The 144,179-nt window shown below is 32.1% G+C and overlaps 7 protein-coding genes across 12 annotated transcripts in view; 6 read left to right on the forward strand and 1 right to left on the reverse strand.

Annotated features, from left to right (window-relative positions):
* Positions 1-7,231: 7,231 nt before the first annotated feature.
* LOC132740569 (selenoprotein F-like) lies at positions 7,232-13,728 on the reverse strand. Its single transcript, XM_060728492.1, has 4 exons — positions 13,581-13,728; positions 9,909-10,088; positions 8,812-8,875; positions 7,232-8,077 (listed from the first exon to the last, which is right to left on the reverse strand). The coding sequence occupies exons 1-4, from the start codon at positions 13,623-13,625 to the stop codon at positions 7,899-7,901; spliced, it is 468 nt and encodes a 155-aa protein (XP_060584475.1). The 5' UTR covers positions 13,626-13,728; the 3' UTR covers positions 7,232-7,898.
* A 170-nt stretch (positions 13,729-13,898) lies between these two features.
* LOC132740567 (uncharacterized) lies at positions 13,899-45,982 on the forward strand. 2 transcript variants are annotated; one of them, XM_060728490.1, is made up of 22 exons: positions 13,899-14,011; positions 15,273-15,427; positions 16,679-16,806; positions 17,512-17,677; positions 19,213-19,302; positions 19,909-19,986; positions 20,767-20,860; positions 21,825-21,955; positions 22,468-22,616; positions 23,500-23,649; positions 24,795-24,869; positions 26,510-26,834; positions 28,033-28,125; positions 28,867-29,002; positions 29,787-29,839; positions 31,355-31,476; positions 33,037-33,218; positions 34,858-35,037; positions 35,474-35,540; positions 36,204-36,325; positions 37,734-38,712; positions 39,167-45,982. In XM_060728490.1, the coding sequence occupies exons 2-22, from the start codon at positions 15,350-15,352 to the stop codon at positions 39,264-39,266; spliced, it is 3,498 nt and encodes a 1,165-aa protein (XP_060584473.1). In that variant the 5' UTR covers positions 13,899-14,011; positions 15,273-15,349; the 3' UTR covers positions 39,267-45,982. The 2 variants fall into 2 exon arrangements, with proteins under 2 accessions (XP_060584473.1, XP_060584474.1); XM_060728491.1 differs by lacking the exon at positions 13,899-14,011 and adding an exon at positions 14,491-14,563.
* Positions 45,983-47,912: 1,930 nt separating this feature from the next.
* On the forward strand, positions 47,913-62,611 carry LOC132740570 (signal transducer and activator of transcription 5A-like). Of its 2 annotated transcripts, none has more exons than XM_060728494.1 (19): positions 47,913-48,091; positions 48,463-48,570; positions 49,417-49,486; positions 50,207-50,283; positions 50,993-51,141; positions 51,515-51,670; positions 52,009-52,083; positions 52,776-53,115; positions 53,610-53,702; positions 54,068-54,206; positions 55,095-55,147; positions 55,622-55,663; positions 56,287-56,402; positions 56,930-57,114; positions 57,501-57,686; positions 57,906-57,993; positions 58,176-58,234; positions 58,627-59,410; positions 59,896-62,611. In XM_060728494.1, the coding sequence occupies exons 2-19, from the start codon at positions 48,523-48,525 to the stop codon at positions 59,993-59,995; spliced, it is 2,760 nt and encodes a 919-aa protein (XP_060584477.1). In that variant the 5' UTR covers positions 47,913-48,091; positions 48,463-48,522; the 3' UTR covers positions 59,996-62,611. The 2 variants fall into 2 exon arrangements, with proteins under 2 accessions (XP_060584477.1, XP_060584476.1); XM_060728493.1 differs by having other exon boundaries at positions 47,924-48,091; positions 57,903-57,993.
* Positions 62,612-64,796: 2,185 nt separating this feature from the next.
* LOC132740571 (uncharacterized) lies at positions 64,797-92,920 on the forward strand. 3 transcript variants are annotated; one of them, XM_060728495.1, is made up of 22 exons: positions 64,797-64,914; positions 66,941-67,018; positions 67,372-67,499; positions 71,928-72,090; positions 73,479-73,580; positions 75,264-75,332; positions 75,857-75,950; positions 79,114-79,238; positions 79,677-79,825; positions 82,425-82,589; positions 83,685-83,759; positions 84,274-84,586; positions 84,843-84,938; positions 85,483-85,621; positions 85,927-85,985; positions 87,686-87,780; positions 88,136-88,311; positions 88,974-89,234; positions 89,568-89,634; positions 90,345-90,412; positions 90,775-91,720; positions 92,430-92,920. In XM_060728495.1, the coding sequence occupies exons 2-22, from the start codon at positions 66,965-66,967 to the stop codon at positions 92,530-92,532; spliced, it is 3,447 nt and encodes a 1,148-aa protein (XP_060584478.1). In that variant the 5' UTR covers positions 64,797-64,914; positions 66,941-66,964; the 3' UTR covers positions 92,533-92,920. The 3 variants fall into 3 exon arrangements, with proteins under 3 accessions (XP_060584478.1, XP_060584480.1, XP_060584479.1); XM_060728497.1 differs by lacking the exon at positions 64,797-64,914 and adding an exon at positions 64,985-65,063; XM_060728496.1 differs by lacking the exon at positions 64,797-64,914 and adding an exon at positions 65,097-65,242.
* Positions 92,921-94,792: 1,872 nt separating this feature from the next.
* Positions 94,793-103,845, forward strand: LOC132740563 (uncharacterized). 2 transcript variants are annotated; one of them, XM_060728485.1, is made up of 8 exons: positions 94,793-95,010; positions 95,745-95,873; positions 99,237-99,392; positions 100,039-100,311; positions 101,091-101,261; positions 101,618-101,659; positions 102,993-103,160; positions 103,603-103,845. In XM_060728485.1, the coding sequence occupies exons 1-8, from the start codon at positions 94,896-94,898 to the stop codon at positions 103,755-103,757; spliced, it is 1,209 nt and encodes a 402-aa protein (XP_060584468.1). In that variant the 5' UTR covers positions 94,793-94,895; the 3' UTR covers positions 103,758-103,845. The 2 variants fall into 2 exon arrangements, with proteins under 2 accessions (XP_060584468.1, XP_060584467.1); XM_060728484.1 differs by having other exon boundaries at positions 94,794-95,010; positions 102,990-103,160.
* A 17,213-nt stretch (positions 103,846-121,058) lies between these two features.
* LOC132740566 (uncharacterized) lies at positions 121,059-127,226 on the forward strand. Its single transcript, XM_060728487.1, has 7 exons — positions 121,059-121,067; positions 121,485-121,559; positions 122,144-122,261; positions 122,725-122,754; positions 123,053-123,094; positions 123,461-123,562; positions 127,105-127,226. Exons 1-7 carry the CDS (start codon positions 121,059-121,061, stop codon positions 127,224-127,226), a joined length of 498 nt encoding a protein of 165 aa, XP_060584470.1.
* An 11,234-nt stretch (positions 127,227-138,460) lies between these two features.
* LOC132740565 (uncharacterized) overlaps positions 138,461-144,179 on the forward strand; it is a 10,053-nt gene continuing 4,334 nt past the window's right edge. The window contains exons 1-6 of the mRNA XM_060728486.1: positions 138,461-138,607; positions 139,505-139,543; positions 140,611-140,696; positions 141,030-141,104; positions 142,547-142,685; positions 143,129-143,226. Coding sequence (XP_060584469.1) covers positions 138,586-138,607; positions 139,505-139,543; positions 140,611-140,696; positions 141,030-141,104; positions 142,547-142,685; positions 143,129-143,226 — 459 coding nt within the window. The 5' untranslated portion in view covers positions 138,461-138,585. The remainder of the gene's footprint in view (positions 138,608-139,504; positions 139,544-140,610; positions 140,697-141,029; positions 141,105-142,546; positions 142,686-143,128; positions 143,227-144,179) is intronic.

Consider the following 144,179-nt stretch of genomic DNA (forward strand, 5'->3'; position numbering starts at 1 on the left):
CAGTGGCGCGGTGGGGGCACCCGTGTCCTATGGACACATTTCTAGTTGACATATAAGTTTGTATATGTTACAAAGATAATGTGTTTTTTATTTTATTTTAGACAATTTCTAACACTTACCCTGAATTCTTTTTTTTTAAGTGTACACAACTGTCAACAAATTTGGTTGTCGTATTAATTAGCGTTTGCCAACAGTATAGACCCACTGGCCAGACAACACATCTGTGCAGTCTTACCAGGCTATATACTGTTGGTACTCAATATTTGCATTCTGACATCCCTTATACCTCAAATGGAAAGTTCTAAATTCAAAGCAGGGCTATTCCATTATACAAATTCAGCAGGTTAAGGGTTCAGAATTAATGTAATCATAATATAATGTTATTATTACTTTATGTTCAGATGTATATGCATATTCAAGCAAGATTTTGTAAAATTGCTTTACGTTGAATATTTAAAGAATATTCTCATTCATAATTCAAAAAGTATTGTTAAGTGAACAGGGGAGACAACCTTATTGTGTTGTTGTAAAAAATAATTGTACTGAATTTCATGAGTTAAGCAAATAGGATATGCTAACAACATATCTTATTGTTTAAAATTTCATGCTACATTATGTATGTTAATAAAATATTAAATATATTATTTTTAAGCCCCCGCCATAAAATGGCTAGGGTTTATAGTGTTACCCTGTTCCTTCATTCCTTCACTCCATCATTCCGATATCATCAGATTTGACATTTGGATATATATCATAGGAAATGGCAGGTCAAGTTTGAATTTGGTCATGGTCTGATGATTTTTGACAGATTATAGCCCTTGAAGAAATTTTCAGTTTCTGTTCATTATGTCCTGAATAGTTAGTTGTACACATTCAACTCAAATTTAGGATATGGATATGTTAAGAAAATGTGCAGGTCAAGTAATGTCCCTTGAAGAAACCTTAAGTTTCTGTTCATTATCTCCCCAAAAGTTGTACACATTCAACTCAAATATGACATATGGCTATGTCAAAGAAATGCGCTGATCAAGTTTGAATTTGGTCATGGTTTGATGATTTTTTGCAGAGTTATGCCTCTTTATCTTTGAAAAAAAAGAGAGAAAGTTTCAGTTTCTGTTTATTTGTACGCATTCAACTTAAATTTAAGATGTATATGTTAAGGAAAAATGCACATGTCAAGTTTGAATTTTGTCATGGTTTGATGATTTTTGACAAAGTAATGTCCCTTGAAGAAATTTTCGTTTTCTTTTCATTATCTCTCCAACAGTTGTAAACATTCAACTCAAATTTTATATATGGATATGTTAAGGAAATGTGCAGGTCAAGTTTGAATTTTGTTATGGTTTGGTGATTTTTGGCAGAGTTAATTTTGCCCCTGTAACTTTGCTTTAAGTTTCCGTTCATTATTTTCCCAACAGTTGTACACATATGGCTTTGTTAAGGAATGTGCAGGTCAAGTACGATTTTGGCTATGATTTGATGATTTTTGACAGAGAAATTCCACTTGAACTTGAAAAAATAAGAAATTTTCAGTTTCCATTCATTATCTCCCCAACAAATCTACACATTCAACTCAAATTTAAAATATGGAAACGTCGTGGTTTGAATTTGGTCATGGTTGAATGATTTTGGCAGAGCTATGCCCCTTAAGGAATACGCAGGTCAAGTTCAAATTTGGCCATTGTTTGATGATTTTGGACTAACTTATCTCTTGAATGTTGGAATTATCAGGTTCCCCATTGTTACTTTTTTGGAAATTTATGTATATCCGCATATGCGGGTATTGTATTTAACCAGAAAAAGCAGATGATTTTTGACAGAGTTTTCCTTCCTGAACTTAGAAATGTTTTTTTTTTTTAACTTAGAAATGTTTTTTTTTCTAGGAATGTATGTTCGAGGTTGACATTGCATGTGCTGGTATTTAACCAGAAAATACAAGTCAAGTTCTTATTTGGTCATGGTCAGATGTTTTTTGACAGTTATCACCCTTGAACTTGGAAAAGATGAAAAATCCCAATTTCTCATTATTTCAGCTACAAATATGCATTTTTTGAAAGTTTAACACTGAATAGTTTCTGTGGCTTGCACTTTGTGTAAAATGCTTTGTGTTAACATTAAATAGTTAAAGGGCCTTGAACTAGGAATGAAAAATGATTTGTGCAAACAAATTTGGAACTAAATATTATTAAAACATTTAATATTTTGTCTGCATGCGGGGGCATTTGTGGCAATTCGACACATTTCTAGTTTCAATGTAGAACTATTTGAAAATAAAATATATAATTGAATAAAGTTTTAGTTATCACTAATACCTATAACTGAATGACTTCCTTTGGTTTGTGTGTTTCTGCAATTGTTCCTTAGTGATTCCTGATTGAGAAATTATCAGTACTGGTTATTCCAGGAAGTTTACTCCAACAATAATTTCACTTACATATGACTGTTAACTGATTACTGTTCTATTAAAAGAAAAACATGAATGTATTTTGTGATACTGTCTAATTGTCAAAATTCCTTGTATGGAAGGCACATACTATTTGTGCTCACTATATAGTTAGTCTGGTTGCCATACATTTCGTGCACACTTAATAATAATTAACCCAGTCTGGATGCCACACTATTTGTGAAATTCCTGATTTACCACATTCATTACATACTTTTTGAGAATTTAGCCAGTATTGCCACACTATTTGTGCAAAAAATCTATGAATGCAATTATTAGGTTGACACATTATGTGCACAATGTATGACAATTAAGTCAAATTGCCATATTATTAGTGCTCGCTACAAATAATAAAGTAGTTCTTATTATGTGTATACTACATGAATGTATATCAGAGTTTAAAAGTATATCTGCCACATTATGTGTGTACATTGAACGATTATTAAATCAGGTTGCCACATTATGTGTGTACACTATGAGAATTGACAAAGGTTGCCACAAAATATGGAAAATCCAATCAGGTTGCAACATTATGTACGTTTGTGTATTATGGGTGGCCTTATTATGAAATATGGGTGATCACACTATGAGAGTACAATATATGAGAATCAAACACTTTTATTGCCAAAATTTAGTGGAGGAAGACCTGAAAAGTACCCTTATTACAAACGTGTATTATTTTCATAACAAACAGGCGCATAAGTAGAACCACTAATGTGTCATAAGCTAGCTGGATAGCTTCCTCAAAAAAAGAATCCAAGTTCCTTGCCAGATGGGAACACACAGCAATGAGGGGCAAGTGGTTTTTAGTCAATGACCTTGACTTGTTAATAACCACATGGCCATGAACATACCTACATAATGTCGAGCTTTTGTTGTATAATTTTAAGAATAATAATATAATTGACCCTATAGGCCTGAACAAATTCTATTTCTGGTAGATAATTTAAATTCACACATTGCTGAATACTAGAATGCAAGGTTCCGTTTTGCCCATAAAGATCTAGTGTCTGACTACGTCATTAGATTCACTATATACAATAGCATAAGTCTTTGGACCTTTAACAGAGGCAAATTTAGACCGTCCAGTTAGCTCAATAGGTAAAGCATTTCAGTTTTCACAAAGGTGCATGTCATTTTAGTTGTGATTGAACATGAAATCCTTTCTCAGTAACAGTCATTCCCACTGTACCTATGCTCTGGCATGTACAGAAGTTATCGGGAACAATGTGGTGGCTGAATTGTGGTCTGGTAAACTCAATATGGCTTACTGTCTTGATCTGGACACCACCAACAAGAGTAGATCCATGATTTCAACAACGTTTATGTAAAATATTTTCATTACACAGGAATGATGTTAACAATCCGTGAATCTAAATTTCCAATATCATGCCTCTATGTCCTCTGGGCCTTGCAAATTTTTACAACCGGATTATATGAACCAAAATTGCCCATTTAAAAATTTTTGCTTTTTTGGGGAATTTTTTTTTAGAACTTTAAAAAAGTTTCATTTTCCAAAATTTTTTAAATTCAGGAGTTAAATCTCCCACCACTTTTCCTTTAAAATTTTACCAAAAACAATTTTAAAAAATTTTTCCAACTACGTTATTTAAAAAATTTTTCCTTTATTCAATTAAAATTTTATTTTACAAAGTCTTATTTGGAAGTCCAAAAAACCAGTTAAAAAATTATATTTTTTAAATTGGAAGAGTGTCAACACCATAAAAAAAAAAATTTCTGAACAGCCAATATAATTTTTGTCCCTTTGTTTATATAGACGAAAGTACCACAAATTTTTAAAAAAAAACAGGGGGAAGTAATGGTAAGTTCAAAATAAATTTGTTGTGGGGAAATTTTTAAAGAAAAGAAATTAATAAAGATTAATGCAGATAATTAAAAAATCCCCAAAGGAACCATGGAAAAAATTTTTAACTTTTTTTGTTTATTTTTTAAGTAACCAAGGCCCAATTATAAAAGATACGCATTATTTCAGGACAAGGGGCCCAAGAAAAGCCCCAAAGTTAAAAATTTTTTAGCTTAAAAGCCCAAAAATACAGTTGTTGTAAGTAAAAGAAAATTCTCCTCCCGGGGTAAAAATTTTAACAAATTTTTTATCTCCTTTTTAAAATTTTTAAATTGCTTGAGTAATTTTAAAAAAATTGATTCCCAAATTAAAAACTAAAAAGTATTTTTCGCATTGTGAAAATTTTAATAATGCACTAAGGGTATTTAATTTTGATAACATTTTTTACTAAAAGAAAGAAAAAATAAAGATTAAATTTTTGACGATCAAAAATTTATTAATAAAATTTAGGAAAATTCAATATAAAATATTTTCACAAATTTCCCATTTTTCAAAATCAAATTGGCTGATTCAAATTTTTAACGCCCATTGATGTTTTTTTGAAAATGGAAAATCTTTTATTAAAATTTTTTTAAACAACCAATAGGTTTTCCCAAAAGATGCACAAGAAATTTTTGGGGTAATAGTTAGTTTAAGTTAAAAAAACAAAAAAACAACTGAAAATTGGTTTCAAGAAAAAATTTTTTAAAAAAAAAATGTTTTAAAAAGGGAAAAATGGAATTTTTCCCACACTTGTACAAAAAAAATCAAATTTTTTTTTTTTCCTGAACTTACAGCAAAAAACCCAAATTTTATCTTTTAAAGTATTCAAAATTCTTTTGAAAAACAAAAACCAATTTTTAAGTTTAACTTCATGAAAAATTATTAAATAAAAAACAGGTAAATATTTTTGGGCAAACTTTAAACATTTAAAAATATCAATTAAAAAAAGGGAATTATATAGGACAAAAAGATAATTTTTCCCAGATAAACAAAAAAAAACGTAAATTTTCCCCTTTTTGTTGGGTTTTTTTTTAAAACAAATGACTTTTTGTAAAATAAACGGAATTCACAGAAAACAAAAAGCCTAGTAACATATAAGACGTTACGGGCTTTTATAGTTTTAAAGTTGGTCAAAAACTCAAAAGTTATGTCTTTAAAGCTAGATTTAAAAAAATGTTCTCTGGTTTTTTTGTTTTTAATTTTTAAATTCAAAACCTTATTTTTTTCTTTAAAAAAATTTTTTTGCAGTCTTTTTATTTAAAAAAATTTTTTCAAAAGAATTACTTTCAATTAAAATTAAAATATGAAATATCCGTTTTGCCTTTTTCCCATAACTGGTTTTAACAAGATTTATGGATTGATTCCAAATTTTTCAAGGAAAAAATTTTCAAACCCACAGGTAAGGGAAAAATTATTTTTTTAAAATTTTTTAAAAAAAACTTCTCTCTTTTTTAAAAGTTCATTTGTTACCTGATTTGTGCAACTTATCGATTTGATTCTCTCCAAGGAAAAAATTAAAAAAATTTTAATTTTCATGTTTTTTTCATGTAAATTTTAATTTTTTTTAAATTTAAAAGGTATTTTGTTTTTAGTTTTGTTCAAAATACAAAATAAAGAAAAATACAGGTCAATTTGTTTTTTGCCATTATATTCAAAACGAATTAATGAAAAATTTTTGCCCAAAATTTTCAAAATCGTTTAAGACCAAAGTAACTGGAAAATAAAATGTAAAATATCAGATAATTTTGTAAAATATTAAAAAGGTTTAATTATCTTTAAAATTGGAATTTGCAAGCACATACAAAGTTGTTGTATAAATACTACTGGAAAACCTTAGTAAGTAGACATAACTAACTATCTAATTAACATGTCCCAGGCAGAAATATGTAAGCTGTTTAAACAATTTTAGTATAAAAATGTAATTTAATACAAAAATCTGATCAGTATCAATACTGTTGATGTCCAAAAATATTTTTCAAAACAATAAACCATTACTGTTTCTAAATTACAATTCAAATACTTAAAGCTTTACCAGAGAACAATAATTGCACAGTCATATTAAGAATATTAAATATTTGTTTGAATTACTAATGGTTTAAGACATGAACACCTCAATAATCATGAGAAAATATCAAAAAAATAATGCTGGTACAACAAAAAATCATATATACTGGAGAATATATTTTAGTAACATTTTTGAAACTGTTCTATTTAAATTCAAAGTATATATCAAAATCTTTAAATACTTATATGCAAGACTGTGAAAAAAGTTCTTTTAACATCAGTAATATCAATTTAAATTCACTGATTAGTAGTAGTTATAGTTATTTTAGTATATTGAACAAGTTTTGAGGATATAAAACTGGCTTGGGCGACATCGACGGATGTTTCTACTTAAAAATGTTGAGGCTGTCAGTTTTCAAATCCTCATTAAAAGTGTTTGTTAGAACATAGTAACAATTCCTAATCATGCAGTAAATGCTATTATTACATTGATTAACATACAGTCATGTTGTATTCTATGAATTTTATGTATAACTGGTAAAAAGTATATAAGCAATGGCTTATAATTATAATATGATAAGCACCATGGGTTTTAACTTTATGATGATTGTACATTATATAAACGCATGCAAATTGGTATATGGTTCAAGTAACTATGATAATTGCAGTTTTCTTCAGTTTTCTAAATAAACATTAAAGTCCTGTAAAATTATTTCTACAAAATTAAGTAGCCAATTAAAACTTTGTAATGTACTCTTTGAAACATAATTAAAATCACAGTAAAACTATTTATGTACATATAATATATAACTGTTAATGATAGAAGGTAGTAGGTAAGGCATTGTATTTATATAAAAAGTCTGATTTCATTTGTCAAAAGTCATTAAACATGTGTTTAGAAGAAAAAATAAATTCAATAATAAGGATACCAAAGGGGACTTCAAAATAGAGTCTAAACAATTTCACTGTAAGTATCTGAAATAATTCTGTTAAGTGAACAATATTTAACACATAATACATGTAAGTTCATCTTTATATAATTCACCAAGTCAAATCAAGTAAAATTAAACAGACAACCTGATGGACCTTTCCAGTTTTTATCAGTGACAGAAAAATCTAGCTCAATGACAGTTCAAATGCTCACAAACAGTATCTCAAGCAAAACTATGAGTAAACCCGGTCAACCAGTGACTATGTATTATCCCAACCAGTGACTATGTATTATCGATTCACAGCATTCCCAATTCATTTATTATAAGTGTGTATAGTATATAATCATAAGTATGTAAATATGATCTTTTCTTATATTTACCTATAGGTGTAAGCTTTGCTTACACGTCTCATATAATTCTATATTGAATGGCATACTTTTACCAGTTTTATTCATTTTGATTGTGATATATGTGTTGTACATGTGATGAGACGCAAATAAACTATTTGAATTGAATTGAATTCTATTATCCCAATGTAGCAATTTGATGGCCAGTCAGTTAAATTTGCATAAAACTGTTAAAACTAGAAAGGTCCATTTAACAATCTTAAATCATTCAGTTTCATTCACACAATTTACCAATTAAATACACTCATGCAAATTTCACGCAAACACTACTTTTTCAAACGTTCATGAAAAAATGATTCTACGGAATCTGTGTTCCATTTTTCTATGCCTAATGTTTCCCGTACATTTCTATCTTCATCCATCAGGTGTATTTCTGGATCTGCACCGCGGACATACTTGACCTCGAGACCCGGAAACTGGTTAGGCTTTTCGCTTTTCACGAATGCTGCAAGTAAAAATTTCCTTTTTTACAATAACTTATAGATATTTTAATCCCATTTAGTTATATCTATTTATAAACAACCTTTATTTTCATTCATAGTGAATGTTAAAGCCAAAAAAAAACTTGTTTTAAGTCATATGTTATTTTTTTAAGAAATGTCCATTTACTCCATTAGAAATAAAAATTGCTTTAATTTTACCCAAACAAGGACAGTTACTCGTACATGAATCTCTACCACCTTTAGTAGTTCATGTAAGCACATGATAAAAATATGTATCTAGTTCTTTATGTTTTAAATATGATCTTGTTTTGTTTTTTTTTTACATGTTCAAAATTAAATATTAATGTATAAATATTAGTTAGACATAGAATTCAAGCCAATGCCATATTTCATTATACATGTTGTTTGTTTGTTTATTTGCGCCGATTTTAACACATTTTGTTTGTTCATATCTCAGTGATTGATGCGCCAAACCGGCTTTTCTGAATAACTAAGCGGCAATAACAAATATCTGAACAAGTGACCAACTACTAAATCCCACATGTTTTTTTAACCAGCTGAGAGAAAAATGGCCATTTATGATGACTAGACTCTATGTTTGAGATCAATTGAAATGTAGAAATTATGTCTCGTCCGAGGATCCAACAACCTATCCTTTGATAACTGATCTGATGCTCCCCCTTTAGCCTTATAGAGTATAATGTTTGTCAAGTTTTACAGGTAATTTAATACTTACCCTGCACCTGAGGATATCTCCCCAATTTTCATCCACACACGCGTAGTTCAGCATATGGATAAACCTGTAAAATATTCATTCATTCTATAATACAAAAACATTAATTTTAAAGATGCTAGAAAAGTAAATTACAAGAAACAATATAAAATGACTTTACAATTTACTTTAAAAACTTCATTTTTATATTATTTGGCATAAACTAAGTTGAGCTTACTATAAAACCAAACAACTTTTTTATGCACACACATTAGTTATGTTTTAGTTATTACACCAACACACTGTTGAGGTCATACATGATATAGACTTTTTCCAGCTTTACTGGTGGTCAAGGATAAAGAACTCAGACGCCCCTAGGCATGAGCAAGCACCTGAGTGAAACCATCAATGTTCTGTGAGCTAGCTGGATAGCTTCTTCTCACATTAAATATTTGAAGTCCATAAGTCCCTATTGCACATTGTTTTTTTTTTACATTACACCAACACTTAGTTGAGGTCATATGGCCACTTTCCAGCTTTACTGGTCATTGTGGATGAAGACCTCAGACGCACCTCTGTGCATTATTTCAGGAACAAGCAGGCACCTGAGTGAAACCACTAATGTTGTGTAAGCTAGCTGGATAGCTTCCTCACATTAAAGATTTAAAGTCCCTAGTGGGATTCGAGTCTACAGCAGTTAGAGGCAAGAAAAACGTAACAATGTGATACAGTTTCAGTACAGTACATTTCCTTACACAAACAGACAGACAGACAGAAAACTTTATTTCTCCTCAAGGTATTATAAATACAACACGAGGATATGCAGATAAACACAAATAAAGCAATATATGGTTTCAGTAGAGATCTGCAACACTGTAATTTTATATGGGAGAGAGGAGACCACTCCAGCTACATAAGCATATTCTTTTGCAAGGAACAAGACTTAAATTTAAATTTCATTCATAAAAGTAGAACAAAACAATTCAATGCCCATGACTAAGCATGGACTAAGAAATGCAAAGTAAGTTTAATTACTTGCACACAAGTAAACTTAATAGCACTTTCAGTCAGAACACAGAAAGCACTTTGTCAATAATTCCTAAAATGTAAGCAATGCTCACCTTTAAAGTTTCATCAGAACTGGCATCATTTTGGCAACAACTCATACAATTATCTTTAATTGGTGTAAGATTGTAGTTATCAAGAAGATTGCAAGATGTGCACATCAGATTTGGTGTAAACCCAAGACTGCGACATTCTTCTTCTGTCAGTTTACTACAGTCTCCTAAACCAAGCTGAATCTGTAATGTAAATCATATTAAAATAAACATTAAAACTCAACAATAGCTGTCAAATTCCCAATCGTAATGAAAGTAACAGGTGCAGCAGAGTGCTCTCCCCTTTATTTTTGTAAGGAGTATTTTCATTGGTCTGAGGTTTTTCACATGACCAATGAAAATATTTCATATGAAAATAAAGGGGAGTAATCTGCTGCATCCATTACTTTCATTTTGGTTTCAGAATTTGACAAATCAGAAAAACGGTTTTCATATAATGATGTTTGGATTGAACAGTTTATAATATTGCAAATAATATTTATAATTTTATCATATTTTTATGTGCAATATAAAAAAAAAACATTCATTCATTCATTTCAAATAAACTGCTGTTCAGTAGGGTAACTTTCACAAATACCCAGTGGTCAGGTCGCTGTCGACTTACACTTGCCATGACTTCGAGATTACAAATCTTCTTATAACTTGAAATGTTTGTGATGACAGCTTTATTTCCTTTAAGAGAAATCAATTCCCTACAATCTGGTACCAAGATTTTGAAAATTGATGAAAAAATGTTGAAGTTATGGAGTTCATGAGTACTGAAAAATGAGTGGGGAGTTGCATTCCTAAATATTATTAAATATATATTCTATTTTCTCGTATTATTAAATATCATCGACACAAAGCAGACGCATTTACAGCTTATGAAGTACCAATTTCATATGTTTTAAGCATGTCGCGATATAAATACGAGAAACCCAGACAAAATGAGAAACTAGGATAAATATGTATCATTTTTTTTAGGTATTTTTTGTGCAATACACGACAGAAATCGGATATAAAGTATTAAATTTATACAGTCGACTCTCGTTATCTCGAAGTCATCGGGACCTCCAAAAAATATCGAGATAACGAAATGTCGAGATAAACATATTAGGGTTTGAACAAGGCAGAAGCTGATTTTTACAAAAGACATGTGCATACCTTATGCCAAATAAATTATGATATCTCCATGTCTTCTTTTTATAATCCTAGTATCTCAAAGTCAATATTTAACAAAGGAATATTAGCGGATGTTTACCAGCGGAAATACGGGTGTCTGTGATAAAAACACATAGTGAGGTTTACTCAGTAATGTAATACACCAAAATAGTGAAAACATTGTTTTAAGTGTGGTTGATCGGATATCCTCCCGGGTTAGTTATCGGGATTGTTCGACCGCTGTTTAATTTTTTAATGTTGTAAAACAACATTGTAACGATAACGTTTCTATACTTTCACTATTTCATTTACAGTTAAGTCATAATGAATTAAAACTGTGTTCCAATATTTATAAAGAACGTAAAATTCGGTCATTTTGGACATAAGTCAATCAACACGCTAATTAGATTAACTTTTATAATAACAGTTCAACTTGTTACAAACATAATCATCATAATGACACGCGCTATTGAGCAATTATCGTCTTGTTTGTGTTTTTCACAAGAGGAAAACTATTTGTCGAGATAAACAAAGGATAGTAGTGTGAAAATAACTTTAGGGGATGAAATTTTACATCGAGATACTGAAAATATCGAAATAAAAATATCGAGATAAACAAATATATCCAATATAGATAAAGAAGGAAGAAATCGGGACTTTCAAAATTTCATCGAGATAACGAAATATCGAGAAAAGCGATGTCGAGATAACGATAGTTGACTGTATATCAAATATTGAAACATATTTCAAATGAATAATACTGCAGTTTACTGTTAACATGGTTGTGGAGAGGTAGGAGGGTTGTGGTATTTGGATAGTGGGGGGCAGTGACCAATAAACGAGCCGAACACCAATCTCTATCTATCTAAATCCTTCCATTAATGTCAAACCCCTCGGGGGGATGTAGACATGACTAGTCACTTCAGAGAATGCTATGAGATACAAGGGAATCTAGGAACCAGTCCCTAGCTCTTATTGAATAGACCCCTTGGTTCTTTTACATGTCCAGTGTATAGCACAGATTCATGCAAGGATTACCTGGACCGTTTTTGACTTTGGAATAAACCAATTAGAATTGATAAAATCCATCATTACAGGCAATGATCAAGATATTTTTTAAGACAATATAGTCATTTCGATTAAACGGTAAAAAATATATATCGTACACATATACGTATGAAAATCAAAACGAGTCCGTTAAAGCGTGGGAGCCTTACTCAGGAGGGACAGCCAGTGGTCTAACCAACTGAGCTATCGCGCCACCTATGCAAAATCACTCAAATTATTTCTTGGGATAGAGTAATGACTACTGAATAAGGGTTAGGATTTTTAAGCATGAACTTTGCTTCAAAAAGATTCTAAAATGCTCGTTTTTTTGCATAGAACTTAAAATACCACAAAACAACTTTTTATTTATACGGGGAAGTCAAAGACCGGGCCCGCGAAGCGGGTCTGGGCTTTTGCTTGCCCGGCTATAGACTACATGTGTATATTTAAAAGAAAATCAAATAAAAAAACAATTAAAAAATATATAGAATTCTATACCTATCAATGAAATTTTCAGTGTCAGTTCTAGTCGGGCGCCGCCATTTATAATGTAACTCAATGATAATCGTCTATAATGGAACAAATCTCAACTTTTCGGATAAATGATAATCGTCGAGTGTTCCGAGTGAAAACGGAAGCAGTGCATGTAATTGTGAGCTCGACGATCTGGCCCGGAGGGCCTGCTCGCAAAGCGAGCTTTACGGTAACGCAAGTACCTGCTAAATGATGGTTTTGAAAACTTTCGTCCTAAGTACCAAATTGGACACATCGCAACTTTTCGAATTACAAGATAACGATAAAAGCCGATGTACTCTGATTGAAAACGGAAGCGTAGACTGGTGTCCTGCGCGCTTATATAGGAACCATAATAGAAAGGGCCAACCAGAATAAACGGAAGCAGTGTATAAAATACCGAATGACAAATTTTAAAACAGAAAATGTAAAATAAAAATGAACAATTATTTTAAACTATCATACAGTAAGAGCTTGCTTTGAGGCTTTGTCTTTTTCATATTACCGAATGAAACCTTTAAAACGGAAAGAATGAAAAGAATTTTTAACGACTTCCCCGTTCATAGGCGTTGCCTAATTTCATATTAGAGACTAGTCATGTTACATGTGTAAAACGGTAGCAAGACACCTCACCCCCCAGACACTTCACCCCTCAAATTTTGAAGACACTTCACCCCTTAAGACACTTCACCCCCCAAAATCAGTAAGACACTTCACCCCTCATCCAATTTTTTTCTATAGATTAAATAAAGCAAGTTCGATAACCACAAAAATGGCCTAGGGTGAAGTGTCTGGCGGGTGAAGTGTCTGTAAGCCTGTAAAACTGACGTGGCATTTGGTGATTATTTTGCAATGTTTACAAAAGCAACTGTTGACCCAGCAGTATTCTAGTTATTCAGAAACCAACAGAAAATGTTTATGTTCAGATAATGATCAAAACATCGTTTAAGAATAACATTTCACGGAAAAACTTGCCAAATAAACGCCAAAAATGCAGAAAAGCGAACTAAGGTTCGCCATGTTGAAAATTTCAACTGTGAGCGTAGATTCGTAATTCGATAGAAATTAAAGATATAAGCAAAAGAAAATGTATGCAATTGCCTGATTTCAAATTTGTAAAATCAGACTTTTAAAAAAATAAATATTACTAAAATTATTCAATAAAACGTGATAATTTCAAGCTTTAGTTTCGAATAATTTTAGAAAATTTAAAAATAGATTTCCAGGAAATCCAGATTTATAATCAATTCTGATTGGTTTATATATTTTTTACTTCGTTCTCATTGGATAAGAAAGCATATTGTAAACAGCACTAACCTACTTTCAGTTTCACAAAATAGTTTTTATTAAATTTTTAGGTCAATCTGTTTGTAGAAAATGCACCAACGTTCTACATGGATTATAAGGTATTTTTCGTAAATCATTTGTTAATATACTTTGTTAACTTAAGTCTAACGTTGTCACGAAATTAATGTGGTTTGAACGTTAATTAATAAAAGACAATGTAATTTTAAAATGTAAAACAGGGTCTGCCAAATAGACAAAATGAAAGGTCCTTTTGAAAATACACAGTTCACAGACAGTTCAGTAATCATAAATATGTCTATCCTCTTACATACAGTAATATACTGTAAGTTAAAATAACTCAATGAGCTTGGTGTATGCACAATCACTTCAAGTTCAGGTGAGAAGTGAAATATTTTATGTCAGAAAGGAACATCAGTTCACAAGATATAGCAGGTATATATATTTATATGCGTACCTGGGTATAGCATTACATGCATATATGTATATCTACCTTTCCTGTGAGTGTTACAGATGTAGTCAAATTACAAAATATATTGACATGCCAATGCTAGGATATGAGATTTTTTTTTTCTGCTTCAGAATCTAACAGTCACTTTATGCACAAAATAGTACAATCAGTTAGAGAACACTTGGGTGGTTATGGTTGCTAGGTAAAATGATCTTAACTTACATGTATACAATGATTTAATCAAAACTTTTGAAATGTTACAGGAACCATATAAGAACTGTTCGCCTCATAGTGAAATGTGTAGCAGTCTGTTAATTTGGTCCATCAATAATAAGTTTTTTCTGTATGTTAAATAAAATTAATCCAATTTCACAAGAAATTTTAAAAATTTGTCCAATTTGAGTACTTATTTCAATATAAATATCTATCTACATGTGTACCTCAGAAGATAAAGCTTAGAACTATCCTTAAAACACTGGCATCTGGACTCTCACCTATTCTTGAGATCATTTTGCAGGAATCCATAAATAAGGGCAACATACCTTACCTATGGAAATCTATAAGAAGGATGAGAGGTCAAACCCAGCTAACTGCAGACCAATCTCCCTGACATTATGGTGTACATTATAAAACACTAGAACACATTCAGAGGTGCCTCTTCAATCAAAAAGCATTTCAGAAAGCTAGACATTCTGTTCTATCTCCAACATGGCTTTTGTATAAAAAAAGGTCCTATATAATGCAACTTATAATGTAAGTAAATGACATTGTATCAGTTTATAGCAAGAATGAATAATAAATAGATACATTTATAAGACCAGTTCCTCTTAGACTTTGATATTTGATTAAACTGCATTAAGGAATATGAAATTCTTTGTTTTCTTAAATAGAATTAATATCTTTTCATGAAGAGAAATAAAGTCTGAAACATATTGATGACAGCTGAAGAAAATATATAATACATGAAAGACTACAGTAACACATTACAATGTCGGAGGCAATGTCATTAGACAGTTCTGATGTGTTTGAGGATACCACTGAAAGTATAGTAGAGTTTGTAGAGAAGGTATTTCAATTTGTATATTACATACACCTTATAGCTTGAATAGTTTTTATTGTTTCTTTGTTTAACATTTCAATGTAAGTGCATATAGTTTTACATGACAGAATGATCTTGATACATAATATTGCTTCATACTTATTTAACATATATGATAATAAATACAATGTTTTAAGAGGCATTCGTGGTCGAGTGGTTAAGTCAGTTGACTTCAAGTCACTAAATGCCCCTAATCGCTGTGGGTTTGAATCCCGACAGAGACTTCGGATTCTATAATATGAGGAAGCTATCCAATAGCTTAAGGAAAGTTGGTAGTTCTAATCAGGTGCCCATTAGTGCCTGAAATTATGCACACAAGGGCACCTGAGGTCTTCCTCAACCAGTAAAGGTTGAAAGTCACCATATGACCTATACTGTGTTGGTGTGACATAAAACCAAACCAAAAAAAAAAATCAATGTTTTGGACTTAATAATAGCTTCATAATAGTATATATATTTATTTTTACTAAATGTCACATTAGATGAACAACTGAGTAGAAACACATCCGGATGTTTATTTATTATAAAACAATTATGTATCATATATTAATGATTGTGAAGAAGAGGTCTCTACACTTCATGACTATATTATCATTATAACAATCTGGTCCCGTGATTTTGATTGCAAGACATATTGCAACACTTAAATTTTGAATACATACATGAGCTTTAGACCTTCTGTCTGTACCAACATCTTCCCCTTGTGGCTGAGGGGTTGCCTTTAAGGACTTTCACAGGCATCAGAGTTGCAGCCACTGTTTAACCCTGCATGATCATTACAGGGGACAAAATTGGTTCAAATTACTGGAGTCTGTGTATTTGTTAGCTCCAGCAGGTGAGATGGTTTTGACCTCTGCTGTTGCTTTAAGTTTGTAACACCGAGGTTAGCTAAAGTCATATTTCCTGTTTCGGCATCATATGACATAAATTGTGTTGGGTGTGCCGTAAAACAAAACAAAAGAAACAAGTAACATCATCACATGGTCAATGAGGTGGCGTTGCTTTTGGTGCCAAAAAAGCTGTGGAAGATTTCACTTGCTGGAGGTATTTTTAGAGAAATTTAGTTTTTGATTGAGTGTTTAAAAATCAAAAAGTCAAAGTCCCTGCTATTTCCTTGGGATGCTGATCTATGGCAACAATTGACTGGTCCATGAGCACTAAAAAGCACATACTTTTAGTAAATTACTAATGTTTTAAATATTAATTTGAATATTTCAGAATAGTACAAATAATAAGATAAAGGATTTGTATGACAGATGGGAGACAGTATGTGCAAATTTACAGATTGATCTGACCTATGTAAGATGGAAGTTGGACAAATGGTTCCAGCACTGTTACTGTGCATGGTTTGTCTGATTTATTATAATATTTTGTTTCTCGGTAACCTGTCATACTGTAAATTCATTTAATTTCATGGGCATGAAATTTCGTGATTTTGTCGTAAACATAATTTTCGTGGGTCATGGACTGTCTATTTTTCCAAAAGGTAAAGTGTAAATAATGTGATGAAAAATAATCTAACAACAGTTGAAATGAAATTTCGTTGGATCTTAAATTCGTGGATAATGACCTATCCACAAAACCATGAAAATTAGTGCCCTACAAATAATTATGATTTTGTTGCAGGATAATTTCTTACTTGAAGCAAATTTATAAGGGAACAAGCTATTGGACATACTGTTTCATACTAATAATAACATAAGTATTAGCAAGAAAGACAAAATATTTCAAAATCTGTTGAATGTTTTACTTCACAATTTAGAAAAGGATATTTTTAGATGGCCTTAGAAATGCATTATTTACTTTACTGAGAACAAAAGGCCTGTTGAAAAAGATTATTCCTAATAAATGAATCTTTAATCCAAAGCACTCATACATCTTGTCTGATGTTAGACATTTTTTGGCGGGAAAGCATTACAGTAAGGCTACCTTAACTTTTTATACAGCAATAAGTTCACACAAGCAAGTTAAGGTTTATAAGTTAAAATTTCAATATACAACAATGTACATGCATATGACTAATGTTTCATGTGACTAAACTTTCTTTACAGTAAGGAAGTAAGGAAGCTTTCAACTGAAGTTTCTCCTGAGATGGCATTAAAGAGGAAGGAAGAACTTTTTGATGAATTTAAGACAGAAATTGAAGAACTAGTTAAAAGCGAGAAAGAAGTTTTCATTAACAAGGTTAAGATAGAGGCAGCTAAAGGAGAAATCTTTGTAAGTATAAATTAAGCCAGATTTTGATATATTTTAACAGAAATGATCTTTTGATGAACCTTTACTGAGATTGTATGATTAAAATTCACTCCTGAACATGACTGCTAAGGGTCATTGTTCATGTTTGAGCAATTTTTATGCTCCCTGAAAAATTTCGGGGGAGCATATAGTCGGCGCCTTGTCCGTCTGTCCATCTGTCCGAGCAAACATTTGATATTTATGAGCTTCATTCCGTAGTTAAATAAAGAACAAAAGCTCATAAGCTAATTTTGCTTATGGACGTTGGTCCAGGTGGTGTTAATGAGCTGATTTGGTACGTCCGTTCGTCCATCCGTCTGTCCGGCTGTTGTCTTGTCCCGAGTATAACTCGAAAACCCTTGGAGATAATTTGTTTAAACTTCATACAGTGGTAGAGGGCATTGAGGGGGAGTGCAGTGTCAAAGAACCATAACTTTATTTTGCCCAGTTTTTGAATTATCTCCCCTTATAGAAAAATCTTGTCCAGGACATAACTCTAAAACTATAAGAGATATCAACATGAAACTTTGTAGGTGAATAGATCGCAATGGGTAGATGTGCAGTGCATAAGAACAATAACTCTTTTTGTCCTAATTTTGGAGTTATTGCCCTTTGTTAATTTTAACACTTTGAACTTTGTCCGGAACATAACTCTAAAACTATAAGAGATATCAAGATGAAACATTGTAGGTAGATAGATCTTATTGAGTAGAAGTGCAGTGCAAAAGAACCATAACTCTGTTAAGACTCATTTTTGAATTATCTCCCCTTTTAGAAAAATCTTGTCCATGACAATTAGCTGTAAACTATAAGAGATATCAACATGAAACTTTGTAGGTAGATATATCTCAATAGGTAGATGTGCAGTGCACAAGAATCATAACTCTGCCTTGCCTAATTCTGGAGTTATTGCCCTTTGATTATTTTTACTTTTTGAAGTTGTCTGGGACATAACTCGGAAACCATAAGAGATATCAACCAGAAACTTTGTAGGTTGATAGATCATATTGATTAGAAGTGCAGTGCAAAGAACAGTAACTCTGCCTTGCCTAATTTTGGAATTATATTGGACTTTGAACTTTTTCCAGGGACATAACTCTGAAACTACAAGAGGTGTAATTTCCTGTGTCCAAAACCTATTCGGGGAGCATCACCCGGCTCCAACCAGGCTCTTGTTTTTAATTAAATGGCAGAAATCAAGCTGAGCAACACTCAATTTTTTATCTTTTGTATTTTAAGATCATACAAAGGTTAAATAAAACTGTTTTAATTTTGTTTTTAGAATGTCTATAAAAAATTATAATTGCAAATTATGCCCAAATGTTGAGTTGGCTGGGGAAAATGTTCATATATTTCGAAGAATATTCAGGATTAAAAAAAAAATTATGCAGTTTAGTGTCAAATGCCTGTATTCATTGACTATTTCATGCAAAACCCCAAAGCATACATTTTAGAGAGGTTACAGAATTTTCATTCTTCCAACAATAATAAAGTACTAATGATGTCTGATTTTGCAGAGAAATTATGAACACAACCCAGAAGATTGGATTGACCGAGCCAATGATTGTGTAGAGAAAGAAATAGAACTTATGGCTGAATTCAAGAAGGTTAGTAAATGAGCAATCATACCTTCTTGGCCCTTTCCGTCAAACTTCAGACACAATAGTAGGAATACGCAGAACGCACAAAGTATTTCAATCTAACCTATGCTAAGAAACTAAACATGTAAACAAAGAGTGATTTAATGCTTGGGGTTGTTGATTATGTTTATTCCAATATATCGAGAGAAAAGTCTACCTAAATTACGTAAATTTATAGATATAAAAGTAAAGAGTACATTATTCATATACTTATTATTATGGTTGTAGAAATCAAAAGTACAAAATGTCTACAGGTTGACATTTGAATTTAATTGTAAATGAGTGGACATTTTAAAATTTATTTTGATTGTCAGACATATTTTCAACCGTAACTTTACCAAAATAAACTTTATTTTCCTAAATGTATGTCAAAAATATACACTTGTAACACATTATCAAATATTACACTGTCAGTGTTTCAGCCATAGCTTTCATACATAAAATACCGCATAAACCCGAACATTTGAGATAAGTAAAGTCATAATGTATTTTAGTCTAGTAGTAAGATTTAAACCCATACATTGAACATATAGAAAAGGAGTTAAATTTTGACTATAAGAATTTTAATTGCAGGTGAAAATTGCTGAGGAAAAGGCGGAGGCAAATCAAAAAATAGAAAAGGAACTAACAGAGGCAAAGCTGTTGCAAAAAGTATGATTTTTTTTGTCATTCCTTATTTAATTGAATAAAAAACATATAAAAAACTCATAATTTTATCAAAGATAATTAGCAGATGGACATAAAGAAGGTTTTTTTTTTCTTCAAGCTTTAAGAGTTTGGCAGGACTCCTTTGTGGCTCAGTGGTTATGGTTTTTGACTAATCAACTTGGTTTGAGTCCAAGCAGACTTTTGATTCTTTTATCATTATGTTAGGAACCTATCCAGATAGCTTACACAATGTTTGTGGTAGTTCTGTGATGCTGGAAATCCTGCACATTATTAGCAGCACTTGAGAAATTCTTCTATCGGAAAGCTGGAAAGTAGCAATATAAAAAGTTAAATAACTATACCCAAATTAATGGAAAAAAAACATGATTATTAATATTTACCTGTGCAAGCAAAAGCTTTAGTTGTGAAATTTTTCATAGTACATGTAGTAGTTAGGATAAAATCTCTTTTTCTCATTTAATGCTAGAATGTGAGAAAATGCATTATGACTATTGTATAGTGCCTCAGTGCCCAAGTGGTTAAGGCTGCTGAATGCATACCATTTGCCTCTCAAAGCTTCGAGCCAGAATCTCGTAAGGTACTTCGGATTCTTTCATTTGAAGAAGATATCCATCTAGCTTAGGGAAAGTCATTGGATCTGCTCAGGTGCCCATCTCTGACTGTAGTAAATTATTACACAAGTTACACAAATAATTCCAATTTATTACAAAAGTTCAGCAGGTTAAAGGTTAAGAAACTACTACATTCTGTTTGTGATTTCAGAATATATTAAAATGTTTAGAGAAGATGAGGAATGAGGTGAACAATTGGAACCAGTATTACAATAAAAAAGAAGAAAGCACCCAAAACTTGAATAGTAAGTAATTTATACATGAGCAAGCCAAACCAACAGTGGATTGTAATGTGTTTACATCAGTGCCCCATTTATCAATCTTGTATGTTTGAACTGACGTGTGCATTTATGAATGGGTTGTTTACTTAGGATGACGTCATTACACTGCTTACGGATTGCCGCCGTTTTGTAAAAATATGTATCAACTGATATGAGTCAAATATATGGCGTTAGTGTATATGAGATATTTTTTCGGTATTATATGAAAAGAAAACATTATAAGAACTGAAATATACATGTAAATAAAAATGCTTTTTATTGTTGCTTTAAAATGCTTTGTAAACTATATAATAGAAGGAGAATGCATAACCGCCGCATATACAAGTAGTCCCTAACCGGTGTTTATTGGCAGTTTAACACTGGTTTTTTCTTCTTCTTTGTCTATAGTGAAAAATTACGAAGAGTGTTAGAATAAGTATTATATAATAGCAAAAGATTTGTATATTTAGACACAAATGTCACTTACACATTATAAATAGCTCTTAGGATGCTGTTTTGAAGAACGTTTAACAAAGAAATGATGCAATTTTCCAAAATGAATTTACTGAAATACTTTTCTGGAAAACAACATAGAATTGTTTTCCCCAATAGAAAATAAAAGCTGACGACAGCTTAAAGTTCATCAAGAAAGGGCGGGATTAGATTAACATTTGAGCCGCGTCACGACAAAACCAACATAATGGGTTTGCGACCAGCATGGATCCAGACCAGCCTGCGCATCTGCGCAGTCTGATCAGGATCGATGCTGTTCGCTTACAAACCCTATTACAAGTAGAGAAATGATAGCGAACAGCATGGATCCTGATCAGACTGCGCGGATGCGCAGGCTGGTCTGGATCCATGCTGGTCGCAAACGCATTACATTGGTTTTGTCCTGACGCAGCTCATTTAAAGTTTCCAGAATATAGGGAGTGTTTTGTATTTCTAGGATTGCAAGAGTACCTTAATCAGATAGCAAAGAATGGTGTGGTTGCAGAAATCAAGCAACTTAACTTGACAATAAGAGATTGTGAATCACGTCTAGAGAAAACTCGACATCAGATCATTTCAAATAAAGAGGTTGGTAATACTTAATTCTTCACAATTCTTCACAATTCATATGAATAAAGAAGTTGGTAATTATACTTAATTCTTCACAATTCATAGGAATAAAGAGGTTGGTAATACTTAATCCTTCACAATTCTTCACAATTCATAGGAATAAAGAGGTTGGTAATACTTAATTCTTCACAATTCATAGGAATAAAGAGGTTGGTAATACTTAATTCTTCACAATTCATAGTAAATAAAGAGGCTGGTAAATTTTCATTCAACTGATTCTTCACAATTCATTGTAAATAAAGAGATTGGTTAAACTTAATTCAACTCATTATTCACAGTTCTTCACAATTCATTGCATACAAAGAGGTTGGTAATACTTAATTTAACTCATTCTTAACAATCCTTCAAAATTCATTGCAAATTCATGAATATGCAAAATAAATCAGGAATGAGTTTTTCGAGAAATAAAGATCATTGGAATATAAAGTGATTTACATTAACCGGTCAGTATTATTATATTTTTTTTACAGGAAGTGATTAGAATGTTTAATGATTTGTATCAACTTCTGACCAATCTTGTGAGGGAACTGACAGAACTTGTACAAGATTGGAAGAATGAGTTCAAATTCCAGTATGTTGAACTTGTGGCATCTCCTAACCTGACCAACATTGCATCCTGGTAAGAATCTTCTTATCATACATTAAAATAGAAAAAAAAGCAAACTCAAGGAATGTGACAAACGCATTTCATATGTCTCATTTTCGTTCATGATATACCAGTATTTAATTTAATGTTCATGGAATTAATAAACTTGTTTAAGCAGGCATAAGTGTGTGGATGTGTGCATGCCTGCACATTTTTGTTATGTGTATATGTCAACAAATGTACATGTATATAGTTCATAAAGATAATGAAATATACAGTGGAGCAGTGGTATTAGCTCAACTTTTCAAAGAAAATTGAGGTAGTGTCATGACCCACTGTTGACAGTTGGTTATTTGTTATTGATCACCTAAATGGTGAAGTTTGTGTTTATATTATAGTTATTTACTTCAAAACTAATAAAAGGATTTACATTGAAACTATAGATTATGTGGACAAACCGTAATGAGTTCTACTTGTCACGCCTACTTTGATTTACTATCTTGGTTTAACTTTGAATGTATCATGCAAATTGTGGAATTTTGGTTTACAGAATTTCTTTTAGTTTGATTGTGTAGGAAGTATAAGCTTATAAGCACACCATCTAATCCGTTCTTGGAACAAACCTGTACTGAGCAATGAGTGTAATGTTTCTTGCTCAAAGAAACCCATGTGGCTAGTGATCATTAGATTGCTAGTCTGGTACTTTAACCACTCAACCATGCCGCCACTTTTGGCATTTTAAACTGCCATGTTACTAATGTAGCTGATGATAAAATATGTTTCTAAAATGTTTGCTTATTATTGACAATTTATAGTTATTTATTAAGGAAATTATGTATCTATAAAGAGTTAAATCTTTTTTTGTACATTCGATAACCTTTTTACTCATTGAAATAGATGACATGTATATTTGCAGGTGTGCACAGACTGGTAGGTTGATTTATGATGTGATAAATGAAAGCCTTTGTAGCTGGGAAAACATTTTGCTTAGTACAGAATCAGGCATAAATGGTCTTCAAAATTTCCAGGAATTATTCAACAGTCTTATGATAGATCTACTTCAAAGGTACAGTGCTTGTTTATATATGTAATTTAGTACTTTGGACAAGAGAAGAATGCTGTTCACTTAGGCCAACAGAATTTGTTTTAGGTTAGGTTCTCCATGTACGCTGTCTGTTTTAAATGCCAGCCGAAGACTTTTTATTTTGTCTATCGGCTTTTTAAAGCTGCATGCCTTCAGATGAGCAAAGGTCTTTCGAGTAAATCAAACTTGAGAAAAATGTACTAAGATTTTAAGAATAGTAAAAAGATTCAAGATTCAATATAAATTTACATGTTGTGTGCCAGACATGACTGAATAATAGGGCTTTTTTTGCATATTTGCTTATATTGAACATATCTAGTTGATTGCTTCATAAAGATTAATGGTTTAACCTAGGTGCCCTCTTGAACAATTACAACTCTTCAACTTACTAAAAATTCATGATGTTAAAATGCTTTAAAAACAGTGTGTTGCCTGCACAGTGCTCTTGTAAATTCGATGTTGCTAATACTGCCATGATCCAGAGTGAAAATTACCAACACCACCCCCATGCTTTAATATTAAAGTTGAAAACTTAAAAATTTATGTGCATAATTTAACGATATTTGATTTAGTATCTTTTTGTGACAGACAAAATGATAAAAGCGTGCATATGATTAAGTAATCCTTCATTAAAGGAACTCCACTGCGGTCCTAAAACCTAGAAAAATGAAATTTTGTATTATTTACACAAATTAGCCGGGGAACTAAATACAGAAAGATATGCAAAAGATAAATACGAAATGTACTAGGAAATAAATTGAAAATCATATTTTGTGCTATTTTGAGTCATATTTCAGAGAAAAGCGTTGCAACGCTTTTCAATTTGGGTCATTTTTCCCAATTAGAATAATTATGCTGGAAAAACAGAGTGAGTAAATGATCTGAAATTTTGCACACAAGTTATTGGTCAAGACTTATATCAAATGGAACATTAATCTTGAAAACTTATTTCCAGTCCTGTCATGTCGAAAAACCTCACTGGAGTCCCTATAAGAATGTTCAAGTGCAATATTCTATTTATTGTATGATAAAGTTTACACTAATTTCATAGGACAATATTCTATTTATAGGATTATTTTCTATTTATAGTACAATATTCTATTTATAGTCCAATATTCTATTTATAGTACATTTGTTGTGACTGAGCAAGAATGTTGTATCATAAAAGTGGATAAAAAGCATTTGCCTAAGATCGTTGTCAGGTATGTATGATATAACAATTTAAGTGGTTGAAATATGTTAATCCATTATCTGTGGCAAACATGGGAACTTTTTCCTGTGTCTATCTCCTTGTGGCTGAGGGGTTACTTTAAAGGATTGAGGCATCAGATGGCAGCCACCATATATCCCTGTGTGTCCGCAAGAGTTCAAATTACTGGAGTCAGTTCATCTTTTAGCTCCAGCAGGTGAGGTGGTTTAGACCCATGGTGTTGCTTTTAGTTTGTGACACCCATAATTAACCAAAAAAATCATGTCTCCTGTTCCTGCACCATATCACTTTAATTGTGGTGACGCGTGTGCTGTAAAACCAAACAAAAAACAAAAGCATACTTTTTCAAATAGGGAGAGTATACTTTCTTGCATATCAGACTGGCGTTTCCGTTAGTTTTACCCATGCCGGAAATTTCATCTGGCATGGGGGGTTCCAGATGAGTCGCGTGCTGTACAATGGCACGATAAAGATGACGTCATTTTACCGTTATGAATGATTTTGTAATTCATACACTGTTGAATGAAAGTAGTTACGGTTGTAATGATATAAATTTTCATTGAAAATAAAGATAAAGAATTTAAAATATAATGGAATATGGTAGAATATGCAAGAAAAAATATCTGACATATGTTTGCGGTTCGGATCGGAATATCCGTCCCTCGGTCACCCGCCCATGGGCGGTAACTCGGCAAGCCTCGTTACCGCCCAATGGGCGGGTCACCTCGGGACGGATATTCCGATCCGAACCGCAAAATATGACAGATATTATAAGTATTGAGTCTCTAGGGAGATTAACCAATATAGTGATATTTTAAGAAAATGGTGTCAGAACTCATTTTCATTTAGAATAGACGTTTGTCTTCATAGATTTCCAACAATCAGCGCCAGCAGCTCAATTTTGGTCATCTTCAACTCTAACAACCCAATTACATTGAAACTATTTGGAGATTCATCTTGACCCCACCCAATAACATTGAAACTATTTGGAGATTCATCTTGACCCCACCCATTTCCAGGTCAAAAGTCAAAGTCACTGGTACCTAATAGATGCAATAGATTGCAGTCTGTTTCCTCAGAAAGTATCAAATCTATTTGAACATGATAATTTGTTTACTCTCAAAATGTGATGCCATACCACAATGTTGGATATTTGTAATGTAATATTTAGTTATGCCCCTTTTTTTACCCTTTTCTGGAAAACTATTTCATTAATGTTATATTCTCAAAAACTATTTAAGGTTATATTCTCAAAAACTAATATAAATATGTGATTTGTGTTCACTATCTAAATTGGAATACATTTCATGAAGTACAGATAGCCATGAAAGTTTTTTTTTTTTTTTTTTGCTGAATTATCTCCCTTTTCTAAATTTTTCGTTTTTCCTTATTTTCTCAAAAACCGTGACAGATATTCACTTGAAACTGAAAATACTTGTTAAAGGGTAATTATTGTGATCAGATTTTCAGAAATTTACCCCCTTTTTCTATTTTATTTTAATCATTGTTTATAATTTTTGCTGAACCATGAATATTTAAGACACTGTATCTCAGATGTGGAATTATTTCTTTAAAACTGAGTTTGTTGGTTTTCTTTTTAGAAGTTTGCAAATTATATTTTACATTTTGTAGAATGCTTGCTGCGGAGCATTTTCCAGAAAGGCTGGAAACAGTCGCAGCACATTTTGTTTTTGAAGAAGACATAAACACTTGTTGCCATGACAACTGTATTGAGCTTACACAACTGATGGAAAAAATTGATGACAGAGGAATACACCTGATGTCAAATGTCTTCAAGTTTGACAATGGAAAGAGGAGGGATAAATGTGAAGCATGTTTTCAGACGTTACACTTCAAGGGTAAATTCAGTCGCAATGGTATACAGACTGGAAAACAAGTGCACGAGGAGAAGAGCAGAATCATCTTCACAACAAGGATCAATAATCAAGATTACTTGGTAAATATATAGATATCATCTAAAGAATTGGTCTACAGTAAAAGATCTGTATACCGTAAGTAATTTAGTTGATAGTACTGTAATATTTATAAATAATGAAATCTTTATTTACAGAAGGTAACATACAAAGTTTACACAAAAACGAGAACTTATTTTCAGTACTGCCTTCTGATCTAACAATAACGAAGGAAAAAAAGAATAGGTTCTAACAATTATTAAAAAAATACTTTTAGATCTATAAAAATTTGAAATCTTTTTGTAAAAAAAAAAATCAGGTATACCAGTATTCAGCACCATACATGAAAAAAAAAATTAATGAATTATATATGAATGTTGTAAGTGTCCGATACTGTTATGATCCAAAATAACATATAAATGTATAGCAGATAGTAGAGTGTTCTAGAACAAAATACATGTATATTGTAATATTAATCGTCATATATGTTATGTTCATACTAAGTCACTTTAGAGCCCTATCAACATTCTGTTTTCCAGCAATATTTTATAGAATACTCCATATGATATATTTCTATTGTTTTATCAATATCAGTATAATACTTAACATGTTATCTGCAAAACCATGTCTGATACACTACTTTATTCACCATATTTCTTACCTGTTACTAATAATTCTTGCATATTTAGATTCTTTTAAGCTGGACTATTCCAAGAATCAGGAGGGCTGTTATACTAATACCCCACCATCGGTGTCGGCATTACATTTTGTTTAAGTTTTAGCGTGGAAGATGTATCTTTAAAACTACTGAAGAGAATTAGTTGAAACTTCACAAAATTATTTGAGAGCATAATAGGAGGAAACTGTCCAAGTCCCCGAACTCTAACTTGGATTTTGACAGAATTATGGCCCTTTTGTACTAAGAAAATTCTACATTATCTAGGATCTTGTTTTACCATCAAGCACTGAGAGTATGCAAGCACACTGTCCTGCTAACAACTCTTGTTTACATAATTTAAACATTCATGTGCTATGAAACCTTGCTACATATTAGATCATACTCTATATGCCTTAAGATTTGATTTATGAAAAATAAATAAAACATTTTGAAATAGATGAACACATATACCCTTAAGAAATGATGTACAAACCTTCATATGAAAAACAAAACAAGTTTACGCATTATTTTAGGTGCGATGAACTACTGAAAATGCAAGTTATATATACCAACATTCATTTTAGGCCGCATCACTTCCTCTGGTGGTGACAACTGGAGCTAATCAGGGTTGTTTGAGTCAAGCTTCTGTCATGTGGCAGTGTTTTAGCACAGATGTGGTATGTATATTCATCTTAAACTTTGTTCTGAGCTATATAGTCAAAGTGTGAGTGGTGTATAATGCCAAAGAGTTTAAAGCGAATGCTGAACATCATCCTCTGAGTTGGTTACTGGGTCAAGGAGTTCAGTGTCTAAATTACTGAAATCAATTTTCTAACATCAGTCTGGTGTCATTTTGTTTTGTTTTACGACACATCAACACAGTTTAGGTCATATGGCTAATCTCGCGTGTTACAAACTTAAAGCAACACCAGAGGTCAAAACCACCTCATCTGCTCTAGCTAACACTAAACAGATGTGTGTACTCTATTAATTCTAAACTATTTAGTCGTCTCTTATGATCATGCAGGAATAAACAGTGGCTGCAATTCTGATGCCTCAACCTTTAAAGGCAACACAAGGGGGCAGATTAATCTGAGAAGACAACATAGAGATACAATGTACATGTTTTAACTTGTCTGATTCTAAGCTGTTGGCCTTGGCAAATCACTATCATTGCTTGATTTCACGGGGCAAAACTTAGTTCAAACACTCAAACATCAAGAAAACACTAACAGTCCCTTTAAATATAGATTTTCAATTTAATTCTTTGTGTATTAAGGAATAATGCCCCTGTTTAAAAATTCTAAGATTTTTAATTTTATGTATTTTGGCTTTCGACCTCAGTGCCCCTAGTTTTGGAAGTTTTCAGTTATGGATTTTGTTGTTGAATTACAAGTATGACTTGTTCATTATTACAGTACCAATTTCCAATACCCGAGAGTCAGCCGTTGCCATGGTGTCAAGTGGCAGAGATGTTACAAGCTAAAATGCAGAAATTGTGCCCCACACGGCTCACAGCAGAAAATATCAACCACCTTAAAACTAGACTATTTGGTAAGCATAATGTCTAACTTTACTATGGGTAACTCTTTTGTTAGAATTGATACAGAATAACACTTTCTTAAGTTTAATTTTATTTGGATATTTAAGCTTTATTTTTGCTAAAAATTTATTTAGCTTATATCGGTGTGTTCTAAATTGAATTTTTAAAGAAAACAGGCTATAGTTAGTTCCTATAAAAGGATCTTAACCAATGGTCTTGACCCGCGTGGGTCAGGTTAGAGCGCTAGCATTTCACAATAGTTGTCAAAGTGAAATCTGGAAACGTTAAAGAACATGTCAAATGAATGACTTAGGCTTGTTTCAATCATATGATATCCACAATATCTGTTATTTTAACTTCAAGGGTTTGTTCAAGTCACCTGACTTGTTTAAAAACTATTTGATGATTCTATTGGCGGATAAATTTTGTTCAACATATATAAATATATTTACGCTTCAAACCCTAAATATATAGAATTTAAACAGAAAATCATGTTGAAACTTCAAGAAAAGTCATTTTTCTGTGATTTGAGTACATAGGATCATTTTAATATTTTTGTCATTATTTTGCCTGAATATCCCTTTAATATTTGTGCGTGACTTTAACAAACATCAGCAGAATTTAGGGATGGTAGAAAAGAATACTTTTGTTTTTCTTTCTAATTAATGCATACTGTTTTTAAGTGTTTTATATGATCACTTTTCATTATTATGGAAGCACATATTTTAAGTGATTGATATATTTTTGAAAAAAAAAATGTACTTATCTAAAATATTACGATTACCTGTTTTTCAGGTAAAAGTGATGTGCATGATGAGGAACTTGTTACATTGAAGAAATTTTGTTTCGTAAGTATAATTTGAGCAGTGCCACGACAAAACCAACATAGTGCGTTTGCAACCAGCATGGATCCAGACCAACCTGCGCATCCGCGCAGTCTGATCAGGATCCATGCTGTTCGCTATCAGTTTCTGTACTTGTAATAGGGTTGGTAAGCGAACAGCATGGATCCTGATCAGACTGCGCAGATGTGCAGGCTGCTCTGGATCCATGCTGGTCGCAAACCCATTATGTTGGTTTTGTCATGACGCGGCTCAATTTTTATGAAGTTTTATTGATGAGTAATAGACAGAATTGTTTTTGTCTCAGTTTAACAGCTTTTCAGGTGTATTCCTAGAGACATCTGGAAAATCATTATAATTTCTGAATTTTGTATAAGTTCTTACCTGTTTATCTGCAAGTATTTTGTGGCCGTACATTTGTGGAAAAAGAGTGGAGTAATGGTAGAGCTATTTCAGAGTCTACCAGGTTTTCATATGAAATTCATATCACACTCCATCTAGCTTCATTTTCATTTTCAGAGTCCACAAGGCTCATATCAAATCCAAATCGCACTCCATCTAGCCTCGTTTTTATTTTTTGACAGTTCAAGATCAATATCCGATCCGTGTTGAAATTGAAGTATCAAAGTTCCATCAAAATGTCAGAATTTGGTGACATGGCTTAGAAAAGTCTTGATTCTATTGGAATAGTTCAGAGCTGTAAAACCAGTATTTCAGACTCGGCAAGCTTCTTATCCAATATAGGTTTGACAGCTGTGTACTTAAGTCCAGTAGAATTCAGTATTGTACTCAACAGTGTATGATAACCTAATATTATTGGCTTGAATCTTATCAATTAAGTATCATTTCATTTTACCACTATAAAACCTTATCAAATTAGTATTGTACCTCTATCTAGCCTTGTTTTCATTTTCCTAGTCAGAAGAACTCATATCAAATCCCTGTATAAAAGTAACTTAAAAAATAAATGGTGTGAAATTTAGGTCATTATCTGCAAAATATGTATTTGACTTGGCTAGCGCCTCATCTAATATAGATTTGACAGCTTTGTACTCCTCCAATAAAATTCATCAGTACTGTAATCAACTAGACAGTGGCAGAGGCCAATATAGGTTTTGTTGCATTGTGTGAGTCCAATAGAATCAGTATGGTACTTAGCAATGTTTAATGTACTCTTGATTTCACACCAAAACATTAGATTAGGAAAAGCACAGTGAAAAATAACAGTGTTTTGGTATTCTGATATAGATACATCTACTAAGAGTACAATATGGGTTTGATATAGACTGTTTGGACTCGGAAAATGAAACTGAGACTTGATGGAGAAAAGTACAAATGTATGCATTTGATACTTATTTTTTGGACTTTGGGAATGAAATTTGGCTAAATTGATTAGATTGGATTTAATAATCATTTATACATGTATAAGAACATTACTTAGTGCAATATCTGGAAAATCTTTAGTCACATTTTTTAAAGGTGTGAAATAAATATATTTTTTTACAATGGCGTTTTTTTCAGGATAAACTAGAGAAGACAGACAGTAATGATGACAACACACAACTAACTTTCTCATTTTGGAAATGGTTTATAGGAATATATAATCTCCTTGATAAATATCTCCTCAACTTCTGGAAAGATGGGTGAGCTGATTATTGTATTGCATAGACATTTTCTTTAAATAATATAATATTATCATAGGATTATTACAGCTTTTTCACTCCTGTATCAGTTAAGAAGATATATGTAACAATGGCTATTCTTAGGATTTAATCAATGAATTATAAAACTTGTAATGTCATACTTGTGAGAATCTATATATATCTGATTATGAGGATTTATTGTACCCTGGAGAATCCAATATGTATCTCATTATGAGGATTTATTGTACTCTGGAGAATCCAATATGTTTACCAGGCCTCGACATTAGCGGTGGTCCGTTGGTCCGAGACCACCTGATTTTGGCAAGGACCACCTAATTTTAAAAGCCACTGGTCCGTCTGACCACTTGATTTTTCTGCTTGGTGCAAGGCTCATTTGGGAGAATGGCGATTTTGTCAAAAACATGTTACTATATATTTTTTGTTTAAAATCTTTTGTCTGTTACATGTATATGGTTCGTTAACCTCTGATTAGTTAAAGATGCTTTGAAGTCACCAATAACTTTCATTTTATGTCGCTTAAAGTTTGTTTATGCAAGTTGAAAGAGTTAAGAATTTGTGATATTAATTTAGGTAGAAAATTCATTCTAATTATGCTAGGTATTATGATATTGTATGGGATATCAGTTCAGATAGTTGAATAATTGCATCAAGCGAATGGAAATGGAAAAATATATCTAGTAATTTAACTAATTTAATCTAATATTTTAATTTAATCTAGTAATTTAATTTAATGATAAGAGATCCATTTCTTCCAGAGTAAAAATTACTTTAAAAGGTTAAATATACTCAATGTAAAAAAAAAAATCAACCAACAAGTAACAGGGAGGTAAAAATTCTGTATTCATAATAAAAATGTCAAAAAATAAGCTTAACTATAGTTATATATAACGTCGGTATTATTTTTATATCCTTTAGATATTTTCTTGTTTTCAAAGACAAGAATCAGATAATTAGTTTGATTAAAAATCTATCAAATATACTAATCATGAATATAAGACATACCAAGCACCAGCAATGTATATTTGAATATCAGTAATTAAATATCAAACACATATGGTTTCACTATTCTCTAACTTGTGTTGAGAGAGGACTCACTTTTTGTAAAAAGTAAGCATAAATACGAGCCCGGTTGGTGTATTTTTGAATGAGATAAAAATAAAAACAACACCACGATGAAATACCAAAAAATATATGTTTTCTAAGGTTAATAATACATCTTTGTCATCAATTTTAAGCATATTTTTCTAAATTTGCAGTAAAATGATATAATAATGATTATTGACCACCTGGCTTATGGAAGGACCACCTAGATTTCAAATCTAGTGGTCCGGCTTACCATCTGCTTAAAAAGTTAGTGTCGAGGCCTGGTTTCTCATTATGAGGATTTATTGTACTCTGGAGAATCCAATATGTTTCTCATTATGAGGATTTATTGTACTCTGGAGAATCCAATATGTTTCTCATTATGAGGATTTAGTGTACTTGGGAGTATCAGTTATGTATCTAATTTTGAGGATTTATTGTACTCTTTTTTTTCAGATTAATCCTGGGTTTCATCAGTAAGGAGGATGCAAAAGAGAAGTTAAAGAGGTGTAAGAATGGAAGATCTGGTACATTCTTGTTGAGATTCTCTGACCAGAATATAACTGACAGTCAGGGAGTGAAGAGTGTGTTTGGTCATCTAACGGCATGTGTACTCATTATAAAAGAGGATATTACAGGTAAACTAATTGTATTTTTAGGGTTACAGTTCTGAAAATACTGTTTTTGTTCATTTCGTTTAACAGACTGATAGATAACAGTATTTCATAGATAAAATTCCATGTTTTTAAGTTACTTATGTTGACTTATGTTATGATCATAGGGAGAATTATGTTAGAATCATAGAGAAACTTGAGACTTATGTTAGGATCATAGGGAGACTTATGTTAGGATCATAGGGAGACTTATGTTTGGATCATAGGGAGACTTACGTTAGGATCATAGGATGGTTTATGTTATGATCATAGGGTGACTTATGTTGGGATCATAGGGTGAGTCATGTTAGGATCATAGGAAGACTTATGTTAGGATCATAGGGAGCCTTATGTTAGGATCATAGGGAGACTGATGTTAGGATCATAGGGAGACTTATGTTAGCATCATAGGGTGACTTATGTTAGGATCATATGATGACTTATGTTAGGATCATAGGTAGACTTATGTTAGGATCATAGGGAGACTTATGTTAGGATCATAGGACAACATATGTTAGGATCATAGGATGGTTTAATTTATGATCATATGGTGACTTATGTTAGGATCACAGGGTAACTTATTTTAGGATGGTTTATGTTATGATCATAGGGTGACTTATGTTAGGATCATAGGGTGATTCTTGTTAGGATCATAGGGTGACTCATGTTAGGATCATAGGGGGACTTATGTTAGGTTGATAGGGTGACTTATGTTAGGATCATAGAGCAGCTAATGTTAGGAGCATAGGGTAACTTATGTTAGGATCATAGGATGGTTTATGTTATGATTATAGGATTGTTTATGTTATGATCATAGGGTGACTTATGTTAGGATCATAGGGAGACTTATGTTAAGATTATAGGGAGATTTATGTTAGGTTGATGGGGTGACTTATGTTAGGATCATAGGGAGACTTATGTTAGGATCATATGGAGACTTATGTTAGGATTATAGGGAGACTTATGTTAGGTTGATAGGGAGACTTATGTTAGGATCATATGGAGACTTATGTTAGGATTATAGGGAGACTTATGTTAGGATCATAGGGAGACTTATGTTAGGATCATAGGGTAACTCATGTTAGGATCATAGGATGGTTTATGTTATATCATTGGGAGACTTATGTTAGGATCATAGGGTGACTTATGTTAGGATCATATGGTGACTCATGTTAGGATCATAGGGCGACTTGTCTTATGTTGACGGCTTGGAATGAGTATGGTACATAAATCAAAGTCCCAATGTTTTTTTACGCAGTCCTCGATCTGAAAAATGTGCCCAGAGAATTTTAAACTTTGCTGTAGAAAATCCAGCAGAACTTTGTTTTTAAATTTTTATATTGATATTAAGGGTATTGCTTTACAGTGTAGAACAGCAGACAAATAAGAACATTCACGGCCAATTTATTCTCAGATATTAAGTATTAGATCATTTCATTCACTTTCATTTATAATTCACATGAAAATTGGCTGTATCCAGGAAATTGGCTAAATCCAGAATATTGTACGGATCCAGAAAATTGTCTGGATCCAGAAAATTAGCTGGAGTTTGATTTGAAGTAACTCTAATTATTGAAGCAATCAAGTTAGAATCTTTAATACTGTATTAAACTAAAATTAACAGATGGACGTAAGAAAAAGAAGATTTATGACATGGACGTAGCTGGACATAAAAAACTGAAGGAGAAAAATCTCGCCAACATTTTGAAGGCAACACAAGAGGTGAAATCTGGCAAGATTTATCAATATCTTTATCCAGGAGACAAAACAAGGGAGGAAACTTTTGATAAATACTGTGACAAAGGTAAAAGAGATTATTCCCCTTTATTTATTTTTGTTAATTGGGGGAGTTGTTGGTGAGCATTGTGTATTAGTAAAAATAAGGATCATAATTCTGAATATGTATTGATTTGATGGTAAAGACATGAAAGAATACTCAATAAATATGTTGATTTGTGTTCAGTTTTAAGTGAAAATAAATGTAAAGTAAATGAATACCTATTAACCTAAACTGCTGGAAGCTTAAGTGATAAGCTTTGCCACTAGTATAGAACAAGTCCACTCCAGACTGGATTATCATACAGTTTGACCAGACTAAACTGTTGTTAGCTCAGTTCTTATATTTTGAAATAGAAGTCCCTTAAACTTTGAAATGATTCTTCACAATTCAAAGTAAGGCACGTTTGTTACACAACTTTAGCAGATGGCTTCAAATATATATTCTCTGTTGTATTATATAGATGCAGTGGTGGCCGGATACACTGGAATTAGAGATGCTTTCGTTGTACATCTAGACCAGCAGTTTGCGTAAGAAGTTTCTTTTATATAATTGTTCATTGTCTGTTTACTATTTTCAAGGGAGGTAATATAACAGTCTTATATCACAGTATTTTGCCACTCATTGCTGATGGGTTTAAATCTTGTTACGTTAAATGAACGACTTCATGTAAGGAGAATATCCATTAAGATAGTGGAATTTCTGCTTGCTGACAAAGTTATATAAAAAGGCAGCCTATTAGGCTCTTTCTAGACCATTTTTCAGCTCAATAGTTATTATATTTTAAAATGCAAGTTTAAAATGCAATGAAGAATATTCAAGGGAATCTGTTGGTGTTTTGTTAAGATTGTTGACTTCAAACCACTTGCCCCTCACCACTGTGTGTTGGAAATCCAGGCCAGGACTTTGGATTCTTTCATGTGAAGAAGTTTGTCAAGAAAATTAATAAATGTACTTATTCTTTTGTTTTGAATGTCAGGTTGGATATATATCTTATCTTTTAAATGTATAAAATGTTTCACCAAACATACACATACGCAAAGAAATATAAACGTAACCCAATAAAATGGGAAAAACTTTTGAAGGAATTTTACCAAAAAAAGAATACACATTTATCTCGACATCTACATCTTGTATAAGAATTTCTTTTTACTTTCATTATGTGTATATGCAATATGTATTTTTTTCCACAGTGCTCTGGAGATAACTTGTGGCAAGCATGCACGTTCACCGTCTGTGGATTCTGGGATAGAGACGGTAGATTTGTCCTCACCTCTCAACAGTTCACTCAGCTTCAGTGGACCAACATTTAATGGTGCGTAATGATATAATTCATAGTTTCTTACCTACTGATACAAGAAAAACAACATGATATATAAGTTATATAACTGTGCGATCTAATATTTCCTGTTATTTCCTTTATTTTTCACTTTGAATATAGGACTTTGGTATTGGTTTATACAGAATTTATTTTAGTTCGATTGTGTAGGGAGCTATAAGCTTAAAGACACACTTTTGAATCCATTCCTGGAACCAACCAGTACTGAGCATTGAGTGTATAGTTTCTTGCTCAAGGAAACAACGACTTGCCCATGACTGGGTTTGAACCCATGCGGCTAGCGATCATTATATTACTAGTCCGACGCATTAACCACTCGGCCATGCTCTGGTATTGTTAACCTTTTCTGACAAGTTGGACATATCTTAAATTTCTGCTAACTACTTCATTTATTTTATGATACGTTCCATTTCTGTGGTAGGTAGATACCTTTAATGGACTTTTAACTTTGAAGGGAGTTAGGTATCACTGGGATCAAGGTCACTGGTGTAAAAAATTAATGTCTTTCATATTAAGAAGGAACATACCATACGTGGTCCTACAACTTTCAATTGTGTTTGGGGTCACTGGATTCAAGGTCAATATCTCACATTTGTCTATATATGATTAACTTTTATGTTTAAGTTATTCATCAACTTCATCAAATAGCATTGACATGCCCACTGACATTTTTTTTTACAATAACAAAATATCATGACTGTTAAGTTGTATTATTGTGTAAGCAATCTTTCCTTTCGTAACTTAGTGAATGGATAAACCAGTACTTGGAAAATGTTTTACTGACAAGGGCCCAGGTCATGTGTGTTTACCAAACACGTCTTTTTGTCCAGAGCATAACATAGGTCAGTATAATTTACTGACATGAAACTTCATCATACCTTCTTGATCATCTTAATATTCAACATTGCTGACAAAGCAGTACAGAGGTCTTTTAGCCAGTTTAATCCCTTATATTTTAGTTGATAAGGTTTAGTTACTGTTAACCTTAGGAAGATCCAAATATGAAACTAAATCTATTTTGATAACAATCACATGACCAAAATATACCTGATGAAAACATGCAAGAGTCAAAAATAGTCAAAAATGTTAGTTAACATAAAAAACAAACCTTTATTAGTTTACATAAAAAACAGACCTTAAAACTTATTAAGTGTTTGAAATTATTTTTGTCCAATAGAATTGCAGTATTTCATATGAATCATAACACATTTACACATCAGTTTAATAAACGACAGTTTTATAAAAAATTATTTTCAAACACTAAATTGGTTGCTGTGCCAATTTTATTTTGTAAATGCTGACCAGTACCAAGTGTTGACTTTTTGACCCAGTTTAATAATATTTCATAAAGTAATAAATGTTGTTAAAATTCTTTTCTTTAAAGCTGCAAAGATAAAGAGACCAAGAGTTAGTGTGAGTCACCCAACCATAGCAAAGATCTTACAACAAGGTCAGTCTGTTGACAGTTATCCTCAACAAGGAAGCTCATTTGCTATGCCAAGTCCAGTTCACATTGGTCAAAGTCCATATTATCATGGTCAGAGCCCGGCTCATCAAGTAGCGAGTCCAAGTTATCCTCACACGCCAAGCCCAGCTTTCTCAAGTGCCAGTTACTCTCAAGATACTATTGGTTCCCCTTTCCAAACTCACTCAGCTGGGCACCAGCAACAAGATACATCTGAGCATGGCTCTCTAAGATTGAGTTCACTACCAACAGTTGTGGCAGACTTATATCCTACAGAAAAAGCTACCACAAACCCTATGGGTTCACCTATGCTGGGAACCAACTTAACCTGCCACAATGATTCTCATTCAGCAAACAAATCTCCACAGCGAATCAGTTATGAGCCCCAGCAAATAGTTATCGAAGATGGAGATTGTCACATGTCAATAGTCTCGTATGAATCAGGCTCTTCTGAAGTTGTAGTACAACAGCAAAGTGACCATAGTTCCATGGAAAGCACAAGCAGCTGCCATTCCTCACTTTCCAACAGTCAGCTAAACAATGGGGTTGCACTATCACAAATTGAGAATCCCTACATGGAACCTTTAGGTAATAATATGTTCCGATTACGAGAACCTGTGAGATCAACGTTACCCAACAGCCAGCAAGAGATCTATATGGGTCTTCAGAACAATCCAGATTTGGCTCAGATCATGGCTGTATTAAATACACAACCACCTGACATTATCAGAAGTCTGCAAACGTATTTAGAACAGAATGTTACCCCTGCTGCTCATACTGACAGCCCTCAGGTGACCACAGGAGTTGACCTGGTGACAACTGGTAATGTGGTCATGGCAAGTACCAGTACACCAACTATGAGCTATTCTGGAAGTATGTCTGATGCATTCAATTTCAGGTAATTTTCTACATTACAATCCTATTGCTTTAAAATTTAATTCTGAATTCCATTTCACACTTCTTCATTTAGTTTAGTTTATAAACATTTATTTTAGTTTGATTGTGTTGGAAGCTCAATCATTAGCTTATTGAAACACTTCCGAATCCGTTCCTGGAACCAACCAGTACTAAGCAGCGAATGTAAAGTTTCTTGTTCAAGGAAACAATGACTCACCCCTGAAAGGGTTTGAACCTGAACGTGCAACTACCCTTAGATTACTAGTACAACACGTTAACCACTCTGCCATGCTGCCACATAGTATATCTTCATTTGTAATTGTCTAAAAGAAGTGTAGAATGTATGAAACAGTCTCTTAAAAGACAACAAAAAAACAAAGTTTTTAGGATATGTAAAATTTGAATTTGTATATACATGTATGTTGTCAGCCACAGAGATGTTTTGTTTATTGCAGTCCTACTGAAATAGCAGAAGGAGAGGAAATGAACAGTGGAACGATTGATACAAGTGTATTTGCCTCAGTTGATTCGAGCAGTGGGGGAATTACGACCTGACCTACTTAAATCTATTTTTATCTTCAGCAGATTTACCAGGCACAGGAGGATATACAAACCGTCCTGCTTACCTTTATATCCTCAGTCTATTCAAGTAGTTCGCGGTTTTATTACCTGACCTACTTATATATACATGTATATTTTTAGTACTGATATATGTATATTGTTATCCCCCACCGAAAGGCGGTGGGGGATATAGAAATAGTCTCCGTCCGTCCATACTTCCGTCCGACATTTTTGTCCAGAGCATATCTCAAAAAGTATTTGAGGTATCAACTTGAAACTTCATAGGTGGATAGGAGTGCAGTGCAGAAGAATGATAACTCTACCCTGCATAATTTTTGAGTAATTGCCCTTTGTTATTTTTCAAACTTAATTTTTGTCCAGAGCATATCTCAAAAAGCCTTTGAGATATCAACATGAAACTTCATAGGTGGATAGATCTCACTCAGGAGATGTGCAGTGCACAAGAATGATAACTCTACCCTTCATGATTTTTGAGTTATTGCCCTTTGTTATTTTTCATACTTAATTTTTCACCTAAGTGGAGCTTAACTCAAAAAGTCATTGAGATGTCAATGGTGGATTTATCTTATTGAGGAGGAATGCGGTGCTCAAGAATGATAACTCTACTTTTTATAATTTTTGAGTGATTACTCTTTGTTATTTTTCATACTTTTTGTCCCGGAGCTTATCTTAAAAAGTGTTAGAGGTATCAACTTGAAACTTCATTTGTGAATAAATCTCATTGAGGAGTCTAGTTATTGCCCTATATTTTTAAGCCATCAGTATTCATATAGGTTTCAAATCTGTTATCACTTCAGCATCAGTTTTCATTACCAAAAGACCTCTTAAAATTGAATTATTCTGCTCTACTACATATATATTCTTCCAATGAGCAAACACATTTGGCGGGGGATAGCCATGTTATAACATGGCTCTTGTTAGTTTAGTAATAGAAAGATTTTTGTCAAGTTATATGGGCCTATGTAAATGATTGTTTACGCATAAAATCGAAGCTGCTGAGTGGCTAGCCGGGTTATACATGTATTTCAAACTGTGTTTAAATATGTATCACAATAATCTATTATAAAATCTTTTATATACAATTTATAATATAGCAAGCTTGCTTTATTAGAGAAAAAGAGAAATTGCTTCATGAAATGTCAGCTGTCATGTTCAACAGTAAGAGCATGTACTTCAATTGAGTTTTTTATCATTAAATTTCCGTGAGATGTCAGTAAACCATTAGAAGCTGAAAGAAATACATATACTCAATGTAAAAGTTATTAAGCAGATGTTAAAGAAAACCATTTAATGCGTCAGCATTATTATCACACTTGATGGCTATTCATACTTGTGTTACACTGTAGCAAATGCTTTGAAATGTTTTGTGTGCATTTGCACATGCTCACTGTCCCATTTTGTGTCCTGCAGGACGGACTTACCGGTGATCTGTGTTGCTGGTTTGTGTTAGGGGAATGTTGCTGTTGATTTTGTTTCATATTTTTGTTTCAGTATTTTTGTGATATTATGTTTGGTTACATTCCATAATTATAGCTTCAAACATTTTAAAAACACTATTAATAATTTAGACCAACATCGAATGAAAAAAGTAATTGTTCGTTTTGATATTTATTTCTTCATCTGCTTATCAATATGATTTATATTCTGTAGATTATGTACAAAAAAAAGAAACTATATTTTGTAGGAGTGCTCTTTACTATTATAATATTCTTCTTCTGATGTGTTTGACTTTAGAAATAAGTAAAGTCAAGCTTGACCCCTGCTCTTGTTTAAGTGCTTCACTTGAACAATCTAAGAATTAAAATTTTTATGTTTTTAATGTTGTTCTTTTTACAACAGTTGAGCTCCTGTAATAGATTACTGAAATATAACAATATGGAAATTTACAGGTAATTTCTTATTTTTCATGAAAAAATTAATTTCACTGAAGTCAACGCATATTTGTTAAATTTGTTTTAGTAGATGCAAATCTCTCCAAAAGACTTGAATCAGTATCCCAATCTATGTCTCTTTTAATAAAAATATTAGGATAAAATGAAAATAACATCTAATTTAGTATTACATTCAACACAACTAAACTCTGTAATTTTGTATAGTTAAAGAAATGTCAGGCTAGGAAAATACCTTTAATTAAGTAGGAAAATATGGCAAAAATGTAAACTTATGGTTTATATGAACTTTATATGGACCTACGTACAAAAAATATTGTCACATTGATGTAGCTTTTAGATTTTAGATGACTTTTTGTTTATAAAATATTATATATTTTTACCTTTCTACAATGGTTGTATTTAAAGCTATTGCAGTGCTATAATGATGATTAAGTGCTACAAAAGCAAAAGTAATATATTTGTTTATGTTCCTTTATTTTGGCAACAGCTCATGTTGTATTTTTTGTATACACCCAACAAATTCTTTGGGATGATTTATAGTAAGACGTTGTCTATATGTCCGTATGGCCGTAGACAATTGATTTTAACTGGATAACTTGTGAAAGATATCAATGATTATGCTTATATACGACATGTAATTATGTTATATCAAAAGACAGGCTAAGATTCATTTTTTCGCTGCAATTATCTTATTAGAAATTGATAGCAAAATTTCTGTGTGATTTTTAGTAGCATTACAGTACTTTTGAAAAAATTCAATGCTTCTGTTTATTTTTGGCATGCAAGTATGTTACATCAAAACTCAATTGAAATCTGCTTTTTTGTAGCTATTAAATCATTGGTGATAGAACTACATGTATGTTACATTTTATGATTTTAAACCATTAATCGTCAAAGGATAACGTTTGAAAAATTTCAATTCTTGTGTTGATATTTAGCGGTAAGAACATTATATAAAAACAAGACTTGAGCTGGTGCCTGTTTAGAGTCTAGCCTGACTGTATAAATTTGAAACATGGGTGTGCTCTTGTCTAATTACAACTTTAGGCAAGTTATTAAAATGCTTCTAAAACTTCAAGGTTTAAAAGTTAATGATGCCAAATGCAATAAAACAAAACTGAGGAACAGGCGCACCGTTTTTGTTGTTGTTTTTTTGGTCTAGATTGACTGTGATAAAAAGATGTATACAAATGTATATAGTTTAGTTAATAGGAGGGTTTGAGTGCAATTTTCCTTGAATATTGTTTCTGTTTTTATCAGATTTGTAGGCATTACTTTTTTCATGTTTTGTTTCATGTTTTATATATTCTATATTATTATATGTATTATGTTGTTTTTTGTGTGTGTGTTTTTATACTTTCGTTTTGATTTACTGTCAGGTCAAATATGAAATTAGATTTTTTTTGTTACAAAAAAAAATGACTCATCTTTTGTAAAAGTGCTCTTTACTGTAAAATTCTTCTAAATGACTTATGTTTTGTATAAGTACTCATTAGTGTAAAATTCTTCTAAATGACTTATGTTTTGTAAAAGTACTCTTTACTGTTAAATTCTTCTAAATGACTTATGTTTTGTAAAAGTACTCTTTACTGTAAAATTCTTCTAAATGACTTATGTTTTGTAAAAGTTTCTACTGTAAAATTCTTCTAAATGACTTACGTTTTGTAAAAGTACTCATTAGTGTAAAATTCTTCTAAATGACTTATTTTTTGTAAAAGACCTCTTTACTGTTAAATTCTTCTAAATGACTTATGTTTTGTAAAAGTATTCTTTACTGTAAAATTCTTCTAAATGACTTATGTTTTGTAAAAGTTTTCTTTACTGTAAAATTCTTCTAAATGACTTATGTTTTGTTAAAGTACTCTTTACTGTTAAATTCTTCCTCTGATGTGTTTGACTTTAGAAATAAGAAAATATCGAGCGTGACCCCGTTCTTGTTTAAGTGCTGCTTCCCTTGATCAATGTGAGAATTTCAATGTTTATGTTTTAAGGCTTTTTGACTTCAGTTGAGCTCCTGTAACCAATTACTGAAATAATATAACATGCGAATTACATGTAGTTATATTTGATATCCTATGGATTATGAAAAAAATTAATTTCACTGACGTCAATGCATATTTAATTGAAGAGGAATAGTTTATATATATATAACGAATAAATGGAATTTTCAGCAAAAGCTCCTTCTTTAGTGAAAACGAATCTGATTACTTTGCAGGTTTATTACTTATGCTTTCTGTTCTGTTTTTTTGTTGTTGTTTTTTACATTTTTTAAAACATGTTTTTTATAATTGCTTGTATCATAGTTTGGAGACATTTTTATTGAAAATATGTCAAAGAGTTAAATCGTTTACCAATAACTGCACAGAGCATTAACTGGAGTGCAGATGTCAGTTACTCGCACTCCAGTTACGGCACTATCTGCTGGGGATAAAAAATAAAGCATGCTCGTTGATTGGCTAAACTATTTTTGGGGTTTCATATTGTGACAACAGAGAAAGTGCTTTTTGCTTTTGCCTGTGATACAAAAGAGAAAGACCATCAAAACTCTTGGCAATTTGATAAAATAAGCCTGCTTGTACAAATCAGATAGTCTCGTGCTTGATACTCTTTCTATAACTTGTTTCTAATTTTTTATGTTGATATGATATTATCATGCCTGTTTAGTGAACTAGTGATAATTACGTGTGCCATTTATGTTCATCATACATTAAACAAATATGTAAAATGTTGTATAGCTTAAATTTGTGTAGCTTTATACTGCTGTGCAGTAAATGCTATGATACCGGTGGGTACATGTATATCCGATTTTGTTTTTGGACTTAATTCCTATGCTTCATGATTGTAAATATTCTGTGTGTATAGATTTTAATTGTTTGTATCATGTACAGAATGTTTAGTTTATGCAAGATATTAAATCGGAATATTGAATTACAGGGTTATAAACTTAATTATAACATATGAAAGCATCCTGAATGATTTGGGGATACCAGTATCAAAATTGGAAGTTGGCCAGCTAAAAAATTGCTTGGCCAAACTGCATTAGTGTGAAGGCCAGGGTAACATTAAATTTTGATCCTGTTGAAAATTGAGCCCATGGGTCATTTTTCAACTTTGGGAACTAAACCTGGGTTATGTTTTAAAGTGAGAATTTACTCTGCCAAACATTCAACATTTAATTTTGATCAAAACGATGTTGAGAACTGATCGATCGTAAAATTTTGATCAAAATAGGGGATATTGTACATTTAAGATTGAGTTTTGTTTGTCTTGTAGTAGATGTTTGGTTTGTAATAGAGGAACCCCTGTTAAGAACAGAATCTCTCGCAGGCGTCATTTTACAAGCACATCAATCTTACTTTTCTGAAATGATCAGGGGAAGTAACCGTTGCTGGCACTACACACATAGCAGTTACTTCCCTTGGACATTACTTTACGTCAGTACTGTAATAAGATTGCACATGAGATTGAAAAACATGTAATAGATCCTTATGGTTAATATGCATTCTAAGAAGGGTAGATGGGTTTTAACAAGTGTGATATCTTTTGAGTATTAATAACAGTTGAATACAGTCACTTTCTCGAGTATTAATAACAGTTGAATACAGTCAATTTCACAAGTGAATCCTTGTAAAAGTGGGGAGAATACAACCACATAAGCATGCAATGTAATATTATAGAAGCATAGAGCAGTCCATTATAAAAGTTATTGCTGATTGGCAAAATGTTTTAGCCCTGGGTCCTCTTGAACGAAATAAAGAAATGTTCATCACCTAAAAATCTTAAAGGACTACAGAAATATTACTGTATACATGTATGTATGACCATCGACATATTTCACAATATTATTTAGATCACTTATCAATGTTCAAACATGACCTGCAAATATTTGATCAGTTTTCAACGGGGTCATTGAAAAATTGACCCCATGGTCTGGCAAAGACTAATAAGTTTTTGAACCAGCATATTTAAGGTTATACAACTTTTGCATTGTCAAGGGGCAAGGATTCTGTTTTTTTCTTTACCATTGTTTTTTATCGTAATTTGTGTGTGATATAAATTGATTTAGCATGTAACAATGACACTAGAAAGAATTGTATTATTTTGAACAATCTGACTGCTAAAGTTCAGATCTACTTTTTTTTACATGTAGGAGCGTAATTTAGAGCTGATTTTAATCAGATTGTTATTTTGAATTTCTATTTATTTTTGCCAAACTGACCTGATACTTTGAGTACATATGAGCAGCAAATAATGTAACCTTTGTTGTTGAAACTTATTACTCAATGGCAATTGATCCCGGACATTGATCCCACTGGATGGTCATTTTCATCTCACTGCTGATTCAGAAATGAAGTAGGATCAGTTAGATTTCGGAGAAATTGGTAATACATGTACAGGAAAGTCGGCTAATTAAATATACCTAGGATATGTTAAAAATCAGGGTAAAGAAATGATAAAAAAAATCCATGAAAAAAAAGACGATAATTTCACATTTATTTATTCATTTGATGACATTTATACACTTCGGGATTGTTTAAATTGCTTGTCAACAACAATAAATCTTAAATTTCTTTAATACATGTATTTATTTAGTATTACTCAACAAAACAATGGACCTGTTGTATGATGTACATGAAATGATCGATTGCCTATGTAAATATTGTATTACGAGCACATGTTAATTATTTTCTATGTAATAATAACTGTTTGTTTTTCTTTTCTCTTCAGTTTTATATTAAACAATTTGCAAATTTGCAAAAAAAAAAAAAATCTTCAGTAAATAGCATTCATTATCAGCATCTTTGTGAATCTCTTTTAAATATTGAAATTCACTTGCTCCACAATATTAAAGGTTGTTTTAATATTATGTTCTATTCATTCCATGCTGTTTAATACATCAAATTGACCCTTAAAATATATTAGTGGAATATGAATCAAAGAAAGGTAACTCGTTACAGCTTAAATGTCGTATTACACCTAACAATTGGAACACCTCGACAAATATTCATAATCATTTGTCCTTATCAGACTATTAACAGAAAGTGCCGAGAGGTTGGGATGGTAAATCTAATCTTTTGAACAACTACGACACTTACAAAAAATATGGGTGATCTACGTTAATGCAGAATACATTCCTTCCAAAGTCCCTTCCAAAGTCTGTCAGAAATTACCTTTCTTTCTGTTTGACCAGTTTATTTATTTCTATTTTCATTGTCGTTTTGTGCGTTCTTTAGGGATTCTCTATTTCTCTCTATTTGATGGTATGTATAAACTTTTATACAACAATAAAAAAACATGCAATTTTATCTTATTTTTTCAACTTACCTGAGCACCATATAATTTCTGTGAAGGACATTTATCCCTGAAACAGCCTTTGATATACATCTTGCGGGAAGCTCTGACAAAGCTGTGTGATATGGTGCTGTCCGTTGTATATCTTGGTCTCAGAACCTGGAAATAGTTGTTTTTTGTGAGTTTTTTTTATTTTATGAAGTTCTAAAAGATATTTGTTCATGAGGTACAAGACTTACTTAGGAAACCTCCTCTCTCCCCCCCCCCCCCCCCCCGCCCCCCCCCCCCCCCCCCACACACACACACACCAAAAAAAAAGAGAAGAAAGAAAACAAAATGAAGTAATTGGTTAATGGCGTGTACAGGATATTTAGATAGAAAGGACAGACTAACATGTATCTTAGTCTAGCTAGTGGGCCTTTATTTCAAATTTTGACCGCAGGGTATAGGCGAATGGCTTATGTATTATTCCCGTTAGTTTTAACGTTAATAACGTAACGTACGGACTTTATTTATTTATTAAGATTATATCCCTTATGTAAATATTAATTCGTTTTTTTCCTTATTTCTTAAAAAAGTGTTATTTTTAAAAACACTAAAGTGGTGGAAAATCTAAAGTAAAATTCTTTTCAACAAACGGTCCGTTCTAGCAGAATCAAAAGTTCTTTTCAACAAACGGTCCTTTAATTGTAGCAGCAGATAGGTGGAAAATAAAAAATATATATCAACAAACGGTTCTTCCCAGCAGCAGAATGGTGGAAAATCAAAAGTTCTTTTCAACAAACGGTTATATATCTGGCTGCAAAACATTTTATTCAGACTGAAGTTCTTATGAAATAAACACATGAAATGAATTAGATAATTAATAAATGAAATGACGTAAAATATAACAACTTGTCTTATATAATGTTTCAAATTTTTACTCTACTGTAAATGGACCTATTAAATATGCAAGCTTTCTTTTCTATTTAAACAATTAAGCAACCCGGGCCAGACAGGTAGATCGTCAATGAATTTAATAAAGTTTCACATTGGACGTTAATTCTTTCTTCACAAAATTAAATCTGTCTAAATTGGTTCATCATCTCTGATTCTTTATAATTAGGACTGTACGTATGTAGATATATATATACACGTATATTGTACATGATGAGCCTTTTACAATTAATAAATATATAAAAAAAATGTGTTCACATTGACTCACATGTTTGTTTTACCTCAGTTTAAACCCACGATAAAAATGCTTTATCGATGTAAACAAATAATATTAAGTTGATAAACCAAACATCATTTGTTTACTTAAAGTAAGCGATATCGGTCTATATATCCATGAATTGATCCAAAAATAGTAACAAGGGAAAATCCTGATTGTAGTTTTTGAAAAACTGAACGGCTAGTGTGATTTTGGGAAACCAAAATGTATTTTTAGAACTGAATGAAAACGATTGGATAAAGCTCTAAGTTCTGTGATTTGATTGGATACTCATGTAAACACACCGAGCTGTTAACTTGGACTCGGGCCGTGATGGATCGTATCTTTTCAAAGATGTCGGCTTTAAATTGTTGTTTTATCTCGAACGACTTCATTTGAAGTGTGTACTTGAGATTAGTCAGGTATGTTGAACGTTTTACTTTTCATATATGACTTAGTTTATAGCTTATTAGGTTAGAAAGTGCTTTCAATGCATATAACATGTTATCTGGTTATGTCAATTTAGTATTAATTAAGACTTAACAGTGTGCAGTTACAAGGCTTCAGAGTTCAACTTCTGTTTCTAAACGTTGATTTTTTTTAATTTGTTGAAGATACGTTTCTGTGCACGTATTTGAAATCGAGGAAAAACAAAACAAACGATTTACACACTTTAAAATCAATATAATGCTACATGTATATTGTACTTATAGATAAAGTGTGAAGTACTAGAATCTACACTAAGAGCAGATATATTTAAAATTTCTAAAAAGAGATATTTTTTATTGAATAGGAAAATTATAACCTACAAACCTACATAGACATCAGTTTATGTGGTCACGTGATTACAAGTATGGCAGCGATTAATGTCGATGTTGAACTAGCAAAGAAGTTGAAAAAGGTAGGCATGATTGATTGATTGACTGATTATTAACGATAGGGTAGGCCTTAGTACTTACTACTGAGCCTGTCGTTTACCTGGGGCGAGACAGGTACGGCACTATTCATTAATTAACTAAATAATTACATGCATTAATAAAAAAAAACTCTAAACAGTTTTGTAAAACTGTACACATAGATGGCAAAACATTTTCTTTTTCAATTTTGAACATCTGTATATTTGAACATATGTACATACAATGATACATGTATCTTATAAGTTCTTTTTTATGGACATGTAATTTGGAAGGCTTAAATTTTCATTACCTACTGAAACAAATTTTAGCTATTTTTCAAACCAGTATAGCTTTTGAACTATTGACTTTAACACGCAGTTTTATCACAACACCACCTCTGCAGTTGAATTAATTATTATAGGAATTAATTATTATAAAATATGTAGACCATTTATCATACAACAAATGTTACAATGTGAGTTTAGTGGCATGAGATCAACAAGTAACGTTATAATTATTTTACATGGCATAGAAATCAACATCAAGAGTAACAAAATAAGATTGTTTACAGTTGTCGTGTCTCAACCGATAGGAGCTCCACTGAGTTCCAAAAGCCTTGGAAACACAAAATTTGAAATTCGTACATAAAGCGAGGCACTTAAAAAATGGAAACATCTGGAAAGGATAATAAAGAAATATACATACAGAATTAAATTGAAATCTTTTTTGTACGATTCATTGGCCGATTTGGTAAATATAACGCTTTTCATGGGTCATTTTGCATTTCTTAATAAAGTTATGACTCTGGATACAAGATAGGTGATCACTAAATGCTGTCTTTTTATTTATAGGATATAGAAGAAGAATTAGATGCACTGAGAAATTCTGTTTTCTTGTTAAGCCAACATGTTGATAGTGATGGTAAATCCTTTATTTTTCTTGTTATTAGGCTGATGTCCCCTGCAATTAATTTATAATGAAATATCTGTAAATTAATTAAGAGAGGAATATCTATGTTACAAATTTCACCTGCTGAATTGCTTTACATGCATAATAATTTAGTTACTCAATCACCTTTTCGTGTTTTGGTTGAGATTTTAATTTTAATTTAGATTTTAATGATTTAGAGATCAGTACTAGGTTGCATGAAATGTGTTTTTCATTGCATTTCTTCATTTAAGATGCAACCACCTACTAGTATGGGTAGACTTTCAAAGAAGTAGGTATTTCCGTGGCAGTGAAATTTTGTTTGTCTTCAAGATATGTTTACTCAAGCTAGTGAACAATGATCACTAAGAAGATACAAAGTCATATAGGGTTTAAAAAGGAAAATAAACTTACACTCCTTTCTTTTTTTTTTACTACTTTTTTGTATACATTTGTGAGAAAATCAAGTGTTATGACTATAAGGATGGAAAATAGGTTTATTAGGGCAATCAAATTAAGAACAAAGGAAATAAATGGGTCTGAAATGTGAGTTTTACATGGGAGAAGTGGGGATAATGTTAATTTTTGACGCATGACTTTTGAAATAAGGAAACATATGTCGTTATTTTTAAACAATGATGTAAATAGGCCATTGGTCTTTGCTTGGGAAGGGTTTAAAATTGTTAACAAGTTAAGAAAATTATATTTTTACAGGTAATCTCCTTGAGCATAATCCAACAGGTGGTGAAAATGTTCAGACTATACTTCAAAATGTTGACCACCAAAACCAGGTGATGTTAACATTTTTATTTCATTATATTTTAGCTCATGCCATGTTAATTAAATTTATTAAACTATCTTATCCATCTTTCAATCGAGGCAAAACCGTTCATCATTTTAAACTTATTTCCAAATTATGTCTCTTTCTGAAACCTGACATGATCAAAATCCATGACGAATTCCATGCTGTGTACCGAATTCCATGCTGTGTACCGGTCATGATCTGCACCGGTTGCATGAGAAGAATGCTGCTAGCAGTCAGATAGTTTGCTTTATGACCTGATAATATTGATAATGAAACATTGATACAAGTTTGTTATCAGCATAAATCAAATGAATGGATGATATCATACAAACTAGAAATGTAGATTACATTTTCAACTGTGTAAACAATGTTTTTTGTCATGAATATATATATAAACTGATTTAAAAAAAAAAGAAAACTTAAATCATCAAAGGTGTTAAAGAACTAAATTTTTTGACTTGACCTTGACCCTACATTGGCATATTTGCATTAAAATATAGCTACACTTATGGCAATCCTCTATTTTCAGTAAAGATTATTATTTCCTTGAAATAACCATAATATTACATAAAGTACAAAAAAGCTTTCTCTGTGTGATCCACATATCTGATGTAAAATGTTTAATTACTAACATATTTTTTATGCTTCATTACTAACATATCATTGATGTTTAATTACTAACATTACCATTACAGAACATGTCAGATTTGTTAAAACGTTCTTACGCCATATTGGAGAGTCTTATAAAGTACCTAACCGAACAGTTAAAAAAATGGCAAGCACAGTTTCAGCTGTTTTATGCCAGGCTTGCTGATTCACCAGACCTTAAAAGCATTGCTCAACGGTGAATATTTATACTTAATTGCTTTAAATATGTTGCGTTTTAGGTCATTTTAATGCAATTTTTCTTTTGGTGTTTTTGCATAAATTCTATTATAAAGAATTATATAATTACACATTGTCAATGACACTTGCAACGCAAGGAGGTCATAATACGCAAGAATGTTCCTAACTGCATTAGTGTCGAATTAGAAATGTAGTTATAAATATTGTATATTATACACATAACATGCAAAATTATTACTTTCAACTTTTAATCTTTTTACGTTTTCTTAAATCTTATTACTTTTTTCTTAAGTTTGATTTTATAGAATTTTTTTTAGCTCATCTGCTCATGCTGCTTGAATAACAAATATGTTTTTCTTTTATACCTCAAGTTGTGGGGAAACTGGTCAGATCCTGCATCAGTTACTTGCTAAAGATTTTGAAGGATGGAAGGAGATTTTGACAACTTTTGAAGTCCCCCAGTTTAAACAAGATTATGAAACACATTTGTCAGCCTACCAGAAACTATGGGCAGTCTTTTTGCAAAGGTTTTTATTTTTATTCCATTTTTGTTATATTTTTCTGTCGGACAGACAGACAGACAGACCAATACTTTTTTTTTTTAAATCAGGCTCTACAGTTCATAAACATGAGAATAACATGATTTACTCCATTTTTGTCTATCCTCCTTGCATGACAAATATGTGAAACAAAAAATAATAAACACATTTGAAAACAACTTTTAATAGGTTAAACATTTTACATTGTACATGCATATTCAAATATTTTAAAGAAAATTTGTATTTTTATTAAGGTATTGATGTTTTTTTTTTGTTTTTTTTGTTTTGTTTAATAATGAATTATTACTTCTTATTTATCATTTTAGAACATTTGTTGTAACCGAACAAGAGGAATTCTGTATACGGAAAATGAAGAAACATTTCCCAGCGTTCTGTATAAGGTAGTTTTATCAGTTATACCTTTTATATGGAGTGAAAACAGTTGCTTTTTTGGTTTACAAGCATGTATCCCCTGTTTTGTTTAAAGAACACATTATTATTGAATGCGCACAATTGTAAAATGTTACGCAGGGTTATTTTAAAAGCAGTAGGACAACAACAGGATACATGATGTTATCAATATTGCGTCAGTCTGATCACTTGTGGTTCATTTCGATGTCTTTATTACCTTTTGAAACGAATGATAAACGAATAATGTGCGACAGTTATTTTGCCGAAGTTGAAATTGAAGGTTCGTTTATTTTTAGATATAAATGTAAGTGTTGTAGCAAAAAAGTTGTTTTTATATATATCTTTTTCACACCATGAAAACGAACAAAAATTAACTTAAAGTGATGTATATATTATTAGTTATAAAGAGTTTTAACAAGTTATATGGCCCAATATCAACCTTTGTTTATATAAAAGGAGCCGCTAGGCAATATTACTAGCGGCCTGGGTTATATTTTCAAACAACTGTTTATATAGGTCCATATAACCTGTCAATGATCTTCATAACTAAAATTTAAACGTCATGATTACCAAATGAAAAGCGACGTAACAAACGTTCAGAATTAAAAATATTTATAATTGGCTTGAATAGGAAGAGATACTCCGTACCACGTGCATTTAATGCATTGTCTATTTATTTTAGGGCTTTGGCTGCTGACTACATGCATGACAGTGTAGGGGAAGTAACTCCTTATTTGGTATCTGAAGTAAACCTGAGGCAATGTGTAGATAGTAATGGTCTGAAATTTGAAGAATTGGCAAGGAAACAAATAAGAGTAAAGAATGTGCTTGCTTCCAAAAAGCGGAATTCTCCTGAGAAGTTTGAAATTGCATCTCGGAAAGAAACAAATAGAATGGAATGTGTTTGCAAAAATCTAACGTTTGAAGAAACCTTCAAGAGACAACAGAACAAGGAAGTTAAAGTGCACGAGGAAAAGTTCAGGGTCGTTTTTATTACGCAGTTGGAATCACAAACGATTTGGGTATATAGAAAAAATTAGTGTAACCATAGCAGATGAAATACTTAATTGTACCATTATTTTATTAATCAGAATAGTTAACGGTTTGAAATGTTAAAAAAAATGCTATAATGGTGTGTTTTTTTCTTTTCTAAAGCATCGGTTGTCCCTGTTTTAATATATGTCAAACGCAAATGCCAAACAGATGTTTTCGCTTCAAAACCGACACTGTCCGGATTAGTCTGCGTAATTTGGCTTCGTATAAAAAATCATGCATTTGTTTACAAAAATTAAATTTAAAGACATAAGAATTTCAAGACTTCCAAAGTCAATAATAAGTGTCATAATATGAGCTTGTGGGTGAAATTGAGGAATAAAGATCAGATATACAATTGTATGTGAATTTATTAGCACAAAGTGTTTCACTAAATCTGTCACATGTACTCATTCATGTAATTTAATAATATAGATTATATAATAAATTTAGTAAAGTATTATATAAGATGATTTATTTCCAGACAATGTCCTTGCCCCTGGTGGTGATAACTGCATCAAACCAAGAAGTTAACAGTTTAGCTTCTATCATGTGGCAATGTTTTTCAACAAATGTTGTAAGTAGAGTGTTTCTTGCCAATTCATTTTTAGAATCAACTTATTTAAACAACAAAATATTTTACTTTTTAATACATTTTAAAATTCAGATGAAAATTAGCTCGTGTACAAACATCAAATATATATATAGTGGAAGCATTAAAACGCGAAAATTGACAATGTGGCAGGCTCGGTTTGATCAAGTAAGTTCAAGGACAGCATAGGTAAGTGAAATCCACCGACTACTTCCTCTACCACCGACTAAAGCAGGACTCAATTTTTTTACATGAACATAGTGAACAACACAAAAAATATATTTAGAACTGGAATTGAGGTATATATACATTGTTCACACTATGCTGAACTTTTTTTGCTTTTTTTTCAGTTTTCCATACACGAGATGACTCCAACAGAATTGAAGTGGTCATTAGTTGCCGAGATGCTGAAGATGAAGTTCTCTATGATTTCTAAGTCACACAACCTCACCGATAACAACATTAAACACCTTAAAAGACAGCTATTTGGTACTTGCATTTATTGTTTCTTTTCTTGTTTTGTATAGAATAAACTTCTATGTTTGATATGATATGATACCGCTTTTTGTGGTTCTGACATGTTTGTCTTCAATTATTTCCCTGTCGTATCTGTTTGTATCATATTATACTATATTTCTTATTATACATTTGTGTTTGCTGTATGTTTACTCATGATTTACATGTAAAAATAATACAAGACAGAAGGAAAGTCTGTATTGTTTGCAAGTGTGACATAGAGTGAAAATGCTATGTAATTTCATTACGGTTTGAATATAGTGTTCCAATAAAAGGAGGTGCATGCACAAGTATATTTTATAAAAGGGTTTCCTATTTATTTGACTTCCATGGAGTTAATTAGTACGAATCACACTCAGAAGTTTTGCTACTTTTGAGATCTTAAACAAAGTCCAGATCAAGATATTGATGTTCTGATAAAACCCTTATTATTAAGTCTAGGATATTTGCCGGTTTACAGAAAGATATTTTCCTAAGTGTAGCATATATGCACAGACGCAGCTATATGAAATCGTCTAATATTCACTTCTCTTTTTCGTTTGAAACGGCTATGCATGATGAATAAAAGTAGCCTAGCTCTATAAATTACTGACAATTCAAAGGTTTTAAAATAATTTGGCACAAATGATCCCCACTACGACGCAATCTGCAGAGCACAACATCCAGGTTGCTACCCAAAGTTACATGCTAGTTATATCCTAGGCTACGAATTTTATGTCTACTTTATTTGTATTTATTTGTATCGGTATTGATAACATGAGTTTTTCTAGCATAACAAGTTCAAAGGTATCTCTCCAAATCTCACATTTTGATAAAACTCATGATAACTACAATTTGTAATAGATATTTCATAATTCTTAGGTGATCAAAATAAACCTGATGATGAGCTGGTGTCGTTGTCCCAGTTTTGTTGTGTAAGTACATATTTTTATTGTTATTATTATTATTATTATTATTTTATTAAATTGTAAATGTTGAAACTATTATTTTGTGAGATTCATGATGATATTGAGTTATTTGGTCAATGTTTAAAGCATGATAAGAATTTAGAGTTTTCAAGTTAGTCAATAAATATGTATTTCACTAATTGCAAACTATAGACTTTGCTACTGCAGCAAATTCAGTTATTAAGTGTTTTTTTAACCCTTAACCGCTGGACCCGAAGGTGATTTGCCTTTGCAACAAGTATAGAGTCGGACCAGCCCGCACATCTTCGCAGGCTGATAGACTCTATAATGTTGGTACTTCAATCTTTTGTTATTTTTGATCATGAAATCCCTATAATTATTAACTGAATGTTTTAAATTTGAAGCATGGCATATTAATTTTAATCCAGCAGGTCACGGATAAAAAATGAACGCTAGCATTTATGTGTTGTATAATTTCAGGACCCAACAGGACGCAAGATGAAGGATTACTCCCTCGACGGGGTAAGATATTCCAGGAATGAAAACAATTAGTTTGTGCTATTGTTTTCAAAGCATTTTATTTTGTTTTGGGCATAGCTTTTATGAAATAGCTTTATCTTTTTGGAGAGGCTTTTTATTATTAATAAATAATGCGTGTTGTTGTTAGGTTTTACATCGCACCAACACAGTATGTCATATGACGACTTTCCAGCTTTCCTGGTGGTAAAAAACCGCCAGGTGCCGCTGTGTGCAATACTAGTATTTCAGGCACAAAACGGGCACCGCCGTACCATAAGCCAGCTGGATAGAAAGAACATGTGTAAATTGCCATCCATGCAATGAATAAAAATATGAAATGATTTGGAATAATAGGGATGTTAACATAAGTTTAGTAAAGATGACTTGTTTTATGAACACTTATCGTTTTATAGATAATTAATTAATTATTACTTCATATTAAAGTAAATGTTTTTAAGAGAATTAATTAATAACTTCATATTACAGTAATTTTTATTATAGATGTTTATACAGCTGAGGCTCTTCTCGGAATGAAAAATCCTGTAAATCAATGAGTAATTGTAGTATAAGAACCAGTATAAAATTTTACAACTAACTATTAATTGTATGTTACTTTCATCCCTAAGGAGAAAAAGGATAAAAAGGATAAATATCCAAAACATGTACCTTACTCCTTCTGGAAATGGTTTCTTGGAGTTTTCAACGTCATTGAGGAGTTTCTATTGAAATATTGGAATGACGGGTTAGTACATATCAGATTTTTGTCAATCCATGTTTTTTTAATTGCTTTCTGTATTTTCAATATTTTGACATTTGATGGCGAAAGTCATTACCCGATGATATATTTAATATATTTAACTGATGCCCTTATAATGACTATTCTTTGATGACTTTTATATGGTATATTTTACAAGGTGAGCCCCGTCTACTTATACTAGGAATTTCAGTGCCAGTAATAACCTTATAAGTTCTATAAGCGACACCTGCACAACCAAAAACTAGACAAATCCTTTACATGTTTAAAAGTAATTTCAAGTCATTTTTGTACCCCAACCACTATTGAAGGGGGTATATATTTGCCCTTGTCCGTCCGTCGCGCTGTATGTCCGTTTCAGTAATTGTTAAGATTTCATTGACTATACAATTAAATATTGGGGATACTTATTCTATGGACATATTTTTTAAATGTAAGTTTGGTTCAGCAAAATATCTGCTTAGATAATGAAATTTACGATGTTTTCTTTACACGACCCATATTTTTGTTTTCAGGTTAATAATGGGGTTTGAACATCGGCAAATCGTGCATAGGATGCTGTCAAAATGCAAGGAAAGTGGAACATTTATTCTCCGCTTTTCTGATACGGAGATAAGAGACAGAGACGGCGTGAAAAATGTATATGGTCGACTTAAAGCATCAGTATTTTGTATCAAATTTTCTAAATCAAGAGAAGCGGGTATGTGTATTGATATTCTTGGCAAAAACATATTTTTCTTATGTTGAAATCTCGACTTAAGTTTCCCAAATAGCAAGATGGTTTTGAAAGAAAAGTTTTGAAATTGGGATCATGGTTTTGAGCCCTTCTAGGGTCACAAGAATGTTTCTTCATATAACACCTGTACTGGTTATTTCCATGAAGCAGTTCCGACACGAGAACAGTTCAAGCACGCTTCAAGATTTTATCATGATCGAGCCAAATAAATGTGTTAAAACTAGATTATGCATAGAACTTGTTCTGTGCAATGATAATATGATGAAATCTGCGTATCTTTTTGAATATGTGCTCTTTTGTCATTATTCTTAACTAATATATTTAGAAAATGCGCTAACATTGTTTTGCAGCAAAAAGAAACAGTGTGGGCCAGCCCGATTTCAGCACAGAAAAAGTGGTAGAGGATCTCGATTTAAGTGACCCGCCGGAATATTTGGCGAATATTTTGAAAGACGAGAAAAAACTTTTATACTGCTTTTTGTATCCTGGTGGTAAAAGTCGACAGGAACTCTTTGACAAGTACTATAAAAATAAAGGTAGGTGAAGATTTACTTTTTTAATTGATAGACATATGTGTCCATTTTGGCCGAGGGGCTGCCTTAATGGTTGAGGCATAAGGACTGCATCCACTTTTTATCTGTGTGTGATGTGATCATATAAAAAGTATGATTGGATTAATCTTAGAAAAGAATTTATGATATATTTACCAAAATCGTTACAATTTACGTTGAAAATGTTATAATTTTTATCAGCAGGCAAGCAGGAAATCAATGGCGATGATTTTGGTTATAAGAAACCATCAGATGTGGAACTGTCAGTGCCTGACTTGGAAAAAGCAGTTAGGTATGTATGATAATAATTCACCTTCTTTCGAACAAATTAAAACTTCATAAACACCTTCTTATGTTGTATAAAATGCAAAATATTTTAAACATAATTCAAGTGATATTAGAATTTAAAGTTTTAGAAGTTATTCGGAATGATAAGACTATCATATAAAACCTATAAACATTACTAAATTATAGGCAAATCAACCTTATTGCTGGTGCCCCCTCACAAGCTGACACGGAAACAAACTCACCTGGTAAGCATTTCTTCTGCAGGAAACAAAAAGTATTTTGAATTTTGTTTAAATTTTACTGACACTTCTGTCCGTTATTTACATCTTAGAATATAATTGACATCCGAGAATATATAACTACATGTAGTAAGAAAATAAAATTGATCGGTAAATTGCATGCGATTGTCATCGTGCATTACCACTCACCCTCGGTAAGCTAGCTTGATAGCTTTCTTGCAACGTCCTTAACTGGTTTCGAAGTTACAGCAGTGAATAGAAAGTGATTTCAAGTCGGTTATAATCTGTATGACCATAACATTGCTGTGATACATATCAATGATATGAAGTAATTGAACCTTATTGAATCCTTTACATATGGATTTACACTATTATAACAACTGTTACATTTTTTAAAGGATCAAGAGTCGTAAAGAAAGCAAGGCGAAAACATGAAAACAACAATTTTGGACAAAGTTTAGATAGTCCCTCGAATATGTCCGAGGATAGCGAATGCCCTTATGATTCGGAACGGAAGGAATACACATCTCAAATCTCGGGCAATTCTTCAATTAGTCCAAGCTATATGGAACAGAGTCCAGAGCAATCGGTACCCAATTTTTCCTTTTCACCATCTCACGGAAATGATGTAAATGGGGACTCTGTTGTTCCATATTCACCTGAAAGTTATTTAATGAAAAGTAGTGCAGAAGATGCGTTTGCGTCAGGTGCAAAGAATGCCGCACTATATTACCATGAAGATCAGGCAAGTAAGGCGGGAATTGCATCATATCAAGGCATAAACCAATCTGTAAATGATTTTAATCTGTCAATGGGCGGGGCCAGTACACCAGAAAGACTTGATCCACAGTTGACTGGCTTTGATCTCTTACTTACCGGATCGGGGACAGATGTCAGATCCAATGAAAACACAAACGTATTAGAACATGAATCAGAATGGAACGAATTTCAAACTACACAGCTTCTGGAAAGTAATTCAACACTTCAATTATCGACCATGAAAGATCTAAGAGAGACATTAACACCCCAGCGATACAGAAGTGTCCTACTCTGGTCACAGAATGGTTGTGAATCGGCACCGACTAATCCAAATCAGATTACGTTTTCAGAAGAAAGTACCAACTATCCTACTAATAATAATGAAGAGGATTTTATGTCTGGCAACTCATTGGAAGATTTAGGGTAAAACTTACTTTAAAAATGAAATCTAATTCGCTGTAACAGCTCTCTTGAAAATAATGTTACTTAAAATAAATGTGATTATGAATAATTTTACAATTGTATCACGTCCAATTTGAATAGTTTATGAATATGTGAACACCATGCTATTAGTGATGATAATTAACTGTAATCATGATATTCTTTATCGCATTTATTGTAATTAATGTAAATTTAAAAACATGTTCTTTGTCCATGAGGGATTATTTTTGGAGCCTTGTTTCTTTAAACAAAAACGGCATTAATTATACATAATAATGTCTGTGTAATGGGGTAACTTTTCGATAATCAAACTGGTAATTTGATGAATGTTCTTCGTTAGAATATGCAGTTTGATTTGTTTCAATTAAAAATCAATTACAAAATATACATCAGTTTAAAAATTGTTTTGTAATGATATAATATATTGCAAGATTTCCAGTTGTTTAATTTGTGTTGTTTTTTGTCAGATTTGACCTTGAGCAGAATATGTCGCACGAAGACCAGATCCCTGATCTTCAAGACATCGAGGACTTGCTCAGTTTGGAAAGTGACGTATTAAACATGTGAAAAGCTTACACAACTTTGCCATCGTGTATTTCCTTGTGTCATATGTAGAATTTGTGATCGCTTTCCGCATTCTTCCGACGGCAAAAGTCTTAACAGTCATGCGAACTTCGCCGATATTGGTTCGAATCGTGATCGTGTGTTATATTATATTCCTGTGAGGAAGCTTTCAAGTTGGAGTGCATGAGCTCTATGACTTATCTGAAAAATATGTTGCCAGCACGATGTCAGAAGATGCCTGGGAACAGAGACTGAATGTTTGAAACTGCTATTTTTGTTTTAAAGATGGATTGACATGAAATATGAACATCAACTTTCATATTTTGCAACAAAAGCACCATTGTGAATTATACTTTAGTTATTTTCATTCTGGTGTGTCGATTATCAGTCAATTCATGATGTTTAGTTTTCAGTACACATTTAACTCTGATGATTTTTTGCAACTCTTGGTGCATCTATGTTCATTAACTTTTGATACTGCTCTTTACCTTTACCTTTGATGCGTTGTGAATTCTATATGATTGGTTTTGTACTATTTTATAATTGATGTTTTGAAGTGACATTATGCCCATCAAAGTGTAAATAGTGAATTTAGACTTTGGCATAATTATTTTCAATTTTTAGCTCACCTGTCACAAAGTGAAAGGGTGAGCTTTTGTGATCGCTTTTCGTCCGGCGTCCGTCCGTCCGTCGTCCGTCCGTAAACTTTTACTTTAAATGACATCTCCTCATAAACCACTAAGCTAATTTCATCCAAACTTCACAGGAATGTCCCTTTGGTGGTCACCTTTAAAAATTGTTCAAAGAATTTAATTCCATGCAGAACTCTGGTTGCCATGGCAACCGAAAGTAAAAACTTTAAGTATCTTCTTTTAAAAAACCATAAGAGCTAGAGCGTAAATATTTGGCATGAAACATCTTCTAGTGAGTGTTTACCAAGTTTGTTCAAATAAAAGCCCTGGGGTCAAAATTGGCCCCGCCCCAGGGTGTCATTGATTTTCCCTATATGCATATAGTAAAAACTTAAAAAATCTTCTTTTAAAGAACTCAAAGAGCTAGAGCTAAGATATTTAGCATGAAACATGTTCTAATGGGTTTCTACCAAATTTGTTCAAATAAAAGCCCTAGGGTCAAAATTGGCCCCGCCCCGAGGGTCATTGAATTTCCTTATATGTGTATAAAAAATCTTCTTTGAAAAAACCCAAATAGCTAGAGTTTAGATATTAAGCATGAAACATCTTCTAGTGAGTGTCTACAAAGTTTGTTCAAATAAAAGCCCTGGGGTCAAAATTGGCCCCGCCCCGGTCATTGATTTTCCTTATATGTGTATTGCAAAAACTTAAAAATCTTCTTGGAAAAAACCCAAATAGCTTGAGTTTAGATATAAAGTATGAAACATCTTCTAGTTAGTGTCTACCAAGTTTGTTCAAATATTAGCCCTGGGGTCAAAACTGGCCCCACCCCAGGGGTGTCATTGTTTTTAAATATATGTGTATAGTAAAACTTAAAAAAATCTTCTTTTAAAAAACCCAATGAGCTAGAACTTAGATGTTTAGCATGAAACATCTTCTTATGGGTGTCTACCAAGTTTGTCCAAAAATTGGCCCTGCCGGGGGGGGGAGAGGAAGGGGCCTATATACAGGTGAGCGACCTAAGGGCCATCATGGCCCTCTTGTTAATCTAGTTAACCTGTATAATCAATAACTCACGCGCCTCACTGTAAATTCTTATAAAAATCCTTCGGACTGTGTCGTTGATGTTTAATTGATAAAAAGAGTGGGGTAGTTTGTTTTATACTTTAGGCAGTTGTTTTATATACTAAACACTTCTCATTTTCAATAATTGGTCAATGGCAATAAGAATAGTCAATCTTTTAAAATAGATGTATATAGTCAAATCAGCTCAACATCACATTAAAACAAGAGCTGACGGTAGGACATGCTACGGTAGGACATGCTCGACTATTCTTAGTGCTTGATAATGTAAAAAATTCAACTTCACAAAAGGGCCATTTTCCCCCTTTAAATCCATGTTAGTTATAGGACTTGAAGAGTGTCCTATAATGCTCTCAAAGAAGTGTATAGAATTTCAACTTGTTTCAAAGCCAGATGTCAATTGAATATGAAAATATCTGAGGTGGTATGCACACTTTAATGTTAATTCGATCTAAGTCGAAAAGGGGCCATAATTATTTTGTCAAAATGTTTGATAGAGTTACCTCGCTCTGTCTACAGGTTGGGGTCATGATGGTGAACAAGTGTGCAAAGTTTTAAAGCCATATGTCATTGGACTTTGAAAATATTTGAGGTGTTACAAAAACTTTAACATAAGTGGTTACGCCGACACCGACGCCGACGCTCGGGTGACTACAATAGCTCTACTTATTCTTATCGGATAGACGAGCTAAAATGATAATGTTGTCACTTTAATTTTGATACGTAAATTTTCAGTCCATACTTTTTATGTTTTAAAAGCTATATTTTTGTAAATGGTGCCATTTGTATGTGATATTCTTTGAGACAATTGTGTCGTGGTGTTAAATCGTTGTTAAATGTCGGATCCAAATGTTGACCATTTTGTTTGATTCGAGAATCATTAAAAATAAATCATGAAAAAATCTTTGTTGATGTACTTTTTTACACAGGTACCAAGTGCTTTAAAACTTGTGTTGCATTTTATCTGAAATTTATAAACCTTTAGTTCATAAACTATTAACATTCTTATTGAAGTAATTATATAATACTTAAAGAAAAATGCTTGATACTTGTATGATACTTGCATGCCTTTGCCCTCAGTGCTTGCACAAGAATTTCCTTTAGTCTGACAAAAAGAAATTGCCTTTTCAATTTAAATTTCAGACCAAGGTCAGTTTAATATAATAAGTTGCGTTACATGAAAGATTTACAATTCGACAACTTTTTCAGTAATTTGATTAGAAAACTGTATAACGATATGTTTAAATGAATTGTATGTACAAATTGTTATGTAATTTGACAAGAATAGTAAATATGGATATTGCAAATGTTTTTGATAGCTTAACTCGTAACGAAGCGAAATAATTTGATAGCTTAACTCGTAACGAAGCGCTGAAAATCCATTTAAAATTATTAGTAAGATTGATAAGCGTTGATAAAATATAATGCTCGCTGAAAACATTTAAATGGTTAATGCTGGAATAGATCAATGATAAGGGACTCATTCTATTAACATAATTCCATCCAGAAAATAAATGAATTGTTTTTTTTTAATGAGAAGTGAAAGCGAAATAAACGTCATCAAAAGAGAGAGAGAGAAAAAATACCCAAACATGTTGAAAACATATTAAACTTGAATGAAACGTCCTTTTTCTACTGACATACGAACTATACGAACTCATGCGAACTTCTGAAGGTATCTTTAAAATGTTCTGGCGAGAATAAATTCGTTACTACCTTCACAATATTTTTTGAATGATACAGCCAAAATGAGAACATAATACATGACAAAGTAATCAGTTTGTTTATAAAAAGTATATATATAATAATAATAAACAGTGGTTGTTTAATGAAATCGTTCCATTCTTCAAATTCACTGTTTTACGCTTACTTGGTACTCAATAAAATATTGTCAGTTAATACTATGTATCACAGTCGTACAGGGTAAATATTCAAAAACATAATTTAAACCATTTAATAGCTTAATGTTTGTTAGGTCAGCATAAATTTCATTAATTTTGTGAGACAGACTGATGCAAGCTGATAATACACATATACATATAAATAAACAATGAACGATTGGTCAGAATGATAGGAATTCCAATAAAAAGAAAAACAACGTTATATGCCTCGACCAACTGCGTGAAGTTTAACGATCAGTTGTCAAAAAAACATATTGCAAATATTTGTGATACATTTTAATACAAACTTACTCATTTAATCTGTTTATATCTTGAATGAATAAGCATGTATGTATACATTTTGCCTGTTTTGCATAAAAAAAATCCGTTGTGCCCGTAGCTATATTGCGTATTTTAGACATCCCTTGTTCCCTGTCCTTGAAAAGTTATTTATTAGGTAAATAAAATAAGATACTGATATGATATTCAAACATGACAGTATCACTTCAGTTAAATGCTTACTTTAATTCCTTAAAGCTCGGTGACATGTTGTACATGAGAAAAGTTATTTTATTAGAGAATTTGAAAACAGTTTGATGTTATTAAAACAACAAAAATATAAACAAAAGCTAGACTATAATTTACCACTGGTGCTCGCGGCGTCTTATAAACCAACAGTTTGCCAATTAGTATCTAATAAAAAGGCGGTTCTATCTCATAGGGATATAAGAATGATTTCTTTACTTCTGTGTAAATGAATAAAATCTAGATCGATAACATTCTTAAAATGTTTAAAGGTATGTATATTTAATTGCACTAAATGCGCTACACAAAAAGCCTTAAAGATTAAAATTTAGACAGAACGTTAAAAGAAAAAAGATTAAAAAGACATATTACTGCGGTTCTAAGCCTCATTTTCACAAAAAAAATCTTTACTCTGGACCATACGATTGAGCGAATGATTTGAAATTTACAACAAAGGTTATTGGTTTTCTAGATCTCCGTCAAATTGAAGAAAAATCTCAACAAAAAAATTTTCCCGTCATGTTAAAATTCTACTTTCACTTTGACCATTTCCAAGTAACGATCTGAAAATAGAGCAACATTACGGAATAACCAACTGAGTTTTTCAAAAAAGAGTCGCGGTTATCTACGACACTATTGGTTTACCTCCATACGTCGTTCAGTACGGTGTATTTGATTGGCTTAGATCGGATAACGCTTAAGTAGAGGACCTACTTTCATTTTCAGAAAATAAACAAAACCACATGTATCGATATTAACGATCGGGGACCTTAAATGGAGATAAGATTTATTTGCAAATGAGGTATGGGTAGACTCCCTGCTTTGCTTTTTTTCTCTATCAGATTTTTTCTCAATGAATTTTATTTTTGTTTCACAATCAATTGAAATTTTCAGAAAATGAGGTACTAAATGAGTGCACATATAATTACCGGTTGGATGTTTTTAAAAAAGGTACCGATTATATTTAAAGGTTAATTGTAGTTAATTGTCGATATGAAAATGCGCATGTTATTTAACATAAGTTAATTAGGTAGACTCTGCACTTATATTTGATGGATTGATCTAAAGCGTAAATTTTGAAATTTAGCAGAAAATGAATTATATTAAGATTGGGTACTTAAAACATTAACGTAAGTATTTTTTTATTTATGAGCACGAACATTTATATAGGTATATTTTGTATTGTTTTTATCTCAACGTAGGAAATTTATTTATTTCTTGTACTTTGCATCGAAACAAAATTTATTCTTCCTAAATTCATTTTCATTCATGGCACAAATCTTTAATGAGAAATATTATGAAAAGTTTGTAGGAAATAAAGATATTTCTAATGAAAAAAAAGAATTATGTTTTTTTCAGTACTTTATGCTCGATTTTCGAATGAGTTACATAGAATGTTTCTGTTATTTACATTAAAACAGAATAAAATGTTCCGGATCAAGAAATAGTACTACTAATTAAAGTACGGTTTTAAACGTTAGCAACGCTTGAGTCACTCGCTCAAGGAAATATACTAACATATTTCTTTCATACAGGCATCTTTAACACAAAAAAATCAAACAAATTGGCAGCGGCAATATATAGCTTAATACACAGCTAAAAGATACATATAATGTACATTTAGATTTAGGCTAAGCTGTATGTGAATTCTTTTCAATATCGCAAATTTTGATTAATTTCAGAATTCGTTTATTATAGTGATTTTGGTAAGCATGTCAATGTTTATGGTAAAATATATTGTTATTCAAATAAAAGGTCATAGTTGGGATCTATCAATTGGATAGCTTAACGAATTAAAATGATTATTATTTAAAAAAATCAGCATGGTAAACTTTCTTTATGTTTTGTACCATTGTTAAGAATAGTCCTTAGATAATTATTATTAAAAATATTTTAATATCCCGATTACATTTGACAAGCTCTGAAGGGTTTTCTTATCCCCACCCTCTTCCTATTTTTATGTATAATGACAGGTACCTGTCTCAATAAACAAAAAAATCATATGCATTTTGCATTGATTTATTTAAAAATTTTCAAAAACTATAGTTCTTTATTATCACTTTTCAAGTATAGAAAATATGAAATAAGTGGAACTTTTCTACAGATAATGAAAACATGATTGTTTTTGTATAAAACCGATACAAAAGTTGAACTTTAAATGCCAATATTTTTCAAAAAAGATGGTAAACTTTTGTAATATTTTGTATTAATGTCTAGAATATAGTAATGTTTAATAATATAAAGTTTTAAACGCCTTTTGAAAAAGTGTCAATTATACATCTAAAACCTTAAAAGAGAAAACGGAAATGCTGTGTGCACTATCGGTAAGAGAAAAAAATCAACCTTGGAATGTACGTCAAACTAATGGTTAGGCTGGTGAACGAAACCAATGCTTTTACATTAAAATTTTGCAACTTCATGCGTATTCCATCACAAATGGTCCATGAATTATTGAGAAGAGTGCGGCCAAAAACTACAAAAAGCACACTGCAGCCTAGCCTTCTAAATTCTACAGAGCTCCCCTTGAACCAGGTTGAAAGTTAGCTATAATACTGCATCTAAGACTAATGCTTTCCTGAAACATGCATAGCGAGTGCCATATAACACATTTCCAGAAGTAGCAAGGGAAATGTGTCAAGCAATCAACATTGATAACAAGATAATTCCGGAGCAAGTTGTTATACAATCTGATTCGCCGGCAGTGTTCAAGAATATCACGTATTAGTCGTGTCTGACTAGCCCGGTGGTGTTTCTAGTGGCATGCATGGGTAAGTCATTGTCGGTACTAGAGTTCAGTAAGTTAAAAGAAAAATCATATTCTTTTGCAGATTGTCTAAATAACATAGCAAATTATGGATGAAGTTGAAGAATTCTCAGAAAGCATTCATCAATATGTTTGTGAAAATGTAAGTCAAATGTTTGTGAAATATATAAATAAAAATTGTAGATACTATGTAATGAAATATACAATGAATTGAATAATTGGCAGACAAGCGTCTGTTTTGTGTACCACATTTGAGTATAGACTTTTTGTTTCAGTATGTTCTGCCAATGGTTCCCAAGAAAACATCTGAAACAAAGAAGTTTTCAATAATTATAATATATCTTCGCATTTCATCATTTTCATTAAAATAGTCATTCTTTTCGTTATATCTTTCGTATATATTTATAATCACCCAATAGGATGCGTTTCCTCAAATGAATGGTTTAGTCAGATGTTAAAAGTTTTAATCATTTTAAGAGCTTGAGTATATTTTAGGACCCGGCAGATCCCGAAATCAAGAGCTTGGGCGAGGAATGGACAAAGTTATGTGAGGATATGAAAATCAGTCTGCTGTATGTTAGATCAAAGATGGATGGCTGGTTTATGGAGGTATATAGGTCAAGGTGTGTATAAAGAATAACAAGAAATGTCAAATATGACAAATAGGCCCACCCTTTCTAGCCCTTGACTCACATTATTTGGTAATTTTGTTATAGAAACTTGCCATAAATGGGTACATGAAGTGTTCAACTACGGCAAAAAGAAAAATAATGAAGACTTTGTGATAAATAATTTTCAAGATAATGAGCGGAAACTATTCGGACATTTAAGGCTCCTAAGACCTTGACCTTTGAAGTAGTGACCCAAAATCAATACGGGTCATCTAATAGTTATGATCAATCAATAAAAGAAATGTGAAGAATTTGTGATAAATAGCTTTCAAGAGCGGAAACCATACTAACAATTCAATAACCCTGTGACCTTGACCTTTGACATAGTGAACCCAAAATCAATAGGGTCACTTACTAGTTATGACCAACCAGTATGTGAAATATGAAGACTTTATGATCGATAGTTTTCAAGATAATAAGGGGAAACCATTCTGACATTTAATGCCCCTGTGACCGTGACCTTTGAACTAATGCCCCCAAAAGCAAACGGGTCATTTGCTGGTTATGACCAATCAATATGTGAAATATGAAGACTTTGTGATAATAATCTTTCGAGATAATGAGCTGAAATCATACTACCATTTAAGGACCTTGTGACCTTGACCTTTGGCCTCCAAATCAATAGGGGTCATCTACTAGTTACGACCAATCAATATATATAATAGAAAGACTTTGATAAATAGTAAAAAGATAATAAGCGGAAATCATACTACCATTCAAGGCCCCTGTGACCTTTGACCTAGTGACCTTAAAATCAATAGGGGTCACCTACTAATTATGACCAATCAATATGTGAAATATGAAGACTTTGATAATGAGTGGAAAACATTCTGACATTTAAGGCCCCTGTGACCTTGACCTTTGACCTATTGACCTAAAATTAATTGGGGTCATCTACTAATTATGACCAATCAATATGTGAATTATGAAGACTTTGTAATGAATATTTTTCAAGATAATCAGCGGAAACCATTCTGACATTTAAGGCCTCTGTGACCTTGACCTTTGACATAGTAACCCCAAAATAAATAGAGGCCATCTACTTCTCATGACCAATCAATATGTGAAATAAGAAGACTTTGTGATGAATTGTAACCAAGATTATGAGCGGAAACCATTCTGGCATCTAAGGCCCCTGTGACCTTGACATTTGACCTAGTGACCCCAAAATCAATATTGATCATCTACTAGTTATGACCATTAATATGTGAAATATGAAGACTTTGTAATGTATTGTAACCAAAACAATTAGCGGAAACCATTTTGACATTTAAGGCCCCTTTGACTTTGACCTTTCATCTAGTGACACCAAAATCAATAGGGATCATCTACTAGTTATGACAAATCACTATGTGAAATATGAAGACTTTGTGATGAATACTTTTCAAGATAATCAGCGGAAACCATTCTGACATGTATGGCCCCTGTGACCTTGACCTTTGACATAGTAACCCCAAATTAATAGGGATCATCTACTAGATATGACCATCACTATGTGAAATATGAAGACTTGGTGATGAATACTTTTCAAGATAATCAGCGGAAACCATTCTGACATGTAAGGCCCGTGTGACCTTGACCTTTGACATAGTAATCCCAAATTAATAGGGATCATCTACTAGATATGACCATTAATATGTGAAATATGATTACTTTGTGATGAATTGTTACCAATAAAATGAGCGGAAACCATTCTGACATTTAAGGCCCCTGTGACCTTGACCTTTCATCTAGTGACACTATAAATATCAATAGGGATCATCTACTAGTTATGACAAATCACTATGTCAAATATGAAGACTTTGTGATGAATACTTTTCAAGATAATCAGCGGAAACCATTCTGACATGTATGGCTCCTGTGACTTTGACCTAGTAACCCCGAAATCTATAGGGGTCATTTACAAGTTATGACCAATCACTTTGTGATTTATGAAGACTTTGTGGTAAATAGTTTTCAAGATAATCAGCGTAAACCCTGATGTCTACCGACGGACAAACCGACGTTAGCAAAACAATATACCCCCTCTTCTTTGAAGGGGTTGGGCATAAAAATGCAACTGCATATCTTTAACTCGACTATTCGAAGAATTCGTACTTTCAAAGTAAATCATTGACCATATACTGGAGTCATATTTTTCATCCGTTGCTTTTGGTAATAAGAACATTTATAGTAAATTAGCATTTTGCATGAAAGTCAAAATACTATTTTGTTTACAGTTTGCTACTTTTATGACATTAGTCTTGTCGCATTAAGGTGACAACGGAGTCAATTATCACTGAAAATACCTAAAATGAGATTTTTTGCTAAGTAGATTTATCAACCTTTTCTGAACACATTCGTGATTTAATTTTGGAAGCAGTTAGTCCAAAAAATGTGTTTTTAAACGTTTTAAAACGGTACCTATACTATTTGTATCTGCTATTCGCGTAACCTGTCGATTATCGATAACGCTCTGCCCCCTGTTGAGGCATCAATGAGGGAAATCGGTAGTTCCATATATGCGTGAATTACAGGTCCATACTGGTCCATACTACTCGTAATACATGTATCGTACAACTACCGTACATCTTTTATGAATATCTCAACATTTAGCCTTTTTTTATAAATTAAAAAATTGTTGGCCAATGTACGTAACATTATGTATGAAACATAAATAATTAAGCATAGCGGCAAATCGTACGACCACGGGGTTGATTAAAAATGTAGTTGCTAAAATATCCATAATGTGTGAGAATAATTTGTCTGTCCCGTTAATCTGATATATATTACATTGAGTTGATAGACTTTTGTACGGATTCAAGGGTTTACTTTACATTCAACCTCGTTTTCTAACAATGTCAAGTAAAACAATTAACAACAAAAACAGACAACATTTTTATGTGAACGCCTATATGACTTGTGGTAAGGTGTCCCTGACAAATTTCTAAACCATTTTAGATTGTCTAAGGATGATTATTTCTCTATGAATAAAAAAAAGATATTAAAATATATTTTCAGTGAAAATAAATTGTTCGCCAGTAAATCGGACACAGTACTAATAAATCTGGGACAAAGTATGAAATTTATTGTCTATCCCGGTAGAAACTGGATCTCTATGCCGTGCATAGATGATATTCATGATAATAGAAGTCAAGAAGGCCAGATCATAATGATCGAGTAATACCTTTTATTTCTATTAAAATATGTGAAGCATTATCAATTTGGTGGAAAAAATATATAATATGTTATTTTATTTTATATTTTAACGGAATTTCATACACGAATACACAGGCAGAGTGACACTGGTATAATACAATAATAATGCTGATAATAATAATAATAAACTTCAAAAAGGAAACAATTAAATACCCCGCTAGCGGTGCGCAATGCGTTCCATCCCCCCCCCCCCCCCTGAGTGCCTCAACTTTTACCGATAGTCACGCGACATGTGCGACAGATACCAGACGGACAGTAAATCACGTTAAGAATTGAAGAAATTTCGGCTATAAACTGATATTAATCAGCAGCTTTTTAATTGGTCAGATGTCACTGGGTCATAAAATGTTGTTAGAGTATGTTTACCGCAACTTGTGACCCTCTCTGGTGCGATATTTGTGTTTTATGCAATTATTTAGCGTGAAACGTAGGGGTCCGAGAGAGAACATCCGATTTATGACACTTCGTTTGATGCGGGTCGGACTAACTTTGAATCGGCATAACTTTTTTAATAACCAAGCAATTAACATGCGGTTTAAAGTACATGAAAGGAAATTCATTTACGGAGGGAACCGTGTCACGGATTTTTGTTTGCTCAATCAGCGACTTAATTATCTTTAATTACGTAATATGTATGGTGAAAAAAGTCGCATAAAATGTTTGACGTTACGTAATATTTTTTTGAGAAAAGATAGAAAAAATTTGAGACACGGTTCCCCAGATAATATAAGTATGGTTATTTTCCAAAAGTTTGATGACAAAAAAATAAATAATGACTTTGATATGACGATTTTAAATTTTAGAATTTTTATTCAAAATCAATCATTTACGAAGGCATTTTTTTCAAATATGTTATTTTTTATGATGATCAACGATATTTAATGCACAAAGATTAAATAAATAACAATTATTACTAAAATAACTTAGTTTAAATGACATTTGTGTGAGTACCACGGAAATTGTCTGTTGTCACCTTAAGCGCTACTTATTTCAGGTAACAAGCATCTAACATTTTTCTAAAACCATTTTTATACATTATAAAATTTATGTTTGCCCTTTCTAAAAATAGTAGAAATGTTTTTGTTTCTAAAGCATAATGTGACTATAAGCATTAAAACTATATATTTTGAATATTTCAGTTTGCATTGACTATAATAATTCACATTAGATCTTTTATAAAAGGAATGATCTGTTAAATGTACTGGAGGACGAAACCACGGGAAGATGTCAGACAAGAAAAGATGAACTGTATTGGAAATTCTTTCACGATTTCGAAACAACTATTCAACATTCTGCAGAAGTACTTATTAAAATACAAATGACTGCAGTCAAGGAAAAAATAAAGGTATTTAGTACTTACAGTCAAAAATAATAAATTCTGTCGCATTTCTATCAAGCTTAAAGCGGCATGTCACCAGAAGAGTAAAATTAATCATGAAAACATCTGACTTCAGAAATATATATTTATAGTTTATGAAATGCATGAATATTTTAAATCCACGTGAAGTCATGAATGTATCGTATGAAGTTTGACAGAATCATGAATGTACTATTTTCACCACCAGATGACTTTTTCTTTGTTGCTTACCATTAAGAAGACAATTATGCATATATTAGCAAATTAAACGTATTTTTTGTACACAATAAATGACTTTGGTCAGATTTTAAGGGATTTAAAGGGAATGAGTCATTTCCGCTTGCATTGTTCCTTGATTTTCTCTGTAACTTCCTTATCACATGATCATCACAATCGATCACACAATATTCTTTATGGATTCTGAGGCTAAACAAACTATATGAGAGTCCTTGGTTAGATTCTTGGAAAATTTCTACGGATTATAACATGTATCGGTTGAAATCAATTGTATTTATTGTACAAATTGATTACGCGTGGGCGACATTATTTGGATGACGCTAGTTTAAGTCTCTACAAATTACAAAAAACATTCACAACAAAAATTGCGTATTTGCGTTTTATGTTCATTTATACAATATTTCTTTTCATTTTCTAAAAAAAACAACATTGATAACATGTCCGCCCAATAACTTAAGATTCTTTTGACCCACAGTCTTCATATTTGGCATGCAGGTTAGTAATGACTAGTAGATGATCCCTATTGATTTTAAAGTATGGGTCAAAGGTCAAGGTCACAGGGGCTTTGACTAAAAAACGCTTGTCCGCCCAATAACTTAAGATTCCTTTGACCCATAGTCTTTATATTTGGCATGGAGGTTAGTCATGATTAGTAGATGACCCCTATAGATTTTGAGGTCACTGGGTCAAAGGTCACAGGGACTTGGACTTCAAACAATTATCCGCCCAATAACCAAAGAAACCTTTAACCCATAGTCTTCATATTTGGTATTGATGTTGTTTATGACTAGAAGATGGCCCCTATTGATTTTCAGTTGACTGTGTCAAAGGTCAAGGTCACAGGGATTTTTACTATGATAGGTTTGTCTGCTCAAATGCTTAAGAATGCCTCTCCGCAGTGTACGGATTTTGACATTTTCACATTTGTAGCATGTAGAATACATATCTTAGCAATGCACTGGCTTCAAGTAACCTCAAATTTTGGAAGGGAGGTTGTCCTTGAGCTCTAAATGGCCCTGTTGATTCTGACAAAGTGGTATACGGGGTGAATATTTGGTATTCACGCCATGACAGTGGCAGTTCTAGTTATCACTGATGACCTTTTATAGTAAAAATTAATAAATCATTGTTTTTTTCAGTCAGATTATGGTAACCGCCCGGGCGATTGGGTTGACCTGGCTGTGACATGTGTAGAGAAGGAATTGGAGCTTCTCAAAAAATACAAGATGGCACGAATCCAGGTAGTAATCACCCTAGTTTAAACAAAATCATTTGAACTGCGTCATGACAAAACCAACGTAATGTGTTTGCGACCAGCATGGAGCCAGACCAGCCTGCGCCTCCGCGCAGTCTGATCAGGATCCATGCTGTTCGCTTACCAACTCTATTACAAGTAGAGAAACTGATAGCGAACAGCATGGATCCTTATCAGACTGAAAGATTAAATGAAAGATCTGTAGAAAAGTGAAAAAAACATGAATATATATGGTTAGCAATCAATCAGTGCTTGAAAGAAGTGTTTACATAAAAAGGGAAAGAAAATATAATTAAGAAAAACTCAGGAAAATCGTTAAGGTTCTAAGATTCAAATGTAAACATGTTTTGGGATAATAGCATACTGAAGGTCTTGGACTTTTGGGTTGCCAAAAAGTGGCATTGCCAGTGTAATGTAAAAGCTGCATGCCTCCAGATGAGCCGAAATATTTGAAGAAAATCAAACTTGAGAAAAATATTTTAAAAAAATAAAAAAGATTCAGGATTCAAGGACGTGAACTATATTTGACTGATTGTGCAGTATTTATCACCATATATTTCTACTGCGTGATCCCGTTTTGGTAATTTAGTGGACTGCATGTGAAAATTATTTTCTTTGTTTACTTCACAATATTTTTCTTTTTAATATATTTTCCAAATTTTCATGAAAATAAGCAAGCATCTGGGTGTGTGGTACTTTAGAGTTATATTTGGCTTCGTTATAATCCGTCTATTTGCATTAAGGTGTCGGCTATCAAAAATAATGAAAGTTAAGTTTCTATTTGGCCGCATTCACGTTACAGTGTTTGAGAAACCTCTAATTAGCCACTGTTTGGATTCCGGATAAGAAAGGGCTCTACTGCGTCGAATATCCATCTATTATCGCTAATTGCGTACATGTCAAACAGAATTTCATTGTGTGTTATTTTAGAGAACAAACATAAAAGAGCGGTTTTACATGGTCATTCTTAACAAACGAAATTACATGAATGTGTTTGATTTTTTTATCAATCCTCATTATCTCGAACCGCTGTTGCAAACATAGCCTTATAGATGCATTATTCCAGTGAAGATACTGTGCCCAAAGCAAATAAATAAGTCGCCTTATCTCCATGAGCTTTGATTGCAGCGACAGGGCACACATTTTACGCCTTTGGAATCAATGAGTCTTATTCGATATATCAACTGCATGTCGTTTGATCGACCACCTGTTGCATTATTTAAGATTGAATAAAGCATAGATATGTCAATGTTTTTTGTAAAAACAACATAATGCATCATCGACGCTTAACTTATCGAGTCGCCTGACACGAATAATTCCGACAGTTTTTCGCGTACTTGAATCCTAATTTTGATTTTTAATGTTTTTCTTAAAAAAGGAACCAACATACCGAAAACGACAACAAATATGTCATTGACGTTCACTATAAAGCAATTGCCGTTCTGCGTTGGTAACATTGTATACAGATATGTTATTTTTTTTTACTTCAAATGGATAGATTAGTATACAGAATAAATACAATGATAAATAAACATTTATGTCTGACGCAAAATATTTCATTTTATATAGTGGCAAATTAGAAATTCGCTGCAGATTTAGTATATATTCAAATGAAATAAAATTTTCTGGACAAACCCTCATACAAACTACCATTTTAATTTTACTTCAGACCGAGAAGAAGCAAGAAGCTATACTTAAAGTTGAACAGGATATTCAGACGGCTGATCGAATACGAACGGTATGCAAAAATACTTAATTTTTTAGATGCTTTTTAAGATCGATCGGAAATCTTTTAAGTTTTCTAAAGACTAAATAAGAACTTGTGCTTATATAAATGTAAACGTGAACATTATGTCAGGCCCGGACACAAGTGGACTAACTACTTCTTGGGGTTAGACAAGGCTCTCTTTATTATACACCTCCACACCACCTTTTCAACATGTTGCCAAATTTCGTAACTTCTAGTACAATAAGGGTTTGATAAGGGTTTTTGTACTTTGAATATGAAATGAAAATGAGGCGAAATGAAATACAATAGTGATTTGATACGGATTATTTTGAACTCAGAAAATGAGACCTAGGCTTAATTAGTAGACCTAAATTTATCGAATTACTTTAGTACTTTCTGTGATATTCCTGTTTTGAGATAGATTCTGTTGCTATAACACTACCCGTGTAAATATCGTTTTAAAATATTATTGTTTTACGTGAAAATGTATATTTTAGCACACTTAGCATATTTTATGAATATTGTTTTTCCAGAAAATAAATGATTATTTAAAAATGGTGAAAAGTAAAGTTTCTGATATACAAGAGTTGTACGAGCAAAAGGATGAGAAAGCGGAACTCTTTACAGGTATTGTACCAGTACATATATAACATTGTGTGTTATTCACATAATGATGGATATCTTAAAGTAACTGAGGCCTGAGGCCATTTGACATAATTAGACAGGAAACATATTTTCGGGAATAATGTTCGATTTGATATTGGTATTGACCAATAACTTGTGTGCAAAATTTAAGATCATTTACTTACTCCATTTCTCCAAAATAATAATTCCAATTGTTAAAAATGACCCACAATTAAAAAGCGTTGCAATGATTTTCATTCAAATTATTTTGGATATTTTTTTTCTATATCGAGTACTTCAGCTGATCTGTTTTAGAAATAACAATTTAATGTTTTTACGTTTTTGGACATCAGTTGAGTTCCTTTAAGATTGCAATAAAATATGATAGTTATTTATATGAGAGAAAATATTGTTCTTATGTCAAGTTGGTGCTGGCAACCTTCAAGACGAATGGAACGAAATAAAGATTGAGGAAGGGCACCATAACGATATTTTGAATTGGCGAAGTAATGTCATGATAAAGTGTAGTTCTGGTGACATTAGATATATTAAGATACTTATATATGTGTACATATATGTATATATGCATATTTTACATGTATATATTAATAAAAGTATTTCATTTTATTCATACTGTGATTTGAATTTGCAGTGGGTTTGGTTGTGCCCGTTAAGACTTTATTACTACGCATTAAATATGGATTTAACTCACTACAGTGTTGGAACGGTACCTGTAGCCGCTTGACAGGAATCATGATTACAAGCACGAAGATGTCGCCTTTTCGGGATTGCTTACATTTTTTGTGTCTCTATCATTAAATATAATCACACTCTATGTGAAAAAAGTGTAAACGCATCAGCACAAAATTACGATTTAGAAAGGGAGTCTGTTAACATTTTGAACATTGAAGACCTTCCTATGGCATACCCAATTTCATTATTTTCAATATTATGGAGATGTTTGACTGTGTAGACATTTATCACACACCCGTGCCGATTTTACAAGTCCGTAAATATGGAATTGCACGGCCGTGCATATATTTTGACATGACGTCATTAGCGTTATTCAAACATAGCGAAAAGACGCACTAAATGTTAGCGTTATACCTTAGGCGCGTAAATGAAAAATGACTCTTTTTTCACTTTAAACGGTCTTTATTTTAGTATGTGATAAATAGAATATTAAAATCGTGTAAGTTCATTACTGAATTTATTTAACTCGTTGAATTACATAATAATATGCTCGCCAGAGGATCACATTAAATAATTTTATTCAACTCGTGCAATAAATTCAGTATTGAACTTACATTCATTCAATATCCTCTATGCATTGGCATAGCTTTGATTTTCTTATTAACGAACAAAAAATATGATGTCTATAGTGCCCAAAACAATGTTTTGTTGTCATGTGTCAAAAGTCTTAAATTGTTGATGTCCTGTTACAATTTCTAAAATACGTTACCCATTGACCAATTACCTGCATCTGTGGAGTTTTGCCAATTAATGTAGTGATTTAGTATTTTGTATGGATGTCAAAATACTACTATGTGTACATTTTAATACTTTATGACAAATAATTTTACATATAGCGCATTTTTTGTGTCGCCTTGAAAAGGTGACATATAGGGGTTACTTTTGTCGGCGGCGTCTGTGTCGGCGTCGTTGTCGGCGTCGGCGTCCCCTAAAGCTTGTCCGGAGCATAACTCAGTCACTTTAAGTCTGATTGACTTTAAACTTGGTATGCATGCTTCTTTCAATAACTCAAAGTGCAGTGCACAAGGACCGGTACTCTGCAGTTCTTATTTTTTGAGTTATTGCCCTTTGTTAATTTCCATACTTTAATTTTGTCCGGGCCATTTCTCTTCAACTAAAAAAGCTATGGACTTGAAACTTCATAGGATGATAGATCTCATTTAGAAGAAGTGCAGTGTACAAGAACCGGTACTCTGCACTTCCTAATTTTTGAGTTATTGCCCTTTGTTAATTTTAATACTTTATTTTTGTCCGGGCCATTTCTCCTAATGTATAAAAGCCATGGACTTGAAACTTCATAGGATGATAGGTCTCATTAAGAAGAAGTGCAGTGCACAATAACAGGTACTCTGCATTTCTTATTTTTTGAGTTATTGCCCTTTGTTTATTTTCATACTTTAATTTTGTCCGGGCCATTTCTCCTTAAGTATAAAAGCTATGGACTTGAAACTTCATAGGATGATAGATCTAAATAAGAAGAAGTGCAGTGCACAAGAATCGGTACTCTGCATTTCTTAATTTCTGAGTTATGGCCCTTTGTTTATTTTCATACTTAATTTTTGTCCTGGCCATTTCTCCGAAAGTATAAAAGTTATGGACTTGAAACTTCATAGTATGATAGATCTCATTAAGAAAAAGTGCAGTGCATAAGAACTGATAGGATACTCTGCATTTCTTATTTTTTGAGTTATTGCCCTTTGTTAATTTTCTTACTTTATTTTTGTCCTGGTCATTTCTCCTCAAGTATGAAAGCTATGGACTTGAAACATCATAGAATGATAGATCTTATTGATAAGAAGTGCAGTGCACAGAAACTGCTGCTCTGCACTTATTATTTTTTTAGTTATTGCCCTTTGTTATTTTTCCTATTTCATTTTTGTCCTGGCCATTTCTCCTAAACTACATTGTTCACAAGGCGACACATCCGACTCGCGGAGTTCTAGTTTTATCAGGTGAAACTATTATTTTCATGTTTGCCCTTTCTAAAAAGGAAAAATAGTTTATATATTTCTGAGGCATAATGTGCCTCTTGAAATATCAAGGAAAAATAAGCTTAAATATTCGGTAATAAGAATGAATCGATTATTTTCTTTACCCATTTAATTTAATTGTCTATGGATATTAATTTGTATTAATTCGAATGATTTATGTAATTTCTAAATTTTCTTCAATTTATATACTTTTTTCGTGTAATTTAGTGATATATGTTTTAGGCAAGAATTTGTACACTTTTCAGTATTTTTTTTAGATCAAGATCTTAGGTAAGGTGTATCGACGTTTGTTTCTATTTTTACATTTGATTATTATTTATGTTGTTAGTATCGATTTAATATTTGATGCGATGTTTCTTTCATACTTCTTTCATACTATTTTCATGCTTCATACTTCTTTCATACTCCTGACAACGTTATAGCGCGACAAGCAATACCATCCCGTCAAATTGGAAATATACCTAGGTCTCAATACTTTAAATCACAGCTCGACCAAATCACCGTCAAAATCGACGCTGCCAAGGCAGAATTACGACCAATGCAGAAGGTAACGTATTACATTTACAAAAATACCCATTATTTTGAATGCTTCTTGACAGGTTAAAATACAATTGTCCATTGTTGTACTGTTAAAATGCTTGAAAAAAATGCTTTGAATTAGCTTGTTGTTGTCAGTTTATTTAATTCTGTCAGAAATGAAGGAAGTTTTTATGGAAATATGAGGGATATTTTCCTCTCTGTTTTAACTTAAATTTTTCTTTTCTCATGGTAAACACGATACACTCGCAAAACTATTTCTAACTTTGGTGATCAGAATGCCAAGAGTAACACACAAAACTACAATCTGAAATTGACCCATCTTCTTTATTTTACACTTAGCCGTCTGTTCGGTGAGATAAAACATGTTCTTCTTTTGCTACAGTTATATATTATTTGAATTTATTCCCATCTATTGTTTTTTGAAATTTTTACATATTTATTTCAGGAAATTTTAGGAAATTTTACAGATCTTTGCAGTGTGTTGGATGAACTTGTTAAAAATTTAAAAACAAAGGTAAAAGAGTGGCAACGAGAGTTTCTGTTTAACTATGCTGAATTAGAGGCGACGCCAGACTTAGTTAAAATAGCACCATGGTAGGTCCATGTCTATTTTGCTGCTTCTCCATTAATGTTATCTCATCGTGTACCTCATATTTTCCTCTTTGTTAGTTTTTTTTAGTATGACAGATGTAAATGTTCCAGTGCAATGTTAATGTGTTTAATGATTTGCTTGCATCACACTCATTTGCTCTGGTTGAATGCTTGCGGTTTTTTCTTGTTTCTTTCTCCTTTTAGCTCACCTGTCACAAAGTAACAGGGTGAGCTTTTGTGATCGCTTTTCGTCCGGCGTCCTACCGTCGTCCGTAAACTTTTACTTTAAATGACATCTCCTCATAAACCACTAAGCCAATTTCATCCAAACTTCACAGGAAGTTCCTTTGGTGGTCACCTTTGAAAAATGTTCAAAGAATTTAATTCCATGCAGAACTCTGGTTGCCATGGCAACCAAAAGAAAAAACTTTAAATATCTTCTTCTAGAAAACCCAAAGAGCTAGAGCTTAGATATTTGGCATGAAACATCTTCTAGTGAGTGTCTACCAAGTTTGTTCAAATAAAAGCCCTGGGGTCAAAATTGGCCCCGCCCCAGGGGGTCATTGATTTTCCCTATATGCATATAGTAAAAACTTAAAAAAATCTTCTTTTAAAGAACCCAAAGAGCTAGAGCTAAGATATTTAGCATGAAACATGTTCTAATGGGTGTCTACCAAGTTTGTTCAAATAAAAGCCCTGGGGTCAGAGTTGGCACCGCCCCAGGGGTCATTGATTTTCCCTATATGCATGTTCTAATGAATTTCTTCCTAGTTTGTTCAAATGAGAGCCCTGGGGTCAAAATTGGCCCCGCCCTGGGGATCATTGATTTTCCTTATATGTGTAAAGCAAAAACTTAAAAAATCTTTTTTGAAAAAAACCAAATAGCTAGAGTTTAGATACTAAGCATGAAACATCTTCTAGTGAGTGTCTACCAAGTTTGTTCAAATAAAAGCCCTGGGGTCAAAATTGGCCCCGCCCCAGGGGTCATTCATTTTCCTTATATGTGTATAACAAAAACTTAAAAAATCTTCTTTGAAAAAACTCAAATAGCTAGAGTTTAGATATTAAGCACGAAGCATCTTCTAGTGAGTGTCTACAAAGTTTGTTCAAATAAAAGCCCTGGGGTCAAAATTGGCCGGCCCCGGGGGACATTGACTTTACTATATGTGTATAGCAAAAACTTAAAAATATTCTTTGAAAAAACCCGATTGGCTAGAGTTTAGATATTAAGCATGAGACAATTTAAAGTAAGTGTCTACAAAGATTGTTCAAATAAAAGCCCTGGGGTCAAAACTGGTCCTGCCCCAGGTGTGTCATTGTTTTTAACTATATGTGTAAAGAAAAAACTTGAAAAAATCTTCTTTTAAAAAACCCAAGGAGCTAGACCTTAGATGTTTAGCATGAAACATCTTCTAATGGGTGTCTACCAAGTTTGTTCAAATAAAAGCCCTGAGGTTTAAACTTGCCCCGTTCCGGGGGCCTATACACAGGTGAGCGACTTCAGGGCCATCATGGCCCTCTTGTTTCGTTTGTGTTGTTAATACAGAATTGACTCAACTGCAATTTAAAGTTGCTTGCCTCCAGATGAGCCAAAATATTTAAAGAAAATCAAACTTGGGTAATAGGAACTAAGATTGTAAAAAAAGTAATTTTTCTACTGAGTTACTAATGTTATTGTTGCAGCACTCTCCTTTGCACCGGTTGGATGCTAGCGGTTTTTCCTTTTTTTTGTTGGCGGTTACAACTGCAATATTGAGCCGGATCCCTTCTCCAGATTAGCCAAAATATTTCAAGAATCAAATAAAAATGTACTAAGATGTTGATATTATGAAAGTTAAAAAGATTCAGGTTATTATTTACATATTATATGTGATTAATGACTGATTTGTGGGATATTTATCACCATGAATATTTCTACTGTGTGACTTATGCAGCAAGGGCTAATTTTGCATATTTTGACCTCTTTTTTTCTTTTTTGGTGATTAACTTGGACTGTAAGTGTCGTTTGCAATGTGTAAATGAAATTCTTTGTTCACTTCACAATATTTTACTTTTACATGTATTTTATGAAAATAAGCATGAATCTGAAGACTTCAACAGGTAATGTAACAAAATCATATCTGACTTCACACATACAGACAGGACAGGAAAACGTGTTACATTGTATTTTACTTGTGAAATTTCGCGATAGTATTAATTTGATATAAGAAGGTGATGACCGAGAAATATATCTGATTATAAAAAAAATGTTTTTGTTGGTAGTGCAAATCAAAATATATTTCAGTAACATCATGTGCTTTTTTAGTTGAATAGTAAGTTTAACTGATTTAAAAACAACTGCTTTGTTGAATAGTGTAGATTTTTGGTTCCTTTAACAAAACTATATAACTCTAAATGCGTTTACAGTTATTATACTTTTGTATTTTTACGATGCTTTTTGTGTGCTGAAATTTCAATTTCCATAACACACTTTCATTTTCAAATGCAGTTTTGCTTCAGTAAAAAAAAAAATGTTATCACTGTGAAATATCAATATATGATTTACAATTTTAAGTTGTTGATTTGCAGCATTTCGTTAATTATAAGTACTGTTTTGTTTCAGGTGCTCGCAGACCGGAAAGATAATTCATGACATTTTGCATGGAAGCCTTGTTAGCTGGCAAAACACGTGTAACAGTGCCCCAAATGACACATTTGAAAATCTTAATGGAAGCTTTCAAACATATACATCGTTTTTCCAAAATATGTTGACAGATTTTATAAAAAGGTTCGTTTATTGTGATGGGGAGGGGTGGTTGCGGGGTTGGATAAACCTTTTCATGTCTATCGTTGACTGACAACCTCAGTCATATTCCAAATAGTTGTCTTTTGTGTGATACACTGTCAGTTAGTTATTCTAAGCTATGGCAATTTGTAAATATGAAATTTTGTTTCAAACAGAATCAGTGATTGTTTCGGTTTCAAGTTTGTTTTATTTGCGTAAGTATAGTTATATTTAATGATATGAACTTATTACAAGATCTTCAGTTAATTGCTGAATTACAATAGTTGGTTTTAATTAAGAGGTTTATCTTGAACATATCTCATTTTGTTTTACTAACGGATCCATTGTAACAACAAATAGCATGTATTTGTGATACTATACTTGATGAATTTTTTATTTATAAATTTGTTGTTTTTGCAAAATCTACACGACGCCGTAATATTTGCAACAAAATCATAAATCATCATATAGGCTTTATTGTTTCTTTATTTTAGGAAAAAAATAATAGTTTTTAATATTTCCCTTCAGAAAGTTATTTAAATTGTTAACAATTGTGTTTTCGTTTAACAAAACAAAGCAAAAAAATAATGTACATGTACCTTTTACTGAATGTTCCCTTTTATTTAATATTGACTTTCCAAATTGAGCACCATCAAATCAAATTTCCAATAATGAATATATAAATACACAATTGCTTAAATTACGGACAGTAGTCTTATCTTATTTAAAGGCTGCAATTTTCAATTGACTATATCTATTTTCTGTTTGTTTTCTACATGTATATCCTGTATATTTTCTTCAACATTAAATAGACGAGGTTATTTAGATGGTTGACTAAGGAAGCCAATACAATTTGCTCTGGTCAGTTATGAACTGTAAAATTACTTTGTCAACCTATTTGAAACATAGAGTTAAAGACGAGCATCATCAAAAATAATTTTAAAACGCAATTGTTTAAATTTATATTTCTACTTTCCGTGTTGCAGTAAACTTAAAATGAAAAAGGTCTGAAATTATTATAGAAGTTATCATGGTAATAATTGTTATTGAAAATATCAATCTATGATATGGAAACATGTTTAATTATTTTCTTTTCAGCACTTTCGTTGTTACGGAGCAAGGAAATTTCTTCATCAAAACTGGAAACAAACGTTTTCCGAAGTTTTCTGTCAGGTAAAATTCGACAGTTGATCCATTATTTATTTATTTATTTATTTATTTATGTTTTGTCTAAAGTCAGAGTAAGGATCACAAGCTCGGTAAGACTCGCTATGGAAGAGAGAAAACAAAACACTTATCGGTTGAAAGGAAATTTAGGCTCTATTTATTCAAAATGCCAATAAAAAAACTACTTATACTTATTACACAAACTGATATAATGACATGGTTAATATAAAATTTCCCGAATAAGTCTGGGTGGGTGGTCAAAAGCAACGCCGCCCAGAAAATTCTATAAACGATTTTATGGAACGAAGTTATTATTTGATGACCTCACTACTTGGGTAGTGATATTTTATCGATTTTCATAAAGATTTTTATTACAGAATTTAAAATTTTACAGGGTACCATTTGGTTAACAATAATAGACAAACGCTCATGGACGTTTACAGTGCTCCTGTATTTGTATGCTGATTTCCTTTTCTCTTTTTTGCCTTCAGTTTGTTTACACACTGTTATCTATTTTAAGAATATTAGCGGCTGACATGTTCAGTAAACACTCAGAAGAAACAACTGCACGCTTTATATCTGAAGATGACCTTAGTGACTGTTGGGATGGCAATAACCTTGACCTTAGAAAAGTTGAAAAAAACGAGAGGAAACTGAAAGCTAATAAAGTTAAGTTTTCGGCGGAGAATGGAAAAGATAAAATGGAATGTTGTTTTCCCAATTTGCAATTTGCTCAGGGATTTAAAAGGACAAATAAAGAGGCAAACAGACAAGTCCACGAGGAGAAGTACCGTGTAGTATTTGTGACTAACATAGAATCTGTAACCTGTTGGGTAAGAATTTTGTATTTTAAAATAAACATGTTTATATTGTATATTACTTATAAAAACACATTTTCACTATTATTTGGTGTATGGTGCTATTTTATTATTTTTCCTGTAAAATAAAGATAAAATTGTTTGCATAAATGATAAACCATCATTTGGCACGGCTTTGCATGCTGACATGGTTGTGTACTCGGTAAAATGATGATAAACGCCAATCATTTTTCACTCTTGCAGTATAAATAACAATGACTTTTGTTTTCAGACATTATCGCTTCCATTGGTTGTAACGACTGCATCTAACCAAGAAGCACATAGCCTGGCCTCAATTATGTGGCAGTGTTATTCTTCAACAGACGTTGTGAGTTAAACTAATAACTATATATTTTATGGTAAACGATTTATTACACTGTTGAACGTGTTCCTGGTTTAAAAAATCCTGGTGTTAAAAAAACAAGATAATTTGTATCAAAACATTATATGTGTACCTGGTGGGATTTCTTTTAACATGTATATCTTTAGTTTGCGTAGTTAAGTTAAAGAAAATTACAATAACACTTTATAAATGTCAACACAGTTACAATAACAGACTTTATTCTTACTCCGATGTTGAATTGTATCCTACCTAACCTTATAAAGAGATCATAATGTTATACTATAAAATAATTGAACCGCGCCATGGCGAACCCAACATAATGCGTTTGCGATCAGCATCCGTGCAGTCTGATCAGGATCCATGATGTTCGCTATCAAATTTCTTCTCTACTTGTAATAGGGTTTGTAAGCGAACAGCATTGATCCTGATCAGACTGCGCTGGTCTGGGTCCATGCTGGTCGCAAACGCATTATGTTGGTTTTATCATGGCGCGACTCAAATATTCATTACAATTTCACTTTCAATGCAGTTCTCTCCGGTAAATGATATGCCAGAGGAGCTACCTTGGTCTACGGTCGCGGAGATGTTGCAGAAGAAGATGGCAAGACTGTCTACAAAACACAGGCTATGTCAAGAAAATATTACTCACCTGAAAAATAGACTTTTTGGTAGTTTTTTTACTTTTTGGTAGTTTTTGTGCTATGTTTTCCGTATGTTTTGAAACTTGCACTTTGCGAGATGGTATTTATGAAAATCTAAACTTCAGAGATGCATGGATATGACCACATTTATTTTTTGTATATGATACGTAATTGTAATTATTAATATAGTTGTTTAATTAGCGATTTGTTTGGTATGTAAATGTTATAAAAGTAATTGTTTTACATTTTACCAATCGATTTATTTTTCTTAATTTTTAGATATATTTTCTTACCGATATAACTAACATTAAGTTTAAATGTATCTCATACAGGCAAAGACAGTGAGAGCATACCAGATGAAAAGCCTGTAGATCTCACAAAATTTTGTTGGGTAAGCCTTGTTCTGATCATATGCATGTTAAAACATTACGTTAACTATTTATTTCATATATTTTGTTCAATATTTATTTTATGACTACATGTTGTTTACTATTTATTTCATGCATGTTGTTTACTACCTATTTCATACATATTGTTTACTACTTATTTCATACATATTGTTTACTACTTATTTCACACATATTATCATACATATTGTTTACTACTTATTTCATACATATTGTTTACTACTTATTTCACACATATTATCATACATATTGTTTACTACTTATTTCACACATATTGTTTACTACTTATTTCACACATATTATCATACATGTTGTTTACTATCTATTTCATACATATTGTTTACTACTTATTTCATACATATTGTTTACTACTTATTTCACACATATTATCATACATATTGTTTACTACTTATTTCACACATATTGTTTACTACTTATTTCACACACATATTATCATACATGTTGTTTACTATCTATTTCATACATATTGTTTACTACTTATTTCATACATATTGTTTACTACTTATTTCACACATATTATCATACATATTGTTTACTATTTATTTCATACATATTATTTACTATTTATTTCATACATATTGTTTACTATTTATTTCATACTTATTGTTTACTATTTATTTCATACATATTGTTTACTACTTATTTCATACATATTGTTTACTATTTATTTCATACATATTGTTTACTATTTATTTCATACATGTTGTTCAGTATCTTTTTCATGCATTTTGTTTACTATTTATTTGATGCATGTTATTTAATATTTATTTCATACATATTGTTTACTATTTTTTTCATATATAATTGTTTACTATCTATTTCATACATTTTGTTCTATATTTATTTCATAAATATTATTTACTAGATCTTTTTGTTTCATGTATATTGTTTACTATTTATTTCATACAAATTGTTAATGATTAGGTCATACTTTATTCTGCGATGGTGTAGGTGTCTTTTTAAACTTCCATTTATGTCATTACTCTTTATAGCTTATTCAATGTAAGTTTTAAAAATGAATTTTATACTTTGGGCGTCTGTGGCCGAGTGATTTAGATCGTTGACTTCAAACCATTTGTCACTCGCCGATGTAGGTTTGATTATCGTCAGGGACTTTCGTTACTCTTGTGTGGAACCTATGCAAGCCAATTAACGGAACGTGGATGGTTCTACTCAGGTGTCCGTTCGTGTCTGAAATGATAGATGAGAACCTAAAGTCTTCATCCACTAACAGAGCTGGAAAGGAAAAGTGCCATGATGCGACGTAAACCCAACCAAAATAAAATAAAAAATATCACACTTTATTTTTTTTTCATACTAAAATATTTAATAATGTGTTTACTTATAAATGTAGCATAGAATTTTTGAGACTTGTACTTATTATATAAATTCCTAAAAAAGGTAAATAGTGCGCCATTTCATGTTCTGCTGCAAGAAAACTTTTACATGTATATTAATTTCATCTTTATTCAATACATGTAATGTTGTAGATATTACGATTGAAAGGTATTATATGATGAACAGGTTTTACGTACACCCAAGGCTAACTGTTGATTATTTTCTGCTGTAAGCATAACCTTTGGCCCCTCTAAGTTTGACAGAAAATATAGTCATCACTGTGCATTACACTATTGTCAACGTTTTTCTTACCTTTGCATTTCAGTTATCCATGGAGGATACAGAATTTTCATTTTGGAAATGGTTCCTTGGCGTTTATAATCTCATAGAGCAGTATCTTCCACAGTTTTGGCATGACGGGTATGCCATTTTATTTACTATCTCAATTCAATACTTGAGTGAAATATGCCATGAATATCCATCTTTTCAACATCTTTCTGCACTTTCACTAATGTTGCAATAAAAAACGATGTTTATTTTAAATCTGTACGTGTATAAATCACAAAACGAAATATATATACCTCGTCCATATTTGAAAATAATTGTTTTGAGTCAGTATATTTCCAGGGATAGTACTTAATAAGTACCTCAATAAAGTATATATACGTGCACATTATGGTCATTGAATGGGGTTTTATAATCTAAATTAATAAATGGTATTTCATGAATTTCGCGGTTAAAGAAATAAAAAAAAGTGCGTTTCGATATTACACAGCTTGATCATGGGTTTTGTGAACAAGGACAGAGCTGAACAATTGTTAGAAGAAGGAAAGTTTGCGGCAGGAACATTTATACTTCGTTTTTCCGACAAACATTTCACAAACAGTGATGGAAGGAAAAGTGTTTATGGTCGCCTTACATCATGTGTTGCCGTGTTGAAAGAAAGCAAAGGTAATGCAAACCATGTTCTTTCTAAGTTTTCTATTCAATATTCGTCCGCCCGCCCTCTCAATAGAAAAGGATCGGATTGGCAATTTAGCGGTCATTTGACCCTTGGGTGAACTGATATTTCTCCGCTACAACTGATTTTTGACAGTAAGCCTTACGGTCATTTGGTTTTCACCGCACATTCAGAAATCATGCTGGTTGATAATTACTGGTTTGGTAACCAAAACAATTACCACAGAAATATGACTAAAACAACCTGTTATAACAAGCCTATAAACAAACAGACGTTTTCAACGTTGCAGTCTTGATAATTTAAATATTTTTTCTATATTTCAAAAGTTGTGCTGAAGGCACAGTCGCAAAATAAATTAGATCATTGATAACGTAAGTTAGGATCAAAATATCCCGAATGAAAATTTGTATTTAATATAGATATTTATTTTCTTTAATATGTACTCGTATATTAAGGAAAATATTTATTTAGGAATTATTAAGGAAAATAAATTGTTTATCTCGGTTTTCAAATCATTTCTGTTTTCAAAGAAAAATGTAAATTATAATTAAAAATATTGTGGCGATAAATTTCAACATAATACGCTCTAATTACGAATATATAAGAATAGCTAACTTATGTATGGAGTTAACATTAGTTTATTATTGTTCAGGTTTGAAACGAAACAGTTCGAGTCATCAACACGATAATAAAAAGCTTGTTTTTGAACATGTTGATGTCGCTGACTTTAAGAAACTTGAAGGTGAAATGAAGAAACAAGATTCAGAGGATGGTGCGAAGAACAATCTTGCTAATATTCTGAAGGAAACGTGGATCAAATGTCGAGAGAAACAAAATCAAATCCAGATGTACCGTTTTTTGTACCCGAGCAGGAAATCAAGGGAAGAACTTTTCGATAAATACTGCGAAGAAGGTGCGTTTAATACTATCAACTGATCCTACTACATTTGAAACCCGTATTTATTGGGTTTTTTTTACTTTTCGGTGAATATTGCTAGGCACGTGCGTGTACTACTACCAGCTGTTTGTAACACATTTTAAACCCGAATTTATTCTTTTTGTTGTTTAATTTTTTGGGTTTGATTTTATAGTGATTTATGAATATTTTTTGTATGTTTCATTCAACATTAATCGTATTTATTTAATGAAAATATATTAATGTAATTAAACCTCAGATTGTTTCTAATTTTGTTATCGTCTGATTCACTAGTCTTTTGTTATTTATTCTGGTACAATTATGTTACAGGTACAACTGTTTCCGGATACAAACACACGAGAGAAGCTTATATTGCTATACTTGAACAGGCCATGACGTAAGTTTTAGAACTCCTTAAAAGCCATTCTATTTCCTCGCTTAATGTCTGTCTTAATATATTGATTCTCAGAAGTCTTTTAAAGAAAAATATCTGATGTGTTTTATCGTTTCTTGTTTATCATAACACTAGATTAATATTATATTTGAATGTTTTATTGATTTAAGAATAAGTTGGGATATTCCTTTTGTCTTTTTATCTTGAAATATAACATTCCAAAGCAGTACTAGTAAACTCCGTCCGAGGAACACTTTAATAAATACACGATTCCTCCTTTCTGATAAAATTGAAGGATAATAACATTTGTATATAAAAAACGTGTTAATGTATGAAGATTTGAACCTTTTTACTGCTGAAACCAAAAGACAGGCCAGTTTGCACATCTGTTTCGAAGATGGAATATGGTCACGTCAATTTAAGAAATTGTACAGGTTAAGGGTTAGAAATAGATATCATAAATTAATCTACATCACATCTACATCTACATTATACTGCTTCAAAATCGTTTACGATTACACTTAGCAGGTATACATTGCATACATTGAATTGAGAGATAGCTATGAGATACAAGGGAATTCATTCCCTAGCTCTTCTTGTATAGACCCCTCGAAATTTACCAGGATTTCTTGCAATTACATCTCTGAATTCGTAGCTATTGAAAATGATATATTTTTGTGTTGTACAGATGTGATTGGTTTTGGTATTTTCAGGAAGATCAGCCAAACCAGACTAGATGACCCGTCCACTCAGCCTCTTGCGGACAGGAACATGAAATTTGGTATATATAATAATTATTGCTAGAGTAATTGATGTAAACTATTTTATAAGATACGAGTATTCATTGCTTTTGAACAATAATGAATAAACTTGCGAAGAAATCTTGTCAGATAATGCAATTTTACAAAATATATTTAATATATTTAAGTATGAAATATTCTATTTTGTGTATGCCACTTGACTTTATAGAATAATGAATAAAACTCGGGTAAGGATAAAGATCTTTGGTAATTATGCAAATAAACAGTACGACAGACAAGGTAATTACTTAGAATCTGTTTATCTGGAATACCTTGATCACCTTTTTTAAATGTAAACAGTATTATATCAAAAAACGCGATTAATTGTCCACGTGTTTAACAGATGCAGCGAATCCGAAAAAGCCAAGACGTAGAGATTCTGAAACTAAAAGGAAACGGTCATCCAGACAAAACAGCAGCTGTCAGTCAAATATTTCTTCACCACATGTAAGCCCATTCCATGAACAGAGTCCACATAGTCAGTCCCATAGCCCAATGTCTTCTCACATGAGCCCAGTGTACCCGGCCCAATCACCGTATCCAGTCTCAAGTCCAGCGCAGTCGGTTCCAAGTCCGGCCTTTACAATGCAGAGGCAATTTTTACAAGAAAGTGAAATCAGCGGGTCATGTACAGACGACAAATCTCGACTACCAACCTTCCTAAAAGAAGAATGTCATATTTCGTCCTCTTCTTTGAATGACAATGATAATCATTGTGCTACATCGGGAAGAATATGTGTAGATAAGGAACAATTTCAACAGTTTGACGCCATGGAAATAACTGTTGAACATGAAAGTATAGACGTTTATCCAGTCGGTTTCGATTTGTTATCTCCAAATGTAGGAAGTGAGTTTACAACGGCAACGACAGAAAGAAATATATCAGCTGGGGCAGCAGATAATATGATATTCATAGAAGATTACGGTGGCGAAGATATTATTTGCTCCCAAGATATCGACAGCCAAAACAAGCAAATCAAACCCCATGTGACGGAGAACATAACCTCTCCAATTGTTTTAACTGTTAAAAATACGGATGGAAAACTTAGTTTAACTGGAGAAAACGGCATCGGGCAGGTAAATAGAATAGTACCAACACGTAATACATTCATAGACATAAGCCGGCTAACACCTGAGCAGATTAAACAGGTTAATGAATGGATAAACATTGGAGGCCATCTTCAAACAGATACCGGAATGAAATCGGAACAAACACCTGTATCATCCGGTATGTGTGACATACCTGTTTCCACATCGTCGGGTAGTTCCGGAGATTTGTATGATTATAGGTATACGCTGATTTCTTTATATGTATTTTGGAACAATTTATTCTAAAGTTAAAAACATAAGATAAATGCTAGGCCCCATAATCACTGATAGTTTCAGTGGTGTAAGAAGGTGTTCAAGGTAAAATATTTAGGTACACAAGTGACGTTTAATGTATGTTTATTTACTGCAGCATAAACATAGTAATTTGTCTGTTATGTTTCCAACTTATTTAGCAATTTGTTTTTTGTTGTTTTTTTTTATTTATTTTCTTCATAAATTTATTTTTTCTGATTTTCTTATGTGTTATATTAACCCTAATTTACAGAATAGATACAGAAGACTGTTAGAATATTTTGTTTAAATTGATATACATATAAAAACTTGACTTGTTCGAATTCACCAATATACTCCAAACACGAATCTTGTTTTACCTTCTTTAAAACTTCTATTTTAGAATTCTCACTTAAAATATTCATGATTGTGACGTTTTAATGTAGATTTAACATTCTAATTTACAGCGATGTTTTTTCGTGTCGCATCATTGTACACTTTTGAAAAGTCTGTAGAGTGTCAGATCTGATTGATCTCATTCTCACTATCACCCCTTTTAATTTGATACATTATAAAATGATGGCAGTTTAATATGTATATACAAGTTGCAAAGACACTAACCCTCGAGTTACCATTTTATATTTAACAACATTTGTGTAATTGTTATTGATATTGCAGTGCAATGCAGTTAGCTAATATGGGAAGTGGAGATATTGATCCCAATTTTGCAAAAAGCATTGTTGAACAAGACGCTGTACCAGATGAGGCATCAGATGTATAGTCAGTCGTTCGTGATAACTATGTATCGACTTCAACACCGTGTTCCTATATACGTTTGTGTAATGATTTATACATCATATTTCATGTTCAATATATGATCGTTCCTGATAACCGTTTATTGATTGGTGAATACATCCATGTTCAACGTGTTTGTTTGTGTTAACTATATATTGATTAACATAACCGCATTCATTTCTTACACATTATTTTCGTTTGTGATAACTGTAACTTGATTTGTACAGCACATACATTTTTTCACTTATGTTGGCTATTAAACAATAACTCGATGACAATCATATGCTGCTGTGCATACTTGGCTGGTTTTTGCGTCTTATGAATATAGGAAAAAAATACAATACCTTTTCAAATGAATTAAACGTGTCTTTAAACTGGATTTTATCATTAGTACAATATAAATACAGGAGGATCGGGAGTAACAATGATACTGTTGATGTAAATTGTCAAATCTACCGGAATGTGAAAATAGTGACAAGACAATGTGTGATTATATAAATAACACATGGGTTTGTGGGTAACAGTAAAAATATCATCCCGAGGAAAATACTGTTACCCGAGGCGTAGCCGAGGGTAACAGTATTTTTACGAGGGATGATATTTTTACTGTTACTCACAAACCCATGTGTTATTTATTTTATTACCCCGAACAAAAATACTGAGATGATCTGAAATTGTCAACTAAATCTTACTGTAACAAAAATAAACCAAGAGTAACAATAACTAAACTGTCCTTACCTTTTAAGTTTTAAGTGTACTTTACTGTAGGCCTACTTGAGAAGTTTTCTTTTTCTTTCATTCTTTTAGCAAGTGATGATATTTACAAATCATAAACATACAATAAGCTAGGTTTTATTTAGGAAACAAAACACTAACCCATTTACACGGTTATGATCTGTGAAATCTGATCCTTCTGTTTCCAGAATATTCTTAGCATGGTTTTTGACAAAATAACGATGATATCCTATGTCCACCATATCTGTAACGTTTCACTGATTAAATTTGTTAAATAATCCTTTGTTGAATGCTTAAATCGTCTGCATGTTCCAGTTTGACACATAATTATTTACATTGCAATTACTTCCGTTGAAAACGGATGTTCACTTTTTGACTATTCAGCAAAAAGGTATTTTATACGCGAAAAGCACACCAGGTTGCAAACAACTAAATTTTATGAGTGTCAAAGGGACTCCAGAGGAGAAATTGATGTCCTATCGGGGTTTAACGTTGAAAATAAGAATGAATCGAGAGAAAAATGGCGGCCATTTTATTTCATTTTATTTAGGAAATAGACCACGTGACCTCTTAAAAAATACTGTTACCTATGTAACAGTACAAAATTCTTAGTCACGTGGTACACTTGCATTAACAGTAAAAATAACTCCCAGAGGCCTATGGGAAATTAGCATTACGAAAAAAGTGAGGGGTAATAAAAAGGACTTGTACTGCAAATTTTGGAGAATTAATTCGCCGAACTTGGTTCGGCGTGGTTCTTCTCCATATATGTAATTCAAGTGAACATCTAAAATTTGTAAAATCGGAAGCCCTGTTCTTATCCTTATAAATTCTAATATTGTTATACTAATTTTTAACTTGTAGGCATCTTAATGATTACTTCTTGCTCACCATCCCTTAAAACAAAGAAATTATTAATGCTACCAGTATTATGTTCCAAAAAGTATTTTTGAATATTTTGAAAATATATTTTTGTTTTTTTATAAGCTGAAAGACACCAAAACATAACTGAAAGAAATTTAGATTTTATTTAAAGCAGAACTTTGATTTCATTTTAAGTATTTTAACAACAAACAGAAATTCACAAAATTTGAATGTTTTAAATGTGACACGATTTTCAAAAAAAATAAATAAATGTATTGTGTTTTCCTCTCTTTTTTTGAAAAATCACGAGCTCAACATAGGAAACAGATTTGAAGTATTGATTATTTACTATTTTACAAAATTTACGATCTTATTCATTATTTTGCTTTGTTCTATTCTGAAATTGTATGATTATCTGTACAGTTATTCTGAAATTGTATGATTATCTGTACAGTACATGTACTTTGTGCTAAATTAAAGTTATTAAGTTTTAATATTTAATGCTTTATGAGTAAATTATTGGTAGTGGTTGGTGTAAGAAATAAAATTATTAAATTCAGCGAATTTCTTTTTTTTTGTATTGAATTCATAAAATATTCTACACGATAGCTTAATTTCTTGAGCGGCAACAACAATGTGATCATCCATTTATAAACTTTTGGAATGAACTACATAATTTCAAGATAAGGAGACTTCAAACACACGGGGACCTCACGACGAATTTGTCGGTGTTTACATAATGAAAGATAAATGTGTAGGAGCAGACGACAACTTATTACAAATATGGTGACCAATAAAAACGCTGTATTCTACTTTCATTTTTATTGTTTTATCGGATTTGTTCTGTTTTATTCTACCACCCAAGGTAACATTTTTTTCCATTCTGTAACTGAAATTTTAAAGCTTCAAAATAGTCGAGACATTCTAATTATTTACTTACTATAATATGATCAATATTGGTATTATCATATCAATTCAGTTTTGTAACTATGAGCTTTTGTGTCTTTTTTTTCTTGATTAAGGTAGTTTGGTATAAATATGATAGACTAAATAAAACATTATAAAGATACTATTCTTTATTACTCTGCTCCAGTTTAAGATAGCTTATGGTACCAGGTAGCTGTGTACGTGTCCAGAAAAATCAGTATTGTTCTCAAAAGTATTTATTGACCTCTTTTTTCATACTACCATTTTTTGACATTTTTGTACCTTTGTCCTTTCAAGTACAATAAGAGTTTGACTCAAAAATGAAAACAAGGCTAGATGGAGTATGATGTGCAAATGATATAGATTGTTTGGACTCTGAAAATGAGTGGCTAAACATAGTAGCAAAGTCTATCAATGAGAATCACATTTTTATTTGAATTGGAAATATACAAACTGGGATAATCCTATCATATCCAAACTGGCTTGGGTCGCGGGAGGGAAAACAAATATAATTTACAGGATGACCTGGTTGATATATTGGGCCCGTACAAGTCTTGTTCATTTCTTATTATAATGGTTTCTTTTTCATTTAAAATGTTGTCTGGGTTATATTTAAGTCATAATATATATATATGTATTTCATAAAAATACGAACGGTTACTTTTGTTACAGGGGCGATTATAACATGTGTGGATTTAAGCCCAGACTGTGCGCTCTATGGCGGGGATAAAATTTGCCATGGAAGCTTTGTGCCATGGTCAAGCGTTTATTGTAAACAGACGTGTCATTTTTGTGTTACGGGTAATATTTATATCACAAATGTTGTAGATATTTTTTATGCAATTGACTTATTACTAAAGATAATTTTGTATAGAAGCCTAAATACTTCGTTGTTTACATTTTGTGACAAATTATTTCACATTTAGTACTACTTTTTTAGGGAAACATCCATTTAACATGATCTAATATTTAAGAAATAACATCGGCCTATGAGGTGTATATCGGCTATTTAACACCGGTTTGGAGTTTTTAGCTCACCTGTCACAAAGTGACAGGGTGAGCTTTTGTGATCGCTTTTCGTCCGGCGTCCGTCCGTCCGTCCGTCCGTCGTCCGTCCGTCCGTAAACTTTTACTTTAAATGACATCTCCTCATAAACCACTGAGCCAATTTCATCCAAACTTCACAGGAATGTTCCTTTGGTGGTCACCTTTAAAAATTGTTCAAAGAATTTAATTCCATGCAGAACTCTGGTTGCCATGGCAACCGAAAGAAATTTTTTTAAATATCTTCTTTTAAAAAACTATAAGAGCTAGAGCTTAGATATTTGGCATGAAACATCTTCTAGTAAGTGTCTACCAAGTTTGTTCAAATAAAAGCCCTGGGGTCAAAATTGGCCCCGAACCGGGGGGTCATTGATTTTCCCTATATGCATATAGTAAAAACTTAAAAAAGATTCTTTTAAAGAACCCAAAGAGCTAGAGCTAAGATATTTAGCATGAAACATGTTCTAATGGGTGTCTACCAAGTTTGTTCAAATAAAAGCCCTGGGGTCAAAATTGGCCCCGCCCCGGGGGGTCATTGATTTTCCCTATATGCATATAGTTAAAACTTAAAAAATCTTCTTTTAAAGAACTCAAAGAGCTATGGTTAAGATATTGAGCATGAAACATGTTCTAATGGGTGTCTACCAAGTTTGTTCAAATAAAAGCCCTGGGGTCAAAATTGGCCCCGCCCCGGGGGGTCATTGATTTTCCCTATATGCATATAGTTAAAACTTAAAATATCTTCTTTTAAAGAACCCAAAGAGCTATAGCTAAGATATTGAGCATCAAACATGTTCTAATAGGTGTCTACCAAGTTTGTTCAAATAAAAGCCCTGGGGTCAAAATTGGCACCGCCCCGGGGGTCATTGATTTTCCTTATATGCATATAGTAAAAACTTAAAAATCTTCTTTTAAAGAACTCATAGAGCTATGGCTAAGATATTTAGCATCAAACATGTTCTAATAGGTGTCTACCAAGTTTGTTCAAATAAAAGACCTGGGGTCAAAATTGGCCCCGCCCCGGGGGTCATTGATTTTCTTTATATGTGTATAGCAAAAACTTAAAATCTTCTTTGAAAAAACCCAAATAGCTAGAGTTTAGATATTAAGCATGAAACATCTTCTAGTAAGTGTCTACAAAGTTTGTTCAAATAAAAGCCCTGGGGTCAAAACTGGCCCCGCCCCAGGGGTGTCATTGTTTTTAACTATATGTGTATAGTAAAAACTTTAAAAAAATCTTCTTTTAAAAAGCCCAATGAGCTAGAGCTGAGATGTTTAGCATGAAACATTTTCTTATGGGTGTCTACCAAGTTTGTGCAATAAAAGCCCCTGGGTTAAATTGGCCCTGCAACGTTGGTGTGGGGGTTGCTGGCCTATATACAGGTGAGCGACCTCAGGGCCATCATGGCCCTCTTGTTATGCGTAGGAATTGACCACGAAGGCCGTAGGCCTGAGTGGTTAATTTTGTCGCATCAAAACGACAAAACCGGTGTTAAATAGCCGATATACACCCCTCAGGTCGATGTTATTTCGATTCTAACACGATAAAATAAGGAAAATCACAAATGTTATTTTTCAAGCGGAAATAACTTCCGGTGCCGATTTTCGTATAACGCTGTTCGATTTTCGCACACTACTGTTGCGAAGATATAGAAATTATCAAACAAAAGCAATAATAAGAAAAAAAAACGTTATTTTATCTATTTTTCAACAATAAAAACTTACGTCGTATTGTTTTTACATCAGTGCCCCATTTATCATTCTTGTATGTATGAAATAACATCAGCTTGTTTATGAATGAGTTGTTTACTTAGGATGACGTCATTACGCTGCTTACGGATTGGCGCCGTTTTGTCAAAATATTGATTAACTGATATGGATCTAATATGTGGCGTTAGTGTATGTGAGATATTATTTCGGTATTGTATGAAAAGAAAACATTATACGAACTGAAAATATAGATAAAAATGCTTTTTATTAATGCTTTAAAATGCTTTGTAAACAATACAATCGAGGGTGAAAACATAACAGCGCATATACAAGTAGTCCCTAGCAGTTTAACACCAGTTTTTTTCCTTCTTTGTCTATAGTGACAAAATCACATGAGTGTTAGAATGTTATTTAAAAACATAATGTTTGCCTTTTCTAAGGAAGTAAAAATTCATTTGTTTCTGAGCCATAATATGCCTTTAAATGATTAGTTAAGCCAAATGTCAGAGTCCCTAAAACCCAATTAACATCTTAAAAATAAAAATTCAATAATAAGAGTCGGTTAGAAAGAATATTAGGCAAATTATTAAACTTTCTGAAAATAACATGAAAATTCTGAGAAGGGGACTTTCCTCATAAACGAAGAAAAACAAAAGCATTAAATTGACAGGATGACTCGGTACGTATATTGAGTCTGTTCTGGTAAAATAATGAAAATGCAGCATATTCCAGGCTCACTAGCAGGGGTTTAAGCGGTTTTCAATCCTCAACACAAACCTTAATTGAAACAATGATTCTGAAGGACCAAAAAAATTGTAACGACACTGTGACATTTAGATGTTAATGATAGCATTGGTTGCTTAATTGTATTTGTGTTTCCAGATTGAGTACATTTTGTATATGTAATAGTTTTGCTGGTTAAAGGCGATAAAATTTCGAATTGTATGCAGTATTTAATATTTTATATTATATACTTTAAACGTCAGAAGTGTTGCAGATATACAATGAGATAAAGTGAATCACACCTTTGCATAATCTTTAATTGTACTACAAATATATATTTTGACCAACAAAATGTTAAACTTTATAAAATAGAGAAAAAAAAACAGAATACCTCAAGAAAGCCAGCACTGCAAAATTGAAAATGTTGCAGGCTCGATTTAAATGAACTTGTTCATGGACGGTAGTGGTAATTGCAAGCTACCGTCCACGCCCCCTAGCACCGGCTTATAAAGCAACTTCAGAAGACATGTTTTGAAAATGCAATATTATATCTCTTACTTTATTGCGGAATTAATGACAATAGTTTGAGCGGATGCATGTGGACAGTTTACTGATATTCTAGATATGAGAAAATATTTTTTAAATAATTCTCGTCATATTACATCAATATTAAATTTAATATTAAAGATTTGCCATCCACTGCGTTGTCATCTACAACGGCGGAACGACAAACGACGACACCTTCTAACGCCGTATATACACAGCCGTCAACTGTGTCAACAGAAAATGTAGTAACGAATAACAGTCCTGGAACAACAGCAAAATCAGACCATAGACTTTCTGGTAAATTTTAAAAACCTATGAGCTGCGTCACGACAAAATCAACATAGTGCGTTTGCGACCAGCATGGATCCAGACCAGCCTGCGCATCCGCAGAGTCTGATCAGGATCCACGCTGTTCGCTTACCAACTGTGTTACAAGTAGAGGAACTGATAGCGAATAGCATGGATCCTGATCAGACTGCGCAGGCTGGTCTGGATCCATGCTGGTCGCAAATGCACTATGTTGATTTTGATATGACTCGGCTCAAATGTATCGATAAAATATTGAATTTATGAATAATACTTGTATATTTTTCTTCTCTGTATTTGTATTTAGCTTACGTATGCATACTGAATATTGCAAGAATCACCGAGGTCAATTTCCTGGGAAAAATATTATTGTGCAAACAGTATTCATAAATCAACAAGCGAAACGAGCATGTTAAGTTAATAAAAATAGACATGCATAAGAAAAAATGGCTTTTTTGACAATTCCGAAGAAGGAGTTTTTTTTTATAAAACAGACTTCTATGCCAGGCTCCCAATGAAGAATATCAGTCTTCAAACAAAGTTACTACACCAAACAAAAATTTGTTTGCTAAAAGACATATGAGAAATTTTCAAATCAAATTTCAACTAATGACGAAGGAATTATTTCTTCTTTTAGTGCGCTCTATATGCCCATCTCACGTGACTCAGCGAGTACCGACACAGTATATTCACGTGTACGGAGACAAATGTTACGAGTACGTTCCAACAGTTGGTAGCTGGATGCACGCCAGAACAGATTGTCATAGTAAAGGAGGACATATGTTGTCCATAACAAACGCTGGAGAACAAGCTTTTATTTTGAATCTTATTTCAAAAGTATATGTTATACCGAAACTATGGTTAGGACTAGATGATCGGGTTAACGAAGGGCAATATAATTGGGACAGCGGTAACATTTTTTTAATATAAAATACATGTGTAATGGTAGTATCCACACGCAACTTGCTTGGTTATAAACATATCTCTATAATTATGTTGTTATGTCTCTTTGTTAATTAATACCCATTTTTAAGCTATCATTATAAGTAATGGTAGTGAAACTGTGTGTGTTAAGTATGTGATTCATATATAATCAAACATCAATATAACACTATATTCAATTATAATAAGGTAGTACATGTAATTTTAATAACTTTAGACAGATTTTGTGGAATTCCTTGTAGTAATAACTGTAGAAATAAACGTTAATAAGCAGTAAAATCCGGAAATAAGTTGGACCAGAAGACATAACGGTGTTAAGAAGAATTTAAAGAAATATCCATGTTTTGTTGTTCGGTTGATAAGTCAAACATTTTGATTTTTGTAATTTTAATTATAAAGTAGTGTTGTCATTATTATAAGACACGGAGCAAATTTGTAACAATTTCTTTCACATTTTTTGATATGCCATTAATAAAAACGTTCGTTTTTTTCTTATTCTAAATGACACAAATTGCAAGAAATAGTGATTATTTCAAACTTTGCGATACGCCATTAATAGAAGTACAACATTAAAAAATATTCGTTTCAATGTGTTTTTCTTTTATTCGTAAAGACAAAAATTGCACGATATGTTGGTTCTTTCATAATTTGCGACGAGGCATGAAGCGAATCGGCACTGAACGCGTTGTTTTCTTTTTCTTTAGTTTAATGCCACCATTATCACCATACATGTTACATTGCCCGTAGGTGCCACAGTGAATTATACTAATTGGGCTCCCGGGCGATATGTTGACCCATATCACGACCAGGAAGATTGTGTTGTTATGGTCGTTTCTAGATATGGAAAATGGAACGACATTGATTGCAATGCTCTGGTTTTTGGGACACTTATATCGTATAACTGGATATGTCAATACAGTAAGTTTTTGGTTTACCTTTTTTAATGTTGTTATAATTTTATATGACCAGCTTCCATGGAAAACACATAATGACGTTGCTCAACAAGCAACACACAGGATTGTCATGGCAATGAATATAGTTGTATTCACAGAGATCAGACAAGTTTAATGTAAATTTAGAGGGAATTCTTTTTGAAGTACTCATGATAGATAGACAAGTTTTGCGTTTAAATTGGGAGAAAATTTTATGAAAATAGTGAGAAAATGCCTTTTTGTTCAAAGCAGGTTATTTATGCAAAAATCTCACTTCTCATCAATTTTTGTGATAACCCACAACGTCTCAAAACAGATTATCAAGATTTAGATTTTTTTCAGATTTGGAGACTCAAGTAACAAACACGACGTCCGATAAGCCAGGTATAATATTCCTTTTAGAGATTTTAATTTTAATCTAACGAAGTATTTTGATGAGTGTTTACGATATGACAATAAATATAAATATAGGTGATGACAAATGTAGTTTCATAAAAATGCAAATTTTGCTTTATAACTTTTGAACTATTTTTTTTATGTAAAAACATTCTTATGGAGGGAGGTAGCGTCCTTTTTTAAAGCCGTCATTTTACCGCCAGTTAATAAAATGTCGCAGGTAACTTTTAAATCCGCGAGATTTAAGTCGAAATTGTATAAATGTCGCGGCGAAAAGAAACTCGAGTTTTTCAAAAAAGTCGATTTTTACGAAGGAAACCGCGACCTTTTCTATCTACATAGCAGACTTAGCCACGCAAACATGTGCCTACTTTAGGTAGCCGATTGCGGCCATAATGATCCGCGGTATTTTGTTTTGATGCATACCTTGTAAACAATCGAGTTTGAGCATTGAGCCTCGACTTTTATGAAATGTCTCTTTTAAAAAGTCGCAGCTTCTTTTAAAAAAAAGTAGTTGGTTTTGTTACTGGCGACTTTTATGAAATTCCGACTGCTCAGCGTGATTCACCCGTAAGTAAAACGGGATTTGGATGAATTTGAAAGAAATACGCGCATAAAGTAGAAACTGAATATTGCTATAACTCACCGCGATATTATAGAGACCGTTGTTGGTGTCTATAATTTTTCCCATTTCTATAACACTTGCAAAAATTGAATTTCTTTCTGTTCCTCGACTTTTTTTTACACAAACGAGGGATAAATGTAAAGTCGAACCATGGACGCTACCGGCCACTTGAGTCAAAATGTTCCTCGCTGGTTCCAACAACTGTTATAAACTATCGAGGTTTATACATTCTTGTCGATATTATGTACGATTTCGGCAGATATTCTCAAACGTTGTAAGTTGCCCGCGACATTTAATGATAAAACGGTAAAATTTCTCGCGGGTTTGCAATGGCCGCAGCCGGCCATCATACATTCTGTATCCTTTATCAGTGAAAAATTGCTCAGATGTGATGTAATTATTACTTTAATATGATATAACATTTTATTTCGTTATTTGAGATATCGTAAAAAGATTTGCGTCATAACACGCATATGTAACATTTAATATGGGGACTCAAAGGCGAGGCTCGCTGCTTCTGTGCATGAAATACCAAATGACACCTATTAAACGAAAAATAATGTAGATCTAAAATAAAATAAAAAAATAAACGGAATTTCTTTCGTAGACTTTGCCTTCTTTCATATCATTTGTAATTTCAAATTGACATTCAATCTGATGAAATAATTATGTTTTCTCTTAAAATAATTTTAGTAGATGGAAATTGGAGCCCTTGGCAACCATGGAGCGCATGTTCTGCCACGTGTGGGACCGGAAGTCAAAGTCGCACAAGAGACTGCAATAATCCGGCACCACAAAATGGCGGAAACTTTTGCTTTGGTTTAAGAAACGAATCTTCAACGTGCAACGCTAAAGATTGTCCACGTAACTAAATAAGGCCATCTTTTTAAAATTATTATGCCAATCAAATATGCGTTTATATATTTATGAAAACAAAGATAAACTCCATATTTCACACATTTATCTTAAACAGCTACAGTCTTTTTCTTGTAAGCGTCTTACTAGCTAAGTCTTTAGCCTACTTTTCGAAGGCATGCGCCCGTACTAGATAGGCGCGATATTTTGATAAAAAAAAGCCAAATAAAGTAAGTAGAAGATGGTTTATGATAATAAGACTGGCAGACTGTTTCAGACATTTTCCTGTCTCATTTGACGAAAAAGTAGGAAAAATACTAAAGTAATTAGATATAAAATATACTATGCTATGAGTGTTAATTATATAACAATCAAATATATGCAGTAAGATAGACAAAGATATGATTCATCGTGAAATAAATGGTACTCATGCATTTATTATCCATTTCAGATTGGATGCCATTTTACGAAGCCGCGCCTTGTAGCGTCACGTGCGGAGTAGGTTTTGTTCAGCTTAAGAGAAATTGCTCCACGGGCAACACTCAGGATTGTCATGGCAATGAATATAGTGAAAAGCCTTGTCACCTTCAAGATTGCTCCAACTGATATTTGTTTGAATTATTCAATGATGATAGTCTTTATATAAAATCTTTTAACAAATATATGAACATTATGCTATAGACTTAATAAATTGCTATTATAATAATATAGACACAGGCATTGAATCTAACATTTTTCAATCGTAAAAAAAATACTTGAAAAAGGAAAAACAGAATAAAACCCGACAACAAATCGGTATTGTTTCAGAATTACCATCACATCGTCATGAAAAGAATAAATACCTGTCTAAAAACATCACTCCCAATGCAAAAGAAGCACACTTTGATTATTGGAAAAGTGTTTGAAGAAATGAAAGTTTCTCTTGATACACAAAAGCAATGGCGTTTATTAATAATATCTGGTGAAATAAGATTTGTTGAGTTTTCTGTAAGACTAGAGATTACAAAGCGTACCTTACAAATACCGAAAAGGAAATGCAATGATACTAAAAATAAAGAAACATCGCAGACTGTTTGTCTATTTTTCTCCGTGAGATACAATGATAAAATGAACATCTCTTACATTCCATAGCACCAGTTTATGTATTTTGATATTTACCCAACGACACTTTGACCAAAACCAAACTAAAACAATGTTGAAGACAATGGACAAGGTTCGTTTAAAATCGGTATTAAATTTATTGTAAACAATTTTCATCTAAACAATTTAATTACACGTTTACAGCGTTTGTATAATTAATTTGAATGCCCTTTGAATTTCTTTAGATTTCTCTTATATGATTTACATGTGAAATGTCTTAATTACAATTACAATCCTATTATTAAATATGCCACATACGACGGTTTGTATAAAAAAGCAGTTCAAACAACATTGCTATAAATAAAGCAATGTTGGTTTAAAAATGCCACAGCCAGTCGGTGCGTGGCTTGGATACTTTACATGTTCACGACCACTCCCCTTTGTTTAGGATAAATTAAATATTTCTTTATTCAGAATGTTTCTAAAACAACATTTTAGTAAAACAACAACAGAAAGTAGTTCTTTTAATTTCATCTATATAATACTATACATAAAGACTTTATTTGTAGTAATATATGGATGTGTTGTAAAGTTGGATTCCACTTACAACAGTTTACATAATCATTACATAATGTTGTATAATATTACTCAAGAAGTATAACATGTATAATCTTCACATATATATTTTTAATAAATAATAAGGATTTAAACTTTTACTTAGATTTAAGATTTAATTTAAGTTTATTTTAAAGTTTTATCATATTGGACATGTATTATTTTATAGAATCATTCATTCTTATCATTCATTAGTTTAATGTTGATTATAGTTTGAAGAACTTATTGATACACTCTTTAACAGTAACTTAGCATGGCCTAAGACTCCTTACATACAATATATAGTGAATGGTTCTACTTTAACTTATACTGGCCTTTAAACTTAGTAGGATACAAGTTACTGAGTTAGCATTTATATATGTTTGTAAATATGTTTAGTTGATATTAGTTTCTAGATTTATTGTTTAGAATATTTTTGTAAAAGTTTATTACTTTATTATTTTTGTGATCATGGTCAATTGATACTGTTGCAAAATTTTCCATGAATCATAATCTATTTTTAGAATAGTTATGTAAAGAGCTGATAAGCCTAGAGCATTTGTTAAGTAAAGTCTGGTTGGCTGTAATTTGACCAATCAGATAAGTTGTTACATACAGTGCCACCTGTAGGTAGATGCTAGCTCCCTCTGGGATTCAGAAGTACATTTATACAAGCATCTCAGACAATTTTGTCATTCTGCTGCTAATTTTTGGAAAAGTAAGATCTCTAAAAGCTCTCTAAGGTTAATTAACTAATTATTTAATTTATTTTAGGCACTTTGGCATTTAAATGAACCTTAGAGATTATCTAAATTCACTGAAACATTTTTGATACATTTGTAAGTAATTTAAGTAATTATTCTTACAGAATTAATTAAGATTAATTAATATCTTTTCTTTGTTTCAAGTGGCAGCCATCTTGAATTATTAGATCTTTATTTTTTGTTGATGCTGATTAAAACAGGGCTTGCTACTATTTAGGTTTATAAGTTAAACAGCGCAGAATCATTTATGTTATTTTTCATACTTTCAGTTATTACAATTTAGCAACTTTCAACTGGTTTAAATCTTTTATTCACTAGTTTATTTCTATTCTCATATTTTTGGTTAATTACAGACAGTTTATATTAAAGTACATTTTGTCAACTTGAATAGTTTTAAGTAACTTTTAGTTAAGTGTAAATAAAAGCTTAGTTCATTAAAAATTTGGTTGATTTAAATTTATTCAACATTTGTGTTTTATTTCCATTTGCATTCAAAGGGTGGTGTCATCCTGACGATTAGATTTTTTCCTATTAAAGAGTACTCCTGAGCAAACTAAGAACATTAGGTAATAGGTAACTAACTTCTATTAATAGAAATCAAAAAGGTTTTAATTTTCAACACCACAACAATGGTGCCAAGTGGGATAGAGGCCTGCTTCTATTTTTAGAAACCACTTATTAAACATATTTTTCATCACCACAACAATGGTGTCAGAATCAGGATAGTTTTGAAAATAGTAAATTTTCTCAACTCAGGAGTAGTTCATTTTTAATAAGTAAATTATTGTATTTTTGAAACTAAAGATTTTTGTCAAATTGAATTTTTGAATTCAAAATCAATTAATAGCAATAAAGTGAAGTCAATTATCAGTAAACGCTCTTAACCTATCTTTTCTTCCTTCAACTGCTACTGGGTGATCTGTTCTATTTCAACTGATAGGGGCGGCCTGAAGGTTGAAGCTTGTCACAAGTCTGAACAGCTTAGTTTCAGTTAATTTCATATGAGGTAGGACGGTGAATACATTGACATCCTTCCGGCTATACATTTGCGGGCAGTCCGGCAAAGCTGGATGTTATATGGGGTAATCGTTCTATTAGTAATACAATAATAGGTGATTATATATTTCTGGCTATACTGTTCTGGCAGCTGGAAGCACAAGCGTGTCATATATGATCCTAGAGTTGTAAAATTCTTTTCTATCTTCCAGCCAGGCCTATTTTACCTCTTTAATTTCATATAAAGGCCAATTCCCAAAGAGTCCCTTACCCAGAAATAAAAATCACAAGTACAGAGATCAATAGCAACCAAAGTTATTGATTTATGAAGTACATAGTCAATCCTAACTAATTACAACTTTATTTTCAGCGTCCGATAGTGCCTATTTCGCAAACACACATTTTAGGCTATATAGTGTGTATAATCAGAAAACTTTTGGCCTAGATCTGTAATATAAAATTCAAAGAAATTCATTCTAAAAGGCACTTCACTTGGCAAACCATTATTAATTTTAAAGTTTGTCCGTATATAGGCTCCGAAATAAAAGATTATCAAAATTCGTCCGTACATTGGCTCCGAAATAATACGAAAGAAGATTCCAACTTCATATTGTCAAACCTCGTCAAATGGACGAAGAAAGCTCAAAGTCAAACATAACCAGCTGCTAAACACGCAAACACAATACTGAGATGGAACCGCTATCCAGAACACTTCAAACCAATGTTGGCATCAACACGTCAGAAGGAAGATTGTCTACTTCTACGGACTTGTTATTTTTTCTCCACAAAAATTACAACTAACCCCTTTTTTGCATACCAGAGAAAGGAACAAAACTACTACCATGGAACGGACCCATTATTGAAACATCCAGGGGACCAACTGGCCTCCATACTTCTTGACATCACAACGACACAGTCAAGGGAGTCCTTTATCTTCAGAAAAAGGTCCAAATTGTTAGAAAAACGAACTTACAAGAACTCCAATCACAAAAGCAGAAACCAGAGAAGAATATTTCACAACAACATACTCTCCCAATTCAATAGTTCTTAGACTTAACACTCATGACTGTAACAAGCGCATCAAAGACCAGAGTCATTGATAACATATATTCCCAGTATTACATACATTACAGCCAAGGGGACACTATGATGAACCACAGGACTATCAAACCCTTATTTCTTTTGGGGAAACCAAATTTGAATGGAAAGTTTCTGGATGAAATTTGAGATTCTATGCAAAAGATACAGATGGGACGAAATCAACATAAGAGACAACTTGATATTATGTATGAGAGGGGATGCAGCATCCTTCACTACCAATCTATCGTACAGTATTAGAAGCAACACAATATTCTTCATCAAAGCACTGAAAGAACGTTTTAGCCACAGAATACCAACAAGAACTTATAGAGCTAAATTAGAAAATATCCAAAAATGTCCAAAAGAAAACATCCAAGAATACGCCTCCAAGATACAGACCATGATGTCAAAGGCTTACCCAGACATAGTTGGCACCACAACTTATGCAGAATTGGCCATCGAATACCTTCTGAAAGGAATCCAAGATCAGCAAATGGCATATGAAATATCAATAAGAACTCCAAGAACCATTTCAGAAGCAGTAGATATGATAATCCATCATCAAGCCAGTAAAGACAGTTTTAGAAGAAGAAATCATGTCTCGTCCTCAACAACTGACCACCAACAGAAACCTTCTGAATTACGACGCCTCAACCGCAAGAGATTCATAACAGAAGAAAGGTTTTCCCAATTTGCAAGGGAACTTACTCAATCTCTGCAGAAAGAAAATTCAACTTTAGATGACCATACTTACAGGAAAGAAAAAGATGTAAAGAAAGTATATCAGCCCAAGATGATTAAAACATTAACTTGCCACCACTGTCATAAAGTAGGTCACATAGCTCCAAAATGTCCAGAAAAGAAGAATATTCAAAGTGAACCAAAGCAAGAGAAAGTCAGAAAAGAAAGATTACAAAAGAAACCTTTAAACTTCAATGGACTGAGTCTGCAGGCCAAGAGTCAGTCCAAACACTAACCCAAAACTTCGATAAAATTGCCGACAATGAACCAGAAGACAGACCACCAACGGCATCGGGCAAGGTAAAAGAAGTGATGTTCGTCGATTCCATACCTATTCAAAAGACAAATACTAACAATAAAGTTGGAAACAAAGACAGAGCATTCAGTCACAATATTCGCTTCACTTCAACAAAAGATCAAAGACCGATGCCAATGAAAACCAAACGACAACCCTTTAATCCTGAGGAAATTATAGATGACGAAATAATGGATGAAAACAGCAGACCAAAAGATGCAATCTTCGATTGGACAGTCTGCATGGCTACTATCTATGATAACTTATTAGTAGTCAAATACAATAAAATACCGATAGGCAATAAAGAAGATGCCAATACCATTACCAGACCAGAAGAAGACAACAAACCAATATCCGACGAAGACCATATACCACAAGAAGATGTCACATACAAATCAGATGACCAATACCAAGGACCAGATGCTTGTGTGTATCCAAGAAGAGAGAAGAAAATCGGTAACTATTCAAATCGCGACTGCGTTAAACTGAGCAAACCCGAGTTTGTTCATAGACTGACAAATATTATGCAAAACAAGTATAAAAACATTTAGGTTGATAGAAAAGATGCCACCTTTTATTAAGTTTCCCGTCCCAATTTATATCAAATTGATAAGAAAGTAATTTAAGTTTAAGTTACACTGCCATACCATGTTGATTTTGTTATGTAAAGAAAATACATTTTGTATACATAGAAGATATTGATATGTTGGGTTAAGTTTTTGTTACAATAATTGATATTGTGTGATTATTTGTTAACTTTTTTGTTAAGTACAAATTTTTCTGTTTGAACTTATGTACGGCTGCTTTAGATTGTGCTTAGTGAGTTTTTGTGTTTTTAGATAGAAGTTAAATCTCTATGGGTTTGAGGTACCATGATATGGGATTTAAGTTTCTATGAGATTTTTGTATTTTTGGGTAGATAGAAATTAGTTTTCTATGGACTGAGGTGCCATTATATAGATTCTAATTTTCTATAAGTTTTTATGCCATGATATAGAATTTAAGTTGCTATGGGCTTTTGATGTGTGCCATTATATAGAATTTAGATTGCTATGGGCTTGTTGTTTTTAGAAGACCAAGTGTTTGTGTCTTATTATTTTCTATAGGATTTAAGATCTATAGGCGTCTGGTGATATGTTTCACAGACATTTCTTTGTTCACTTAAGTAATGATCCTAAAGTAAGCGTTTGTTTACCATAGATGTGCATAGCTCCATCGCAGCTAGGTCTAACACATATGCTTTATTGTGATTTTTTCACAGTGGTGTGAAACTTTGATTTATTAAAAAGTTAATATGTATTTTAAGATGTCATTAGACTAACAAGATTTAAGTTGGATATCATATATTTTTGTTGTATGAGATAGACCTGTTTTACTTATGGTATAATTGTTAACCATTTTGATGCTACTTTCTTAATGATAAAGTATTGTTAATCATCTGTCAAAGCTATATTTCTTATGATTGTATTTTAACATGGTGGTGTAACTGATTCATTATTGAAACTTTAGGCATTATACAAATTTAAAGTAAAATTCAGTATCGATTCTATTAAAAGGTGATATTCTTTTCTAGAAAGTGTTTCGTATAAAAAGTGATAAACAAAATTCGAGTAAAGTGTTCAATGAATAGTGATAAAGTGTTTCATGAATAGTGATAAAGAAAATCTAAAGTGTAGAATAAAGTGTTGACATAAGTGAAATGAATAACGCGCAAAGTTAAACAAATCAATAGATCATGCATCTGAGTAAATATAATTAAATCGCGCATCTGAGAAACATTACCAAATCGTGCATCTGAGTCGCGCAACATGTAAATAACTGTGCATAGACATTGGGCGCAATGAACATTTAAGGTGGTTCTGCCATCATGCACTTATATAAAACATAATTGTTATCGCGCATAAGTATCAAATCCCATAATTGTGACAAAATCTAGTGCAAAGACATTGGGCACAGTATGAACATTTCAGGTGGCTGTGCCAGCACACTAGTAACCCCGAACATGACAAAACTAGAAAACCCCGATGATGACAGAAAGAAGAAATAACATTGTACAACTTTTTATCATATTATATAGATAAAATTATTACAATAATTCTTCTATTCCAGGACATGACATTATAATTATTTAACTCTCATCTTTTTATCTACATGATGCATAGATCTCATTTATAGATATTTCTATTTCCATGTAACATGAGGTTAATTATTATCATTTAAAATGTTTGTATATTTTGTAAATATGTTCTTTATTCGTTCTTTAAGTAGATTTGTTAGTTTATTGTTTTATACTTTATAGTTTCAACCATATATTATATTGACATGAACATTTTTGATATGATTATATGCTATTTTATGAAGTATCTTTAATACAGTTTAAGTTCAAGTTTTATCTTGAAAAAATTTATTGCTTTTCGCAATAAATTTTTTCTTTTTCCAAAACCGGTGTATTGTTGTAAAGTTGGATTCCACTTACAACAGTTTACATAATCATTACATAATGTTGTATAATATTACTCAAGAAGTATAACATGTATAATCTTCACATATATATTTTTAATGAATAATAAGGATTTAAACTTTTACTTAGATTTAAGATTTAATTTAAGTTTATTTTAAAGTTTTATCATATTGGACATGTATTATTTTATAGAATCATTCATTCTTATCATTCATTAGTTTAATGTTGATTATAGTTTGAAGAACTTATTGACAGTAACAGTAACAGTAACTTAGCATGGCCTAAGACTCCTTACATACAATATATAGTGAATGGTTCTACTTTAACTTATACTGGCCTTTAAACTTAGTAGGATACAAGTTACTGAGTTAGCATTTATATATGTTTGTAAATATGTTTAGTTGATATTAGTTTCTAGTTTTATTGTTTAGAATATTTTTGTAAAAGTTTATTACTTTATTATTTTTGTGATCATGGTCAATTGATACTGTTGCAAAATTTTCCATGAATCATAATCTATTTTTAGAATAGTTATGTAAAGAGCTGATAAGCCTAGAGCATTTGTTAAGTAAAGTCTGGTTGGCTGTAATTTGACCAATCAGATAAGTTGTTACATACAGTGCCACCTGTAGGTAGATGCTAGCTCCCTCTGGGATTCAGAAGTACATTTATACAAGCATCTCAGACAATTTTGTCATTCTGCCTGCTAATTTTTGGAAAAGTAAGATCTCTAAAAAGCTCTCTAAGGTTAATTAACTAATTATTTAATTTATATTTTAGGCACTTTGGCATTTAAATGAACCTTAGAGATTATCTAAATTCACTGAAACATTTTTGATACATTTGTAAGTAATTTAAGTAATTATTCTTACAGAATTAATTAAGATTAATTAATATCTTTTCTTTGTTTCAAGTGGCAGCCATCTTGAATTATTAGATCTTTATTTTTTGTTGATGCTGATTAAAACAGGGCTTGCTACTATTTAGGTTTATAAGTTAAACAGCGCAGAATCATTTATGTTATTTTTCATACTTTCAGTTATTACAATTTAGCAACTTTCAACTGGTTTAAATCTTTTATTCACTAGTTTATTTCTATTCTCATATTTTTGGTTAATTACAGACAGTTTATATTAAATTACATTTTGTCAACTTGAATAGTTTTAAGTAACTTTTAGTTAAGTGTAAATAAAAGCTTAGTTCATTAAAAATTTGGTTGATTTAAATTTATTCAACATTTGTGTTTTATTTCCCTTTGCATTCAAAGGGTGGTGTCATCCTGACGATTAGATTTTTTCCTATTAAAGAGTACTCCTGAGCAAACTAAGAACATTAGGTAATAGGTAACCAACTTCTATTAATAGAAATCAAAAAGGTTTTAATTTTCAACACCACAACAATGGTGCCAAGTGGGATAGAGGCCTGCTTCTATTTTTAGAAACACTTATTAACATATTTTTTCATCACCACAACAGATGAAATAAAAGAACAACTTTCTTTGGTGGCTTCACTGAAATTTGATGTTTTCAAAAACATTTTTAATATGTATAAAAAAATGGGAGTGGTCATGTACATGAATAGTATTCAAGCCACAAACCGGTTGTTTTGGTTGACTTTATCGTATATTCATGTTTTCGCATTTTTTTTTCGTTATTGAGACAAAAAAGCGAAGGACGATAAAATAAGACAAAATAGTAGGACACATAAAAAGATGTGTTTTCGCATAGTCAATATACCTACAGCAAAGGTTAAATTAAACGAGCACGAGATTATTCATTTACTGAAACTACAGAAAATACAATTTTTAAAATAATATAAACATTTTATTTTCACATATATGATATCACATATAAGCTCTGATTATAGACATGGTAAAATTTGATACTTTTAAAATGTGTGTTGTTAAGACTGTAAACCTTTTTGTTATCTGTTGAAAATTAGATCACTTGTACTCTTCCTTATCACGCGACTCTACATAGATTACCACGACGAAGATGAAACGGATAGTACATATAGGTAAAAAAATATTGTTCTATTAAAGTCTCGATGTATTCAAAAATGTTCATTGCCTCAATTCAATGATAATTATTTCCCTTCTTTGGTAAAAAGGTACAGCGCTGGACAATGACTTTTTGTTCACTCATAACTATAAAAGTGTCTGGGATTAATTTGGTTAATAACATAATAGGTCAATACACGAGTTCTTATGGAAACGTCCTATATGCCAGCGATGAGTTCACATTAACTGATAAAGTTGTTATTATTCGAGATAAAAAAAAACATCTGTCTTATAATTAAAGTACTGTTTAATCGCCAATTGGCTAACCGTAAAGTAAATTTTAGCTTATTTATTCTTTTCTATTTACTATTATTTAGATATATTGACTGCTGAACTTTAGGTTTATTAATTGATTCTCGAATTGTCTACAGCACATTCAACCACGTGACCCCTCGCCGTTATGGAATCGAATCCCGCCAGGGACCTTGGGTTCTGTCATATAAGGAAGCTAGTTTGTTCTACTCAGGTGTTGCTCGTGCCTTTAATAAATCAGGGAGTGGCCCTTGAGGTCTTACTCTTCCACTAAAGCTGAAAAGTCACAATGTGACCATTACAGTGTCGATGTGAAAGATAAAAAAATAATGTAAAACTCTAACATCCAAGATACTCCCTGGAAATCGTGAGATAAAATCTTGTCCATCAACCTGCATAACATTATATCTGCTGATAGTCTTAAATAACACACAATTTTCATAATTAGATTTGAATTTTGTTTTAGTGGGTCATGAACGAAAACATCCGCTAATTACTGATCAATATCTGATCAGAAAATATTGTAAATGTGCAATGAATATGAATGTTTGCATTTTGGTTTTTTTTTAGGCTATATCCTGTTTGGATTTATTGTACTAAACACAAAAGGTAACATTCTCTAACAATGACATTTTCTTTAAGAAAAAAAATTAAACAATTGTTTGAGTGGATTCAACTTCAATCAAACAGGGGCAGTTAACGCCATGAAAATCACCTACTCAGTCTGTTAAAATAAGATTGGCTGTTTGAAAGGTCACGAGTAGTATAGGTGATTTTCTCTTTATGCCCATCAGCTCCTTAAGCGAAGCTTAATTAGGAGCTGATTTTAAGCAGATTGTAATTAATTTGATTTTGAGGTGTCAAAGCATATCGTTTGAAATTATGGCTCTTTTATTGTAAGTAACCTAAACATAATGTCTTAACAATTTTTAATATAAATAATTATTTATTTTCTTCATACATAAATAATTTTATGATAAAATATTTAAAACATATATCTGCTCAATATTTCTATTATCATAATTAATGAAGCTGAATGTATTTTTCATACAAAATATGCGATAAGTATTATCTGTGTGGCGGTCAGATAATATCCACACTGAAAGACTCGTTCGCCCCTCGGAAACCAATCAACCATTTTCAAAATCTCTTTTTATTATTTTTTCTCCATGTTGAAATACTTCGGAGACGCTTGAATGTTATCCCGCTTAGACCCATGATGTAGACCTATACTTTACGTACTATGTATGAGTAAATACAGATCTCGTCCTCGATTTTTATATCTTCCCAGCCTGGAAACAAATAAAGTCTCTGGTTATTGAAGAACGTTTTTGCAGTTAGGCCTGTTTAGTTTGAACTCATTAGTTTTTGTAACACAAAAGAGGCATTGCTTTGACACGTTTCGAAAGATATTACCCCATTTAAGCTTAACATGTGTATATGTATAAAATTTACAAATTTGACGAATTTAGTAAACAAACTTTAAACATTTAGAGATAAAGGAACAAGTAATCTACAAAACATTTCCCTACATAGACGGTTCTTTTTATTTTCAAGTTGCCGATTGTATCACATGCTTAAGCTGTGACAATGCCGCTGACTTAAGTAACTGCAAAAAAGCCATGGTGTGTAATACCAACCAGGTAAATATTATATCAAAAATATCATGTTTAATAATATAGATTCTCTTATGCCCAATATGCATCATTATGTTTACTCCTTATGTTCTTGTAAGTGTTTCTCATTTCTATGGTAAAAGAAATTCAAAGGGTTATCACGTAAAATTGACTGAAAACTTAAGATTTTATAATAAATAATAAAATAATAATAATAACTTTATTTACCGAAGGTAACACATTAAGACATATACAGATTGCAACATCTTATTTACAATGCGGCCTTCTAAAATAAAAATAAAAACACACACACAAAAGAACACATATCAATCAAAGAAAATATAACATGTAAAAAGAAATGATTAAATGGTTATCACAATTTTAACATATATTAACACATATACTGAACATTCATACAATTCATTTTATTTATCATTAAACATAATACTTCCATCAGTGCATCATTTTAATCTGCAATTTAAAAAGTAAAATTAACTTACAAAATTAACACAGTCAAAAAACTTGAAACTAAGACAGACACCCATTATTAGAAAACATAATAATAAAAAAAAAAACAAAACAAAAACACATGTATGAATATAAAGAGCGTATCCTGTATATATAAGACATACGGACCGTGCTAAATTTGATTAAATAAGTATTTCTTGAAACATTTCTTAAATATTGGCAATTTTGTTTTTCTTCTTATAGTCAGTGGTATGGAATTCCAAATAACCATGGCATTAAATTGGAATGTGTCATTAAAATAATTAGTACGTGGTTTGTAAGACGAAATTAAATTTCCGTGAGATATCGATCTTAGATTATACTTTTGATTATTAGATATGGTAAGTAAGTCTCGGATATATTGAGGGGACATATTATTCAATGCTTTATATACTTGGACACCGCTGTGAAAAATACATCTTTTCTTGAAAGGCAATATTTTTAATCTTTTGTATAAATTTTCTGATTGTTTTCTCATTGGAAGGTCTAGAATAATTTTGCAAATTCGTGTTTGTATTTTGTATATTTAGTGGCCATTCTTATCATAGCTTATATGAAATTTTGTTTCTATACTTTATAGTCATCATATCGATAGAAAAAAGTCAGGATTGATCTTTTACTAGTAAAAGTTTGTTTTTCTAGTGACTCAAAAAAAAATCAGTGCCTACAGTGCTTTGATTTTGCTTACATTTACAGACTTGCTACATAGAAAAAATACTGTCTCCAGTTGATTTCAAACCGTATTACAATACTGGATGTAAGGATTTGGAAGTAAGGCATATTGTTGACTAAGTTATCTCGTATAAAAATAGTAAGACACATTGTTTTATTATATATCGTAACACAATTTACTCCATCTGTTGCACATAATACGTCTTGTAATTCGGAATGACGTTGCTGATGTCATGACTTTATATTAAAGAAGGATGTATGGTATGAAAACATGAAAGTATAAAATAAATCTGTTCAATAACCATATTTTAACATAATTAACTCTTTGAAAGACTAGGTTCCAATTCGTTCTTGAAAATGTGATATCTAGGTTGTTCTACTGACACATGTAATTATAGAAAACAAAAGTCCATATATAACTTAACAAGACCCCAAAAACAATTTCTATTAAGATCTCATTAACAAAATATATAACTTAAAATTTGATATCAAATATGGAATTTTATTTCAGTATTGCAAATTACAATTATGTAATAAAAACGCATACGGTGACGCAAGTTCAAAGAAGAAACGGGTAGACAATGACCTAACGCTGTGTTCCGAATGCTGCTTCGAGGATAGCTGCAATGCGGAAGGATGCGGTTATAAACGTAAGTAAATATATACACAAAACAAAGGAGTTACGTTACTCACGTCACTTTCTCAATGTCCTTTCAGTGAAATCGCATTTTCTGCTTTATATAGTGGAAATTTAACAGTGCATAGATTTGTTAAAGAGGTTTAAGCTAATGTTACGTTTGGGTTTAAAAGCGCTATCAGGCAATGTTTGGAGAAATAATAGGGCTTTTCGACATAGTCATAGTCATTGTATAGACGGTTCAAAATCGTTCAAGCCAGACATCGTGGAATAAAATGCCACGACCATTGCAAATTTCGTATTGCATTTTCGGTATATCAATGCACGTCGGTTAGGTGTGACAGTTAGTACATGCGGGAGAGGGTGGACTGGGGATAACAAGCGAAAACAAGAAACAACAAACATACTTAAACGTTCTGTTGGTATTGGTATAAATATTTCAGAACCAGCGAACAACGTGACGCAATGTTTTAAATGTGAAGAGGTTTATGAAGGAGGACCACAATGTACAACAACTGAAGATTGTGATCTGACACTATATGTAAGTTTATTAATAGCATGAACGTTAAGTTTATAGCTAAGAAGTCTATTAAATAGTGTTAAGTTTATTGATAGTTGTTGCATTTAGAATATTATAAGCTATATAGTGCGTTAAGTTTATTAGTAACTAGTGTGTAAAGTTTATTTATAATTATTTTCTAATTCGCTTCGCTTTAAAAACGAAAATAAATCATTTAGCACCTAATAAGAGTTATAAGACCTTTAGTCTGGGACAAAATAAGCAACAACACTGACTTATGATGAAGGCTTTTGCATTGTTTCAATATCATTTAATACACGCCAATACAAAATATAACACTTTATGTCCTCGGAAGATGAACCTCTGAAGTAACTCACAGCCTGTAAAATAAACTATTATCTTGATTATTAACATGTTGATATCTACGGATAACAACAACCAAAAGCTTTACTGCCAGTAAAGTTAAAAACGTGCTTAATGACTACAGTTATATATTATAACATTTGGCTTATCTTGATGTAACTAAATAAAATAATGGCTATTTAAAGTCAGAACATATTGTCTAAGACTGACAACGGTTAAAGGGATGGGTGGGTGGTCAATACGACCTGTACAGTACAATGCGAATCCTCGAGTGTCGAATCTTTCCTCCTAATTTAACTAATTTAACCGCACGTCTTAACTCTTAAACTGCAATAAAAGATTAATTGCGTTAAGTATTTATGTAGGTAGTGAATGCATTTAGTTTATTATTAGCTAGTGCATGTTTTATATAAATATGTAGTAGATAAATTTTATAAGTAGGTAGTGAGTTAAGTTTATAAATATATAGTTTATAAAATTTATTAAAAGCTTGTGCGTTAATTTCATAAGTAAGTACTGTATTTAATTTATTTTTAGCTAGTGCATTTGATGAGTATAAATTGCATTAAGTCTAAAAATAGCAAGTTTTTGTAAGACGGAAAAGCAGTTCTAAGATAAAGTAAGACTGTACAAATATTTTTGTATGCAGAAAAGGACTGGCATGCTTAAATTATTCATGTTCTATTTTGACGTTTACTCTTATAATTGGCTACGTTTTGTACCTATAATTTTGACTTCTTTATTTGTTATTTATAATGACTTTATTTTGACATTCAGTGTTTGACCATTTAATGTCACACTTTGGCTTTTATTGTTTAATACTGTTTGCTATTTCAATTTTATCTTGTAAGTTTGTCAATGCCTTATAAAACATGCTTTTTCATCTTTGTAAATTTATTGTCTTACAGTAACCTTGTATGTTTATAAATCTCTTGCCGTACTTTTACCTTGTATGCTTACCAATGCCTTATACCTTATTACAATCTGGTATGTTTGTATGCCGTATACTACTTAGACCTTGAATGCATGTCAATCGTTTGCCTTACTTCTTCATTGTATGCCAGAAATGATTGTCTAACATTGACAATGCTTTATATTATTTTTTGACTTTGTAAATCTGCCAATATCTTGGATAATGTTCGATCCTGAATGTTAATCAATGCATTGTCTTATTAGACATTGAATGTGTATCAATGCCTTGTCTTACTTAAGCTTGTATTTTGCCAATAGTTTATCTTTCTTTCTGACCTTATATGTTTTCATTGTCTTGTCTTACATTGACTTTGTATGTTTGTAATGTAAATGTCCTTACTTACTTTTACCTTGTACGTATGCCATGTCTTTCTTTTTGATCTCGTATTATTGCCTATGTCCGGTGTTTATTTTTGACTGTGTATAATTGTCATTGTCTTGATCTACTCTAGCTTGTATGTTTGTCAATGGCATATCTTTCTTTCTGACCTTGTATATTCTGACACTCACTTTGTATGTTTGTCGATATCCTGACCTTTACCTTGTACATTTGCATTTTTGTCTTACTTTTTGACCTCATCTTAATGCCAATATCTGGTATTTCTTTTTTGAATATGTATGTTTGAAAATGTCTTTTTCTTACTTCGACCTTGCATGTTTGCCAATTTAAATTGACATACTATTACAATTGAGGTATTTTAATGTATTGCCTTATTTGTATCGTGAAATATAATCATTTTTTCCATGTCATGTCACCTTATTTGTCAATGACTTGATTTACTTTGACTTTTTATGCCGTAAATGTCTTAATCTTAATATTTCCCCCAATTTTATATACATGTCTTTGCCAATGTCTACTCATACTTTGACATTATATCTTTTTAAATGTCAATGTCTTACCTTTATTTTTTTCACTGTCTTGTGTTACTTTGATCTTGATGTTTGTTAATGTCCTTTCTTACTTTGACCTCTTTTTTATCAACGTCAACGTCTTGTCTTACTTTGTCTATTTTTGTTTGTCAACGTCTTGTGTTTTTTTTACCTTTTTGTTTAGCAACGTCTTGTCTTTCCTTGTCCATTTTTGTTTGGTAACGTCATGTGTTACTTTGACCTTTTTGTTTGGCAGCGTCTTGTCTTACTTTGACCTTTATCATTTACCAATGTTTTGTCTTACTTTAATGGCAAAAATGTCTTGAGTTACTTCGATCTTATATGTCTGCCAATATCTAAACTTACTTACTTTGACCATAAATGTTCTCAAATTACAAGTCTTACCTTTAATCTTTAAGCTTTCCAATTTATTTTCTTACTTTTACCTTGTTTTTGTTAAAGTCTTGTCTGACATTGACCTTTTTTGTTTGGCAATTCTTGTCTTACAATGACCTTTATTGTTTGCCAATGTTTTGTCTTATTTTTATTCTATACCCGTCATTGTCTTTGGTGCATATTGGCTTTGTATTCATTTAATTGACCTGTCATAGTTTAAATGTTTTAATTAGTTTTGTTATGTTGTCTGATACAGTTTGTAAATGTGATTTCTTATTTCTTTTTAATAATTTAATCTTTTATTTGCCCGTTTAAAATCATGTTGTTTTATGGGAATGCCCTTGACTGGCGGGAGGCGTCCAATTTGTCTAGACGGTAACTTCTACATGTTTGAAGATATCAAAGTATTAGTTAATATCAATGTTCACGATCACTCCTGCGAGTAAACCGGGTCTATCGGTCAAAGATCAAGATTTTACTAAAACCTCAAAGAAAAACGATTGTCCGGAGCAAAACCTCTACATGCATTGAAGGTTTTTTAAAAAATATTTCTTGATACAAATGTTTGCTGAATGAACCGCGTAAAACTCAGGTCTATGAAGCCAAGGTCAATTTCCCACATACAGGTCAAATGTCAGATTAATATATAAAAAATATATGTAAGAGGTTTTCTTTAAGACATGTTTTCACTCAGTAGCCCAAGTGGTACACGCATAATCCAGGTCCATACTATAACTGTTCACTGGAGATACTAATATGTCCAAAGCATATTTTGCGTAATAGTCAGATGCTTGTAAGAAAAAAAAAATAAAACAAATGAAAAGTACAACAGGAGCGATGTCATTTTAAGGCGTTAAAATCAGATGAAAGTGTTATACTGTGTGTACAAAGCATTTAAACCTGGTTGATTTAGGAATTATGTCACAAATGTTCACAATCACAAGGTTAAGGGTTTCATCACAAATTTAAGGTCAGGCCACTAGATATTTTAAAATGTCTAGATTTCATCCGCATGATATTTTCCGAATTAAAATGACAGAGGTAATGTGTCAGATAAAAGTAGAAAGAATGTTTGCACCATTCAAATAATTATCATGAATTGAGCGATTTTAACACAACCGTTTACCAGTATGAGACTGAACATTACACACATAACCCTTGTCTCTATCTGTATGCAAGGCCAAGAGAGATTTGTGTCCGAAGTATCATCTACATGCATAAAGGGAATATGTACAATACTACTTAATTTAAATGCTACCTTTTATATAACTGAGTGTCACGCCTGCGCTTGAAAAAGTTCAGTAGGTCAAAGGTCAAAGTTAAAGGTCAAAGGAAAATATAATTATCTATAGAATATCAATATCATTTGAAAAAATCAGGTTCTTGAGTTAATAAAAAAGATGTGCATATTTTATAACAATATTACACCTGCTTATCAAAGTTTATTTGCAATGATAGGCATGCTCTGTCACAACTCATCCCCGTTCACATATACCTGGTGCATATGAACTCGGATGCAAATTCAAGAGAGCGGTAAATATTGAGTTTATTATAAGTTTAATCATAATATCACCTCATTACAAATAAAAAATATATGACAATTATTTCATCGCTTATTTACAACGGTCTGTGAAATAAAACGAGCTCAAAATATTCTACTGACATTAGTAGAACTATACACCAAGATCAACTTCACTAAACCACTAAAATTTGCCCACAAAAGGCGAAATACATCTATTTAATATGTACGTGTATTATCTAGATACTAAAAAAAACATCTTGTTATACAGATAATGATCAGAAACTTAATTGACTGGTAAACTAACACATGTGTTATAAGTGTTGGCATTTGTGGGCACTTTGCAAGTTAGAAACTTACATTGAATCCGTCAGTTAACAGGGAAAAAAACTTATTTACCAGATAACTAGTAAGTAAATATATTAACGTGATAGTAGTGTTTCAATGTTGACAAAAATATGCATCCGTATTTTATAAAGCAATATGTATTGTTTTTGTTTATTTCTATGAGCAATGCAATGTATAGAACAATATGTTTAAAATGACATGATTTTCGTGCCAGTAAGATCTTATCATGCTTTTGATTTGAATTTCTTAGCAATGTCAAGTATACGTAAATTTGACTGGTGAGCAGAAAGACAAAAACGTGAAATGTTGTGACACAACCCTCTGTAATCCTAGTCCATACAACAGAAAAATCAATAAAACCGTAATAGGTAATGCTTTCTAAAATAAGACGTTTTAATCGTCAAATTATAACATGTCGGACGTATTTTATGCTTAATTATTATCATAAAAGGCGTTTAGTTTAAAAACTGTGATTTCGGAGCAGGTTCATGTTAATTGTACATGTATATATAACTCTTTTCTGAAAATAACCCGAACTGATGTAAGAACTCAATGTCGACACAATATGAACGATGGTATTTTATTATCAATCCGAAAGCTGTTAATAAATATATCATAACCAGACAAAATGTATTTAACAAATTAATTTTAATCCACAATTCCTTTATACCTCCTGTTGTCCAATGAAAATTTATTTTTCAAAAGTGTAGTATCTTTCTTTTTATTAGAAATCTAGGATGTTATTTATTCATTATACAAATGCATTTCTTTTATTTAAAACCAATATTTGCAAACGATTTGAAAGAACGAATTCTATAATTATATTTACAGAGCATGATTTCAAATGTCCAGAAGGAATAAGTAAATATGTTTCTTTATTTTTTATATACAGTAATCATTGTTTCACAGACTTCTATTATGATTTAATTAAACAACGATAAGTAAATTGACTTGAGAGTAGCTAATGAATGGAAGTAGGATTTGTATTGCTTAATTTAATAATTGATTTATTGAAATGATAAGATGGTACCCTAAGATGGGATAAACTTTTAAGTCGTTCGAACATCACAAATACCATACGTTTATGCACGGTCTTTGTTATGCTTGAAATTAAAGTTGTATATATAAATATGAGTTTTCTATATTTATGTCAACAAAGTACGACCAACAACAAAACCTCCATTGCCACCGCCTTCTACAAGTAAGTAGTGTTTTATAAAGTAATTAAGCTTAAATTGAAAGCACATTATTATTATTTTTAAAATATGAACAGCTTTTACTTGCATGATTTTTTAAAGAAATTATTAAATACTTTCGATACAATTAACCTTAAATGAATTTTTAACTCTATGTAGCATCAGTTCGTAAAACTGAATATCCAATAGTTGCAACACTATTGCATTTCTTCCTTTGTCCTTTTGTCCTTTTCAATTTTATGCTATCGACACAGTCCACTTTCTATTTTATTCTTCATTCATAAAGCATACATCATCATGCAATGGTTTAAGGTTTAACTCAAATCGGCGTTAATTTACATTTGAATAAATCGTGGTTTTTAAATATACAGGATCATGTTGTGTTCAAGCTGTTCCTGCTCCAACAACAATGACAACAACGACACTACAGGCTACCACCAAAACGTCCAACCCCATACCGACAACTAATACTAGTAAGAAATCTTTATCTTTTGTTTGTGATACATTGTATATTAATTGTATAAATCAATATAATTTCTCCTGTAAAACGTACATCAAGCCTTAAAATGTTATTTCTTTTCTATCAAAAAGGATCGTTTTATTAAATTGTTGGTTTTCTTTTGCTTTTGGCCATTTAAGTTATAGCAATGTAATATTTTGTATGAAAGACAAAATACCAATGAGCCTTTAAGAAACAACAATAAACTTCGAATATTTCAAATAATGATTAACTTTTAATTTGACTTTTCGAAGTCTTCCTGTATTTTAATTTCTACAGATACAATGGCAAGTATAAAAAAGTACAATGTATGTATTGCAAAATATAAACAGCTAGCTTCTTGCTAAAGAGGAGTTTAATCTCTCAAGACATTGGAGAATATAACCACATATTTGTGAAATTTACATTAATTTAAATTGCATATATTGGTTATATATATTTTCTGGATAAGTCGTTGGTGTTTTTTTGCTTAGTGGGCCTATTGGTCGGTCATTTATTTGTTTCCTTTTATTTTGATTTCCTTGTTGGTTACTATTATTTTTTATGTATCATTTTAGTGATAAGCCTGTGAGTGCTCTCCCTTACGCCCTGTCCTGTTTTTATTTGGGATCCTCCTGGGCTCCTTGCGGCTGGTTCTTGTTGCTGGGTCGTGTGGTGGTTGCGTTCGTTGAGCACCGCCTTTCCTTGTTGATCTTATTTATCATATTTTGACCTTCAAAACAAAGTACATATTTTAGCATGTCATTTTTTTTATTTTGAGCTCACCGTCAACACTTGTTCGTTAATACTCTAGCGGTCACATTTTGCCTCAATCATCATCAAACTTTGTCAGAATGCTTATCATGGCAATAGCTCGGGTGAGTTCGAACATGGGCTATCTGGAATGAAAAACTAGGTCACAGGAGCTGAAAAATAGAAAAACATTGTTAACACTCTAGTGGTCACATTTTTGACTCAATTATCATCAAACTTGGTCAGGATGCTTATCTAGGTGATTGCTCGGATGAGTTCAAACATGCGTTATCTAGGATGAAAAAATAGGTCACAGGAGCTAGAAATAGAAAAACCATGTTCACACTCTAATGGCTACTGTTTTGATATAAATATCCTGGAAATTAGTCTGAAATTTGTTTTGATGATTTGTCATCAAACTTGGTGCGGATGCTTGTCTATGTAATTGCTCGGATGAGTTCGAACATGGGTCATCTCGGATGAAAAACTAGGTCGCAGGAGCTAAAAATAGAAAAATCTTGTTAACACTCTAATGGCTACTGTTTTGATCCAAATATCCTGGAAATTAGTTTGAAAATTTGTTTTGATGATTTATAGATCTAGTTTGAATATGGGTCACCTGGGATCAAAAACAAGGTCACACTGATCAAATATTGAAAATCCTTGTTAACACTCTAGTGGTCACAGTTTTGACTCACATGTCATGAAACTTGGTCAGAATGCTTGTCTAGGTAATTGTTCGGATATGTTCGATGGGTCAGGTGAGCGATCTTGGTCCATCTTGGCCCTCTTGTTATTATATATAAAGGATATTGAATGAGTAGAAGTCCAATTAAGTTTTATTGAACTCAATGTCAAGTGTGTATTAACTTGACTGGTGCAAAGAATGATATTCATGTGAAATGTTGTGAACACAACTCTCTGTAATCCAAGCCCACACAAGCCCACACAACAGGAAAATCAATAAAACCGAAATACTAGTAGGTAATGTTATCTGAGAAAAGATACTTACATTAAATAGTCAAACTATAACGTGATGGAAATTGTATTTTATGCTTGATTATTCTTATCAAAATATATTTAACCTTCAAACCTTGATTATGAAACAGGTTCATGCAGCTTTTATATGTGCCGTGTGGCGGCTGTAAAAAGTCTCCCGTACATTTAATCTATGATTATATTTTCGATCCTTGAAGATCGTTGAACATGAGATTTTTAGTTTCTTCTATTCAACCTTTTTCAACTTTTCAACTTGGGCGGTTCCAGTATTCTTACTTGAATACTGTATAGTCATCCTTTGGATATGTTGCCTACTTTTTAAATTTGTCTTTTGACGTCTTGTCTGTGATATGCAGACTTCAAAACCTCAGATCCCCTTTCCAAATTCTATTTTATTTAGCTCCGCCAATTGTTTTCTTATTTAGGGAACACACATTCTTTTACTTGGGACCATATGCCGCTTATCATGACACTACTTTGTCACATTGAAGGTTCCATGATAACCGCCGTATAAACATATCTGCGGATGTTTCTATATTCAAAACTTCACCATTTTCGTGTTTAAATGTTGAATTCTGCTTAAGCCGGTTCTAAGGGCGTGGACGGTAACATGCACTTTCAGGTACAGTCCATGAACAGACTCAATCAAACCGAGTCGGCAAGATTTTCAATTTTGTCGTGTTTGGCTTCCTTTAGGGATTCTGTTTTTTTCTATTTTATTGCACTTATCACTTTCTGAAAATAACTTTAACTGAGAACTGATGGCATGCCATGTAGTTACGAATTATTGAACTGCAGCAAAATCATATATTTTGATACATTTCAAAGATATGTACAAATCATTCTATAAAGCAATGCAAATATGTCAACTACCTGTACTGCATTCTTTGATTTTATTATTCTCTGATTTTATATTTAAGCCTGCGCTAAGTATTGAAAGATTCGCTGAGGGTTTTACCCCCTCCCCTTCACAAAAAACAACAACAAAAAACACACACAATGAAACAAACTTCCAAAAAAAATATGAGTAATCAAGTGGCGTAAACATAATGCTTAAATAAGCAAACGAGAATATTTGGTCATTAAAAAGTTCGTCCATGTTGCTGAATAAACATGCATTAGAAAAATCGCCATTATTGGACATTCTGGAGATCAACTTTATATTTATATGAAACAGATTCCTTTGCAAAGTTCTTTACGTAAAAACACTTTTAGATAATGCAGTGAACACAACCATTAGGAAAAAGTTATTTGTTGGTATTAGACCATCGTCGGATACCCATGGCCAAACCATAACCATTTATCAGCCGAAGGATTTTTTGCCGATATCCAGTTGATAAGAGGTGTGTCCAAGACAATTATTTCATTAGTTGTCTCACGATTTCATGAGGCGATTAAAGCCAATCAAGACCCTCGCTCTATACGAAGTTCGGTGAAACGTAAATTCTAGAAACATATTGCTATAGTGGTATTTGCTTGTAGCGGAATTGAATTGGTGAAAGTTTTTGTCTTTTATATTGGCAAGGCACGTGAAACATGTTGTCATCGTGGGCGCTTCCATTTTGTTTCTGATAGTTGTTTACCCTCGCTGTTGGAGAAAAAGTTATTTCATTGGTCGATTTGTACGCACCTGTTGCTGTATATATTGTCGCAAATTGATTCATTTTAACTGTTACGCTGCACGTTTATCAATTGTTGATATCCGACGATGGCTTTACACAGACATATCAGATACATGTATATTCAAAGTTCAATAAATGACGAAGGAATTCTTTCTTCTTTTAGTGCGCTCTATTTGCCCATCTCACTTGACACAACGAGTACCGACACAGTATATTCACGTGTATGGAGACAAATGTTATGAGTTCGTTCCATACGCCGGTAGCTGGATGAACAGACTGTCATAGGAAAGGAGGACATATGTTGTCCATAACAAACGCTGGGGAACAAGCTTTTATTTCGAATCTTATTTCAAAAGGTTATGTTATAACAAAACTATGGCTTGGACTAGATGATCGGGTGAACGAAGGACACTTTAATTGGGACACCGGTAACTTTTTTTACATAAAATACATGTGTAATGGTAGTATCCTCAGGCAACTTGCGTACATATAACCATGATATCTCTTTATATATTATAGAACTATGTCTCTTTGTTAACTGATATATCAATTTGTATGCTATCACTGTAAGGTATGTTAGTGTGATAGTATGTGTTAAGTATGTGATTCATATATAAGCTAATTTCAACCAAAGATATCACTAAAGGTGATTCATACCCCCACCGGCAACCTTGCCTTCTTGAAAAATAAGTGGTCTGAAGCAATATTTGAAGTCTACCTATAATTTATGATGTTTCATCTGTATACCAATAATTCTTACAATCAAAGCGTCTCTTTAAGAAAACATTTTTATTGTTAGTAACAGTGTCCTTGATCTTGACCCTAGGGGGCTCAAAAGTTATCGAAACAGGGCTTTCATAAAAAATTGCTATATACCAAGTTTAATTACAATTTCTCATTCTTATCTCTAGTTATTGTCCGGAAACCATTTTTCTACTTTTTAGTAACAGACGTTAATCACATGGGGTCCAAACGCAATACCAACCATGGTCTTTCTATAAGCTTGCTATGTTCCAAGTTTGATAACACTATCTCATTGCTAACTGTTTTTATTGTCAGGAATTTTTTTTTCTAATTTTAGTAACGGTGACCTTAACTCTTGACCCTGTGGGCTTTAAATGCAGCCCACCTGGGGTCTCCTTATCAGCTTGCCTTATACCAAATTTTATAACAATATCTCATTTATAACTCTAGAGTAATTGTCCGAAAATCAATTTTCTATTTTCAGTAATAGTGACATTGACCCGAAGGGGTTCAAATGCACACCAACATGGGTCTTCATATAAGCTTGCTATATATCAAGTTATATAGATGTATTACAATTACATATCTACTTCCTTGTTTTAGTTATGGTCCAGAAACCATTTTTCTAATTTTATTAACGGTGACCTCAACTTTGAACAAGGGGGTCAAATAGCAATCCCAGCTTACGTCTAATAAGCTTGCTATATACTTAATTTGATGACAATACATCATTCATAACTCCAGTTACTGTTCAAAAAAATCTATTTGTAGTGAAGTGACATTGACCTTGAACCGAAGGCGTCCAAAACAATCTCACTCTGTGTACTCTTGTAAACTTGCTATATACATAATTTGATCACAATATGTAATTTCCGTTTCTAGTTATTGTCCGAAAACCAGTTTTCTATTTTAGTAACTGTAACCTTGATCCCAGGAGGTCCAAAAGCAATCTCAACATGGGTCTTCATATAAGCTAGATTTATACAAAGTTTTATGACAATACCTCACTTCTTCCTCTAGTTATTGTTCTGAAACAATGTTTCTATTTTTAGTTACAGTGACCTTGTCCCAAGGGGGTCCAAATGCAATCCCACCTGAGGTTTTCTTTAAAGCTTGCTTTATACTAAATTTGATAACAATATATCTGAATATATTTGAATTTTTTAGTGGAATTCTTTAATAAAATTAAATACATGTTGTATAGTTCGTTCCTAAGCAGTAAAATTAGTTGGACCAGAAGACAAAAAGTAAGCTAAGAAGAATTTAAAGGAGCATCTTTTATTGCTGTTGAAAAGTCAAACATTTAATCAAATTTTGCATTATGAAGTAGTGTTGCTATTATTAGGGACGACAAAATTTGTAATGATTTCTTTAATATCTTAAGATCAGCCATTAAGGGCCATTATCATTAAAAGAGTTGTTTTCTTCCTTCGCCACCAGTATCACCATTCATGTTTACATTGTTCGTAGGTGTTAAAGTGAATTATACTAATTGGGCTCCCGGGCGAAATGTTGACCCCTATCATGACCAGAGAGATTGTGTTGTTATGATCGTGGCTAGAGATGGAAAATGGAACGACGTTGATTGCGATGCTCTGGTAAATGGAAGAATCATTTCGTATAATTGGATATGTCAATACAGTAGGTTATAGTTTCTGCTGTTATACAAATTGTATAAAAACTGGTTAAAATTGACACGCATGGGAGATCATAGGTACCCTAAACATTGTTGTTTGATGTTAAAACGACTACACGAATCTGGACGGAAAACATGGGCTGGCAACATTAAAGATATGCTTTTTCAATTTGGTTTTGGATATGTATGGATCTCTCATGACGTCGGTGGTGACTTAAATTTCATAATTTCATTAAAATGTTTAAGCAACGCTTATTTGATTGTTATTCACAAAACTGGCAAAATGTTGTTGATTCTTCTCCAAAAGCATTACATTACAAAAACTTAAAGACTTTACTTAATGTTGAACGATATTTAAGTTTAGATTTAACGTATAAGTATAGATGAGCTTTTTCTAATATTCGCTGTTCATGATAGAGAAAGGTAGTCATATTGGAATAGATAGATATTAAAGATATTGTTTTCATTGCCTAAAGACAAATATTTATGTAATTGAGGTTGAATATTCTTTTTTCTTTAAATGTTCACTATATAACAATATCAGAACTGTCTATTTTAAAGATACATAGTTACATCACTATTCCCACCATTTATTGTATTCTCTAATGTCATCAACAATAACAAATGGAGCAATATCTATTGCTAAATATATATATTATGCAATGAATGTAAGAAAGGAAGAGCTAAATACAGTATAATTATTTACAAATTCAATGCATTACATCTAGTGACAAATGTATTTGCAATTTATCACTCTACTGTTTGATTGTATTGTTGTACTTTGTATTTTGGCCCTGAGGCCTATATTACTAGAAATAAACTGAAACTGTTTAAGAAATGAAATATACCCAACAGAAATTGTTGCGCTAAATAAAATAAATAAAAAGTGATTTTATAACGCGATAAACATTGCTTTAGACATTTGTTTCGACTTTTAAAAAATGCCTACCAGATATCAAGCAAAATTGTGTCTAATTTGTTTCCACATTTTTTTAAGCGCGTCAAATTTTTAATGGTTGCATTACATTGTAAAGATAGATCGTCAACTTATGTTCAATAGTTAAAAATGCGGATCGTGTTAGAATTTGTAATAACCCACATCGGCTCATAATAGAATAGTGTGATTATTTGCATTTTCGACTATTTTATATAGAAAATCCATTATTATGTGTGTTATTATGCAATAAAATCACTGTTCTATATTTAGATATGTGACCTAATCATTATACATGTGACGCAACCACTAAAAACTCCGACGCTCTCGAGATATAATTCCTCGCATCCGAACTCCAAACAGTGGCGTTATTGAGCGATAAAATCACAGTTTGGCATTATATATTTTCTAAATATTAATCTTTTTTCAGATTTCGAGACTCAAGTTATAAGTACGATGCCCGATAAGGCTGGTATGACATTATTTTTTATAAACAATTTTTTTGTCAAACTTGATACGAGATTTTTGCAATTTCCGAATAATAGTGATTAAATTATTGTATCCACGTGTTATGCCAATTCAAACATATTTGTGTTTTGTTTCTATGGTTTTACTTTATAAATCACCTTCAGTGTGGGTTATTATTTCATTAGTTTTTTTATCAGGAACGAACGACAACTCTGCTTGGAGTATTACAATACATGTTTTAATAAGTGAAGCCAAATGTCTTACAAATTGACTTCTGCTATGTTTGTATTTAAACAAATTCTGTATCATTTATCAGTAAAAAACTGTAACAAAATTGCTCTGAATTATTTCGTTATATAGATAGCATTAAATAGATAAAAATCATGAGATGCGTATAAAACATACAATATATGTATACTTCAAATTCACATTCAAACGGACAAAATATGTTTTCCCTTTTATATTTTTAGTAGATGGAAATTGGAGCCATTGGCACACATGGAACGCGTGCTCTGTCACGTGTGGAACTGGAAGTCAAAGTCGTACAAGAGACTGCAACAATCCAACACCACAACATGGCGGAAACTTTTGCTTTGGTTTAAGAACTGAAACCTCAACCTGCAATTCTAAAGATTGTCCACATAACTAAATAACTGAACATTGCAATCCTTCTGTTTGTCCCTCAAATATGTATTTTCTTTATGATTACATATATAAACTTCATACTTCAATTGTTTTAATCTTTGCTCACTTATTTAAGTTTCATTATATTTTTTGTGTTGTTTTTTTTGTGTTTGCAATTATTGATATTATTATCAATAAGCCGTGAGTTCTCCACTGATCCTCTACATAGACAAATTAATTTCTTATGAAGTATTCTTTGTTCAACAAAGTGTATTTCAAACAAGCCTTGATTTTTTTTTGTAATGGACGCTCATGAGAAAATGCAATCTCATACGCAGTGATCTCCCCTTATCAGTACAGAGATCTCTGCCATCACAAACATTGAAATATCAATATTTGGATATTTATATTTTTTAGCTTTTTAATTTATTTTTCATTATTTTGTATACTTTTGATTATTTTTTGATAAAATATAACGGACGTAGGTACAAAAAGTTAAAAATAAAACAGAAAAAGAAAAATGACGCTATATTTTCTATGTAACTGTCGATATTTACATTTGAATTTCGACGTTACGTCATGTGACTTTCATCATCATGTGACGTCTGTGAAGGCAGTGATTACAATTCTGCCAAGGGAGGTAATCAGTGTGAGGAGTTTGGAGAAAATGATTAAACGGTTTATTCAGCTCCAGGAGCTCTAACGGAGCAACGCCGCAGGTTTAAGATATTTATTTTCTGATGACCGTCTCACCAACTTAGTCTTTAGCCTTCTTTCGAAGGTTTATAATCTAAATAAAAACTTAAGAATATAGTAAAAGGGGAAAATATTGGCGGAATTTAATCTTTTCGACTTTTTATTTGACGAAAAAGAAGCGCTGGAACTAAAAGTAAATAAGATTATAAAATCTGGTATATAACGATCGATCGGACAAGCGGACAAATGCATGATTCTGTCAGAATAATCATATACAGTTTTACTGTTGACATTTTTACAATGAGTTAATTAGACGCCGAGTGCACGCGGCGTCTAGTAGATATGCATTTTTCCATATAGCAATGGGGAAAATTTTAGACTTGATTTTTTTTTGTTTTTTTGTTGTTTTTTTTTTAACAAAGTCAAACTGTTTTCAAATTTTCTAATAAAAATAGTTTTTCTGATGTACAACATGTCACAGAGCTTTAATGCATTAGAATAAACAATAAACTGAAGTGAAAGTGCCATGTTTAAATATCATATTCTTTTTATCATTATCTAATTTTATCTTCATAATAAATGACGTGCCAATGAGCCAGTCTATAAAACTTAACCGTTGAGAGGTAACGACTGAGGCAGTGTCACTCACTTCATTTGCTCCGCCTCTGTTGAAGTTCGGCTTTGCCTTAAATTTTCGCCAAATTTAATATGATGCTCCGTATGCTAGCTTATATCTCCGTGACGGCGAAGTGAACAGGACAACTTTGATCAAATATCTAATTGTCGAATCATTAAATGACAAGTACAAAAGCTAAAACACGCGATATCAGAGAGTGGTTTTCCTCTCAAGCCGTTAAGAAAAGTACGCCTAACTCCTGCTGCACCGTTTACGGGCAAAGCAGCCAGTAAGGAGAGATCTTAACTGCAAAACAGGTCGTCCTAGAAATCATTCGAAACATTATGCAATTCATACCAAATAATAAATGCCAATTCTCGGCAAATATTTTCTTGAATTATTTCAAGTATATCATTCAATTTTACTTTATCCAATTTTATGCCCAGAACGTTTCAAATCTTTGGCAACAGACAAACTTTTAGAATTCAAGATCAGACATGGCATTACTATATGAATTTTAATGTTTAGGTTCTACCTTTCACAAAGATATGCAACAGACGAGCAACATACCAAGAATCATTGAGAAAAACATAGATGTGTTGGAATATTCAGATCTGTAAAAGAGAAGGATTTTTAAATGCTGATGTGACTGTTTCAGCATCATTTGGGCGTGCGTCTTTGATGTGCACACAAACATTTAACTTTGTGCTACATCTAGTACAATACTCTAAGAACAGTTTATTTAAAACCTGTTTGCTGGTTACTACACATTAAATGTCAAAATAGCAAAATTATGCGAAGTTTTGGAGAAAAGTTACATCAGTAAGGGAAGGCACACTTATAGTATGTAGCAGTCATTTTTTTAGAGAAAAGAAAATTGTTGTTTTTTGAAGGGAGTTTTGTTGATTTGATGAAGTTCGTTGAATTTAATTGTGGGGAGTTTAATTGATCAGGGTTCATTGGTTGTAAATGGTTGAGTTGAATGGAGCAATTTTGTCTTAGTTGATGCTTTGTTTTTGATGCTACCTGTAAATATTGGGTGCTTTAGTTTAAGTTGTTTTCTGATGCTGATTAGATTTTATGAAGCTAATATTGTTGGTTGAATGTTTGTGGTTTAAAATGTATCTTAGAGTTGCAAAAATATTCATTTTGTGTTCTTCATTTTTGTGGCTATTTTATTGTTTTGTTTGATCATAAGTTGTTTAGAGTTTGGGCTCGCCAGGTGTCTAGTATTGTTTCGTATAAAAGACGTATACGTGAAAAGATTTTTCGTATAAGTGGTTGATAAATGATATGTGTTTGTTTTTGGATGTAGATAATGATCAGAGTTTGTTGTTACAATGTATATATGGATTTGAGAAAGAAAAGATAAAAACACTTAAAAATAGTGTTAACTGTATAATTACATGCTAGTTTTCCAACTGAGAATATTTCAATTTTAAGTCAGGCGGTGCTACTCAGCCTCCATATCTTTGAAATCGGTTCTTGTTTGTATTACTTAATCTTTCTCTAGATTAAGTAACATCAAGGCAGTCATTCTCCTGATATATTCGTTGTGAAATAAATGGTACAAATGCATTTATTATCCATATCAAATTGGATGCCATATTACAAAACCTTGTAGCGTCATATGCAGGGTACGGTTTGTTCAGCCAAGGAAAAATTGTTCCACAGCCAACACTCATGGCAATAAATATAATGAAAGACGTTGTCATCTTAAAGATTGCTCCAAATGACTTTTAAAAATTATCTTACGATGATAATATTCCTAGCAAATATTTGAATTAATATAAATCTTATTCGATAGAAAAAATAAATCAACTCCCATTATGTTGACACCGACCATGTCTTTCATTTTTCAATTTAAAGAAAAATATTTTCATATGAGTGTAAAAATTAAAACAGTTAGAAAATTAGTGTTTATACAGAATATTCGGCTCGTGAAAACTTAATTTGATTTATAATGTTATCAACACATAACATGTCATGTTCTGTCGCCAAAATTGAAATATTTGATTATGACCTGATACTGAAATGTAGAATTAATGGAAGATATAGGGATTTTTTCTAATTGTCTGCAGTTTGGAACCTAAATAATTAAGCCATTAATCATATTATATTCGTTATAGGGTTGTTTTATAATTATTGGATTGTATCGTGGATGCAGGGACTACGATATGTTAATTCCAGTAGTTTGTAGTTTATTTCTAAGAGTGTTCATATCATTATGATGAGTTGGTCATTACATAAAGTAGGCGGAGCTTAATAACCAAATGTTTAAGGTATGTCATGTAATGTGCATTCATTTTAGCATCAAAATGGTATAGATCAACAAGGCACAGATCAACAAGGGGAAGAACAATTAACTAAAACGAGGCACCTACCATTTCGTTTCTTGTTTAAACGGACGTGGATTACCACAAATCTGCAGACAAATACAGGAAAGGGAGAGCAATGATATTAAAATGGTTTGGTTAATTCTATAGCATGAGAAACAATGATAAAATTAACATTTCTTACGTTCCATAGAACCCGTTTAGTTTTGGATTTGTATATGGATTTATGCTCCTTTTTTTCGCTGTCAAATTGAATTAGTAAAATATTTCACGAGATTTACTTTTGTAATTGTCATTGACCAACACCGGTTATTGATAATGAAAAAGTTCAAATTAACTATAAAAAGAACTGACTAAATCGTCAAAAGACTGCCGTACTCTTTTTCAAATTGAACGATACCTATACAATCCGGGCGATATTTATATAATAATAAATGTACGTTGGACACTTAGCAAAAAAATCAACACAATTACGGAATTTTGGAGTTTACAATGTGCACTCCCCATTTACGCTTTGACTGGTATAATGACACTAGCGACACTACGACTCTATCAAAAGGAAACTGTTATTTCCTTATCGTCTTCACTACTCTCAACAAATTTTTCATTTGCTAAACGTTCTCAAACAGCTAATGATGAGGCCAATAAACAAGGGTGATTTTAAAGAATCAAAGGTACCATGGGTGTTTTTGTTGTTGTTTTATTTGTAGTACATAACCTTCATCTAAACAATTACTTTAACAGTAATGACGTGTGTATATTGAAAATATATAGGCCGCTTTATCTTACTGAAATTTTTAATAATAAACACAGTTACAATCCTATCAATAACTAGGTCAGATACGCCGGCCTGTGTGAAAATGGCGTAATTAGTTCGAAAAGCAATGCTGATAGTTAAATTATGGTGGTTTATTAGTATCATGTCATTGACTTTATTGTATCTTCATGTGTTCGAATTATTAAGACAGAAAAGCAAAATAATACGGCACAAAGAATAGATGTGGCATGTTTTCACATGGTTATTTGTTGCTTCATTTTTACTTTTTTTACAGATGCTCTTTTTCGCATAGTCATTTGCCACAGCGCGGAAAAATGGTGACAAATTAAGCAGGTGCGTGTTAAATAATGGTGGTAAGCTACTCAAACAGGGCTACCGCTATTATAAATTAAGTAAATATTTTACAAAATTTTACAATCGTAACTTTGATTTAATTTCAAAATTCAATAGGGTTCTAAAATCACTTCTGCGACAAGAGCTTGGCCAGCCTGATTTTTACGGGGATGTTGTTTACAAACTTCGTAAGATCTTAGGTCATTGTAATTTTTCTTTTGTCTTTACTAAAATTGTTAAACGTTTTATTAAAAGGGGTCATGACCCTACTATTTTAAGACATACCGCATTCTTAGTGTTCAACCCATTTACAGTTGGACGCTACGCTTTCCTCTTTTGATTACATCTGACGGACCAAGTGGGAAAACTCTATGATGGATAGTTCTTAAAGCCCTTTGGGCCTGAATTGCCTTAATGTTCGTCTTCTGTCTTGCTTCGTCGGGCCCTTGTGGGTGATCTTCTTGTTGATCTGTCTTCCTTTAAGACATTGAGTACTTTTGTTATGGTCATTGGATTTTCTTTTGTATGTTTTTACTGAGCATTTCGACGTTTTACTTATTTCACATTTTGTAACCATGACAATTGTTAGAATTTCACTTGACGGGGATTCATTTTATTTACACTGTCTTTTGTGCACCATTAACCGGTTTTAACTTCCCAGTAGTATTTATACTGCTGACTGTTCCAAGGCAGCGCCCCTTTGTATTCCTCAGATGTATGTCTTTGTTGTTTCATACTGTTTTGGTGACACTTTTGTGTCCCTTGTTGTTTTTTCGTCTAAGGTAGGTATCATTTCCTTTGCCCCTAGTTTTTATTTCTTTTATTTACCTCCCCTTCCCCCCTTCCTCTGGTCTTGTCCCTTTCCCTTGTCCCTGTTGACTTTATGGGCATATTAATCAATCATGTATTTGTTTTCTTTGAGTTCCTCATCAGTTACTGATTGTTTCTTCTTATGTATGATTTTTGTAATTGGCCTGCCTATGTTCTTCCTTGTGCCCTGTTCTGTTTTTGTTTAACGGTCCTCCTGGGCTCCTTGACATTTGCTCTGTTTGCTGGATCGTGTCGGGGCTGCGTTCATTGAACGCCGCCTTTCCTTGTTGATTTTGTATATCATGTTTTTTGGTTAATTTGCTGAAACTACAATGATTTAATATAATATTTTTTTTTTTACAAATTGTATGTTATCACATTTAAGCTTGATTCGTTGCTATAGATGTGGCCTACGCGAAAATGCGAGAAATGCAATAATTAAAGATGTAACAACACGAAACGAGCAAAAGCACGACAAAGTCGCACACTTTCCATTTACGCCACGAATACGTTTATAGTACAGCAAAGGTAATGCAAAGTCACGATTCATTTTATCGTCACCCTTATTTTGTTGTCCTTTTGCATTTGTTTTCCCATCGAAAATGGGTAAACGTGAAGATACGGCAATGTTTGACTCTGTTGTATCTTGGTTTCGTTTTTACGTATTTTGCGATATGTCGCTAATCAGACACCATAAGAAATATAGTTTGGTCACCTTGTCAGAGAATTCGGTGTTAGAAACTGTGCTCAAGAGCTTTGTTCTTATTCTAATGACGCCATGTACATATGTATATGTTCAACTTCCATTCTAAATGACATATATTTATCATTTGTTTTCACATTGAAATGATTTGTAATTTGTCCATAATTTGTTCTAAAGCTTAAAGTGACTTTAACCACTATTATTTATGGTACAATAATAAAAAAATTAATCGGTCTAAGCGATGATATTCGGACATTAAGCATCAATTTAGATTTGCTATAAATACTTGTTATGGAAGTTGAAATAATATCGCGTAGGAATCAAAGTAAAAGTGGCTGTGATAGGAATTACTTCATAATGTTTTGGTTGTAAGTTTTCAATTTTCTTACGAAAGCAGCTCTAAAAGTGATGTTAAATTGTCAAATAACACCACTTAGATCGATATTATTCTTGATATCTAGTAACCGAAAATAAAAACTAAAAACACACAAGATGCAAGGTAATGGGACATGGGCATCGATGAAAAAAGTATTGTCATGAATATTCTGTTAAATGCAAAATTATATACATTTCCATACTTTGTAATTTCAAAATATGTTTTATCAAAATGATTAAAGTTTGTCTATGCTACAAGTACGGATAAACTAAATTTATATGCTGACACATAAAACGCTAAACAATTTTAGTTTTTTCACTGCGTTATTTGACCTTTGGACATGCGAGGAGACAAACGCGTCCTCGATGTTCTATTTTAGGAAGAATAACAGACTAAAAGCAGAAGAAATGCAAATTGATTTGACCACCTGCTAGGTGCACAGTCAGCAGACGACAATTTAACGCCAAGACTGTGAGCTGGGAAGGAATATTAAGAGTGTATATACTAAATTTGTTATCTGTTAAAATATTAGATCATTAAGTACACTTCCTTATCGCGCCGCGACTTTACACAGATATACCACCACGAAGATGAAACGGATAGTACCTATAGGTAAAATATTAATGTTTTTTTAACAAAATCTCAATATATTCATGAATGTTCATTGCCTAAATTCAATGAGTATTATTTTTCTACTTTGTTAAAAAGATACAGCGCTTTTCAACGTAAAGCGCTGGACAATGACTTTTAATTAGTACATACATAACTATAAATAGTATCTTGGATTAATTTGTTTAATAATATAATAGGTCAATACACAAATTTCTTATAGAATCGTCCTATATGCTAGCTATTAGTTCACATTGACTGATAAAGTTGTCATTATTCGAGATAAAACACATCTGTCCTATAATTAAATTACTGTTTAATCAATTTAATTTTTATTTTCAATTTTATTATCATTTGACTAATATTTATATGCGTTGATTGCTTAATTTCAAATTTATCAAATGATTCTCGACATGTCCATAAAACATTCAAGCACTTGACACACGCCGTTGCGGATTCGAATCCCGTCCGAGACCTTGGATTCTTTCATATGAGGAATATATCCAGCTAGATTGTTCTAACAAGGTTTTGCTCGTGCCGGAAATAATTTAGGAGTGGCCCCTCCATCACTAAAACTGGAAAGCCACCATATGACCATTGCAGAGTCGGTGTGAAAGATTAATGTAAAAGGTCTTAAATTGCACATGATTTTCATAATAAGATATGTTACAGCCAATTTTATTTCTTGGGGGGGGGGGCATGGACGAATATATGCACTCAACAGAGAAAATGACACCGACCCTGGAGCAGTTTCAGTTTTAGTGTGTTGGACGACCTTCATGATTTCTCCTTTAGGCCTTTGTTCATGGAAATAAACATTAGCCTTTACAGATGGATACCTGATAAGAAAATACTTTAAATGTGTTATGAATAAGAATGTTTGCATTTTGATTTTTTCAGGCTTTGTCCTGTTTGGATTTATTTTACTCAACATAAAAGGTAATATTTTCTAACCATGACTTTATACTTAGGAAAACATAAAAATAAAAAGATGTATAAAACAATTGTTTCAGTGGAATCAAGTTCATTCCAACAGAGGCAGTTTACGCCATGTTTGTTCTCGAAATTGTGAAAATACCTACTCAGTAATGGTTTTCCAGTGTTAAATTACAAAAACTTTTTAAATTGTGAAAGCTCGCCGATGTTTTGCTGTTCGAAAGATCACGAGAAAGTGACCTCCTATCGATGCCGTCAGATCCTAATGCGTAGCGATAATTAGGAGCTGATTTTAATCAGATTGTATTTGGATTGGCTTATAGATTTGATTTTGAGGTGTCGAAGCATATCGTTTGAAATTATGGCTGGTTAAAACTGAGTTACCGAAACATAACGTCTTATTAATTGTAAATATAAATAATTATTTTCCTGATACATAAATAATTTTATGATTAAATATTTAAACAATTATAAAATATATCTGCTGAATATTTCTATTATCATAATTTATGGAGCTGAATGGGTTTTTTTCATACAGAATACGCGATAAGTATTATCCGTGTGGCGGTCAGATAATATCCAGACTGAAAGACTCGTTCCCCCTCGGAAACCAATCAGCATTTTTCTAAAACTCTTTTTATCTTTTTTTCTTTTTATCAAACACTTCGGAGACGCTTGAATGTTATCCCGCTTAGAACCATGACGAAGATCTATACTTTACGTACTATGTAAGAGTAAATATCGATCTCGTCCTCGTCTTTTATTTATTCCCAGTCTGGAAACAAATAAAGTACCTGGTCAATGATGAACGCTTTTTGCAAACACTTTTGTTTGTTAGGCCTTTTTAGTTTTGAGTTGTATTTTGAACTTATTAGTTTTTGTACCACGAAAGATGCATTGCTTTGGCACGTTTCGAAAGATGTTATCCCATTTAAGTTTTACATGTGCATATGTATAAACTTTACAAATTGAACGAATTTAGTGGAAAAAAAAACTTTTGAATTTAGAGATAATGGAACAAGTAATATATCAAACATTTCCATTCATAGAGGGTTCTTTTAATTTTCAAGTTGCCGAATGCATCACATGCTTAAGCTGTCACAATGTCGCTGATTTAAGTAACTGCAAAGAAGCCATTTTGTGCAATGCCAACGAGGTAAATATTATATCAAAAATGTCATGTTTAATATTATAGATTATCTGATGCCAAATATGGATCATTATGTTTACTGTTACTTGTAATGTTCTTAAAGTGTTTCTCATTTCTATGGTAAAAAATCAAAGGGTTATCACGTAAAATTGATTGAAAAAATAAGTAATTTGTGGCAATTCTTATCATAGTTTATATGAAATTTTGTTTCTATACTTTATAGTCATCATATCAATAGAAAAAAGTCAGGATTTATATTTACGAAGTAAAAGGTAATGCTCTTTTGTGACTCAAACAAATTCAGTGTCTACCGTGCTTTGATTTTGCTTACATTTACAGACTTGCTACATAGAAAAAAAACTGTCTCCAGTTGACTTCAAACCGGTTTACAATACTGGATGTAAGGCTTTGGAAGTAAGGCATATTGTTTTAAGTTTTCTCGTACAAAAATAGTAAGACACATTATTTTATTATATATCGTAACACTATTTACTCCATCTGTTGCACATAATACGTCTTGTAATTCGGAATGACGTTGCTGATGTCATGACACTACGTTTTGTTTGAAAACGTGGATGTATAAAATGAATTTGCTTAATAACCATATTTTAACATAATGAACTCTTTGAAACACCAGGTTCCTATTCGTTCTTGAAACAAAAGACAGAGGATGGGATATCTAGGTTGTTCTACTGACACATGCAATTATAGAAAATATCATTTTATGCTTTTTCAGTGGAAGACTGATTTATCCGTGAAAATTATATTTGATAATTTCACAGTGAGAAAAGCTAAGTTGAAATAGATAAATAACTTATGTGTCAAAGGTAATAAAAGAAGAAAACTAACTTCTATTCATCCAAATTACCAATCACCAAATTTCGTCTTTTATTTTTTGTTTGTTTCATTTTTACAGTCTGAAAAATACATTCCTTCCACATGCAAAACTGCTCTTGATGACAGTTGGGCATATTTAAGTATCCTACTAGCAAAAGCTGCCGTATGCTTTATGAAAACTTGAAAAGCAATGACAGCCATCAGCCCGAAGAATAAGTAAACAACCCAGCGTTCGTTAGGCAGACTTTCAACAATTCCAAGTTTTCCAGTTTCCTAGCCGCTTTTTGAATGTTTACACCTCTGTCAACACTTATTTGTTGTCTGTTACTATTCTTAGATAAGTTTTATTTCTTTTAAAAAGGTGTATGACTAACAAATCCAAATGATATTCCTCTGAATCAAAAAGTTATTTTCCTCTCGTGAAATGCACAACTTTTAAAAATGGCGGTTGCTTACATTAACAAAGCCAGGTCTTTTATAAATTCGCAGTAAGTAACAGAAATATAGATGGATGGTTGGACTTTTTCTCCTACTAGAATGGTTTGCTTTTATTATTAAAACAAGCGATCATTCATATTTTTTAATAAAATTAATAATATCACCGCCATTTAACGTTGATTGTCAAACTTAGTTTTCAGCCCAAGACTTCTTGTTTTAATGCAGAATTCGACTAAATGAGGCTTTTAATGGGGAAAACAGATTTTAATATTAACGTTAATATTAAGGAAATTTCGTTTAAACTTGTTTTTAAGCATAAAATAAAAAGAAAATTTGTTTGTTTGTTGTGTAAGATGTAATTTTATTTCATCTCGTGAACTTTAAAAGCAGTATTCTCACGGGTGGCTACGCCACTCATGAGAATACTGTTATTGAGGCTCACTCGATGAAATAAAATTCATCTTACACACAAACAAACCAATATCCTCTTTGTCTTCATATATGACCTAACCAGATCACACAAACAACTGCTAGTAAGATCTGATTAACAAAGTTTATGCCTAAAATTTGTTCTATTTCAGTATTGCACCTTACAATTATGTAATAAGAAGGCATACGGTGACGGGTTTTCAAGGAAGAAACAGGTAAACAATGACCTAACTCTGTGTTCCGAATGTTGCTTCGAGGATAGCTGCAATGTGGAAGGATGCGGTTATAAACGTAAGAATATAAATTATACAAAAACAAATGCTACTTCACTTTCTCAATGTCCTTCAGTGAAATCTCATTATTCTGCTTTATTTAGATGAAAATTAAACAGTGCATGAGGGAATCTTTGTTAAAATTGTTAAAGGCGTTTAAGTGAATGTTACGTTGAGGTTTAAAGCGCAATCAGGCAATGTTTGGAGAAACAACAAGGGCTATTCGACATACTGTTTGTCAGTGCATAGACAGTGCAAAATCGTTTAGACCAGACATCATGAAATGAATTGCCACGACCTCTGCGAGTTTCATTCTGAATTTTCGGTAACAATTCACTTTGAACTTTGGTTAGGTGTGACAGTTGGTAGATGCGGGAGGGGGTTGTGCTGGGGGTAACAATTGAAAACAAGAAAGAACAAACATACTAAAACGTTCTGTTGGTATTGGTATAAATATTTCAGAACCAGCGAACAACATCACGCAATGTTTTAAATGTGACGAGGTTTTTGAAGGAGGACCACAATGTACAACAACTGAAGATTGTGATCTTACATTATATGTAAGTTTATTAATAGCAAACAAGCTAAGTCGTGCATTAAACATAAAATAATTAAAGTATGAAGTAAAGTTTATTGAAAGATGGTGCATTAAGTATTTTATTAGCTATACATGTATAATGCCTTCAGATTACTAGTAAGTAATAAATAAAAGTTTACTGGTAACTATCGCATTAAGTATGTAAGTAGGTACATGTATATAGTGAGTGAATTTTGTTTATTATTAGCTAGTGTATGTTTTATATAAATATGTAGAAGATAATGTTTATAAGACAGTAGCTAGTGAATTAAGTTTATAAATAAATAGTTTATAAAGTTAAATAAGTAAGTAGTGAATTAAATTTATTTACAGCTAGTGCATGTTAGTAATATACATTGCATTAAGTCTGTTAATTAATAGCTTGCAAGTTTTTACAAGACTATAATCAGTTGTAATTTGTTTTCTATGACAAATACATGATTTTATTTTGACATTCCATGTTTGTCCAAGTAATGTCACAACTTGGCTTTTTATTTGTTATACTGTTAATTTCTTTTTCAATTTTATATCGTAAGCTTCTCAATGACTTATCTTACTTTGTCTTTGCATGTTTGTTAAAGTATTGCCTTACATTTACATTGTATATTTGTTAATGTCTTGCCGTACTTTTAACTTGTTTGCTTGTCTATGCCTGATACCCTTATTTGACCTTGTATGTTTGACAATGCCTTATTTTACTTCGACCTTAAAGACTTTACAATGTTTTATCTTACTTCATCATTGTATGTCAGACAATATTTGTCTAACATTGATATTGCTTTATATTACTTTCTGAATTTCAGTGTCTGCCAATATTTTGTATAACTTTCGACCTTATATGTTCATCAGTGTATTGTCTTAGTTGATTTTGAATGTTTATCAATGTCTTACTTTTTGACCTTGTATGCTTGTCAATGTCTGTCTTTTTTACCTTGT

The sequence above is a fragment of the Ruditapes philippinarum genome, unplaced genomic scaffold, assembly GCF_026571515.1.
Source record: "Ruditapes philippinarum isolate M1 unplaced genomic scaffold, ASM2657151v2 ctg6315_1_1_1_1, whole genome shotgun sequence".
NCBI classification, from domain to species: Eukaryota; Metazoa; Mollusca; class Bivalvia; order Venerida; family Veneridae; genus Ruditapes; species Ruditapes philippinarum.

Bases quoted from the DNA above. Each gene is read 5' to 3' on its own strand.
- LOC132740570 (XM_060728493.1), top strand. From the start codon at position 48,523: ATGGCAGCGATTAATGTCGATGTTGAACTAGCAAAGAAGTTGAAAAAG. The intron at 51,671-52,008 runs GTTTTTATTTTT...TTATCATTTTAG, and splicing joins TGGGCAGTCTTTTTGCAAAG to AACATTTGTTGTAACCGAAC. The intron at 57,994-58,175 runs GTATGTATGATA...ACTAAATTATAG, and splicing joins GACTTGGAAAAAGCAGTTAG to GCAAATCAACCTTATTGCTG.
- LOC132740567 (XM_060728490.1), top strand. From the start codon at position 15,350: ATGTCGGAGGCAATGTCATTAGACAGTTCTGATGTGTTTGAGGATACC. The intron at 28,126-28,866 runs GTATGTATATTC...TCATTATTACAG, and splicing joins AGTGTTTTAGCACAGATGTG to TACCAATTTCCAATACCCGA. The intron at 33,219-34,857 runs GTAAACTAATTG...TAAAATTAACAG, and splicing joins TATAAAAGAGGATATTACAG to ATGGACGTAAGAAAAAGAAG.
- LOC132740563 (XM_060728484.1), top strand. From the start codon at position 94,896: ATGTGTAGGAGCAGACGACAACTTATTACAAATATGGTGACCAATAAA. The intron at 95,874-99,236 runs GTAATATTTATA...TTAATATTAAAG, and splicing joins GTGTCATTTTTGTGTTACGG to ATTTGCCATCCACTGCGTTG. The intron at 100,312-101,090 runs GTAACATTTTTT...CATTGCCCGTAG, and splicing joins GCAATATAATTGGGACAGCG to GTGCCACAGTGAATTATACT.
- LOC132740566 (XM_060728487.1), top strand. The intron at 121,560-122,143 runs GTAAATATTGAG...TGAATTTCTTAG, and splicing joins GATGCAAATTCAAGAGAGCG to CAATGTCAAGTATACGTAAA. The intron at 123,563-127,104 runs GTAAGAAATCTT...TTCTTCTTTTAG, and splicing joins CATACCGACAACTAATACTA to TGCGCTCTATTTGCCCATCT.
- LOC132740571 (XM_060728495.1), top strand. From the start codon at position 66,965: ATGGATGAAGTTGAAGAATTCTCAGAAAGCATTCATCAATATGTTTGT. The intron at 75,951-79,113 runs GTATTGTACCAG...ACAACGTTATAG, and splicing joins GAAAGCGGAACTCTTTACAG to CGCGACAAGCAATACCATCC. The intron at 79,239-79,676 runs GTAACGTATTAC...TATTTATTTCAG, and splicing joins AATTACGACCAATGCAGAAG to GAAATTTTAGGAAATTTTAC.